This window comes from Zootoca vivipara, chromosome 6 (genome assembly GCF_963506605.1).
Source record: "Zootoca vivipara chromosome 6, rZooViv1.1, whole genome shotgun sequence".
NCBI classification, from domain to species: domain Eukaryota; kingdom Metazoa; phylum Chordata; class Lepidosauria; order Squamata; family Lacertidae; genus Zootoca; species Zootoca vivipara.
In genome coordinates, this window is record NC_083281.1 from 22,443,032 (window position 1) to 22,559,220 (window position 116,189).

Genomic DNA, 116,189 nt, shown 5'->3' on the forward strand with positions numbered 1-116,189 from the left:
AATGCCCATCAACTTGGGGGGAGGGGCTTCAAATATTTTATTGGGGGGTCTGAAGGGTCCTCAGCCCCTAGGAGTTGGCTCCTATGAGACACACACACACACACACCAGCTTCCACAGCACTCAGTGCGATTCAGATATATCTTTAACATATTAAGTGGTATAGAAATCAAATAATCAGTCAATTCATTCACTCCTGATACAAAGAGCCGGTGGAATTGTTGGGCTTCAGAAAGAGGCTGCCCACTGGCTCTCTTGTGCCCAGATCAGTGAAATACAGGTGGGCAGGGGGACCCTGGAATTGTAGAGTTGGAACGGATCCCAAAGCTCAGCTACCCTGTTTCTCCTAAAATAAGACGTAGCCATAAAATAAGCCATAGCAGGTAGTTGAATCCCCTGCAAGGATCTCAACACATGGTCTCCCATCCAGTTTGAAACCATAACCAGATCCTGCTAGTTTCACAAATGTGCTAGCTGTTTTATTGCAAAAGGAGTTTCCTCTAAGTATATATTACTCTCAAAAGAAAAGTTTTATGGTTAGACATAGAAGTGTATCTAACTGTAATGCAATTAAAAGGGAAAAAGAAAACCCGTAGTTATCAGCAGCCTGGGTCCCAGGAAACATCAATTTGTCTCCCCTCTGCTGGGAGAATGTCAAACTGCTGAGATTAGCGCGTATTTCTTTATGTTCCAAAACTAAAGGGAGCTTTTGTTTCTGTTTCTTTTCTTTCTTAAAAAAGAGAGGTGCCCATCGTTTTAGAGGCCACCTGTTTCCAATTTTGAAACCTAAGGGCTTCAAAGTGCACTTAAGGGCTTCTGTGTCTGGCCACTAGCTGAAGGGTTTGGTGGGGCCAGAGGCCATCTGAACCTATTTTCTCTGCCAAATCTCAGCTCTGGATTCGTGCATCTTGGGACAATTTGTGTATGTGTGTGTGATCAGAAGCGGATGAGCTTTTAAGCACCATAGAACGTTTTATCATGGCAAAATGGAAACCAAGAATACAGACCACAGCTTCTTGGATAATTGCAGCACCCTACTTGTCAACATTTGAACTGGTGTGTGTGTGTGTGTGTGTGTGTGTGATTAAGTAGAAATGGCAAATATTTGCTTTGGTCACCTAAACTGCTTCTGACATAGCTGAGAATCAGGTGTATTTTCATTCCACCCAGTTAAAGAGTCTCTAAAGCTTGTGTGTTTGTATACCAACAGAAAGGGGTAAAAAATACATTTCTTTTCTAGTTTTGCATTTCTTGTGGTTATCCAAACAATTTCCTCCCACTCATCGAGGACCTCTACAGTGCTCCCAGCAGATCCCCCCCCCCACTATTGTTTACATATCAGATCTGAAACACCAGCAGCTGCGTTACAGAAAACCCAGTGGCTCAATATTCTGATGCAGCACACCATGCCTGTCTGGAAGTGCTGTCCCTGACCCCTACTACATGAAGGTGGCAAGAGGAAGATGCTTTTCACATGCTCAGAGACACTCTTTTCCAGCCAAGCTGGAAGTCAAATGTAAATCAGTCATTGACTAATATGGAAAGATCCGGATCCTATGTCCTGTGTGTGTGTGTAAGTCACTGGTATGCTTACGGAAAGCTAACTGGAGAATATGTTCTATTGCCCTGGGTGGGGACTAGCTTCTAAAATAGAGATTATGTTCTGCATTCCAAGGATATCCTCACAGCATCAACACAGTTCTATTTAGGAAAAGTGCTAGAGGAACTTGCAAAGCTAGCTCCAGAGGGTGGCACGATGACTGGACATTTGTGGGAGCTTCAAGAGCAGCAGAGAGCCCATTGCACTGAGAATGCTGCCGTTTCCACCTTGCACAGAGTATCAGATGCAGCCAAAGATAATTCTGTTTGTAAGTCCTGCTTGTTATATGTTGGCCCCTGAGGCTGCTGTGTGCCCAAGGGCCCGCAAAATCCTGGATCCAGCAGTTGGGTGGGGTGCTGGGAGACTGGGTGTCTCCAGATAATTCTTTTTCTCCTTCTTCTAAATATCTAATTTTAGGATACTGAGCAGGGGTGCAGAGCCTCTGGCCCTCCAGATGTTGTTGGCCTACAACTTCCATCATCCCTGTTGAGTTGGAGTCCCAACATCTGGAGTGACACAGACTCCCTACCCCTCCAGTGCAGGCTTCAGATCTTATACCAGAGTTTTGCAGTGCAATGTTCAGAACGAGTCCAGTTGAGTTCAATGGAGTTTACTTCCAGGTACCTGGGTATAGGACTGCAGCCCCAAAGAGGTACTGTACAATGCGTTCCACGGAGCAACCTGGACCATCTATTTTCAGTGCATGCGGGTTCAGCTTTACTGCTTGAGTTTTGACATACTATTATTATTTCATTTATGCCTTATGCAAAAAAAAAGGGGGGGCGGGGGAAGCAGCAGCAGCAAAAATGCCGCTAAGCAGTTTGAGAACAAATATGCAACATCCAATATGACAAACACAATAAATAAAATTTCACGCTGGAAAAACAGCAACTGTCAACAAAATATCCTATATAGCATAAAGACAGCAATCAGCTGAGAAACCCCGTCGTATGGGAACAGCCATTGATATTAAAAAACACGGGCTAATAAAACATGAATAATTGCTGAAACTGCTAAGGAGGAGGAGTCTAAAAGGCCTGGGGGAAATGGAAAGACTGCCCTAGGGCCTGGGGTAGGCATCAGATTAAGCTAGCTCAGCCTTTGCCAACCTGGGGACTGCCAGATGATGGAGGTTTAAATGAAGATGGGGAGAACCTTGTACCCTAGCTTTTGCTCCTTGGAGAAAAAAGGTGGGGTAGAAATGCAGCAGCAGTTTGTTCTCTCGATGCAAAGCCATCCTATACATTTGCTGTACATCAGTAGGCCTATAGCTTTCCCCCACCAGGTGCTGCCTGAATGAGACTTTAACCCTCTGCCTTCCGGTACTGAGAATGTGAAGGGGAGGAGGGGTGGACCTGAGAAAACAGACCAAGTCTCCCACACTATCATTATCCCAGCAAATTTCCCTGCAACGTTGCAACCAGTGAACGCACCAAAAAGCAACCTGCTTGGGTCTTCTCGCCGAGTTATTTTATGTGCCTCTTTTCTTTTGGCCAAGCTTCCTGAGTGGTACTCATCATATATGGCAATATCCCCATATACCGGTATATATATAATATTTTGTGTGTGTGTGTGTGTGTTTGTGTGTGTGTGTGTGTGTGTGTATATATATATATATATATATATATATATATATATATATATATGTATATATATGTATCATGTGCAGTTTTGTCCTCTTTACAATGTCCAAGTGGCTGCAGCTCAGAGGAAGAGCATCTTGCTTCGCGTCCAGAAGGTTCCAGGTTCAATTCCTGGGCAGGCACAACTAAGACGTCTTTCTAAGACCCTGGAGAGCTGCCTGACACATACCTGAATGGAGATGGGTGTGCGAGCAAAGTTAAATTCATTTTAATTGCACTACCCACTTTTGGCTCTGGCCCTGCCCACCCCTAGCATGTGGTCCCTGGAAAGTTGCCCAGAAGAGAAGGCCACCACCAGCTTCCCTCCTGCTTCCCACAGCATCACATCATCACTCCTTCAAGGCTTTTCTAGGAAAGGGTACAATAATGTTAAAGGGAACAAGAAGGTTAAAGGGAATGCCACCATTTTATCGGTCTGGAAATTCTGCTTGTGGTGTTTAAGAGGTTGTTACCCCCTCCCCCCCCAAAAAAGAACTGGATGTTTCACGAAGATCGACATTGCTGAGGAGCCTTGATTGTCCTGTTCCAGAAATCAACTGGAGGACATGTGGGTTTTCAGTCAGCCCCACACCGCTGCTGGCACCAGCCTTGACATCGGCATTTGTCTGTTTGTGAGCATGATTGAATGCCAACTTTTGCAAACAACAAAGACCTTGAAGTTCTGGGAGGCGGAAATGCCAAGTGAGAAATCTTCAGTGTCCTCACCAAACTACAACCCCCAGGATTCTTTGCAGGAAGTTGCCAGGCAAAATAAAGGACAGTTCAGGAGAGTGGGGACACAGCCAAGCAGTGGTGGACCTGCACTGTACTAGACCAACGTAATAATTATTTTAGGCATTTATTTAATATTATTTATTTTCTCTCATATTCTAGGGGTTGGACTAGATGATCCTCGGGGCTCCCTTCCAATTCTACGATTCTATGATCTTCTGTGCATATACACAGGCAAGGGATTTCGGAGCGATCTCCTTTCAGAGTGACTTGTATTTTCCTTGAAATTCCATTGCATGTAACAAAACCTTGTGTTTTCAGTTTAGCTTTGTCGCAAGCAGTGCCTAGAAAGCTCCCCTTTCACGCTGATTGGGCAGCTCTAGGATGCTGGAGACAGGGACCCTCTTGCAGAATGTAACAAGCATTTGACCACTACACCACATCTGACAACTGAATATGGCTTCCATGTAGCAGCCTCTCACTTCTTGACTGTGACCCTGCTGACATAAACCTGCAGCTATTCTGCACTGCCGGTGGAACTTCCTGCGTCTGTCTCCTGCTGGAGACAGAATGCTAGCCTAGAGGGGCTTTGAACCGATCCAGCAAGGGGACTCTGACGCCGTCCGTTGCCTGCGCTCACATAAACAACACCAAGTCCCAGAGCAATAGGTGAGATTGTATCTTCTACAGCACCAGCTTCTTCTTAAAAGTGCTGCTGACTTGCAAACATCACGAGACGTTTTCTTGTTAAGTAAGACTTGCTGGGAGCCAAAGCAAACCAGGAGAAGAGGGAATATGTTTCTACGTGTCCAGGCCGTTGGGTCACCTTGGGATGCTTTGTGAGCAAAGGGCCTTCAGGCACACATGGCGATGATTCAACTGCAGCCCTGCACAGATCACAAGGCTGAAAAGTACCCTAAATGTCAAGCTTTTAAAAACAGAACCACCACCCACGTTTTGAGCCTTTAAAGCATGCTTCCACAATGCCTATTTCCATGAGTGCAACACCCTGTTCCCCATAGAAATTCACTACAGGAGAAACACCCTTCTCTGCCTTCCTAATCTTGCATCTGAATCCTGCTATGGTATAGATCAGGGATTCCCAAAATGTGGTCTATGTTTGGGTTGCCATATGTACTCTTTTTCTCTGGACACCCCTTCTTTTCCATGATGAGAGTAGTCATGGAGATCCATAGTTAAAAGTAGAATTCGGCAAGTGTGTCCTCCTTATTGCTCTTCAAAATATGGCAACCCTAGATTGTGAACCACCAGTGGCCCACAAGCTTCATTCAGGTGGTTCACAGCCATGTCCACATGAAATAATCATGTTGATTTGTAATTGCATTTTTATTGCTTCTTTTCTTTCTTATCTTGTATTTTATTGTATTACATTTTGAATGCTATGGAATGTGAATTGTAATACAATAAAAATTCAAGATAAGGGGGGGGGGGGAAGCAATAAAAAATAACAGTTAAAGCCCTATATCTAGTGCAGTGCATTACAATTGTTACAAAAGACAAGAGAGTCATTAAGACCCGCAATTTTCAAGTGGTTTTGGGAACCAGCGATATAAATCAAAAAGGAGAATTCACATTGGGAGGGAATGGCAGGTTCTAAGGGATGACAGTGATTTTCATCAGGACCATGTTGTGGAAAGATTAACTCCCTCTCTTCAGGGTACAAATTTCCCAAATTTGGTTGGGACCTCTCCCTCCTCAGCTGCTATTTAAACAACAACTGAACAGGTTAAATGCATTTTTGCAGGGCCCATTTCACTAGGCTGTGAATGCACCATACATTTAAAGTGAACTCTGAGATCACTGGATCTCAGAAGATAATAATAATACTACCAGATTTGAATATTTTCTCTTCCCAAAAGAATTCTGGGCACTGTAGTTTGTTAAGGGTTGCTACAGTGCTAAGAATTCATTGAGGGAAAGAAAGTGCTTTGGCCACCCTGAGTGGTTGGGGAAACCCAGTCGGATGGGTGCCATATAAATAATAACAGGATGATGATGATGAAGGAATGCAGGGGGTCTCCTAACAACTCAGCACCTTTACCAAACCACAGCTACCAGAATTATTTGGGAGAACCCATGGCTTTTAAAAGTGGCATCATGGCGCTTTAAATGTATGGTGAGGATGTGGCCTAACACTGCTTCACTTCCCGGACCCTGCTGTGCTTCTGTGTTGGCAACTGCAAACACTCTTCCAAGGAGACAGGATTTGGCCGAGGGCTCTGGGTGCCTTGAGGAGCAGCTGCTTTGGAAGTCAAACCTAACGGGCCAGCGCTTTGTCCACATGGAGGTGAGAGAATGAGCATCAGAAGACACACCACTGTCCCGAGGAAAACAGCTGCCACGGCACGGAGGCCCCTCTCGCTGCGCTCTCCGCTTACTGTACTTAAAACTACAACTTCAGGCAGAAGGAATCCGTAGCTGTGCACGACCAGACACGCCGCCGCGCAAGTTAAATAACACGCAGCCAGGGCGTTTCTGGAGGGTAATTTACAGGCGGCGTGAACACGCCTTTCCCCTTCCTTTCTGCAAAAACTCAGCAGAGGCGAAGAGGGTGGTGATGGTAAAGCTGGTGGTGAAGGCTTTAACTTAACCTACCCGAGAAGGCCTACGTGCATTTTCGTAGCACGCGCCAGTGTGGCTGACCTGCTTTCTTTTGTGTGTGTGTGTGTGTGTGTGTTGCGGAGCTGAGAAGGCGAAAACTGCACAGCGCTCCGGATAATTGTTTTGACTGGAACGCCAAGTAGATCGTGCTTGTTGCATTTGCTCAAGTTGCATCGGGGTCAATTGCTGGCGCAAAACGTGTGTGTGTGCATTGCACGCTCTTGTGGGAAAGTGACGGGCCTGCACGCGCAGGTGTGTGCGCGCGCGTGCGAGCGATAAGTCGCGCGTCCCCTCCGCCGACAGCCGCATCTTCCAGGTTTCACAACTCCCGACTTCTCGCCCGTTCCTGTCCTGCCGAAAGCGCGTCCTGGTTGGCTACGAACTCCGGCAGCGCCGGCCAATGCGAGCCCGCCCTGGTGACTTCATTCCTCGGCCGCCCCAGGCGCGGATTGGCCGCTGCCGATCCCGCCTCCTCAGCCCCACGTGGGGAAGGGGATCCCGGTCCGGACGCTGATTGGCCGTGGAGCTGTCGGCGGCGGCTCCGCTGTTGCTGAGGGGAAGCGCGAGCGGCCCGGCCGGGACAAGGGAGGCCAGGAGCGTACGACCGGTGAGTTTATGAATATGCTAATGACATGCAAATTACGTAAAAATGGACCTTCCGCCGAGGAGACTTGGGATGGGAACGAAGTCCACCCTCCCCGTTCGCTCCGCTTGCCTCAGTTGTACTTTGCAGCCCTGCGGGGGGAGGGGACGGGCTAGAAGTAACAAGCGGAAGAGCTTGATGGGAGTTGTAGTCTTTCCTAGGGGAACTCCCCAGGATGTCTTACAGGGCTGGCAGCTCTTTTGGACTACAAATCCCATAAGGCTGTGCGCGGAGCCTTGGCTTCTTTAGAGTTCTGTTGCCCCAAAGCATGATGGGTGCGCTAGTCTTTTACGAGTACGTCCCTCTGCTTTTCCTATCGGTATCGCTGGCCCTGAAGATTCTACGGCACCCTGACCATCCTGAGGGACGGCGCGGTGAATCCTGGGAGTTGTGGTTCTTTCTCTGGTAACTTCCTGCTTTCTTCCATAATACTTTGGGAACCATGACTTCTACGGCCGGCAGCCCTTGCGCGCTCAGCGTTTCTAATGAGGTAGAAGCCTGGTTAACAAGGCACTATGGGAATTGTTGTCTTTCACACCTACGCAGTATGGGAAGGATGAGTGACAAGAACTACAAGTCCCATGAAGCGTAGCTCCCCGTTTCTGCCTCAGCTGTGTTTCGCGTAGCGTCATGGGAATTAAAGTTCTTTCATCGAGGGTTGGAAGAATCAATCAGCTGTGGGTGAAAGTCCTTAAAGACTACATGTCCCATGAGGCTCAGAGGAACCTCGCTCTTCCTGTTCTCCCGGCGCCCGGTAAACAAGTCTGTGTTCTTGCTCCGCCTCTCCGTTCCTATTGGCTACTGTATGGTGGGCTTCTCCCACTTCTTCCTTAATTCACCTTTCTACAGGCTACTGTAAGTGCTTCTCTCAAGGGAGGGGCAGGAATGCTTTGAATAGTCTGGCCGACCCCTTTCAGCACTGATAGGCCGCACGCGCTGCCTGTCTCGGGAGGTGGGGAATGCGCAAGTTCTGGAGGCGAGCTATTGGTGTTTACGAAAATCTGTCATGGAGTTGTGGGTGCCGATTGGACAGTGGTTCCAGCTGGTCCAGATTCATTCACCATTTTGTCTGTTGGAGTAAAAGGGGCTCGGAGGGGCCGAGAGGGGCTCGGGCTGGACCATCGGAGAAACGGGGGGGGGGAGTAAAAACTGGACTGTACCAAGACTCCCTGCAGAAAGAATTCTGGCTATCCTAAACTCCCTGGAAAGAGGGGGTCATTCAGGTAAGGGGGGTGATATTAACTCCAGTGCCCCCCTTCCCAAGGAGGGGGAGGGGAAGAGGAGGCTCCACATAGGGTTAACATCTTCACCATAGCCTCCAAAGGAAAAGGAGGGAGTGGGATGCACCAACTTTACTCCCCCTCCTCCCCATTAGGTCCCGGGAGGTACCAACTCCCGCAGCCCCAAAATGGGGACCCTCAGAGTTGAGAGGCAGCAGCAGCAGCAGCTGAGATGCCCGCTTTTTATGTGCCACAACTTTTGGTGGTTTTACTCAAAATAATTCTAGCAGGGGGAATACGATCTCTTTTGAAACTGCTAAGGCAGATGGGATCAAGGCGAGAGACCAGCTTCGACCACCCAACCCCCCAGCTCCCCTTCCCTGGGCATGTTTGGGAGGGCAAGTGGATTGTGATGCACCACCAGGAGGAGAGGAGCGATGATCCTGGCTGTGGTGGGATGACTTTGAGCAGGGCAGCGGTCCAGGCTGAGACCCAACACCAGTTATTATGGGATGGGAGGATTGGCAGGGAGGCCTGGCCATTGTGTGTGCGTGGCAGGAGGTGTTTGTGTGTGTTGGGGTGGGGGTGGGGGTGGAGAGAAAGAGGGAGCCAGGCTGGTGCGGAGAGGAGTTGCATAACATGGGAGGGGTCTTTGGGAAGTTAGTTGCGTGGTGGGGCCATTGCCAAGAGCGAAGGAAAGTCTTCTGCTCAGCATTTGGGGTGAGCAAGGTCACTTGTGGGAGGTGCTGTGGGATAGAGGGTCTGTCTTTCAGATATAAGGCCATGGACAGGAGCAGGTGATACTTTGCTGCCTTTGGGGAGGGGGATGCTAAGGAAGAATGACATGGCTGTGTGTATATGACTCTGGGGGGGGTAGTAACATGAAAATACTCAAAACATTTCCTATATGGGGTGGGGGGGAGGAGATTGTGCAGGGAGAAGGTGTGTGTGGGAGTGAGATCAGGTTTAATTGTTCCCCGGCCACACGAGGTATTAGCATGCGGACCTGTTCCGATTGCCATTTCAGCCCAAAGGTATGTAGAGTAACAGCGTGTGCCTCTGAGCTCATACAGAGTGCCGCTGCTTCACCACTCGGGAACAGAGCACCCAGATCTTCAGCTGAAGGAATCCAGAGCAGATCTGGGGGAAAGGTGGGAGTAAGAGGAACATGTTTAGAGGGTTTGAAATGGGGGAAGGGGGGCAGCAGCCATGGAGAGTCTGGCATAACCTCTCTCTCGAGGAAGCTTGAAGCCAGGGAGAGCGTCCGGAATGATAACATTAGGAATGCTGTGTCGAGCCAATCCTTGAGACTGTTCAACCATAGTCTGTTTTTTTCCAGGAAGCCTCTTCTCCCTCCCTTTTTGGTGGGGTGTGGGGAAGAGGAGGGGATTTGGCCTACGTCCCTGCGGATGGGTTGCAACTCTTCCACATTCCTTTGCACCCTGCTCCTGTCTCCAGGCCTCAGATTAGACGGGAACTAGGAAGGATTCCTCCGGAGGTCTCCGAGCATTCCTCTCCCTGCCCACCAACTGTACCCAAGCCAGTAGCAGCAGGGGGAGACATGTGAACAAGGAAGGAACCTCCCCCTGCAGAACTTGGGGTTCTTTGGGTTATGCCTGAGGTCTCTGCACCCCTTACCAGGGTAGCACATTATGGAAAGCCGTTGAGAATACGTGTTGGCCATATTGAACAAGTGAGGATATGCCGTTTTCTTGCGCTGCCTCATGTGAGTTTCTTCTCTGGCCTTTGGCACAATGAAGCACAGACAAACTCGGGAAGCATCTGATGAGGTAAACAGAAATGGAGAGAAGTGTGTCTCAAGAGATGCTGGAAAGGATGAAATCTTTTTATTATGCTAGCCCGATTTGTTTAGGCCGAGCAAGCCTCCTTGCTTGGGGGGGGGGGTTATCTTACACGTTTCTTTATAAGCTGCTCAGGGAACATCCTTTTTGAGGGACCTTGCAAAACTTGCCTGGTCCATAAAATCTGACGGTCCTTACGGCATAACACCCAGTCCCCAGGACCCTCTTGCCTCTCACTTTTTATTCCCCATGGATGCTTCTGCTGCATAATTAAAAATGAAGGCTGTTAGGGAAATTTTGCCCTAACAAAGGCAAAGGACCTCCTCCTGGTGTTAACATCACCCAGGTGCCTCTTATTCAGAATGTTGAAGGTGCAAGCCGTACCATACCGAACCCTGTATTATATAGTAAGTTTTAACGCCTTCATCTGATGAAGAGTTCTGTGTTGCTTGAATGCTTGCTCTCCCATTCTGTAGAATGGTCACGGGGAGCCTGTGATCTTCCAGGTATTTTTGGACTCCATTTCCTATCAGCCCCAGCCAGCGCAGCCAATGGCCAGGAAGGATAGCATTGTAGTCTGGTGGTGTTAAGAGGGACTTGGGTTCCCCGTTCCTGATTTATAACATAGCGTAGTTAAGTGTCATGACTGACTTTCCTTGGGGTGGGTGGGTGGGAGCTGGAAGGGATCCCCAAGGGTCATCTATTCCAACCCGCTGCAATGCAGGAATACCTATGCTCTTTTTTTTATTTCATTTGTTCTTGATTTTTATGGCAGTGGTGCAAGGGGTGGCTATAAGTGCTACCCAACCATTAGTGTAGCCTGCTAAGTGCCTACCAAAGCGGTGTTTGTGTTTTCTCTGTTTCTGAATACAGTTATATGAGGTGAAGGAGCTCAGGGCTGGGAGGTGGGCAGAGAATGATGGGACGGGGCAAAATAATAACAACAACAACACTTATTATTTATACCCCGCCCATCTGGCTGGGTTTCCCCAGCCACTCTGGGCGGCTTCTAACAGAAGTATTAAAATACAATAGTCTATTAAACATTAAAAGCTTCCCTAAACAGGGCTGCCTTCAGATGTCCTCTAAAAGTCTGGTAGTTGTTTTTCTCTTTGACATCTGGTGGGAGGGCGTTCCACAGGGCGGGTGCCACTACCGAGAAGGCCTCTGCCTGGTTCCCTGTAACTTGGCTTCTCGCAGTGAGGGAATCGCCAGAAGGCCCTTGGCGCTGGACCTCAGTGTCTGGGCAGAACGATGGGGGTAGAGACGCTCCTTCAGGTATACTGGACCGAGGCTATGGAATATGTTGCCACGAGCCTCACACAAGTGAGAAGTAGCAGGTGGATTTGTGCTTGCGGGAAGGGTCTTTTTTAGGGTTAGAGCTGGGAAAAGACAATGGGAGCAGGGAGTGTTTTAAGAATTGCATTGCAGGGGGTTGGACTTGATGACCCTTGGGGGTCGCTTCCAACTCTACAATTCTGTGATTCTACAAGGAGACTTCTGAATCGGGCCAAGGGCCCATCTAGTCCAACGTCTTGTTCTCACAGTGGCCCTATATTTGCTTCTGGGGAACCAATGAGCAGAACGTGAATCACAGAATCTTAGAGCTGGAGGATCATCTAGTCCAACCGCCTGCAATGCAGGTATCTTTGGCCCAACATGGGGTTTGAACCCATGACCCTTGGATTAAGAGCCACAAGCTGTAAACAAGAGCACTCTCTCCTCCTGTGGTTTTCAGCAACTGGTGTTCAGAGGCATTACTGCCTCCAACTGTGGAGGCAGAGAATAGCCATGGAGGGTACAGCCACCAATAGGCTTATTTCCCATGAACTCGCCTGCGCTGCTTTTAAAGCCGTCCAAGCTGGTGGCTGTCACTGCCCTTTGTGGGAGTGAGTTCTGCACTGGCGAAGTACTTTCTACCCTGAATCTTCCCAACATTCAGGTTCATTTGATACCCAAGAGTTCTGTTATTAAATGTTTAGAATATAATGGATGCTTTCGCTGAAATTCCTGCATTGCATGGGGGTTGGGCCAGGTGACTCCCTTCCAACTCTATGATTCTATATGACATCCCCACCCTTTAGCTTGAAACAAAATCCCCAGGTTCTCAGAAGCTGGGTGGCTGCAATAGTGGGGAACGAGAGGCCAGATCCTTGGACCAGTAAAAGAGCAGGTATGGGGTTTTGTCACTCTGGTTCGCTGGAACCTTGGCAGAATGAGCCTCTGCCTGCTCTTGTAACCTTTGCCTCTTGTCTTTCTCACCTCAGCTCCCTGAGTCCACACCCAGCCTGGAGGGAATATGAAACCAGCGAGGAAGGCTGCTGGCTCCTCCTCCTCCTCTATTAGCAGCAGCAGCAGCAGCAGCAGCAGCCGCTCCCCACCCTCCACCCGGGCGGCCAAAGCCCAGAAGCGGAAGGCCACTGAGGAGGGGCCCAAGCCCGAAGAAGGAGCAGGGGAGGAGTCTCTAGATCAAGCCCCGCCTATCCCAGGTGCCCGGTGCCTGCAAACGCAGATGGATCCCGGCCTGCAGGAGTTGGCAGGGATGCCCGAGGACCCCTACAAGCTGCCCGAGGGGGGCAGGGACCCGGGGACTGAGGCCTGTGGGGCGGAAGCCTCCCTAAACCGCAAGACGGCCACTTTCAAGTCGCGGGCGCCCTGCAGGAAGTGCCCGGGGGGCGACGAGTCGAATGGCAGCGAAGGCGCAGCGGGGCCTGCCGAGGACGAGCCCAGGCGCTGCCCCTCGTCCAGCACTGACACCGCCAGTGAGCACTCTGCGGACGAGAACGACAAGGGGGCGGGGGACGCCTGGGCCATGGCCCCAAGCGACTACGACCTGCGGCAGCTGCGCTCACAGCGGGTGCTGGCCCGGCGTGAAGGGCTCTTTCAGCCGGCTGTAGTGAAGCAGATCCGCCGTGGGCAGGACTTGGGGGTGCAGTTTGTGAGCGACCGCGTCACAGCGTACTACGAAGGGGCTCTGGGCTCCGCCGTGGTGGACGTGGTCCTGGACGCCACACCTCCACCGGGGGCCTTGGCGGTTGGCACATTGGTCTGTGCTTGCGCGGACCCTGAGGAGACGGCCTACCGGGAAGGCACTGTTGTCGAGGTGAGCGCCAAGCCGGCTTCCTACAAAGTTCGCTTTACTTGCCCCGTCGTCCTTCCCGGCACTGCGGCAGCCCGCAAAGACTCTGCCTGGGTGCCACGCTCGGCCCTGCGCCTCTTGCGCCCACCATGGAGCTGTGAAGCTGCCCCCGAGGACAGCAAACCGCCTGAAAAGTCGCCTCCGTTGCCAGAAGAAGAGAAGGTTGCCCTGGCCCTCCCGTGCCCGGACCCAAAACAACCAGAAGACGCGGAAGTCTCCAAGATCAGCGCCTGTGTGCGGGCAGAGGAAAAGTCTGTGGTGGTGCCATCTCAGATCCTGTCCCCGCCCAAGTCCCCGGCTTTCCCTCGCCTCCCCGAGCAGCCGTCCCCGCTGCTGAGCCCGGATGCGAGCGGAAGCCGCAGCAGCAGTGTCATGTCCGTGGACAAATGCAGCACCCCGGGCTCGTCCCGCTCCCGGACACCCCTCACGGCGGCCCAGCAGAAGTACAAGAAGGGGGACGTGGTGTGCACACCCAACGGCATCCGCAAGAAGTTCAACGGGAAGCAGTGGCGGCGGCTGTGCTCCCGGGAGGGCTGCATGAAGGAGTCGCAGCGGCGCGGCTACTGCTCACGCCACCTCTCCATGCGCACCAAGGAGATGGAGAGCCTCTCAGAGGGACGGGCCAGCGGGCTGCGGGAGGGCAGCGCTGAATTTGACTGGGATGACACCTCGCGGGACAGTGAGGCCAGCAGTGCACGGGGGGACTCTCGGCCCCGCCTGGTGCCCCCCGCCGACCTGTCCCGCTTCGAGTTTGATGAGTGTGAAGCAGCTGTCATGCTGGTCTCCCTGGGCAGCTCTCGCTCGGGCACCCCTTCCTTCTCACCCGTCTCCAACCAGTCTCCCTTCTCACCGGCACCCTCTCCCTCTCCCTCTCCCCTCTTTGGCTTCCGCCCGGCCAACTTCAGCCCCATCAATGCCTCACCCGTCATCCAGAGGGCTGCTGCCCGCAGCCGCCACGTGAGCGCCAGCACGCCAAAGGGCGTTGGAGGCACCGTGCTGAGCCCTGAGATGCTGCACCACGCGGCCTCCCGCGAGCGCCACCACTCGGGCATCACCTTCCAGACCAACCTCACGTTCACCGTGCCCATGAGCCCCAGCAAGCGGAAAGCCGGGGACTCGCACCACAGCAGCACAGGCTCGGCAGCCGACTTCCACAAGAATGAGAGCCTCGACTCGGGCGTCGAGTCCGTCTCACACACGCCCACTCCCTCCACACCGGCTGGCTTCCGGGCCGTGTCGCCCGCCGGTGCGGGGCCCTTCTCCTCCCGCTCCCAACAGGCTTCCCCACTCTTGCTGGTGCCCCCACCGGCCGGGCTGACCTCCGACCCCAGCCCCACCGTGCGCAGGGTGCCCGCCGTGCAGAGGGACTCGCCTGTCATCGTGCGCAATCCCGACGTGCCGCTGCCCTCCAAGTTCACCGAAAAGCCCCTGGAGGGGAGGGTGGGCAGCCCACGGGTGGGGAAGGCCGGCTCCAAGGAGCACCTGCCAGGCAAGGGACAGCTGCAGATGCCGGTGCCCATCAACGTGGGACGGACTCTGCCTTCCAGCCAACCCTGCGTGGTTTCAGCCTCTGAGCAGGCCCCGCCCATCTTCAGTGTCTCCTCCCCCTTCCAGCCAGTCGCCTTCCATCCTTCTCCTGCAGCCCTCCTCCCTGTCATCGTCCCTGGAGAGTACACCAGCCACCCCACACCTAAGAAGGAGATAATCATGGGAAGGCCTGGGACAGGTGAGTTGGGCTGGTTGCTTAGTTTGTTATTGTCTTTAACAAACTAAGATGAAAATGAGGCACTTGTCTGTGCGTTAGGCCCTATGCATATACCTGCTTTGAATCCGCTCCGACTTTGCACTAACTGTTTTCTTCTTTGCACCGAGAGAGGCTGTGTCTCTGTTTCGGAAAGAGAGTGTGCTGTATGGCCTAGTGGCTGAGAGAGGTTGCTTTGGATCTAGGTCTTGGAGATCTGATTTCAACAGCCACTGCTGCCCTTCTGCTGTTAGCAAGTACTCCTTTTTGGGGGCAGCGGCAGCAATAGCATCCTGCTCTGCAGGGTTGTTGTGAAAGAAAGGGCATTAAGGACTGTGAAGGACATTGTGAATTGAAAGTGCTCCATGAGTTGTAGGTACAAAGAGATATTTTACTCAGTGCTGTTCGGAAGCAGGAAATGTACGCTGGCTTTGAGGCTGCATCCAGGAGGGAGTTTGAAAGTTTCCACATAGTTCATCTGAGGATAGTGTTTTCCTCCAGCTCTGTGCAGCCAGCCTGGTGCGGATGTGATTCAAACGCGACAATGAAGGGCAGGCAAAAGGTTTGTTGATGCTCCATTTTGGGTTTGTACCCTAACCTCCTCTGCATAGCTGGTGCAATGTTAGAGACTCAGATACCCTGTTTCTCATATTTTAAGACATACCCATAAAATAAGCCATAGCAGGATTTTTAAGCATTCAAGGAATATAAGCCATACCCCGAAAATAAGACATAGTGATAGGTGCAGCAGCAATGCCGGCCACGGCAGGAGGAGGAGGGAAAAAATAAGACACCCCTTGAAAATAAGCCATAGTGGGGGTTTTTGAGGAAAATATAAATATAAGACGTGTCTTATAATATGAGAAACACGGTATGTAAACTAGGCACCAAATGCCTCCTTAAGCCAAGGTTACAGTCGAGAAAAATGGAATGCCTAGTTGCCATTTTTGGGCAAGTCTTATTTTTCAAAGGATAGACTGAATGTGATTGATTCTCAGTTAAACACCTGGCTATTTCAGATGACAACCTTGAGCTCGGTTAAGAACTTTGAGAACTTAAAGAAGGAAAGTCACTTGATCCAGGGACAGTCCACATATATAGTGGCCTCTTCTGACCTCTCTCTCTTTATGGACCATTCATAATGTAGAAAGACTCTTCACAACTGTGAATGTGAGCAGGGCAGTGGGGTGGGGTAAGTGAAGACAACCGAAAACAATTAACTATAACATTGTTCGCTGATCCTGCTCAGGCTGCACAGAAACAGCATTTGGGTTCCAGAAATTCATCCTGACCGTGCAGATAAAATATAACTGGTAGAATTCTTCAGGGTGTGATATTAGTGCGTGAAAACAGTCCGAATCCAATGATCCCCAGGCATGCACCTTTAGATGGTGGAGTTGTCAGGCCCTATCCTGGCACCTAGGCATCTTCACTTAGCTGCAAGTGTCCGATAGCCAGGTGCAAAATGCGCCTGGTGCCTGGCTAATTTCAAACACTGAGCTGGCGGCAACATTTTCATGAGAGTTCTGCCACTTCAGGCCAAAGGTCATGAGAGCAGAAGAAGGAGTCCTGCAGGATCAGGCCCATGGCCCATATAGTCCAGCATCCTGTTCTCATAGTGGCCAACCAGGTGCCTGGGGGACACCAGCAAGCGGGATCCGAGCCCTCTCTCCTCTTGCAATTTCCAGCAACTGTTATTCAGAAGCAATACTGCCTCCAACCGTGGAGGCAAAACACAGCCATCCTGGCAAGAAAGCCGCCCCAAGTTATTGGCCATTGCTGCAAGTTCCATGGTTAGACTCTGTGCTGTGTGAATAAGTTATTTCTTCTCTCTGTCTTGAATCTTTCAATGTTCAGCTTCCTTGGATATCAACGAGTTCTAGTGGGAGAAAAAACTCTCCCCACTTTCTCCATGGCAGGCATAATTTTATAAACTTCCATCATGGCACTTCTTCTTTACCTTTCTCTTTGCTAAAGAGTCCCAAATCATAGTAGAGTTGGAAGCGATCCCAATGTTCATCTAGTCCAATCCCCTGCAAATGCAGGACTCTCAACACACGGTCTCCTATCCAATTTGGAACTGCACTGGACCCTGCTCAGCTTTGCAAATGTGCCAGCAGTTTTCTTGCTGTTCCAGCCTTTCCTTATAGGTCACTCTTGTTCATGCTCCCCACTCCTACTGTAGCCCAGTATCTTAGGGCTTAGGGAGCTGGGTATGTTTAGCCTGGAGAAGAGAAGGTTAAGGGGTGATATGATAGCCATGTTCAAATATATAAAAGGATGTCATATAGAGGAGGGAGAAGGGTTGTTTTCTGCTGCTCCAGAGAAGCGGACACGGAGCAATGGATTCAAACTACAAGAAAGAAGATTCCACCTAAACATTAGGAAGAACTTCCTGACAGTAAGAGCTGTTTGGCAGTGGAATTTGCTACCAAGGAGTGTGGTGGAGTCTCCTTCTTTGGAGGTCTTTAAGCAGAGGCTTGACAGGCATATGTCAAGAATGCTTTGATGGTGTTTCCTGCTTGGCAGGGGCTTGGACTGGATGGCCCTTGTGGTCTCTTCCAACTCTATGCTTCTATGATTCTTGTTGTGTTTTTCAGGAAGCAGGGGCACAAGGGGCAAGGAGCCCCACACCCCGCTGCCTGCCTGCCTGCCTGCCTTCGGGCAACTGCTATTCAGACTCCTCCTCCTTGTGATTACTGTTGTAGTTAATAGCCATTGAGATATTTTTCCTCTGTGAATTTGTCTCTAGCCTACATCACGACCCAGCAGCAAAGTCCTTGCACTCCTATCTTTGTTTTCAGTACGAGAGATTTTAAGTAGGCGGAGAACTCTCCCGTTGGAAATCGCACTGAGCCTTGGCTGGATTGGGCCCAAGGCCATTAATCGTCCCCTTTGATAGTTGTGGAATCTGAAGCAGAGAGAGTATGTGATGTCCTCAAAGCGGCAGCCCTGTCTGTCCAGGGTTGAGTTGGGATTTCAACTTTGGTCTCCTTTGGTTCTGGCTGGATGTTTGACGAAACAGAGTCTCTCCTCCTCCCGGAGGTAGAGGCACACAGAGCTTCCAAGTTTTGTCCCAGCTCCTGCAAGGGATGGAGTGTCATCTGTTATGGAGGACTCCTGCATTGCAGGGGGTTGGACTAGAGGACCCTTGGGGGTCCCTTCTAACTCTACGCTTCTTTGATTCTATGAGTGTGTGTGTCTGTGTGTCTGTGTGTCTGTGTGTGTGTCTGTGTAAGAGAGATCCTACAGTATTCTAGATATTCCCCCCCTAGATTTCTCATGTTCTGCTACTTGCTTCCCAGTGCACTCTGGAATGGAGAACAGGCCCGCACTGCTTTTGAACCACCTGCCAGGTTACACTCATTACCGTTTGCAGTCCCAAGCAGGCCACAATGCCAGGTTAGCCAGACATCCTGTGCATCTCTGTACACATTTGGTGGGTTGCATTTGACTTGGTTGGGTCGTGAGCCGGATAAGCCTGATCTAGAAAAACAAGTTTGTTCAAAAATAAGTAAGCACGTTCCCAGGTGGTAGTGTTTGTGTCCTGCGCACGGGCTTTTCATCAGCATCTGGTTGGCCACTGTGAGAACAGGATACTGGACTAGATCAGCCTTTGGCCTGATCCAGGAGGGCTGCTCTTCAGTTCCTATGTCACTGAAAGAAGCCTTGGATATTTAGAACTGGCACTGCTTTCTTGGCTTGAATCTGCCTAAAGAAGTTGCCCTAGTCTTGTCCACATCAAAACAGCAATAGGGTTTTAATGTAGGCTGGGAGCAGGAGTCTGAACTCAGAATTATAGAGTTGGGAGGCACCACAAGGATAACCTAGTCCAACCCTCTGCAATGCAGGAATCTTTTACTCAAACGCACGACTCTGAGATTAAGAGTCTCACGCTACCAACTCCAGTTTACTTTTTTTTGTGAGCCACCATGAGTCTTTGTTCTGGGGAAAAGGTGGGCTATCTAACTAACCAACCAACCAGCCAACCAACCAACCAGTTTGGCTAAGTGCTAGTTTTGATCAGTTTGAGATCAACTTGCTTTTAACCTGCTTAGATGATGCCAAGAGCTGTGTGACATATGGTTAATGGCTGGGAGACTTGAAGACCACCTTGAAGGCTTTTAGGCCTGTCACTTTCTCTTAGAAATCTTTTACCCCAACACGTTACATTTTTTGAGAGAATTAGAAAAACCCCTAATGTAAAAGTCAGTTGTGTTTCTCGGAATGTGTACATATATGTGTGTAAGACATAGACATGTCCGAAACTTTCTTAAAGAGAACTGCAAATGGTAAGTGGGCGAACTTTGGGGATATTGTTTGCCACCAGCACAGTAATATCTTGGAAGGACTATGTGGTAGCCAAATAATGTGGGGTGAAAAATTTTCCAAAATGGAAAGGGCTGTATCGAATGTCAATCATGCTCAGGAGAAGACTCATTGAATTTGATGACCATGACTAACTTGCTTTCTGCTGCTCCGAAGGGTAGGACCTGGACCAATGGATTCAAATTACAAGAAAGGAGATTCCGACTAAACGTTAGGAAGAACTTTCTGTTGCTAACAGCTGTTTGACAGTAACACTTGTGGACTCTCCTTCATTGGAGGTTTTTAAGCAGAGGTTAGACAGCCATCTGTCAGGGATGCTTTAGCAATGAGTCCTGTGTTGTAGGATGTTGACCTAAATGACCCTTGGGATCCCTTCCAACTCTATGATTCCATTACTACCTTGGGCCCATTTTCAGTGGGTCCACTCTGAGGGAGAACCCGGTTGGCTCCAACTTGCAATTTTAAAGCGCTTTTATTTCCCCACAGAGAATTTTCTGTTTCATAAGCGCATTAGCAACACCGGAGTGATGCTGGTTCCAAGTATAATGCTAGGCAAGCGCGGCAGTTTCCAACGGTTTAGCTTTGCTTACTAAATATAGGTAAAACGAACATGCTCAATTAGGTTGCTCTCCAGGGCATAAGAAAGTTTCCTGATGCGAACTGAATTTTTCCTGATGCAAAGGAAGAAATTCTGGTTCAGGTTTCCCCGAATCCCTTGCTGTCAGCCTACTTCTGTGTAAACTCTGTAACTAAAAGTGCACCACTGGGGTAATCTTTACCCCAGAGGTCTCGGTAAGGGTTAAATATCTACTCATGTATGCTGTAGTTTATTTAGGGTACTGAAGGTGGTTAGGAGACCCCAATTCTTTTCACAGAGCTACAGTTCCCAGAATGATGCTGCTTTAAATAGGTAGTGCAGATGGGGCTTTAGTGTGCAGAATGAATATGGAGGCTGCTCTGTGACCTTCCCCCCCCCCCCCGATTCCCTCATTGCAGCAAGTCACGCCTGCTGCACCATCCCGTTCTTCACCCTGAGACACCTGGGTTGAAGCATTTGCCGCAGCCAAGAGACCAATTCAGACATGACTTTTCTTTATTAGACATTGGACTCATTCCCACATGCAGGTAGGTGCAGTTTGCGACGTGTCTGAAGACGTGTCCAGATGTGCCAGTACACTTGCCCTTCCATCCATGTGTGGACAAGGCTTCTCACTTGGATCTGCCATTAATATAACTGCAGGTACCCATAGGAACGAACGACCAATTGCACACCAGTCTGTGTTTTGTGTATCATCCATGTGCAAGACTGCTGGAGCATCACATGACGCTTGCACGAGTGAGCGGAGAAAGAGGAACATACACGGAACGGCTGGCTGGCTGCAGTTTGCCCCCCCAGCGACTGTACCATAAGAAGCCTCACAGACCTCTTTTCTCCCCCTGGTGGCTGCTGTCACCAAAATCACAATGCGAGACCCAAACTCCATACCACTGGCTACCTCTGAGGAGTTGTTAGACACTCAGATATATAAGCTACACTCCAAATTGCTCATTAAACCAAGGTTGCTGTCGCCAAAACAGAACGTCTAGTTGCCATTTTTGGGCAAGATGGCTCTAAAGTCTTATTTTCCAGACGATGGACTGACTATGATTGATTCTCAGGTAAGCATCTGGCTGGTTCAGATGAGCTAAGTTAAAAGCTTTGAGAACTTAAAGAAGAAAAGTCTCTTGCTCCAGGAACAGTCCACGTATATATTGGCTTATTCTACCTCTTTCTCTTAATGGCTCCTGCTCAGGCTGCATAGGAAAAAACTATTGGTTTCCAGAAATTCATCCCGATTGTGCAGATGAAATATAACTGGGTGAGGTATTAGTGGATGGAAACAGTCCAGATCCAATTCTTGATCTCCAGATGGTGGAGATTTCTGGCACCCAGGCATCTTCACTTGGTCGCAAGTGGTCGAAGGCCAGGCACAAAATGCACCTGGCACCTGGCTAATTTCAAACACTGCCTCTGAGCCCATCCCTTTCACACCTGTGAGAGACCTTTTGGGGTGGATAAGAATGCTTTGCCAGGTTTCTGCACCCAATTAGATACACCCTTTGGGGACTCTAGTGATCAGGCGGTTACATTTGAGGTTTGCTTTCTGGGACCCTCATTTTGGCAGTGGTGACGGGCAGGTTCTGGAGCTCTGTGTGTCCAGGACACCGTGGCTCATGGTTGTTCAGGTCTGTGCACATCCTGCTCTGGGGTGCTAGGACATATGAAGGGAAGAGCACGCCTGGGACAGAGGTGAGGACTTGAGCATGCAAGGTAAGGTAGAGCGTGGCATGTGCTTCTCCCATTCCCAAGGCACTGTCTCCATCTCCCTGCAGCACCACAACTGCAGTTTGCTGTCTCTCGGCAACTGGTAACCAAGGCTACCATCTCCCTGCTGCTTGCTCGGAGCCCCATCTCTATTTTTATCAGCAACGGGAGAGACCAGATCCAGATTTAGGGGAGTTGTACTTTTGTGCATATGGCTTGGGGCTTAGGTGCATTTTGCGCGTACTGCAGTAGTGCCAGCTCCCTAACTCCCACACCCTCACATGTGATGGGTTTATTTGTGTACTTGCACTGAGTGTGGGCGTGCTTGCACAGTTGTGTGCATGGGCATATCTATCGCATGCACACGTGTGTTCCACAATTGCACCGTGTACGGATTTTCCCATGGCACAGTCGTGTCGCTCGAGCAAACCTTGGGTATGTTCGCACTTCCTCTGAAAGTGCAAATTTCATGCTTGCAAGCTGGCGTTCCACACCTGTCTTATGCTTTTATAAAAGGAAACCATCATCCTGTGGAAAGCGATCAAGCTTGGGAGACTTGCATGTGGGAGGGAAACTACAAAACGATCCTGTGGCATCTTAAACACTAACCCATTTATTGGAGTATGACCTTTTGTGGACTAGAGTCCACTGTATCCAGTAATCCATGAAAGCTTATACCACAATAGATTCATTAGTGTTTAAAGGGCTGTCAGACATTTTGGGGTTTTGTTGTTGTTGTTTTTTGCTGCTGTTGTTTATTTTATATCCCACCTTTCCTCCAAGAAGCTCAAGGCGGCACCCCCCCCCCCCAAATGAGGTAGGCTAGACTGGAAGACAGTAAGTGGCCAAAGGTCACCCAATGAGCTTCATGGCTGAGTGGGGATTTGAACCTGGTTTCTCAGGCCCTAGTCCTGGACACTCTAACCCAGTTTGTTGTGGACTACAACTCCCATCATCCTTAGCTAGCAGGACCCAGTAGTCAGGGATGATGGGAACGGTAGTCCAAAAACAGCTGGATTCCCAAGTTTGGGAAACCCTGCTCTAACCACTACACCACACTGGCTAACCCCCCCCGATGTTCTTGCAGTGTGAGTTTGAGAGGCTTTTCACGCTTTAGTAGCCAGCCTGGATCCACCAATGCTCACCATGATAAACGTGCAAAGCATGGCTGGGATGGATGTGGACTCCGATGTGCATTAGACATGCAGCAGGCTCTGGCTCTCTGATGCAGCTCTCTGCAATGTTTGGAGTAGGACCAACCATAGTTCAGTGCCGGAAAACATGCTTTGTACCTAAGAAGGTATTTGGTGCAACCACTGACATCCTCAGGTAAAATAAAATGGATCAGGTAGCAGCAGGTTATGGGAAAGATCCCCTGCCCAAAACCCTAGAGCAGGCACCCCCAAACTTTGACCCTCCAGATGTTTTGGACTACAATTCCCATCTTCCCCGACCACTGGTCCTGTTAGCTAGGGATCTTACACAATTCCGGATGTTCCCTACACCCCCCAAACTTTGGCCCTCCAGATGTTTTGGACTACAATTCCCATCTTCCCCGACCACTGGTCCTGTTAGCTAGGGGTCTTACACAATTCCGGATGTTCCCTACACCCTGGAAAGTGCCAGGATATTAGTATGGTAAATGATTGTGCTCCCAACAGTGCTGAAAGCAAGCCAGCAAGCCAGTTGTATAACACGTAACACAGCCAGATACAGCCAGGATGCAAAACTCCTCATGCAGGGGCCAGAGTGTGCACACAGCCTACTGCTATGTGGGAAATCCAGATGGGAACAGATGGCAGCAGGCATATGCGGTTGCCCTCTTCGCAGCTTTGCATGTGTGCACAAGAACGCAGCTTTTCCCCTACAGTGACTGGTGGTGTATTTGTATCAACACAGTACTAGGTCAACAAACGTTTAATGGCTAGTGGTCACTGGGGGTGGTCAACCTGTATCTGAGTCGTACCATTTTTTGACTCAGGCAGTGACTCAGATGATTGAATAATCTTCCGCATAACTGTGATCAATATCCCTTCATGCCGTTTACTAGCATGTTGAGGAGTAAGGTTCTCGCCTCACCTTCTCCCTCCCCCCCCCCCCGGTTCAGTTTTCTGTGCGGAGTGCATGCTTTTTTTGTATGGAAGAGCATTGAGAGTCATGTGCATCTTTAGGCTTGAAGTGGTTTAGCCCGGCTATGGGATGACCACATTGAGTGACGGCTTAGCCTCAGTCAGGGCAGGGCAGGAATTAAGCCAGAAGCACATTCGCCTTGAAAGAGGAGGGCAATCCCAGTTGAGCCCATCTCCCTCCAGAGATGGTGGACTCCTTCCTTGGAGGTTTTTAAGCAGAGGTTGGGTGGCCATCTGCCATGGATGCTTTAGTTGAGATTCTTGCTTTGCAGGGGGTTGGACCAGATGACCCTCGGGGTCCCTTCCAGCTCTATGATTCTTCATCTTCCCATGAGAAAAGGAGACCTTCATTTCTAGCAGTGTGTTCCTGTGTCCTCACAGAACATGAGCTTGTGTGTGAGACAGAATGTACAGTATTTCTCTACAGAGAGTGCATGTGGGCACTGCAGAAGCAAGTCACACACCAGTGAAACTTCTAATGCTGCTTGCTTGCGTTTATGTGGATGAGAACTAGAAAGGCTCAGTGTTTCTGGGATAGCTCCCTTTATGTGGCCCTGAACTCCTTGGAGGAAGTATGGATCGTTGGGGATCTAGTGGCCAACGCTTAGGTCCATTTAATCTGGAGGCCCCCTGCATTCCTTTTAGACGGTCAGGATGGTGCGCTGTAAGTCTCCCCTCCCTTCAAGCCACCTGTGAAGTACAAAACTTAAAATACAGCTCTGATTTCCGTCATTCACCGAGAGAGGTGTGGTATATCTGAGTTTTGAGTGTCATGTGCCTCCTGTTCTGCGAATTTCTGAGGAGGGAAGGGGCTTGTCATGTTTTCCTCCCTCTGTGCTACCTTATGTCCGTTGCACTCGAGGGCGGGGAGAGAGAGAAGGCGAGTGTGTGCGTTGCCCTTGGGCTGCAGAGTTTGCAGACAAAAAGTTATGCTGCTGCGGGCTCCTGCGTTGCGTGAGGCAGCGGGTCTGCATGCAGAATGCGTGGCTGTGTCAGGGCAGAAGCATGAGGAAGGCTAGGCTCCTATGAGTTATCTGCATGTGAGTCGATGTGGATTCCAGAGTGAGCATTGCAGAGTGAGCGTGGGTGGCGCTTTTTCTGTGCAATTGTTTTTCTGAGCCCCCCCCCCCGCGCCCCAGCGTCATGGTCAGTCTTCCCCTCCACCCGCCCTTGGCGTAAGGCAGTGCGTGCTGGGAGTGGTGTGTTTGTGTCCTCTCCTTCTCACCCCCCCCCCAATTCCCTCAACAATGGGATCCTCGCCCAGGCCTGGCCTTGTGCCCAGATCTAGTGTGTGTGCTTGTGTATTGGGGTGAGTGTGTGTGTGTGTGTGTGTGAGTGAGTGAGTGAGTGAGAGAGATTGGGGGGGTGTTCCTACGTGTCTCCTTACTTCACCTCATAGCCTATTGGCTGCCTGCTGGGGGAAAGAGGCTGGCTACAACCCACCCACCCCCAGCTGTGAGCAGAGGCAGCATTGAGTCAGTCTTGCGGGGGAAGGGGCTGTGGTAGTCAGGGAGGGGAAGGGGCTAAGGGGGGAGGCGAGTGTGAGTCATAGGGAGGCAAGCGGAGGCAGCTCTGTGGAAGAGGAGGCATGGAGGGGGGGGGTGCCCTGGAGTGCACGACACTCAGGATTCACTGCCTCTCTGCCCCCCCCCACACTCCTTTTTCCCGCCACCCTGCCCCAGGGAGGATAGATTATCCCAGGAATGCGTCTGTGCTGCAAACTCTTAATCCCCAGCCGCACTGGGCTGCCTGCCAGCAGAAGCAGCTTCAGTGCATATGTGTGAGTAGTATGATAGGAGTGACTTTAATATAGAGACACGTATGTATCTGGGAGCGTGACGGTGAGGCACTCATCTTAACGGGTCTCCATCAGCCTGCATGCTAAACTGGGCTCGCACCCATGTGCCCCATTCAGGTGTTACACAAGGATGCACTTAATCCCACATGTGGGTCTGTCCATGCGTATAGCTAGCCAGGTGTGCGCTTTATCAAGGGTATGCTGATGTGTATGTGTGTGTCCACGTCTCTGCGTGCGAACCTATTCGATGTGGTGCCCCCCTCACAGGCATCTGCCAGGGCATGTGTGGCCACAGGAGTGAGCATGATCCAAGCGGGTGCCCACATGGGCACAAAGTGGGTGGGGAAGGGGCATGTATGCACTGCATTTACACTCCACCTTTCTCCCCAAGGAGATCAAGGTAGGGTACCTGGTTCTCCCCCCCCTCCCATCCTTCATTTAATCCCCACAAGCCACAAGTTCACAACAACCCTAGGAGGTAGCCCAGGCTCAGAGGTGGTGACTGGTCCAAGGTCAGGCCCAGCCAGCTTCACCTCTTGAGCAAGGATTTGAACCCTGGTCTCTCCCAGGTCCTAGAGACCTTTGTGCGCTGAGTCAATAAGCGGGGACGGGGACGAAACACCACAAAACTTGCACAGCTTTCCTTAATATCCCCCCCTACTTTGCTTTGTCTTAAAAACAAAACAAAACTGCACCAGCCCTATTTGTTTCCTCTTTTTTCTTACTCTTGACCTGGTTGGCCCCGTCACTACTTCCTGCCCATCCCTGCCCCCTTATCTTACCTTTTATTGCCCCTCGTCTCCCGCTTCCCCCTAAGCCCTCACCCTTATTTTCCTCACCCTTCCTCCCTATGCCCCCTACTCTCATTTCCCCCTTGCCCTCACCCTCATTTCCATACCCTTCTACCCCCTCCGGCCTTTCCCGCCTTCTCGCGACCCCCCCCCCGACACCCATCCTTCCCCTGCCCCCCTTATCACGCCTCTCTTGCCCCCTCTTCCCTCACTTCGCCTCCCTTTTTCTCTCCTCCGTTCCCCCCCCCCTCTCCCCGGGCGTGGTCTCTCCCTCTTTCCCTGGGTTCCGACGGGCGGGCCTGAGGCGGCGGTAGAGTACAAGAGAGAAGACGGGGGGGGGGAGCGGCGGGAGGCGGGAGAAGAAGAGGAGGAGAACGCGACTGGTAGTAAACCACGGCCAATGGGAATCCCTTTCACCCCCCCTCTCTCCCGCCCGCCCCGCGATCCGTTCCTTCACCCCCACCACCACCCGCGCGGCGACTCGCGGATTTGCATATGACTGACATTCCAGGGGCGGCCAATGGGCGGCCGCGGTGCGTGCGGCAGGGAGGGGTGCTCATTTGCATGTGAATGACCCAGCGCGGCGGCAGCCAATGGCGCGGCGGGGGCTAATTGGGCATGCGTGACGACGGCAGTCTGTGAGAGTGTATGTGTGTGTGTGTGAGAGAGAGAGAGAGAGAGAGCGAGTGAGTGAGTGAGGAGGAGGGAGCGGGCGAGGAGAGCGAGAGGAGGGCGGTTCGGGCGAGGGGGCCGCCCTTGTTCGTAGCCCAGAGCGGCCGGGAGAGGGAGGAGGCGGGCAGGCAGTGAATGGTGTTTGGTTACAACGTTACAACCGGAGGGGACGGCGCGACAGGCGGAGCAGCAGCAGCAGCGACAGCAGCCTCCTCCCTCCGTCTCCGTCAAGACGCTCCGCGACAAGCAACCGCCCGCCTGTCGCCGACAGTAGCTGCGAGGAGGAGGAGGAAGGGGAGGCGGACAGACGGGAATAGGCAGACAACTCGCGACCTCTCCCCCCTCCCCTTCCCCCCCCCGGTCTCTTCCTGCCTTCCCAATGCGCGCACACCGTAATCCTGCCAGGCGACAGCCTCTGGCCGGGGATCGGGGCAGGCGGTGTGGGCGCTCTCTCTCTCCGCCCCCCATCCGCCCCCTCTCCTTCCTACCCTCCCGCTTTCATCGCTGAGGGGCTGCTGCTGCTAAAGTGCCCTTGCATACTCGCACACACCCACCTCTAGAAACTGCACCTCAAAGCAGCCTGTATTTCCTTCCTTCCTTCCCTCCCTCCCTCTCTTTCTCTCCCACCATCACCTTCCTCTCAACACTGCTGGACCCACACGCCCCTCTCTTTTTGCACACACTGCCAGAGCAGCCGGCTTTGCACATGGGTGCACACACACACATGCCACCGTCACACGGCTACCTACCTCGCCTCCTTCTGCTCCCCCACCCTGAGATGTTTCCTAACTTACCCCATGCCGACTGCCGGACACGCTACTGCGCCTGTGAGGAGGACCAGAGCAGGCCGTAGGAGAAGAGTGTTGCCCCTCCTGCTGCTGCTGTTGTACATGGGCGGCAGTGCGGTGGTGAGCCTTCAGACTGTTGACATCCAGCTGGCCTTCGCCCCGCATGGGACTTTCTAAGGTGGCCCTCTGCCGTGGAGGTGAACTGGCTTGCTGACCCAGCGCACACCCAAAGCTGCAGACTTCAGTAGGCCTGTTAAAGAGACCAGCCCCACGCCTCCCTCCCCAGGGCAAGGGCAGGGGGAGAATGCTCTCCGGACTGGGCAGCTGAGAGACATGTGGTCCACCTGCCCTCAGGACAACGGCTCAACACGCCTTGGGATGTTTTCCACAGAAAGACCCCCGTCAGCATTGCCCCCTCTGCCACACAGGGGGCTAGGCATGTTCGGTCAGTGAATTCTGGGTTGCAGAGTGGTAATTCTGAAAGTTGGATTTGTTTGTCTATGGAGACATGCAAGGCACGCCTTGGTCTTCTCTCTTACTCTCTTCATGCTGGAAAGATAGGTGATTTGGAAGATATAGTTGACCTGAAGCTGACCTTTAACCTTTCTTGTGTCGCAAGAGATTGAGGGTGTCTTCCATTTCATACTAAGACTGTAGAGATGAAATCTGCAGGATGGAAGGGGGCGTGGGTTCGTTGATATTTCCATTTCATTCACATAGGCCCCTTTTAAGCTCAGGAGGTCAGTTGGCTGCAGATATGGAATGGTATTCAAAGTTTCCCTCTCCCCCTTCTGTGGCTATTATTTCTATTCCTTGTCTTAAGACAAGGAGCAAATGTTGGGATATTTGAATTTGCAGTATTGTGTTTTGTGGTCCATTATGCTAGCAGCAGCTTGGCACTCAGGTGAACTTTTTGGGGGGAGTTGGAGATGTTGCAAGTGACAGAACAGCAGCATTTTTTTCAGCATTTCTGGATGCAGTAAAAAGACACAGCAGCCTGTGGTAAAGGTGGCAACCCTAACTGAGTTTACAGCTGGGCACCCTGTTTTGTCTGAAGCCCCTCCCTATGGGCACTCCTTCCCTCTCGTCCCCACCCCTTTATTAGCATCCTCTGTGAAAAGGTGATTGGAGAAAGATTCCATGTGTTGCTGTTTTCATGCTTTCAGTTCTTTTAATTTGCATGCCATGTCTTGCATCCATGCCAGCTCTGTGAACTTGCTTGCTTGTCTCAACCTCTGTAGATGAGAAATTGATGCTTAGAGAATGGTGGTGGGCTTGCGGTTGGTTTATGGCAAAATTGGAAACTGGATTTTTTGTCCTGTTTTGTGTTTGATGCTGGGGGGGGGAGGCATCTTGGGGGTCAGGGAAGGACAAGGGATGCCAGGATTCCACATGGTGCAGAGACGAGCCCCTTCCCGATGTGTCTGTACTTTCTTTGTCACGTGTGTTGTAGTTTTTCACGATGGACAGCGGCTTCAATCTTGGAAGCTAAATCAGTAATCTTTACTTGGGGGTGGATAGGTGGGGGCAGCCTACAGTCATGACATTTTAAGAGCCTTGTTGCTTTGCTGAAACCCGAGGGAGGGTCTTACTATTACATGCCCTTCCTTCTGCTGTCGCCCCCCTCCCTTCTCATCCTCCCCCTTTGCATAGGGATGTGGTCACCAGCCGGAGGACAGGAAGCCACTGAGCCAGCATTTCCCGGCATAGTCCAACCACGATGCGCTGAGTGCTTTTAATAATTGAGTTAACTTTACATGCAGGCACAGGAGCGATGTGACTGATCCATCAGGGGATGCAAAGGAAGGAAGAGAGAGAGGAATGATGGGAAAGGGGCTCAGCAGTGGGAATAGAACTATCCCTTTCTTTCTGGAAACCAGAGCACACCACCACCACCCGGTTCTATTATGATTTTAGCATTCTTCTTATCAAACAAGTACATCCAATTTTTTAAAAATCCCAAACCATAAGTAAAATCCAAATAAAATTGAAAGGCCCCAGCCTGCAAAGGAATGATGAGCAATACAGGAACATGGGAAACTTTATATACCAGGACAGATTGTCCATCTGGCTCAGCATTGCCTACTTTGGCTGGCAGCAGCATCCCAGGGCATCAGGTAGAGGCATTTCCCAACCTGACCCTTTTAGCCGGGGATGCCAGGGATCAAACCTGCGGCCTTCTGTGTATTCCACCAAAGTATAGTCAAAACTAAGTATGAATTAAGAACGCAGGTGATCCAAAGCAGCAGTTGCTTCACAAGGATGAGGGTAGCATAAAGTATGTTAGGTTGTGCTGTAAATTTGTGCTGTTGTTTAGAATCAACACTACTCACTCCACAGAATTAAGCCTGAGGCATCTTTGTGCACAGCTGATTAGCATGTAGTTTTCCAGTTATGCATGTCAGCTGTGTTTTGTAGAGGCTGTTCCTGGGATGGTGGTAGAGGTGGCACTAATTGTGTGTTTGATGCTGAAACAGAGAGCCCTGCTGCAGCCACTGTATGACTGAAGTTGATCTAGGCAGCCCTGCAATGTGTCCTGGGTTGTTTCCTGTAAAAAACAACAACACATGATGTGGTTTGTTGCAGTGGTGCAACGCTCTGGTTTAGTCACACTTGTCTTAACCTATAGTGGACACTGTGGGTCCACGCGCCGTAGAGCTGAGAGTGTCCCCTAGAGGTGTTTACACAATGTTTTGGGCTTACTGGTGTTGCATATGCGGTTTGTTTTTTGGGTGTCGTAGAACCAGGAAGTACAGATGCTGCCAATTTGATTGTGTGTGCACACGCATACGCAAACACATGCAAGCCAGCTCAGGTCGGTCTCTCCTACGCAATAATAGCCTTTTCTTGGAACCCCAAGAAGGAAGTCTTGCTTAGCCTGATATAGGGGCAGCAGGAAGTGATGGGAGGGAGAGCCAGTGCAAGCAGATCACTTCCACCTTCAAGGAATAGCTTCTAATGGGGGGCAGTGCTGATGTCTATGGACACTTCTTTCTAGATGGGGAGGACCTTCTTCTCCTGGGGGCACAACCCTGGGGCGCGTTTGGCTTCCCTTGCCCCACATAGCCTGAGCTCCTGAGGATGCTCTCAAGCGCTCTGGCTGGGATGGAGCCAAGTAGCTTGGCTGCCCCAGCAAGCGTGGGAGTCTGAGTGAGCTGGGCCCCTCACCCCTTCCCTCCCCTTCCCTTCCCCTCCTGCAGCTGTAAAATTCCTTTGCCTGGTTTCCAGCTGGGAAGGGCGGAGGAGAGGGGGGGGTGTTGCTTCCTGGCAGGCAAAGGAGAAAATCTCTCCCACCCCCCAGGGACCTAGAAGCTAGTGATAAGGCATGGCACAGATTGTGGCTGCTAGGACTGAGGACAGAAACACAACTGGGATGAGGCTGTTAAGAGGTGTGCATGAGAGAGAAAGGGAACTGGAGGAAGGGAGACTTGGATTGATTCAACCCTGGAGTCCCGCCTCTCAGTCTCCTATTCCCTTTATTTTACTTGCTGGCCTGAGCCGACTGTTGCAACACTTTCTTTCTTCTCCCGTTCCTTCCAGTGTGGACAAATGTGGAGCCACGGTCTGTGGCTGTATTCCCATGGCACTCCCTTGTGCCCTTCCTGGCTCCCAGCCAGCCCGATTCCTCCGTGCAGCCGACAGAAGGCCAGCAGCCTGTCAGCCACCCGTCTACATCCAATCAGAACAAAGGCAAGTGCACAGGGCGGGGCGAGGGGAATAAAGGGGGCGGGTGCAGAATTTCCACCAAGGCTTCCTGCTATGGGACAGGCCAGCAGGTAGGACCGGGCATGCGTGCAACTCCTTGCCCTCCTCTGCAAGAGCACATGGCTGTTCATTCTCACCCGAGGCTTTCCATTTCAGAACCTCCAGAATCAGCTGCTGTGGCCCATGAGCTCCCTGGCGTGTCTTCGGGTGTCGAAGCAGGGAGGCCAAACACTTCGCACCCTGACAGCCCAACTCCAGTTTCCCAGCCCTCAGCGGCAACTCCTGGAGGGAGCGGAGGGCCAGCCCAGCACGAAGACGATGTCCCAGGGCACTCACGCCTGGACAGCGAGACAGAGAGTGATCACGACGATGCGTGAGTTCTGCTGCCTTCTGGGGCTGCTTCATCGTGCTTTGTTGCGTTTCTCCTTCCAACAGCCTTGCGAGGTCACAGCTGCCGCCCCCCGCCTGATAGACAGCTGTTTTATAGCTGTGGGCAACTTGCACAAGCTATAAGTCCATGACATAGGTGGGACCGCAGCACAGTGGAGCAGCGGCATGAGGCAGTTGGGAGAGAACCCTAAAACAGAGAGGGAACGGGGAGCATGGTCAAGTTGAAGGAGGATGTCAGGAGACCTGGGTGAGGTGCCGGTGCTGGGAATAGTTTGGAGAAGATGGTGAAATTGAACCTCCTTCTGTAGGTTCCTGTCTGTTGTACCTTCTGAGATGCAACTCCCACTGCTGCCGGGCAAGCGTCGTACCCAGTCATTGAGTGCTCTGCCCAAAGACCGAGATTCATCTTCCGAGAAGGATGGGCGCAGTCCTAACAAGGTGAGGGATCTTTTTCTGTCATCTCTCCTCTCTCTCTGTCTCTCTCTGTCTCTGTCTCTCTCTCTCTCTCTCGCCTATATTCCTCAGCCACCCTTCTCCTCATTCAGCTGTGGAATGCTCCACCAGTATTCACAGTTCACCCTGGGTAAAATATAAATTTAGTGGTGGCTTTGGTGCTCTTTGCACCCACCCCCCCCTTTTTTTTTGCAGAGAGAAAAAGATCACATTCGGCGGCCTATGAATGCTTTCATGATCTTCAGCAAGCGACACCGGGCCCTGGTGCACCAACGGCACCCCAACCAAGACAACCGTACCGTCAGCAAGATCCTAGGCGAGTGGTGGTACGCGCTGGGGCCCAAGGAGAAACAGAAGTACCACGACCTGGCCTTCCAGGTACAACCTCCTAGGGAGCGTAACACGGAGAGCAAGTCGGGCATCTTATCTGCAAGTGCTGTTGCCTCCTATAGTGCAGCTAGCATGGCTGGGTCAGATCAGTGGCTCCTTTCATCCAGCATTCTGTCTCCCAAGAGTGATGCTGTTAAGCAGGGCCTGATGGTGAAAGCCAGGGCTGTATGTATGTAACCTTTTCAGGAGTACAGGAAAGGTACACAAGGTTGTATGGTTGCAGACCTGAGTTTCTGAGGAATATCTGCTTTCATGTAATTACAAAAGCAAGTCTCCGGCCTTTAGGTTGCCAAGATATGCTTGAAAAATATGTAGGTAAAGCCTAGTAAAATCTCAGAAGCAGCAGTTTTAAAGGGACCATGGATCCGGTGTATTGCTTTGTTTCTTTTCCCATTTTAGATGGGATTCAGATCTCCATTGCACAGTAGTTTTAACTTTTGCAGCGTGGAGTCTGCGACAGCCATTCCCACTTTTCCCCCTCAGTAGCTGGTACGTTGCCTGGGAATCTTTTCTTCATTTCTCTCTGTTCTCGACTTTTCTCTCTCTCCCACCCCCACCCCATAAAAAAACCAGGTGAAGGAAGCTCATTTCAAAGCACACCCTGACTGGAAGTGGTGTAACAAAGATCGGAAAAAGTCTAGCTCAGATGTGAAGCCCTCGGGGCCAGGCGGATGCTCCAAGGAGACCCGAGAGCGCAGCATGTCTGAGACGGGTACTGCTGCTGTGCCAGGAGGTGAGCTCCTTTCTTGTCTCCCGCCCGCCTGCCCCAGCCCCTTGCTTTAAGTCTCTCTCCTTTTTGTCTTACCACTCTCTGCTTCCCCACCAGGCCCTTCCGAGATGCAGGTGCTGCTGGGGCCAGAGGGCAAGGCAGGCATGGTAGGATCTGGCCACGGCCATGGGGAGCGGATCCTGCCCTCGGCAGGGCCTGGCGCACAGCGTCCACGGGCCTTCTCCCACAGTGGGGTGCATGGGATGGAGAGCAACCATGACAGCCAGGTGCTGCAGGAGCTCACCCAGGTATGTTGGCATACTTTTGGGTTTTGGCGGTGAGGGGCGGGGCAGTAGGAAGTCATGGAGAATCTGGGCTCTGATCAGTTCCAGGGGAATTGAGGCTTTGGGAAGGAGGGAGGAGAAGGGATCATTGCTTGCTGCAAACCCAGCTCACATGTGCACACACACAAGAAAGAGTGCAAGGCAAAGGCAGTGTCACTCAGACACGTACCCTGACTTGGGAGCTTGTAAAGGGTGTTGTGGTACCACACATAGCCTTTTCTGGCCTACACTAGTTCTGGGGCTTCCTTGTCTTTTGTTTTGCCACACAGTTCCTTCTTTCAGCTGAAGTCTGACCTGACAAAAATCCTTCAGGTTGCAGGTCAAGGATTGCCTTGTTGCTCTGGGAGATGGGAGGCTCTAACAGATGACACTATTCTGTTCCAGATGCGCTCAGGACAGTCTCTGTATGTCAGTGGGAAAGGGCAGTTCGGGGGGCTGGGCCCTTCGGGATCCCCATTTGCAACCCCAGGTGAAGGCCCCAGGCACTCCTTGCACCTGCACCCCTCCCGTGCCTCCCGTTCCCAGCGCACAACCAGCGAGGACATGACCAGCGACGAGGAGCGAATGGTCATCTGTGAAGAGGAGGGTGATGACGACGTCATTGGTAAGGAGTCCCTGCCCAAAATGTTAGCACAACGCTTTCGCTTATCCCTGAACCACACGGAGCTTAGAGTATTTAAACTTGTTGCCCTAAATTCCTGCATGGCTGCCCCCCTCATAAACCAAAGGATGAGGAACATTGCAAATACATTGGAGGTGAGGAAGATGACATGTTAAATAAATGCTGTGGTTTCAAGAACTTGATGCACACTGTGAACTAATAGTTCAGCATTAAATTTAAGTTGAAAGCTAGAGGACTGATTTTCAGCAATAAGACCTGCACTGTTTTGGGAATAGTCTTGCTGGTCTGCTAACTGTTGCCCTCACATCTGCAACAAGAATAGCATGTGGTCCTGTATGGCCTTGATGCTGCTCTTGTGCCATAAATATCAGTGTCCCTATATTCTTACCTATCCACCGACCCAACTCTTGCTAGGAGATCTGTTTGCCCCGGCAGACTAGAGGTTATTCAGCACTGCGTTATAGGCACCCCTAGTTTGGGACTAGCAAGGCATGCCTTAAAGTGGCTTTCTGGGGCGGTGGGAGCCCAGTTTGTCATCCTGCAAACCCAAATTCATGCAAATCCACCATGTGCCACACAAACCTTGTACTTCATCTGTTATCAAATGATGTTACATCTGGTAAAATTCAGTGAAGCCAAGGAGGCAGGATTTTCTGCAGTTTCTGGGAGCTTGTAGAGGCGAAGAAGCTGGGCCCCCTAAGTTATCTTTGACTCTCATTTCTACAATGCTAAAGTTGATTGGGTGGGACTGGAAAGGCTGTGACCCCCATGGATTTAAGAAAGAGTTAGGTTTTTGTGAAATACCTTGTGATTTGCTGCACAAATAATGTAGTGCAAGGATGAAGAAATGGCTACTCTTCCATTATCTATGGGGGTGTCCTTTTTCTCTATGTATTCTGAGATTGTAGTTTGTGGACATGGAAAATGGTACTGGGAAATTGGGATTTAGCATCTTCAGAATTCCTTAAGCTTCTAACATTTAAGACTGCAAAGATGGGCTGGTGGACTGTCTCCCAGATGCTGCCCTCTCAGAAGCTGAAGAGGTAGAGAAAGTTAGTAAGATCTCTAGGGCTTCAGTGCCTTGCACAACACTTTCTCCCTTTCCATGATTGGGAGAGAAGCAGAGTGAAAATATGCAAACCAAGTCAATATATGCGCTCATTAGCACGATTTATGCAGATTGCAGAATAGTGTGGCCGTACTGAATGCCTGGATAGCTCAGTTTGCTAGAGCATGGTGCTGATAACGCCAATGTTTGCAGGTTTGATCCCATATTCCTACTAGATGATCCTCAGGGTCCCTTCGAACAATACGATTCTATGATTCCACCGTGTTTTTTCCCTCCTCCCGATTTATACAGTCTTGCCAATAAAGAGGACCTTTAATTTACTTCGGTCACAGTGCAACACCGACTGTTCTTTACCTGCAGTGACACGCTGTGCTATTACACTGTAAGCTAAACAAATGTTCCCCTCTACCGAAACCGTTCAAATTTTATTAGCTCAAATAAATGAATGGAATTTCCTCTTCTAGACACAAGCTCAATTCAGCAGTGGAAGCAGCCACCTCTTTTCAAACAGTAGCTTTAGGCAAGCTGATGTACTCACCAAATTGCACCACAGAAGGGAAGAAAGAGGGATAAAATTCAAAATATTGGTGGCGGGAGGGGGTGCAAAGTGAGGGCAGAGGAGTGGAGTGATGACGCCCTTCTGGGGAGCGTGGAATCTGCTCCCATGTGCCATTCCATATTGCAGTCTAGATCCAGTCTTACTCCCATAACCACAATGGCTCAGACTTCCCCATTTATTTATTTTAAAAAGTGTTTTCTGTACCACAGAAGATCACCGTAGCCTGCATTAGTTTATGTGGAATAAGCTTCTCTCAAACAAGCACCTCTATGTCCTGATTCCCTTGCACACAATCCGTCATATGGGATAGAATGCAGATCGAGGCAGTTTGCTGTGCTGCTTTATTGAGGCTGGATGGTCTCTGAGGTAGAGCCAAGTGACCTGCATGCAAAAGACCCCCAGGCTTAATCATTGACATTTCCAGGTAGACTCCTGCTTGGCACCCTGGAGAACATCTGACAGCCAGTTACTGCACACAGTATTGAGGTAGATGAGGCCAGTGGTCTGATTCTGTATAACGTGTCTTCCTAATCCCTACTTTAGCCAAGAGGCATTTATTACAGGAGTGGGATAGTCCCATTCTTGATGCTACTTGCTTTTTAGATTGTGAACGTGGTGGTGCGTACTGGCATTAAAAGGTAACTAATCTGCATTTAAATGCAGTCTTGATTATTTACTGAATAAGATTCTCTGAATGCACCAGAAGCCAGATTGCTCTGCTTCAAAGTTGGGCTGCGGGCAGGTAAAGAGATGGACATTTCTGCCTCTTGTTTTCCCTCCTGCGCAGTGTTTCATTGTACCCTGGTTATTGGCCCACTACCAGCACCTTCTTTTCCTCCGATTACTCAGCTCCCTTCTTCACTCTGAGCGCCCCTAATTTAGATCTCTTCCAGGGGACAGCAGCTATAATTTCTAACACACACACACACCTTTCCCCGCAAAAAAATAAAAATAAACCCTCCGCATTTTGCCTGTACTTGCAGTAAGTGAATTTGCTGATTTGCAGTAATCCTATCTCTCTCAGATAAAAATCTCTGCCCCTCCAGGAGAGTTTTGGAAAGGGAGTGAGGGATGTTTCGAGGTGGTCAGGTGTCTTGCTGACTCATGCTTCTGCCCTCTTACAGCTGAGGATGGGTTCAACCCTGCTGATGTTGACCTCAAATGCAAGGAACGAGTGACGGACAGCGACAGCGAGGGGTCCTTGGGGGATGAATCCGACAACAAGGTGAGTAGGCTGGAAGTAAAGGAATAAGGGTGCAACTTCCGGGGAGTATCACCCTTGCAACATAAAGAGGTTGTGGCAACGAGAGAGGAATCTTTGCTTTTTTTGGAGGGGGCGGTCTGGTAGTGGGATGCTTTAGAGCAGGCATGTCAAACCTGCGGCCCTCCAGATGTTTTGGCCTACAACTCCCATGATCCCTAGCTAGCAGGACCAGTGGTTGGGGAAGATGGGAATTGTAGTCCAAAACATCTGGAGGGCCGCAGGTTTGACATGCCTGCTTTAGAGTGTTCAAAGCACCACATGCGTCTTCCTTGTGGCAAGCTAAACTCCTGGCTTTTGGCATGGTGTCTTTAGAGGTTTTTAATTAATGTTTTGTGTTGAGATGAGCAAACACAAGCACAGTCCTTTGCAGGCAAGGGGCTGGAGCCGAGAGGGGAGGACTTTGCTGCCCTCTTGGCGGAAGTGAGATTCAAAAGGCGAACTGTTCTGGTTCAGAAATCATTCCTCTTTTGGGACTTAGAATTGTAGAGCTGCAAGGGTTCCCGATGGTCATCTAGTCCAACCCCCTGCAATGCAGGACTGGTGATGCTGTAAGGAAGAGTATGAAAGCAGCGCTGTGGAGGAGATTGCTCACGGGCGTTCCAGCAACCTCCTAACCCTTTCCCCATCTGCTCGCAGGACTTTGGGCGGAAGCTCTTCTCCCCAGTGATTCGCTCAGCTGCGCTGCCTCCTTCCTCTGGTGCCTTCACCCCCTGCCGCCCGCCGCCCCCTCTGGACTTGGAGCCAACCCCGCCTCCTCACGGCCTCGACCAGCAGCCCCCTCCCAAGACGTACGGCTCCTTCCAGCTGGCACCCAGCACCTTCAAGGCCCAAGACTCCCGCGGAGGGCTCCGCCCTCACAACACCCCAGCCAAGCGCCTGGAGCCACGCTTCGAATCGGCAGTGGCCTCTTACCGGCGGAAGCGGGCAGACAGTGCTGGAGGGGGCTCCCAGGCAGCAGCCACGGAGTCTGGGATGGCCCCCCTGGCTGTCCCATCTCATTCAGTCATCTCTCCGCCTGGTGGAATGTTTCAGGCCGTGGTGCTCTCCGATTCTGCCCGCTTGTCCTCTGGCACTGTGCTGGTGACGGCCCCATCCATGAGCGCCCCGAATGTGGGAGTGATTGGCTACAGCGGTGCGCCCAGCCTGGTCCGCACGGCCTCCACCGTCGTCACCAACGTGGTTAAGCCGGTTAGCAGCACCCCGGTGCCCATCGCCAGCAAGCCCTTCCCGCGCGGGTCAGGGGAGGGGCTCCCACTGCTCAGCCCCCCTCCCTCGGAGGGGGCCACGAAGGCGGAAGGGATTTCTGTGGGGCGCCTCGGCCTCCTCTATGCCGACAAGAAGACTCAGCCGCCCTCGGCAATGCCCGGGATCCAAGCCACGTCGCCTCACCTTGTAGCCGGCCCTCTCATTGGGCAAGGCTTGACTGCTGTGGGAAAGGGGCCTGCCAACCAGGGCAGCGTGGTGACCAACCTTCTTGTGGGAGCTCAAGGCTACGGGCAAGCGGGCAGCGCGGGAGGGGCTGCCGTTCCAGTGACTGTCTTGCCCCCCGGCGCCATCGCACAGCAGCCCTCGGTGCAGTTCATCACGCAGAATCCGCCTGGGGGCGGGCAGAACGGCCCAGTGCCGCTCAGCATCCTGCAGCCTCAAGGCATCCTCTCAGGGGCAGCGGGCAAGGCGGGCGGCATCACTCAGGTGCAGTACATCCTGCCCACCTTGCCTCAGCAGCTGCAGGTGGCCGGGGGAAAGGTGCAAGCGGGAGCGGGTGCTCCTGGAGCTGCCAGCATCCATTTCACTCTTCCGCCAGCCAACGGGAAGGTGATCGCCACGCCCCAAGCCATCCCCATCATCCAGCCTGCTCCAGGAAGCGGCAACAGCAATGTCACTGTCATGTCCTCAGCACCCAAAGGTAAGGGCATGGGCCTTTTTGCTTGATAAGCCCTCCATTCCAAGATTTTATTTTATTTTTTTAAAAAAGATAATTGCATCACATCAGAGGTTTAGACCTCAGCCTGCCTAGTCTCTCTGTAATTCCTAAGACTGGTTGAGGATGCTTCCTGGCTAGGTTATCCATGCCCCATGATGGAGTGCAGAAAGAGATGAATTTTCATTAATGGATCCCTCATCCCTGGAGTGTCACTGCGCCCCAAAGCTTTACACATTTTAGAAGCACCAGATTCTGGCTGCTCCTGCCACTTCTGTGTTAACAGAGCTCACCTACCTGTTAGTGGTGACGGCGTGGGTCACCGTTTTGTACGGCAGAGTTCACTTCCGGTCCCTGGGCAAGCAAGAGGAGGCCGGCCAACAAGAATATGCACATTGGCTCTCCCTGGTGTAAAAAAGCCAAGAAGAGCCGTGCTGCATTGGGCCAGGGCCCTGTCTAGTCCAGTATCCCGTTTTCCATGGCGAGAGCCATGTGCCTTTGGGGAGCCCACAGTGCAAGGCATGAGGTCAATTGGCCTCTCCAGAAACATGTGTAATATGTGGCTGACACAGCTAGTAGCCCCTGATAGCCTTTGCCCTCCATAAATTTGTCTAACCCCCTCCCCCAACTGCTGCCCTTTTAAAGATTATGGTGAAGGTGCCTGCCTGATGCCAACAGGCAGGGAGCTCCACCGTAGGAGTGCTGCCACCCTGGAAGATTTTTATTACTTGCAAATGGGAAGCAAGCATTACGTGGCCTCTGTCACGGTGCCAGTTCTGTGGATTAAAGTGGTTGGGCGGCCGCATACAGGGTAAGGCGATATTGCAGGTAAACAGTAGAATTACGTAATCCTTGATCGATCTTCCAAACTTGAGAATCCCCAAACATAGCTTTCCTCGTAGGGAGAGGTGCTTTTGTCCTCCCGGTAGTTGCCCTGTCATGCACCTTTTCCCAGCTCTGCAACATCCTTTATGACAGTGTTTCCCAACCTTGTGCCTCCAGATGTTTTGAGACTACAATTCCCATCATCCCTAGCTAGCAAGACCAGTGGTCAGGAATGATGGGAATTGTAGTCCAAAAACAGCTGGAGGCACAAAGTTGGGAAACAGTGCTTTATGAGATGTTGGTACCTTAGTAGCTCCACTCAGATGCTGGGCTTTATGAGATCCGCAAACTGACCTTGTTGTGTGCCCCTCTCCTCTCTCTCTCTCTCTCTCTCTCTCTCTCTCTCTCTCTCTCTCTCTCTCTCTCTCCCCCCCCCCCAGTTCAATCAGTGTCTCCAGTTCAAGCTCCATCTCCCGGCACTTCAACCCACCTCGTGTCTGGGCAGGTGGTGCCCCCTGCTGGGCTCCAGGTACAAGGCAAGGTCTTGGTGCCCATGGCACCCCCACAGGTGACGGTGCGCACCTCCACTGCCACCCAGCTGCCTCTGGTGACCCCACCTTTCCCCGTCCCGGTGCAGAACGGCAGCCAGCCAGCCAGTAAGGTTAGTTAATTGGGAGTGGGGTGGTGGGCTGTGCTGTGTACCTTATGCGACGGGTGAAGGTGGTGGTATCTGCTAATTGTGAATACTACGCTTGGCGTAAATGCTGCAGGACTGTCTAGTAGTAGCAGTAGTAGTAGTAGTTGTGGCGGCTGCTATTATTACTTTCTTGCACAAAGGGTGGGTAGGTGGCCAATTCATGGAGCAGTAGATAAGCCTAGGGATGGGGGTTTGAAATTACCTCCATGTAGGAGTCTTCCCTGTCCTCTGCATATCCTACTTAGGTCACCCTCTGGGTTTCAAAGTCCAGGTGCTTCCCTTGAACCACAAGGTCTTTAATTCATGGCATGTATATATATATATAAAAAAACCCCAAACTTTCTATAACCTGCCAAGAGGCCTTTGGCTAGTACAGTTCTTTTATTTGTTTTTGATGCTTGTATTCCCCCTTTTCCTTGCAAATAGTGTAATCAATCTTCTTTGAGTATATGCTTAATTCAGTTGCTCATTCTATAAGTAAAGCAAAGAAAAACTCAACCCAGCTGAATGATGGCATTCTGCTGTAGGGCCACAGGCATGCTGCGACACTGGAGGATTGAAACTTTGGTGCAGGATGCGTTGCTTCGACTGGAATGCTGAGAAAACTCTGCTTTAATCTCTTTCTTTTTGGACAAGTTTATCATCTTCAGGATTGCGGGGAGGGACTTTAAAAATGAAGGAGAGATAAAACTAAAAGGCGATTGGTGGGCCCAGACAGTTTCTCCCCTACTGATCACAGGCTGCAGTTCCCACCCACACTTCAACGCTCCTTCCTTTCTTCCAGTTAGGGCACCTAAGGCAGCATAGGTTACATGAATACCGTTCCTACTACTGCAGATGTACTGATTCTGACAAATCAGACCTGAACAGCGTGCGGAAACAGTGTTTTCATGATGTTGGTTGACAGCACTGATTGACAGGTCTGCCTGGCCACCTCGTCTTTCTGCTTTTCCAGATCATCCAGCTCACCCCGGTGCCCGTGGTTCAGCCCCAGCCCTCCTCGCAAAGCAGTGCCACCTTGGTTCCACCCCTTAGCCCAGCTGCTCTCCAGGGCACTGTGGCCACTGCCGTCATGGGCTCCCCGAGCCAAACCCAGAAAGTCCTCTTGCCCTCCTCCACCAGGTACAGACCATCCCCCTACTGATTGGCTGCGCCAGATCCTGGGGGAACCCTGCCTGGGGGGTGGGGAAGGTGGCAGGGGTGCGGTCTTGTTCATTTCAGCATCAGCTGCCGCCTCTGCTATAACACACACACTCACTCTCTCTCTCTCTGCCCCCAGGATCACCTACGTGCAGTCAACAGCCGGGCACCCCCTCTCCCTGGGCACCTCGGCCTCCCACACACAGCCCAGCGCCCCCCAGGGCACATCTGCCACAACCTACGTTCAATCCCCAGTGGGCCCTGCCCCCATGGCACTGGGTTTCACAGCCATCGGGCCGAATGGGCAGGCCATAGTGCAGCCGCTGCTCTCAGGTAAGGTTGGCAAAGCGGCGGGGGGTGGGGGGTGGCGGATGGGGCCAGGCTGGACGGATGCACTTGGCAAGGGGTATGGCAGCAACGAGAGATGGGGCCGAGGGTCGACTGGCTTGCCTTAGTGCCCTGCCTCTGATTCCACTGCCTGTTCTGCTTCCTGCAGGTCAGAACCCTCTGCTGGCTCCAGGGCAAGTGGTGTCCCCACTGCAGAGCCCCCAGCTCCCGGCGTCCTGCGCTGGACAAGGGCAGGTCATCACTGCCATCTACCCCAGCCCCACGGGGACCAGTCCTGCTCAGCCCGCCAGCCACGGTGTGGTTTACACGGTGGCAGCCACAAGCACCGTCACAGTCTCATCTCCCACAGCCATCCTGCCCAAGGGGGGCAGCAGCACTCAGAGCCCAGGGGGCCCCAGCCAGGGCCTGATTTCCACAGGTATGGGGTGGGTGGGTGGGTAGCAGCAGCAGGGGGAGGAAACTGAGAAGTAAGGGAGGCAGCCAGGGAGGACACTGGGCTAAAAGAAACAAATTCTACACCTAGGCTGCAGTTTGTAATCCTGGCAAATGTTGCCCATCGCTTTGCATCACTTGAAGTCCATAAGGAGTAGAAATCGTGCTCTTTTTTTAAAAAAAGTGTGCAGGGCACTCCTGCTTGGCAGCACTACATTCCTGTGATGCTGGATCGGCCCGGAATTGGGCGGGCTTTTTTTCCCTTTCCGGCGTTTCTGACTTGACTCTAACCAGCTTCGTTTTTCCACCTGCCTCCTACTCAGCTACCCCTGCCGCTCCTCCAACAGTTCCCCGACCTCAGCGGCCTCCGCTCAAGCCCCTCCAGAAGGTGAAGGCAACAATCGCCAGCATCCCAGTGGGCTCTTACGAATCCTCCCCCTCGCCAGGTCCAGCCCGGCCCCCCGGAGGGCAGCAGCAGGAGCCCGGAGGGTCGCAATGCCACCGGGAGGCCGAAGCCACAGGAGAAGCCCGGACTTTGCGGGAGGCGGGGCCCCAGGAGCCACCTCTTTCCCCCGTGTGCCGGGGCAGCGAACAGAACCTCCCGCCCAAAGCCCAGGATCTGAAGCGGGAGTCCTGGGAGCCAGTGTCGCCCCCATCTCCCCAGCAGCCGCAGGTTATGGAGGCGGCACCTGCGGAAATCTGGAGCCAGCGGGAGGCAGGAAACGGCGAAGAGAGGGTGGTCCGTGACCCTCCACTGGGCAGCAAAGGGACTGAGACGGTAAGAAGGACACAGGAGGCCTTTGCTCAACCTCCGGCCTCTGGCCAGGCTTTTGCTGTGCTTTTAGCCCGGGATGTAGACTGTAACCAAGCACTTCACAGCACTTGGAAATCCTGCAACCGTCTTTGCCAACCCAGGCCCCCCGCCAAACGTTTCACTAGGGCAGGCGAAATCTGGAAAAATCCTCCACAAAGTCTCCAGCAGAAGCTCCAAGGAGATGGATGGTTCTGCGTCAGGAGAGCACAGCCACTGAGAATCCCTCTCTCTGTGCCAGCCTTGACCAACGTGTGCTCTGCCCCTGGACAATGTTTTGGCCTACAATTCCCATCAGCTCAACCAGCACAGCTGTAGGAATACAGCTGCATGTCCCTGGAGATTCCCACAAGCTGTGGCCTGAGCATCTCCTGGAGACTTTGGAAGATCTTCCCAGTTTTCACCTGCTTTCACCCAGTTTTAAGCTCATGAAACGTTACAGGCGTTTGAACATGGTTTTGAACATCAGGATTGAGGGTTCTGGGCTGTGCATTTATATAATAACCTCCTGCACATAATCACCTTGCCTTGCGAAGCAAGCGAGAAGGTCTCCCCCTAGTAGTTCACCTCCCCATTTGCCAGCCTTGCTGATCTGCCTCCATGTTGGCCCGCCCTCCTTCTGAATGCCTCTTCCCAGCTGCTCTCTGGTAGTAAACACCCTATTCCTTTCTTCCTCAGGCCCTCAGGTTCTCCACTTCCCCAGACTGGAGAATGGCCGGTGCTGAGGGCCGCTGCGAAGCGTCTACCCCATCTGCAGGGCCGCTGACTTCCTCGCTCAGCCCTGGCCCTTCGAGCTCCACGGAGGCCCCTAGAGGCGGCCCCTCGACCCTTGCTCCAGCAGCAGCAGCAGCCTCTACATCCGAAGCAGGGCCCGAGCAGAAGGAGGTCCCCGTAGGGAAGAAAGTCAAGGTCCGGCCTCCACCACTGAAGAAAACCTTCGACTCTGTCGACAAGTGAGTGATTGGGGAGCTGCAGGAATGGGTTGCCAAAGAACTAAAGCACAGGCAGCTGCTGTATGCAGAGTCAGACCATTAGGTCCAAGTAGCTCAGTGTGGTCTGCACTGACTGGCAGTGGCTGTCTGGGGTTTCAGGCAGGGAGTGTTTCCCTGGAGGTGTTGCGGGAAATTGAACCCCAGGACCTTTTGCATGCAAAGCAGATGCTCTATCACCAAGTTACATCCCTCCCCAGGAGTTCAAGTTTTGGAAAGTTTGTTCTGGGGTATCTGGTTCTTCATCGGGGGTTGCCAAATTCCCCCCTCCTACCCCTCAATGGCAGCTTGCTTGTTGATACCATAATAATAATAAATAAATAAATAAATAAATAAATAAATAAATAAATAATTTTATTATTTACATGCCAACCATCTGACTGGGTTGCCCCAGCCACTCCTTTCCTTCAATGGGCAGTTGGCTGCTCGCAGTTAGCTTGAAGGGACTACCTTCCGTTCATGCTGGTTGTATTTATATTATATGTATTATCACATGGTTCTCCTAGAGTCATAGAACTGTAGAGTGGGAAAGGTAACCATGGGGGTCATCTAGTCCAACCCCTTGCATTGCAGGAATCTTAGCTGAAGCATCCATGAGAGATGGTCATCCAACTTCTGCTTTAAAACCTCCAAGGGGTCCATAACCACCTGAGAAAGACCGTTCCACTGTCAAACAGCTCTTAATGTCAGAAAGTTCTTCCTGATGTTTAGTTGGAATCTCCTTTCCTTTAACTTGAAGCCATGGGTTCAGGCCCTACCCTCCAGAGCAGGAGAAAACAGGCTTGCTCCATCTTCCATGTGACAGCCCTTGAGATATCTGAAGAGGGCTCCTCTCCCAGTTAGAGCTTCCCAACAAGCCTGTGATGTAGACTAGGCTGAGAGTGGGTCCCTGGCCCAAGGCCACCCAGTGAGCTTCATGGCCAAGTGGAGATTTGAGATTGGTTCTCCCAGATGTTCTGCCCCTGCAGTGACATGGAGCCAGGGAGGTTCCGTGGCAGTGCATTCTAATGTGTGAAGAACTCTTTGCAGCTAGGAAGCTTGGGAAGCTGCAGACACCAGGGGGGAGTTGAGCTTGATTTGGCATCCACCGGACTTCCCCGGAAGGGCTGGAGCTTGGGCTGAATGCGTGAAGGCTACTTTCCGTGTCACTCTTTTCTACACAGTTGTTGCTGCTTGTGCCGAACTAACAGCCCAATTCCAGAAAAGGCACGTGCCTCCGTAATGTGCAAATAAGTGTGCAAAGTGCCCTGTTTTGGTCTGAGCTCCCACGTCGGTAAGAGAGTATGTGCCAGTGTTATATCCTGCAGAAACACACACGTTGGTTAGCACTCTCTTGTGGAACGGGGGGTGTTGCAAGTTCAATTCACAGGTGAAAGCGGCCTTTTCCGTAGACAAGGTTTTCCACAAAGGCTTGCCACTGGTGGTGGTGGTGGGACCCTGGAGGAAAGCACTGTTCTTTTGAAGAGCAAAGCATGAGGAGGCTGCTGGGTTGGGGGGCAGCGTGTGTGTTGGAGGGGGCATATTCTGCGGGAGCCCCTGACTGCATGGTGTGACCCACACCCTGTCCCCTTCCCCAGCAGGGTTCTGTCGGAGGTGGATTTCGAGGAGCGCTTTGCCGAGCTGCCTGAATTCAAGCCCGAGGAGGTGCTTCCCTCGCCCACCCTGCAGTCGCTTGCCACCTCACCCCGTGCCATCCTCGGCAGCTACCGGAAGAAGCGCAAGAACTCCACTGGTAAGGAGCTGGGCAGGGCCAGGAATAGCCTTCTGTGGTAGCGGCTGCTGGGCATTGCAAGTCCAAGGCAACAGAGGGGACAAACACACAGGAGCAGATGAGAACGGTGGACATAGATATTGTCAGGGGCTGGACGGAGGAATGGTGGTGGCCGCCCCCAGAACAGAAGGCTCAGAGACACAAAGCCCAGACCAACCAGTGCAGGGATGACGTAGGTAAGATAAGAGAGACGAGGGGGGGGGGACTTGGAGCAATGCCATTATAGGGAAGGTTCCATTCCTTCATCATTCTCTGTGAATTATTGAATAAATTACTTGGTAAGAACTTTTATAGTTTCTCCGATTCTGGGCTGCCACCGTGGGAGGGATCTGATTCTCTGAAGTCTGACAGATATGGAGGACGGGGTTCCATCTATTTTGTTGAGAGTCTCCAGCCAGGACAGGTTTGCCCAGGAGGTTACTGGAGTCAAAAAGCAATGTGGGATATCTGCCCCTTTCAAATTTCTGGGATAAGGTGGGAAAGGAAGCGTAACTTGTGCTTCCTATTTCCAAGCTCTCCTGTAATTCTGCATCCTTGGGTTTCTTTGGGTGCAGATTTTTTAGGGGCAGGACCTTCCCCTTCCCTGACTTGGTAACACGATTTGTGTGCGGGTGTCCCTTTCAGACCTGGACTCCTCTACAGAGGACCCCATCTCCCCCAAGCGGAAGATTCGGCGCCGCTCCAGCTGCAGTTCGGAGCCCAACACTCCCAAGAGTGCCAAGTGTGAAGGAGACATCTTCACCTTTGACAAACCCGGTGAGTAAGGTTGGAGGGCAGGGGGATGATTGGGGAGAAAAGTTGGCAGTGGAGGAGGAGCCACCTGAGCCTCAAGCAACACTGAAAAGGTCCAGAAATACCCCCAAGCTGTGTACCTGCTTCTTCAGAGGGAGGGTGACCCCATTCAGAGCAGGCAACCTCCCAACTATCCGCTAGCAAAGTACCCACTAACATTTGACCGCCCCAAACTTTTTAAAGGGGCATTTTGGCTCCAGGTGCATCATAGATCCTTTCTGAATTTAGGCACAGACACGGAAGACGTACTCGGGGAGCTAGAATACGAGAAGGTGCCGTACTCTTCACTCCGACGTACCTTGGACCAGAGGAGGGCTCTGGTCATGCAGCTCTTCCAGGATCATGGCTTCTTCCCTTCAGGTAAGGAGGAAGCTGAACCCGGCTTTCCCAGCTGACATTGTCCTTGGGGGAGTAGAAGTTTGGACTTTCATTTTCCTGCAGGGGATTCATCTCCCCCCCCCCCGCCCTTGGACTCTTCCTCCACTGCAAGAAAAATGACTGTAGAATCATAGAATCATAGAGTTGGAAGAGACCACAAGGGTCATCCAGTCCAACCCCCTGCCAAGCAGGAAACACCACCAGAGCATTCTTGACATATGCCTGTCAAGCCTCTGCTTAAACACCTCCAAAGAAGGAGACTCCACCACACTCCTTGGTAGCAAATTCCACTGCCGAACAGCTCTTACTGTCAGGAAGTTCTTCCTGTAGTTTTTGGGTTCCAACTGAGCAGCCATTTTAGGGTCCACCAGACAGTCATGGAAATGTAATTGAGAGCAGCTTTCCTCATTTTTTTGGATTCCCAGCTCTCACCAGGCCCAACGACAAGGCCAGTAGCTGGGGATGATGGAAGTTGTAGTCCCAACAGCTGCTGGAGGGCAGCAGGTTAGGAAAGACTGACGTATAATAACTGTGTGTCCTCCTGCTGCTATCTGAATGGCAGCTTTCAGTTTGGAACAGGAACTGAGACTGACTGTACCCCTCTAGGCTTCTTCTGTATATTTTTTTGGCTTTGCTGGTGGGTGGGGTGTATGCTCCAGGTTCTGCACACTGCACTGCCTGGGGAAGAGTTTCTGTATTTGTTCTATTAGAAAGGGTGTCTGCATCTCTGTAGAGGAATCACACTTCATTCATATGCCCTGCCTTTGAAAAAACAATCATTTTTAAAATTGAACATTAATAGAATTAAATATATCTATCTATCTATGCATGAAAATATATAAAAATCATACAAATAACAACAGCATGGCGCCAGCCCTTTCATTAAAAGCACTCAGTTCTCAAAAGCCTGTTGGAACAAGTGCGTGGAGGGAGGACAAGGAGGGAGCCAGTCTTAACTTCTCTAGGGAGGGAGTTGCAAAGTCTGGCAGCAGCCACTGGGGCAGCCATTTCCCGCATCCCTACCAAGAGTGCCTCTGAGGGTGGTGAGACTTGAGAGAAGGGCCTCCCCTGAAAATCTCAAAACCAGGGAAGGTTCATATGAGGGAATACGCTCCATAGAATTATATGGTTGGAAGGGACCACAAGGATCATCTAGTCCAACCCCCTGAGATGCAGAAATCTTTGCCCAATGTGGGGCTTCAACCCATGACCCTAGCGTTCAAAACATTTCAGAGATTATTGTGATATTCCTTAGTCTCTCTCTCTCTCTCTCTCTCTCTCTCTCTCTCTCTCTCTCTCTCTCTCTCTCTCTCTCTCTCTGTTTTGTGGCCTAGTTCAGTTCTCTGCATTTGTTGGTAGGCTCCCCCTTTTTTAAATTCCCCAGCTGTTCTCCTCCACCCCATCCTCCTTGCTGCGGCACTCACAACCTTTCCTCTCTCCCCTCCTCTTTCGCAGCCCAAGCCACCGCGGCTTTCCAGGCCCGCTACTCTGACATATTCCCCACCAAGGTCTGCTTGCAGCTCAAGATCCGGGAAGTGCGGCAGAAGATCATGCAGGCAGCCACCCCGACGGAGCAGGCCCCGAGCACACCGGAGCCCGGAGGCCCCGCCAGCCAGGGCGGCGTTGTGGAAGCGGGGCAGCCTCTGGAGCTGACCACGGCACAGGACTGTGCGCAAGGAGCAGAGGCCACCTCTGCTGCCACAGCAAGTGCCCCCCTTCCTACCACAGCTGCCGGTTGGGACTCTAACCAGCAGCCTTCCCCAGGAGGCAGCGGAGGCAACACCAGCAGCAGATGAACAGCCGTGAGCAGAGAGAAACAGCCTTGTGGAAAAGGAGGGGGGATATTGGAGGTTCCCCCCTCCCACCCGCTGCCATCTCTGTTTGTCACTCCTGCCCTCCTTCCCCTGCTAACTGCTTCCCCCATTGTCTGTGCCCCTGCTCCGGGACTGGAAGTGGGGAGGCAGCTGTCCTTCCTATGCAGACTCTTCCCCTTTCTTATTGCACTTCTCTCCAGCCAGTCTGCTCCGAAAGGGAAGGGCTCTGGACTGCTGCCAGGCCCCTCCCTTCCCCCTCCACCCCAGGACTCGAGTGGTGGTGCTGAAAAACCATTCCAGGACACACAGGCCTTGCTCTCTCTCTCACTCATTGCAGTGGAGACTGGCGATGGGGCCGAGTTGGGGGACAGTTTTACAAAGGGCCTTGAGCGATGGACCCGTGCGAAGTGTCAGGTTCCAATTTCAACGCCTCTCCCTGCCCTTTTAATAATGTAAAATATTTTGAGAACCCACATATTCGTTGCTTCTGTGTCCGTAACCGGGGTGGAGGGAAGTCTTTCCACACACACACCCCGCTGCAGGGGGTCGGGCGGGTAGTTTGCGGCCTTGCGTCCTGGACAGGTTATTGCTTCGGAAGGCGAAGGAAGAAGAAAGCACACCCAGACTGCTGCTGGGATCAGTTGATTACGACGCCTGCTTCTCTTGACCGGTCAAGGCTCTGCGTTGGCAATGAGAAGGAGGGAAGAGGGCGTTATTTGGGGGAGAGACTGCGTACAGACCAGCTTCCGTCTGGACAGGAGGTGGAGAGGAGTTTTTGTGAGTTGAGGGGCTGACCCAGCACTCAAAGAAGCGAGAGAGAGCAAGTGTGGGTAGCTGGGGGGCTCCCCCCCCCGAGCGTGAGTGCCCTGGCGGCCCCACGTCACATGTTGACCATGTGTGTAACCCCTTCTGTATTGGGGTGCTCCCACCTCACATGCTATTAAAGCTCTTTAACAATCCGTTTGGCCGTGAAGTTTTAGTTGTGCACATCTTTGGAGAACATCTTCCAGTGGGGGATATGCTTTCCACCAAATTCTCCTGCAAGTCTGGCGCAGAGTGGCACAGAACCCAGCTCCTTCCAAAACCTCTACTGCAGCATCCTCCAAAGGCTTTTAACCCTTAAAGGAAAAAAAGGTATGTTCGAAATGAGTGTAGGAGTCTGAAGCCAGAGGGGTTCCTGTGAGCAGAGCCTTTGCCCTGGGCATTCTCCCTTCTGCGACTTTGCAGCCGCAGAATAAGAGTATGTATATTTGCAGCGAACTTGTGCAGGCTTCAAACCTCAAGGCGTGTATGCTTCGAAAACCAACAACAGCAGGATGTGGAGTTGGCTGTGTAAATCGAGCCCTTCTATGCATCTGATTTACAGGTCTCTCTGGGTTGCAATCCTTGTTCAAAATGATTCATTTTCAAATGGACCTCAAGTGGCAGAAGGAGGAGGCAGCACAGCAGGTTGCAATCAGTATAGACGACGGTGCCCTCCAAAATCTAGATTTCTGCATATTAAGAGAGATGACCTGTGCCTGTTTATCAGCCATTTCCTGATAAGGAGGGGCAACTTCTTTTTGTGGGTGGTGAACGGTAGGATTGTTGGGTAGGTGTTTATAGCGTTACGAGGTTCTGCACCGATGCTGTGTAACGTCGGCTTCCACCACATCTCAAACCCTGCTGTGCTGTTGGCATCTGTCTTGTCTTGTCTCAGGAGACATCCGAAGAGAGTGCCGTCAGGGTCAAAGTCAACCATTGGGAGAGCTGCACTGCTTGCTGTGGCTGTAAGGAGCGATATGGGACTTGCACCACGGCGATTAACAGTATCCCTAGTAAGCCCCACCTGTCCATTTAGAGATGAGACCCTGCTCTTCAATTACCTAAAGGTTTGGGAGGGAACAGCTTTAGGGAGCGGGTGCAATTATGCAGAAGAACCAGCTTTCTGGTGCTGGCATGTGCTCCATCTCATTCAATATTCAACTACCTAGCAAAGATTGCAGAGAACAGAGAAGGTGCTATTCCCGGCTGCAGAGACATAACAGGCCCTCCATGGAAGGTTCATACATACTGGTGGGGAACTATAACTCCCATCATCTGTGACCACTGTCCATGTTTACTGGGGCTGATGGGATTTGGAGTCCCAATGGGAGCTGGAGGGCTACGCGTTCTCCACCCCTGCTATTACATCCTGCGGCCAACTGCTTGACAGATCTATACTGATCCCTGTAATTTTTCAAAGTCTGTTTAAGGCAGGCCTCCCCCAGAGCTTAGGATAGTGCTTTGGCAAAACCTCCATTTTTGTTTGAGAAGTCGCTGCTTGCAAATCTGGGACAAAAAAACCCCACACCCACTCAGAATCATAGACTTGGAAAGGATCCCAAGGGCCATCTAGTCCAACCCCCTGCAATGCAGGAATCTTTTTGCCCAGGGTGGGGCTCAAACCCACAGCCTTGAGATTAAGGGTCTCGTGTTCTACCGGGTGGAGAAAAAGAAGAAGCCAGTCTTGGAGACCAGAAACTTTGTGCACCACTTTTATTAAGTAAACATAAGCAAGTTTGCATCAACTTGCCCTGTGCCCAACTTACGTTTTTGGCAGATGCCGGCCAATAGGCCCTCAACCCCACAGTCTCCCACAATCACTTAACAATCTACAGAACTAACATGCAGAAAAGGGATTCGGGGGGGAAGAGAAATCCGCATTCAGTGCCGAATACTAGGTAGATGAAGACGTAACAGCTTGGGAGGGAAGCTGTATTTATTGCATACCCACTTGAAGACCGGAGGAGAGGTGGCGGGAGAGACAGGATTCTAACTTCTGGGGAGGTCTCCCCTTGCAGCCAACGCAGGCCAGAGCGTGGCTCCATCTTGGCCATGGGCAACAGCATTTGGTCAAGGGCTTTGAGCGTTGCATTCTCCCAGCAGGCAAAGCAGCAGCCGGTGCAGGCCGGGGCAGAGTCTGGCGTAGCCGTTGCGTGTCAGGTGGAGGTAGTCGTACATGTCGTGATGGCTTATGGTCCCATCCGAATGCACAAAGCCCGGGTCGACATTGAGGAAGGAGGCATTGGGCAGCAGCGGCACCTTCGCCTCGAGCAGTTCGTTCACTCTGCTGTTCTTCTCCCGCAAGGGGTTGGGGTTCTTGCCCCGTGGCAGCAAGCCCTGCGTCGGAGAAGACACAAGCCGATCAGAAAGCAGTGCAGACCTTACCCCAGGGTTTCCCGAACTTGGGGTTGTTTTGGGACTACAATTCCCATCATCCCCGACCACCGGTCTAGCTAGCTGGGGATGATGGGAGTTGCAGTCCAACAGCAACTGCCTTAAACCTTCGTCCCTCCCACCAGAGCAGTCCCGCCCGGACACCCTCGGCACTCACCAACACCACCACACGGGCCTGCGGTTGCTGCTGATGGATGACCCGCACAATGGCTTCTATGCCGCCAGCCACCTGCTCGGCAGTGTGGCCGTGGTTATTGGTGCCCACCCAGACGACCACGATCTATGCGTAAAGAAGAGGGGGGGTGCGGAATCAGTTTCGCTTGGGGAAAGGAGAGGTTGCTGCCCTGGGCTAAAGGAGGTCACCCATATTGTTAGAACAATCATTTTCTCCTGTAGCTGAAGATTCCTCCCTGCAGATTCCCTCCCTACAACTCCCATCAACCACAGGTTCCCCATCCTGTTTTTAAAACCACAATTGTGCTCTCTTTTCTCAGCAAAGGTGGACAAAGTGGGGGGAGTCCCTCCCCTAACCAGTGGTGGCAGCGACAAACAGTATGGGGATGGGGCGATTGGGGCAAGCTGTGAAGGGGTGGGTTGGGGGGGCAAGCTGCAAAGGGAATGGGGTTGGCAATGGGGTGGGTGAGCAAGGATGGAAGCCCCTAGCTGATGTTTTAAAAGCTTGTTTCAAGTCCTTAGGCCTAGCAGCTATAGAATATGCTTTAAGACAGGCATCCCCAAACTTCGGCCCTCCAGATGTTTTGGACTACAATTCCCATCTTCCCCAACCACTAGTCCTGTTAGCTAGGGGTCATGGGAGTTGTAGGCCAAAACATCTGGAGGGCCGGAGTTTGGGGATGCCTGCTTTAAGAGGTGTTGTAGATAATCTCAGCAAATCGGGAGAAGTAGTCTGAACAGTATTTCCAGGACTTTCCCCCCAAAAGCCCATTAACTAGTGAAAGCAGAATTAAGCAAAATAAAGAGACATAGGCATATGATGCATGCGCCACAGAAACTGAGTTAAATATTTTTTGCATAGAGATTATACAAGAAGGGCTACTGTCAATTTTTCTCTTTTCTCTTAGTCCTTGTGAGTTTTTGGATACTTCCTTGTCCTTTCGGAAAAAATGCCAAAGTACATTTAAACACACACACACACACACACACACACACTCCTAGAGGCAGAATAAATTATTGAGAAAATATGGAAATCTATATGATTTCCTGCTGGTTTTCTTGGTGAAGAATACAAACAAACCTAACTCTCCTTAAAGATCAGTGGTTACTTCCTCATCCTGCTCTATGTTCCTGTACCACCACTAACAATTTCCTTGGACGCTTCCTGTAAGGAGACATCTCTTGGGAAAAGCTTTAGGATCACGGGCAGAGTGCTCAATCCCTGGCATCTCCAGTTTTTAAAGGATCTTGCTGATCAATGCCTCTGAGATCTTGGGAAATGGCAGTCAGTCAATTCTGGGCTGGATGGACCAATGGTCTGAGTGGGCATAGCACTGTTTCATAAAGGTTACCTTTGGTCGGATGTGCTGCAACTCCCCATTCTGCAGGCGCCAGAGCACATGCTGGGTGGCGTCACCCCCAATGCCAAAGTTGAGAGCGTGTAGAGGGGAGAAAAGCTCTCTCCAGATCTGGGGAGGGGAAACAAATCAGCTGTCAGACTATTAAAAGAGAATTCCACTTACCCACCTCGCCCCTTACAAGTTTCTTTCTGAGCCACCTTACCTCGAACTGGTGCAGCAGCTGCACCAAGGAATCTCCAATGAAGACAACCTCTGGTTCCTTGTCTTTGCTATCAGCAATAAAGCGATGGTGCTGTTTTATGGGGAGAAAGAGGGCAAATTTCAAGAGACGAAGCTAAAAAAAGGAACGCTGTTGGGTGGAGAGTGGAAGCAACCTAGACGTGCAGACCCGTTTCAAAATGAGATGCAGGTGAGACTCACTAAAGTCTTTAAAATATGCCTAACTCTGCACAGGAGTGCCGCCTGAATCCCTGCTGCGCTAAGGCTGCGCACACACCAATTCTTCAAATCACATTTGAAGCATTTTCCTCCCCTCAAATAATTCTGGGTAATGTAGTTTACCCCTCACAGTGTTACAATTCCCAGCAACCCTTAACAAACGAAAGTGCCCAGAATTCTTTGAGGGGGCAAAATGTGCTCAGAATGTACCTTAAAAGTTAATACTGCATACGCAGCTTTTGTGCATTGTTACTGCCAACCATTTCCCGTTCACTTACCACACAAAAGACTGCCGTATATTTACATGCCAAGACATAGAAATAGAAAAAAACTCCACTGTTACTGTCCACCCTGATGGGAAAGGAGTAGCTGAAAAGGAGGCTAAAAGGGGTACCTAACATAAAGCACTTTCCACATCGTAATGTGTGAGGTGGTAGTCAGGCCAAAGGTGAGAAATTAGACTTAGAAATGGAACCGTTACTGGCCGTCAATTAGTGGGTGGCATAAGAGTGGGCCCACCCCCTTTGCAGCTTCAGGTGAGCCACACTGGTGATACCAGCACCATTTTCTTTTGTGATTATGAAGATTAAGTACTGTTGTTGGGGTTTTTCCCTCAACGAAAGAAAGAAGAGAAAAGGAGGGCACATACAATGAAAGTGTTAATATTTAAGGTGGTCTGTTGGTTTTGCTGCAAGAGACTTGACACGGCCTACACTTCTGAAACATTAAAAATAGGTCCCATGTTGATGGTTAAATGAAAGCCCTACAACTGAGGTGGTAGTAGGTGGTTTTATCACTCTGCACCACAACAGCACCCTTTGCAGGGATGGGGCTCCATTCTGCATCCTCCTCAGGATTAGCACATTGGCAATTCTGGCCTAGCACACAAGAAATGAGCACACAAGCAACTGTACACTGCCTGAGGACCACAATGCACTATCGCCTTTACTGTAAGTCATTTGGAGTTTCCCTTGTTATTTTCCACTTTGGGAGAAAAAGTGGGTCACAAATACTAAATGAAAACTGCAAAGGCAAGAACGGCCACGGCCTTCTCCAGGAAGGGCACTGAGTGACCAAAAAGATCAGAGACAATGAAAACTAATAAGGCTACTCAAAGAGCCCATTGGGGCAAGTGAGAGGCAGGAGTCTACTTCAGGTCTTTTGTCTGTTTCACAGGTGGTTCATTCATAAGGATGTTCCCTCCCCTCTTCACCTTATCCTGCATTTGCTTTGTTTTTTTAAAATGCTGCGGGAGGGTGCATGCGTTTCAACCTAAAAATACAAATCTCTTGCAAGCCTTTCGAAGCTCGTAACTGATTGCCACCATTTGGAGACGTGCAAACGAAAACCCTGGAAAATGCAACTGCACCCTCCCAAGGTGGAAAATTATTCTCTTCCCCCCCACCCCCCTCCTCCCAATGGGCCACTGAGTCAGCTGGGCTTCTCACCAGGGACATCCATCGCCCATCCCCTTGCACATCAGTGACTGGGGTCGGGGTGCTGGCTGGGTTCTTGTCGCCGTCACTCATGGTCCCTTATGGCGCCTGGGAAGGCAAGAGCAATAATGAGACTTCACACAATGAAAGCCCCCCACCTCTGTCCCCGCCCCACCTGCCCTACACAGGGGACTGCACTAACCTAGCCAGGGAAGGGAGGGGACTGTGCATAGAGCACCCAGTCTAGGCAGGCTAATTGCATGCGTGCAAACCTTTCCCTCTCACCCTCCTGTCGGCGTGCGTGGTTTAGTCCTTTCTCATCGGCTTCACTATGAATCGACAGTCCCATTTATCAAAAAAGGGGGGTTTGTCTTATGCCATTGGTCTTCCTTGGTGGATCCTCCCGCTTCAAAGAAGACAGCACTAGGCAGCGTAATAGTAAAATTATATTTTGTGGGAGTGGTGGTGAGGGAAATACCTAGGAAGCAGAGCATACGACTAATTTTCCTGCAGGCTCCCCTTTTGATACAATAGCTCTGTCCACTGCTTCCCCCTCTGTGTAGCGCATAGTGGTACAAATCCAAAGATGCCCCCTCAAGGCGAGTGGGAAATACCAATAAACACAATGGGGGGAGCGGTTTGCTCACAGAACCTTCCCCAAAGTTATGAAATGACTGAAGGCTCCTGCTTGCCTTTTAAAACACTCTTACTGACGAGAGGGAAATAGGTTTCCCCAAGCAAAGGGAAAAGCGAGTTTGCCTGATTTCCTCCCCCTATCGTGCGCAGTGGTTCGTTCTGACATCCGCTCTACGCTTTATATATAGGCAGTACCATTTGAAACGGAGGGGGGGAAATACTCACGGGGTTGATCGGAAAGAAGCCAGTTGGTCCAACACTTCAGCGGCGGGAGAAGCCCCTTTAGCCGCCGACTGACTTGACGCTTAAGCCGCCACAGCTCCGCTCTTGGAAGCGGTTGCTTGTGTGGCCTCGGCGGAACCATCTGACCCCGTAATTTGAGGGGAGGATGCATTCCTTCGCCACTCCCCCATCTCTTGAAGGAAATGGTACCGCTGTTCCATTCATCTTCCGGCTGTTCCTGGTACCCTCCCTTCCTATATCGGGCTGTGCTATGCATCTCCCCTCGGCTGCTGCTTCCTAGGTTCCGCGTCAGCAGTTGGTGCAGGCAGGATTTATAGAATCAGAGTGTTGGAAGGGACCCTGAGGATCATCTAGTCCAGGATCAAACCTACAAGCTTGGCAGTATCAGCATCATGCTCTAACCCAGTACTTTTCAACCAGTGTGCCGTGGCACCCTGAGGTGCCTTTGAACAATGGTCAGGGGTGCCGCGGGAACCACTGGCCTCTGTCCCTCTTTCCTTCCCTCCCTCCTCTGATGCCCTCTTGTGTTTCTGCCTCCCAAAGGCTTGCACATCTGTTTGTTGCAGCAGCCCCAGGGCGAATAGTGCCTCTGGGGCTGGCCAGGGGGTGCTTCCCATGCCCCTGTGGGGCAGTGGGAGGAGGCACCTCTCTTTGGGGTGGAGCAGGGGGTGGGCAGCTCAGAGACGGGGGGGGGGGGGCAGCAGCTGCTGCTCAGAGGACTCCCAAGAGGAGGAGAGGAGGCTGAGAGAAAGCTCCACAGGGGTGTTCGAAAAGGGGTGAGGCGCTGCCAGTTCTGCAGGCAAGGGGTAACATAAAGGGGCTCCTGAGCCCCACAGGGGTGCCGCAGAAAGAATGCAGTTGGTCAAGGGAGCCGTGGACTCAAAAAGGTTGAAAACCTCTGGTCTAACCAACTGAAGTATCTGAAACTCGGTATCAGGATCCAACATTTGCGCTCATGATTGGTTTTTGTGTGTGATAGTACAGTAGTTGGGAGCAATATTTGTATAATGTTTTCCTATTTGGTGTAGTGTACATTCTTAGATTTCTGCATTTCCTTTCATTTATATAATGCTCACCACACCCTGCAGGCACCATGAGAATAAGGCTACTGCTTCTGTTTCCCAGAACTGCCTTTGCTCCTGCACATCGGGCAGAAATTCACGTATTGAAATAAAGGCACTGCAGCCCTGCCAGGTAAAAATAAAATTGGCAACACTTTCTATTTTGGGGAGAATGGGAGAGAGCAAGCTAAAAAAAGTCAGGGGATATTTGGCTCTCCATATTTTGTTGGACTGTAACTCTCCAACTCATAGTAGCTGGGACTGGCTGGAGTTGGGAGTCCCAACATTTGAAGAGCCAGATGTTCTGCATTCCTGGTTTAATGCATTCCCACAACCATTTGGAAGCCCAGTGTATTCCTGTAACCATTCAGAAGTTAGCACAGCTCATTCTTTTTAGAATCTCTGGATGTTGGTGGTGGAAAATAATAACTTAGCATTTGTACAGCAGACTGTTAATAATGTGTTAAATACTTTGACACAGTCATCCCTGCAACAACCTTGTAAGGTGGATCAGTATTGTCAATTTATTGCAGAATGAGGTGCTGAGGCTGAAAAAATACTCCAAGCCTGCACAATGTGTGACACATTAATCTGAATGCAGCCAATTGGCCACATACAATAGGCCACCAAGTTGATGAACCTCCTGTTTTTGCTGCAAGCAGCTGGATGGCCATATTATACACCTGATAAAGCACTGCATTTAGCTCCAGGATTGTGCTGGCCTGAAATAGTGGCCTTGCTGATGCAAGTTTTAAACCAAGGACTTCCCAGCTCTTGTATATTGAGGCCTAGTCCACCCCATGGTGGTACAGCCACTCCTGCAATGGCACTTGAAGAAACATTGTGTGTTACAGTAGTTCGAAACCACACCGGTGCAAGTAGATAAATAGGTACCGCTGTGGCAAGTGTGGTGGGAAGGTAAACAGCGTTTCCATGCGCTCTGATTTCCGTCACGGTGTTCCGTTGCGCCAGAAGTGGTTTAGTCATGCTGGCCACGACCTGGAAAGCTGTGGACAAATGCCGCCTCCCTCAGCCTGAAAGCAAGATGAGCACCGCAACCCCAGTTGCCTTTGCCTGGACTTAACTATCCAGGGGTCCTTTTTTACCTACCGTATATCCAAATAGGAACTGACCAGTGGAAAGCTGTTGCATTCTCTCTCTCAGCCACACAGGGGACCCATTTTCCTGAGAATCTCAACAGAACAGCAATAGGAAGGAATAGTGCTGTAGATCAACCCTGAAGGCATGGTACTGTAGGCATGCCTGTACCACACTCTAGGTGGATTGTCCTACAGCCTTCTGAGGGGTCTAGAGAACAATAGCAGATAATTCTCAGCCTCTTCTCATATCTATAGTATGCAAGGTTTAAGCTTCAAGAGGTAAAACACTGACATTGTTTGTAGAGAAGGCATGTCCTGAGGATGTTCTCACATACATGTAGAACTTAAATTAGTGTTGCTGTCCCTGTATCTGAAATTCAAAGGTCTCTAAGCTATTTTAGATAATGTTTCTGCTTATCTTGCATTAATAACCAAGGCTTGTACATTATTTTAATCGTTTTAAGTTGCTTTGTGCAATATGACTGCATTGGAAGGCCTGGATGCCCATTTTTCTAATAAATAAATGGGGTGGTTTGAGTTACTTGTTTCTGGAATTATTGCTTGTGGCAAACTGTGATGTGGGCTCTGTTGGTTTGGAGAGCTGATAATGAAAGCCTTTCTAGAAGTGAGAACCAACAGAACACGGCCCCACCTCCCCCACCTCCTCTTGCTAATACATCCAGCCTTCTCCCCTTTCCGGCAGAAAGGCGGAACAACAGAACAGTCCAGTTTGGGGTGAGGGAGATCATAGTATGATCTACTGCTGCAGAACAAATCTCACTTTAACAGCTGCTTGATATTTGCTGCAGAGGCTCTCTGTTACTGTATATTTATATGGGAATATGTACATGTACACATCACAGAATTTTGAGAACTTTTTTGTTTAAGAAATACTTACAGTTCTTGTTGTGGATATAAGTTTGAAAATATATAGAAGTGTTTGTAAAAGAATTCAGCATGCAAAGGAGAAATTATCTGTGACACATGGTTTTCTCATCTTACCTTGTGGTTTTCACTCCTGGTGTTCTTGCATACCCTCAAAAACCAACATAAGCTTACAAATGCAACCCCATTAATATATTCTGAGTGCAGAATTTCAGTATAGCTCTGATTTAGAAAACTTGAATCCTTCTTGAAATAGCACTAGATAAAGCAAAGTGAAGAATCTTTCAAACTTCAGCCTGGGGATAAAAACCAAAACAACTGCTGCTGTGTCTCAACATTTTATTGGCAGCAGTCGGGAACGTAACACATGTCTTGTTCATTAATCATTTCAGTGTGATTTATTTTTAAATGGTAGAAATCCATTACAATACCCCATTTCTTCAAGAAGGAACATTAACTGCTTACACTATTTGTTAGAAAGCTACTCCAACATGCTATTTAAAAATCGTAACATTTTCTCAAAACCCTTTCAAAAACTGCCTGTTGCCTGGCACTGAACTAGTTAAAATGAATTGAATGTGTTAAGTGATGCTGACTTTGTCTTGCCACAATAAAGTGGTTGCAATAACTCAGCTGGGAATCTGAAGGAAAGAAATGCAAAGGCTGTGCCCCTAGCCATGCCCTGTTAAAAGATCAGGAGAGAAGGGCTTTACCCAACTGTAGCCCTTCTTTTCACAAAGTATTATATATCCAGGCACCCTCCCACTGTCAGAAGCCTAGGTGGGGAGCGAGATGGAGCCCATCTGGCCAATGCTTAGGGAAACAGAGGGGGAGGTGTTGGCCTGGTGGAGGTGGCTCGGCTGTTGTTGGCTTGGTGAGGCTTGCTGAACAGACTGGCTGCATGCTTGCTTAGATGCGAGGAAGTCAGGCGCTGCTTCTGTAGAACCTACACAGAACAGAGAAATCCTGTTAGATCTCTAACACTGCAGCTCAGTGGATTCTTTCCCTATTCCTACCTATAAAGTAGTGCCTCGACTTACGAATTTAATCCGTTCTGAAGGCACCTTCATAGGTCGAAAAATTTGTAAGTCGAAAAGCGCCATTGGAAACGCGGTTTCCCATAGGAATACAGTGGAAACGGAAAAATTCATAAGTCGAAGCAACCCTATCTAAAAATTCGTAAGTAGAAAAATCCCTATCTAAAACCGCTGCGGTTTCCTTTCGGATGTCGAGACATTCGTAAGCGCGTGGCATTTGCCCCATTCGTAAGTCGAAAAATTCGGTTGTCTAGTTGTTTGTAAGTCGAGGAACCACTGTAGAAATCACACTGATCTTGTGACAGCCATTCAGACAGGCCTCCCGCAGGGTATCAGCCTGCTATTTGTAAATACCATGTGGCTGACCTGGGTTTGTTCCAGGTCAGCTAGAAGGTAACATGATTGGAATTGCATTGCCTTCTGCCTGATCCGGTGTGAACCCAGGTCATCTACAAGCAGTAAGTTGACACACTGCAGGAGCCCTGTATGAATAGTTCCTAAGTGGCAACACCGTAATTGCCCCTTCTGAATTCTTTCTCTCAGACACTCTGGGTACTCTGCACATCATTATGACCATGATCCTTAAATCCCATGATTCTCAAGTTGACTGCAATACGACTAATCCAGAATAAGTGATTTGAATATTTCTGTCTGTGTTCTGAGGAGCCCAGCTGTATGACCTCCTGTGTAACCTCTTGATACAAAGGTGATGGTGTTTAAACAAAGGAGTTCCAGAAGCTATATGAGATGTCCAGAGCAGGTTTCTTATTTGCACCATTGACACTGCCACTTGGTACTTCCTTGTATATGGGAAGAGCAGCAGAAGATTCTCAGTTTAGGAGAAAAGCAATATGGGTGTAGGTATGTCTTGGTCACTGAAATCAGGTTTCCTGATAAAGGAGAAACCTGCTGAAGCTAGTTTGCGTTCATTCCTAACAATTTCTCTGCAAGGACTGTTCTTGCTAACGGTAGGAATGTTCCTATACATCAACAGTTCAAATCCTTTTTTTAAAAAACCACAAGATCCCAGCATTAATATCTACAAAGAGAATTAAAGATCCCCTCGTTCCAGATTCCATGTCTGTCTGTACATGTGCTTAACATTTTGTGCAAATTCCTATGAAAGCAAATAAATTGCTACAGGTAGCAGTGCTGCATCATGGAAGGGCATTTCCAAAATTTAAAATACTTCAGTTTTGTATAGTGAGTTTTTCTAAAAGCTCAAATGCACATATTTGCGTACATTCTTTCAATAACCCTTACAACAGCCCTGAAACGTTTACCAATATTATTATCAAAACTGTTATCCTCTAGGAAAACAGTTTTTCAGATACAGTGTACTGTATCTGAAGAAGTGTGCATGTACACGAAAGCTCATACCAAAATAAAAACTTAGTTGGTCTTTAAAAGGTGCTACTGAATGAATTTTTTTATTTTGCTCTAGGAAAAAAAACTAATGATTTTTTTTTAAAAAAAGTCTAGTGGTTATCACAACATTCTGCAGTCAATTCCATGTTGATTGTGCAGTGTGAAGTATTTTTGTTGTTACCGTAGTCCTGATCCTACTGCCAATCACTTTCCTTAAGCTAGTGTGTTGTGTATGAGGGGAAAAAAAATCAAAACTCTATATTCCTTTTCTATATATAGCCCACAGTTAGATTTTGGGTACAGGGGTGCTTTCTGCACATGTCATTGCTCTTTCGGAGACACTGTTTTCAAAAACAGTTGATAACACATATTAGTCATTCTGGTATCGATTGCAGCTGCATTGTCTATAGTGTACCTTCTGGATCCTTGCTCCCTGGCACATTGTGGCTTCTGCCATGTTCTTCTCCTTCCTGTCCCGTATTTGAATGCTTTCCTTCTTGGCTCTGCTGCTGATGGCATTGTTTTGATTTCTGCCCTGGGGGGGAAACTGGCTCTGGGAAACCTTCCTGAGCTATAATGTAGGGGGTAGGATTCAACAGTGACAGCCTGGGAAGCATGTGCAGTTCCATCCCAAATGGAGTGCATGGGATGCCAGTTTGTAGGGGCACTGAAGTGACAGAGACATCCATTGGTGGGACACAGAAGGGCAGAATTTGAGGGCCACTGTGAGTGGAGCCAGATGGAGCAAGGACTTCAACATTTGTCTCTGAAATCCAACCACTGTCTACGGTTTGTGGCATGCAGATGGTATGTGGCATGGAGCCTGAGGCTGTGTGGTAGGCTGCCAAATTTGGGGCAAAATGGTGGTGGCTGACACTGGAAGTCCCTCTGAGGCTGGGTTTGACAGCTTGGATGCTGGAAACCATTACAGAAGTAGCCACTTGGGGTGCCCGGGATGGAGCAACTGAGAATAGATGGACATTTTTGTACTGCTGGGGAAGAGCACTTCCATGGAGTAAAGGAAGGAAAAGAGGCCCTGGGGCCTGTTCTCCATGAGCACTAACTGACTCTGGGGACGGCTGGGTTCCTTTCAAAGCTATGTCCTTGGAAGCCTTTACAGGCTGAATGTCACATGGAGGCATGAAGTATGAGGGATGCTGCTGGAAGGGACTGGCCACCCCAGGATTGTGAAACGTTGCTGAGGGGCGTGTGAAAGCTGATGAGGCCAACAGAGCAGGTGCAGAGCTGGGAGGGGGCAGAAGACTGGAAGTGGCCAAAATGGGACCTGGCTGGGGAGCATTTCTCAGCACCATCAGGGCTTCAGCAGCCTCTTTCTGCAGCTGTTGTTCAGAAAGGGGGGAGAAGATAAACCCCCTGGTGGGCCAGACCGAAACATGAGCAGAAGAGGTTGGCTGAAGAGAGAGGGGGAGAGACTATTAACCTCATGATTAACAAACAGACATGAACTAGATTAATGAAATGTACAGATTCTGCTTGTTCCTTTTGCAGAGCTTGTGAAACAGAATACCGTGTTTCTCATAAAATAAGACGTACCTATAAAATAAGCCATGGCAGGATTTTCATGCGTTGACAAAATAGAAGACATACCCCGAAAATAAGCCGTAGTGCTAGGTGCAGTTCTGGAGGGCGCCAAGGAAGAGGAAGAGACCTGTCGGGTTGGGGCCTGGAACCGGATGCTGCCACTGCTGCAGCCCCGCCCAAACACCCAAGCGCATGCCGAGTGGAGCCCCGAGCCAGCGGGACCCAGTAACGTGCCCCGCTGAAGCGCCCAGCAGCGCCACGCGGAGTGCCCCGAGCCAGCGGGACCCAGCAGTGCTCTGTAGCACTTTGAATCCTCCTCCTGCTGCAGCTCGGGGTGCTCTGCGCGGCGCTGCTGGGCGCTTTGTCGGCACTTCAGCTGGGTCCCGCTGGCTCGGGGCTCCACGTGGCGCGCGCTGCTGGGTGCTTTGTCGGCGCTGCAGCAGCAACAACCAGTTCCGGGCGCTGAGCCGCAGCAGGAAGAGGAGGATTCAAAGTGCTACAGAGCACTGCTGAGTCCCGCTGGCTCGGGGTGCTCCGCTGCTGGGTGCTTCAGCGGGGTGCGTTGCTGGAACAAGACCGCCGAGTGACCCGAGCCAGTGGGACCCTGCTGCTGAAGTGCCGACAAAGTGCCTAGCAGCGCCGCGCGGAGTGCTCAGAGCCTCCCGGAGCCAGCAGGAGGAGGAGGACGCCTGCCGGGTCGGCGCCCAGCAGCGGAGCACCCCGAGCCTCCGGGAGCTGGCAGGAGGAGGAGGAGGCCTGCCGGGTCGGCGCCCGGCAGCACCACGCGCCCCGAGCCAGCGGGACCCAGCAGCAGCAACGCCGGCCGCCACAGGAGGAGGCAGGCACCCAGAACCATATGGTACGCATCGGTAATTAAAATAAATATAAGACAGTGTCTTATTTTAGGAGAAACACGGGTAAGAGCAGGGTAAATCTTGCATCTTTCTTTGCTGGTGGGAAAGAACAAAGAGACCTGCAACACCTTAAAAGACTTAACCATTGTATTATAGTATAAGCTTTTGTTGGTTACATCCACTTCATCAGAAGCATGAAGTGTTACTCTGATGAGAAGGTGCTAGCTGAAGCTTCACCCATGCAGGTAACCAGCTCATAGCTCTCCTTTTCCTCGCCAGAATTAAGAAGAAAAAAAGAAAAGTGGTAGCAGCAATAAGAATGACACACAACCGGCCTCTGCTGCAAGACAGTTGTAGATCCTCAATTTTAATCTAGCCCCAGGTTGGCTTGTGGTATGGGCACTTGCAACATGGAATATTTTAATAAAGGTTTCCAATTAGAATAGGGTGGAGATGCAACTCTGGCTGCTTTCCACGTATACAGAGTGAAACATAGACCAGTTATTAGTCATTTTACCAATTGCCTGTGCCAAATAACGATTCTTTGATTGAATGGATATCATTTAGCCTTGCCAATCATTGCTTGTGTTCTCCCCAGCTGTGCATTCTACTTAGTCCAATTTAAAGGGCCGGAAAGGAATAGGAGTTGTTTCACTTTCCAAGGGATAATGTTTACTGTTTCCAAAGCAGTTCCTCTTTTGCAGCTAAAGCTCTGGCATTTCATAACACAACATTAGACCAAAGAGGATGACTGGCTGACTGTCCCACTTTTACCCTCTCCCACTAAACCACTGGACCAGCCCATGAAAGCCCCCCACCAATATAAGGTTCTGGCAAGTTGGGGCCTTCTTATGGCAGAGAAGCAATCACCTACAAAATGGATCGTGGGACTTTTATAGGGGAAACATAAGTTCTACTATTAGTAAAGAGGTTGCCCATTCCAAGACCCTGAACTACTCTCCATTTCTCTGTGACAAGCTAACACACCTGTGAGCCACCAACTGGAGAGACATCAGGAGAGAATCCTTACCATACATTGGCATGTGTGTATTCACCCTCCCACAGAACAGGGCAGACTAAATAATTCCAACTGCCAGCTTCGCTACCTCCTGCAACATCACTGAAATGTGTGTTCCCATCTTTCAGGAAGGAGGGAGAAGAAGGTAATTCCAGCTCATGGGCAATTTTTGTGCAAGACACAAGGACCAAAATACCTGACCTCCCAAAGGTGCAGCCTTTGGACGTCTGCTGAAATCCATGTTGCCACTCAGGGGATTCAGGGCCATGCGGCTGGAAGAGGGTGGATGGGAGGGAGAAGAGAGAGAAAGACAGAGAGCACATTCAATCCTGTTTATAAAGTTCCTTACTGGCAGCTTGTCTCCCACTCGCCTTCTGTCCTTGCTAAACCACAAACTGTTGAGGGGGAAGAGGGGCTTCTGCATCTGCCATTCTCCCAAGTTCACTTTACATTTCCACCCACAACTTGCTGTTTGCAGTAAATGTTTGTTAGTATAGACAGCTGTTGCTGTCCCAGTGCCAGAAAATAAAAGATAAATAATAGATTAGGTAGTGTCTTCCACTGGAGCAATTTCTGATTATTCATTATACAGGACCTGAAGTTACATGGAACTGTTAAAATTGTTCTTTAAATAATTTGTGCAAATACATTATTCTAGCAGTAAAGGCATATGCCACCCTTTGGTTTCACTCATAACAAGACAATTATTATAGCACTGTCTTTGCTATGTCTGCTTCATATCTGTGACTTTGTGCTTCCACTAGATTCTTCTGGATCAGGGATAGGAATGTTTTTCAGCCTGAGGGCCACTTTCCCTTGTGAATAACTATCTGGGGGGCGCATGTATGTCCAAAAGTGGGTGGAGCAATGGATGTGATGCTTACTTTGTAATAGGCCAAGCAAAAGTCAGATGTTTCCCCTCTCCACCCTCTATCCAGGCAAGGAAAGAACATATTCCAACCAAACAAAAAATCTTGGGTGCAGAACAGGGCTAATGAGGTGTGTTGCCTGGGGAGAATTCTGAGGGCCACATTCAGTCCCTGAGTCTGAAGTTCCCCACTTCTGCTCTAGATTAAGACTTTTGTGTAACTGGAAAGTTTGATTATTTCTTTTAGCAACATAAATTGGCCAAAAGGGTCATCAGCTTATCTGCTTTGTATCTCATAAATTTCTATAGCAAACTCTACCTTTTATACTTCCTTTTGACTTCACTGTAATTACTTTAGTAACTTTACCTTCTACTTAAAATATATTTTACACAGAGAAGTAGATCACTTAATAACTAACCCATCTTAAATCATGGGCATTGTGTCTAGTGGAGACTTATTCCTCAACAGCCCTGACATTAGCTGGATTAGCCCTTTCTTGGGATTAGTGAGCTAATATACACCCTGATACTGTAAATATTGTGGCAGAAGTCAGTCCTATTGACATTAATTGAACATTTATGCTAAGTGCACTTAGGATCGTAGCCAAAAGGCATGTTCATTCCCACATGTGGGAAGCACTACCTGATGGCTAAATTAACCATGTGATCTGGGTATTAGAGGTACCATTACAAACTGTTTGCTCTCTGTCTTGTCCTGGCTTCTCGTTTTTGAATCCTCAGCAGAGCAGGGAGATGGAACATTACAGCAGCCATACTTTCTTTAGGGTGTTTACCCAACTGCCATGTGCATAAACATTTTGGACAAGAAAATATTTCAGAGAGCAAAAATTTCATCATATAGTATGGGCAAAATGTGAGTGGACAGGTGGTAGAATTGCCAGCTCAAAAGTTCAAACTTACTCTGGAGCTATGTTACTTTTTACAGACCTCATCCAACATGTTATGCTTGGCAATATGATATGACCAGGGCCACCTCTTTAAAGATCAAGCAACTCTAGTGAATGTCCACATTCTTTTTACTATATAACTGCAAGGACTCCTGATCATTGTGATAGGATTCCCTTATTTTCACCATAAATGTGTTCTCATATGCAAAATAAGCAGTCATTAAATTTATTTTGCATATGGAAATATTCATACTGACCTATATTAATTTTTTACAACTATAATAACCAAAGATTTCAGTCACCCACAGTTAGTCTTCATGGCTGATCCCTAGATTAGCTGTTATAGAGACATATTCCTGTTTTTAAATTTTCAGGCACAGACCATTAAAAGGTAAAGGTACCCCTGACCGTTAGGTCCAGTCACAGACGACTCTGGGGTTGCACGCTCATCTCGCTCTATAGGCCAAGGGAGCTGGCGTTTGTCCACAGACAGCTTCTGGGTCATGTGGCCAGCATGACGAAGCCGCTTCTGGCGAACCAGAGCAGCGCATGGAAATGCATGGAAACCATTACTTAGCTTTAAATATTCCCGATGCTGGAACGCCATACATAAAATACCTGGGCAGATCGGCAGGTGAAGGTACCGGTAAGCACCAGGAAGTGCCAGGGGTCTGGTGAAACATCTGTCCTGGAGGTGTCATATAACTATCTGGCATGTATAATGCTTCATTACCATTACAACCTGCAGGGGGTGGAAAACAAGCTCAGTGATCAGACCCTGAAAACGGAGGCCAACATCTGAATACGGAGGCCAACATGGTGTTTACAATATAAGAAACCAGAACTAGGGCTAGCCTTTCTGAAGCAACAACTCGTTCCTCAGAACAAAGAACACAAGGATGCTGGAAAGGTCACATTAAGTTCTTATATAATTGCTGCTATTATAGTATAAGACAGGCATGTCCAAAGTCCATTTTGGGGGCCTAATCTGGCCCGCCGGTCAGTTTAATCCGGCCCCTGTGGCAGTGTTTATTTCCTGGGGTAAAATCCTTAAAAAAAATCTGAACAACTTCAATCCTAAAAAAAGGTTAACAACTTTGGTCAGCCCTCACGGCCCTTCACTTCATCAAATCTGGCCCTCTTTGAAAAAAGTTTGGAACCACTGGTATAAGAAGTGCAATATATATTTCATAGCATGTGCTATGATCATGTAGGTTTTCTTAATTACATGCAACTAAAATATTAGCCATCAAATCAAAGGGTCAGATCTGTGGGGTCAGAGTGGGGCCCTCTTGTATGAGAGACAGAGGGGGACTGCGTGGGCTTCTATATGTGAAAGAGGGAGTAGGAACTCTTTCTAAGACCGTTGGTTGTCTAAAACGTTTGACTATCTTGTGTTTATTTTTTACCATGGTATTTGGTTTTTGTAGTTTTGCTTTTTTTCCTTGTGACAGAATTGTTGTCGGGTTGTTGTTTTTTATAATTTTTGTATGCTGTTGTTTTTACTTTGTTTAATTTTATTAGTTGTTCCCTGCTCTGTGACTGAAAATGTTCAATGAAGAGCAGACTACTAAATGCAACAAAATAAATAAATAGATTTGTTACTAGAGAAATTGGTCACCCACCTACCATACCTTGAAATTGAAAAGAATGTTCCTGAGGCAAGAATGGGCAGAAGGGTGCAGGGGGCATAGGAAGCGGAGGTGGGAACCAAGCAGTATGAGGTGGTTGATGTCCTCTAAGGGTCCACGGCAGTTCTCTCACTTTAGAGCAGTGAGGGAGAGGCAACCAAGAACATTCCTAGAGAACAATGCACAATGCAAATGCAATACAAATACAGCTTATAAATATTGCAAACATCATATAAATTATTTCATCATACAAAAGAAGCAATTTTTTAAAAGTTTCTGCTCAAATCATCAATTGACATGAAACATATTAATTATCTATGGGAAATGCTCATAGCATCATAGGGGACATTCTCTGTGAGGTTATAGCCAGAGAATCAGTCAAGTCTCCTAGATCTTAAATGAGTGAAGGAAACAAAGGGAGACATCACAGGCTACACCTAGATTCCAGAGCAGTTTTGCCAGGGAGGACACCTTTCCACTCTCTGGCACTGCCCACGCCTGCCAAGCCTACTGTTGCAGGGAGTTCCACAGGCTCAGGTTGGATATATAAGGGGAAGCAGCCATTACCAAAAAAACACCCCTAAATGCTAATAGTGACTCCAGTGTTATGCTGGCAAACGTATATGTGGCTGGCTACTTTATGTTTAAATTGATGAATAATAATAATAATAATAATAATATATTATTATTATTATTATTTATACCCCGCCCATCTGGCTGGGTTTCCCCAGCCACTCTGGGCGGCTTACAACAGAAGATAAAAAACACAATAATCTACTAAACATTAAAAGCCTCCCTAAACAGGGCTGCCTTCAGATGTCTTCTAAAAATCTGATAGCTGTTTTTCTCTTTGACATCTGATGGGAGGGCGTTCCACAGGACAGGCGCCACCACCGAGAAGGCCCTCTGCTTGGTTCCCTGCAACTTGGCTTCTCGCAACGAGGGAACCGTCAGAAGGCCCTCGGTACTGGACCTCAGTGTCCGGGCAGAACGATGGGGGTGGAGACGCTCCTTCAGGTATACTGGACCGAGGCCATTTAGGGCTTTAAAGGTCAGCACCAAGACTTTGAACTGTGCTTCCAGCTTTATTTCATTTCTCATTTCCTGGCCATTTGCTAACAACTCTATGACAACAAAGCTGAGTTTAGCTTTGGAAAAGGCATATTGTTGCCAGTATAAAGAGAAGACCGGAAATCTCTTTTTCCTCACCTTCCTGGCTGCTCTTCGCCTTTGTCGTCGTAGGAGTCCTGGAACCCCTCTGAGTCCATCCTCTGAATCTTTCAAGGGTTCTTCATTCTCTTTCCTGCCTGTACAACAAAAGAGAAGAAGCTTGTGGGTCACTTTGCTGTGAACTGGAATGTTGCCTGAATTTTGAAAAAGTCATGTAATGGTAGTTCATTTGGTGTCTGTCATGCTGCACAGCAAAGGGAAGCAGGGCTATTTCATTGCAGGCCCATGCAGAGCTTGTCTGAAACTCAGGGCCTGAGGCTTGTTCTTGGCATGACAGCATAGGTAAAGCAGGCCCCTGGCAGGGCACCCTGGCTATCTTAGCCTTCCAAGGTCTGTGGCAAGTGTACCCGGCTGCTCCCCACTCTACAAAGGCCTGCTCTTAACACCTTCGACCCTCCCTGAGCTGTCCCCTAGCAGCACTGTTCCATCAGATTATTTTAAATTGGTTGTTTAAGAACTGAAACTTTAAGAACTGATGCCTGAGTTTGCTTCCCATCTCCCTCCCCACTTTCCCCTTGTTTGCCACAACATTTAGATTGTAAGCTTGAGGGCAAAGACCGTCTTACAAAAATAGTAAGAGGCTCCAAGAGCCTTTTCAGTGAAAAATAATGAGAGTAAAAATACTTAAAATAAATAATTGTATTTATTACTTAAAATCTGGCAAGCAGCCAATTTACCTCCTATGATACGGTATTTATTTATTTAAGACATTTTTACTCAGTCTTCAGCCAAAAAAGATTCCTAGAGCGACTTACAAATGTCAGTAGTGCAACAGTCCCTGCCCACAGTCTTGCAACCTACAAGACATGACAAACAAAAGAAAAAAGGAAATGGGAAGAAGAATTTAAAAAAGCAAACACAGACACAGAATTCTTCTAAATACCAGCCTGAATGGATTTTTTTCAAGGAGAGAAAGAGCCAAAGGTTGCTGGACTTGCTGCAGTCCTTGAGCCCCTGATCCTAAGGACAAAACTACATACACATTTTAATAATCCCACAAACAGGTTTTTTTTTGGGGGGGGGGAGAAATGCAGTTTCAGGAGGAGAATTTTGGAGCATGAAAAACTGTGGGGAGAACACACTTAACTCTCTTAACACTCGTTAGTTTTTGTGTGTACTCCTAATAATCTTTTCCCTCTAAGTTCAAAGCATCTGTTTGCAAGGGCTCATGGAGCTGAATTTGCAAAAATCATTCTTTGCCAGCATGAATCCTCATTTATTTCATGGCAGCCATTCATATCAGACATATATTTTCTGCTCCCCTATTGTTTGGCAGCCTGTGTTATTATTGTTATATATTTATTTATTTATACCCCACCTTTTTCTGACGGGGCTCTTTTGTTTTAGAACTCAGAGGCAATTGAGAAAGTCAGTTGCTCCTATATAAACTGATGGGATTGTATATACATATAATTAATGCCAAATGCTATAATCCTAAACACATTTAGGACTGGAAGCAAATTCAGATCAATGAGGAGTACGGTTCAGCCCTTTGCATTTTTATTTATTTATATAATTCAATGTAGGTTTTCCTGTTCTCATAGCATAGCAACTTACCTATGTCTCCCCTGCATGGTTTGATCCCTTTTGGTTGTTTGGGCGCGTGGAGAGAGCTTGATGTAGGGCTGTCCTGAAGCTGCAGCAAACCACTGGTCAGCTTCCTCAGCTCCATCTCCTGCTGCCTGCGCAAGGCCACCTGGGCAGCCATGACCCGGCGTCTCTGCCTGGGAGGAGAAACCATTAAATAAATAAAGAATTAAAGTGGTAGAGTGGGTAGATACAAATCACACACAAACAAAGAGTTATTGGCCTTTTCCCTATGATGTAAAAAAAAAACCCTGCTTTTCTCCCTTTGCAGCCCTTGGCAACATTTGACACCCCCCACTCCCGGGCTAGGCTTTGGGAAGAAGGTGTGAGGGCTCTCTGGCAGGGTCCTAAGGTCCTACCGCCTCCTCCTTCCCAAAGCCTAGTTAGTGCTTCCTCAGCTTTGGGAAGGGAGTGAGAGGGATCTAGAACCCTGCTGGAGCCTAGCACCTCCTTCCTAAACATGGCACCTCGCTAGCCAGCTTTGGAAAGGCAGTGCTAAGGTTTGGGGTGGGGGCATCAAGTCTTGGCCTTGCTTTCCTCCTCCCATGTGACAAGGCAGTGTGTAGCCTGTGGGCTCCATGTTGAAGTACTCTTGCGGCCTACTTGGTATGAAAACTTGGACGGCCCGGCTTTGGGTTTCAGATGCATATTTAACCTTCCTGGTTCTCTAGTCGTACCCTCCCAAGATGGCATTTTTCCAGTTTTCTAAGCCATCCATGCACATTTGCATACAACACACAGATTCTTCCTTTAGGATACCGAGCAGGGAGCTGCAAGGAGTGTGCTTTAAAAAGAAAAACATTGTGCCGTACATCACTGGAAGTATTAATGGGCGTGCTGCGGAGCTAGCAAGCCTCAAGCAAAGCACAAAGGGGAGAGGTAGTGCTTGCAGCTTAATATGACGAAGGCCTTATTCATAAGGGAACAGTGCCACCTACTGAGACCAGCACCGTGCTACGTTCAACACAAATCCCCACAATGTCAGGGGCCAGCACCCACTTCCATCTTGCTTTCCCACAAGACGTACAGGATAAGGATACATTTTTCACACTGGCACCCCTGGAACTGGCAAGTGTTCTTGTGGCCTTTCAGTGGGACCCGGATGCCATGATTGCGGCAGCGGGCACAGGTTGGAGAGCGTACGATGGCGGGGAGCGCATAATCATCTTGGGTGCTGCTGTCGTCTGTGGTGGAGTCTGAGGGGGAGCACTGCATGCTTGGTGCTGCAGCAGCGTCAGGATCCTCATTGTCTCCCATGGTGTGGGAACCTGAAAGGGAGGGGAGAAACATCATGTCTCCTCAAGGGAATGTGAGGCCATTTCCTTGATTCAAACAGAGCCGCCCATCCTAAATGTTGACTAGAACCAGCTTTGAAGAATTCCTGATGCACACCTTGACCACTTCAAATGTATACCCGCCCGTCTCAATCTTGCAATATACCTGAAAAGATACATTATCTTGGCCTCTAAAATGGCATATTTCCCATTTTAGATAGTTGCACCCTGCTGCTGGTGGAGCAGGATTACCCAGAGGGTAATAAATGTGTGAGGTCAAAGGTGTGATTGCCTGTGCTGGCCTTTGACGTCTTTGCTCCCAGTATGAAAATTGAAAATGACCCTAAGGCAATTGGCTGATTTTATTTTATGTTATTTTATTTTGGATTGCAGCCACAGAGATGAAGATTAGAGGCGGGAAAATGGCAACCCCTCTGAAATTTGATGCACAAAACAACTGCTTCATGCGAAGGCCTGCTCTGGTTACTGTCACCTGGACCACCCAAATTACCATTTGCTTCTGGAGAAATATGAAACAGACCCTTGGAGGAGATTATGCTGCTTTTAAAATGCTGGGGTGTGTTTGAAGCCAGGTTGCTGTTGGGGAAGTATTGGAAGGGCACTTCATGCACGGTGTCCAAATGAAGTGAAGTTAAGGCACAGCAGTTGTGGGAAAGCCAGGACACTGTGGGTTTATGAGGGAATCGTGTCACTAGATAGCCAAGTTAATTAACTGAGTGTGACTACAGTACAGGTAACAGTGAAACCATCTTGTTTTTGACAGGATGGCGGGATCTTTTGGGATGGTTGCTAGTGATGCCCTCACAATGAAGGTGTGTCAATACTATGAAAAAATTGTTGGGCGAGGAGAATGCAGATTTTATTTCCGAAGGTTAATTAAGCTTCTGAGGCAACATTTTTATAGCATTACCATGTCACTTTGAAACAGATATATATACTTTTGTGGACCGGCGTGACAATAAAAAAGGAGAACTGAAGAGTATTTCAGAACGCTATAAAAGGCAAGCAAGCATTCATGCACATAAAACGGTTCCTAGAGCACTCGCTTTAACTCCGACATCAAACAACCAATCACAGCAATCCTATCATTCGCTGCTTGGACGGCGAGCCAATGAAGAGTGGCCTTTTATTACTCCCTTAGCCCCCGTGACAAGACAAAAATCATTCGTTCGCCCCCGCTCTTCGTCAGGTTGCTACTTTGCATGCTTTCTGCTAAACTGTCGCTCTTCGCTCCCAACTGCAAAAAAAGAGAGAGCCAATGAGCGACGAGAGCGTCTCGGGCTCGAGCGGTGTGGGGTGATAGTTAGGGGAAGTCCGCTCAAACTATTGAGGGGGAGGAAGCTGGCAACAGTTGGGCTGAACCATTGTGGGGGAAATAGGGGGAGAAGGGGAGAATCACTGTGTTTCCAAAACAGTGCTGGTGAAAAAAGTTGGCAAAGGGATGCCTTAAAAAGCAGAATAATATGCTCGGGGCAGATCAGTGGAAGATACAGTGCCCACAGAATGCTCTGGTTCCCTCCAAAATTTTGGGTGGTTTGGCCTGAACCAATGAGTAATGAAGAATATACTGTACATATATAGATAAGATAGAATGAGCAAGAAAGGGATCCAGCCCCTCAGCTAAACCTGGCTTGTCTTGACTTGGATGGAATAAAGGCCATTACAACAAAAATGAAAAACCCAATGGCAATAATGATGGTTTTTAAAAGTGCATCAGCCACCAAAAGGCCTCTTTTTCCTCAGTGTGATAGTATTGTAAGCCAACTACCACAATAGGAGTCTTTTTGAAACAAAGTTACAATTATTATTTTTTGCTTGTTTGTTAGCTTATTAAATTAAATGCAGCTTGAATCAGTACTGGTAGCTGGGATTTGTGCACCTCTGTGCTGCAAAATAAAGGGCATCATCCCAAACTGAATTGTCACTGCATTTATGTTCCATCTTCCCTTCAAAGAAGTTAGCGTGCCATGCATCTTTTTCTCTTCATCCATTTTACCCTCAGAACAACCCTGTGAGGTAAATTACACAGAGATGGCCCAAGGTCACTCAGCACGTGCTTCATGGCTGACGGGATTTCAAAGTACTCTGCTCTTGTTATTTATTTTATTTACTTATTTACATTCATCAGGTCTATCAACCAAATATTTTTTTTATCATGATAGAGCTAAAACCAAAATTTAAAATACCAGGATTTCTCCAACATTGTTCTAATCACATTTACAATTTCTCTTCTTTTTTTGCCTGTCAGTTAGCTACCAAAATAAACTTGAGATTGATAGATATGAAAGAGGGACATGGAATAAAAATGCAATTATATTCTTTAGTACAAGCTTGTAAATAAATCCACACAAGTTACTAGCCTGCAATGCTATTAAAATAGCCCACTAAGAATTATACATTTCCTTGCTAGTTACAGAGGAGGCAAACCATAGAAATGCAGGCTGTTAATGCCGATTTCAAGCTATTCCACTGAAAGGGCAGTGGGAGCTGCAGAGAGACTTAGGGGCTAGTTGATTATGTATTAGTCATACTGTTTCAGGGCAAATCTGCTGTCTCACTAGTACCATTAATTACTGGTGAGTCGGGTTGAAGAAAGAGTCCAAAGGTTTATTCACTGCAGTAAATAGGTTCAGCGCGGTCACTTCCACAAAGGCTGAATGTGGGGGAGGGTGTTACCCCCCTGGACCATTTACAGTAGTACCTTTATTCTCAAACTTAATCTGTTCCAAAAGTCTGTTCCAAAACCAAAATCAAAAACCAAGCTGTGCTTTCCCATAGAAAGTAATGCAAAATGGATTAATATATTCCACTTTTAAAAACAACCCCTAAAACAGCAATTTAACATGAATTTTACTATCGAATGAGACCATTGCTCCATAAAATGAAAGCAATAAACAATGTACTGCAGTCACACAATCAATCAATCAATCAATCAGTAGCTGAACTGGGTTCCACACAGCCGCAAAAACAAACAAAAACGCAAAATAAATAGCAAAAACAGACAGACCTCAGCGTAACACTCAAATTGGAAGCATGGCACTCAAAACGGAGCATGTTCGGCTTTCGGAAAAAGTTCGCAAACTGGAACACTTACTTCCAAGTTTGCAGTATTTGGGTTCCAAGTTGTTTGAGAACCAAGGTACCACTGTATAGGTTTTAGAGATAACATCCAATCAAAATGCTGTAGACATTTGCAGAAGGTAGCTGGCAGAACACTCATTGGATACAACCTTCTAGATGTCCAGCCTGCAACTTGACGTGTGTCGAGCCCTTCTAGGGCCCCTTGCTTCTAAAGTTTTGAAGCCTACATAGATACAAGCCTACACACTAAAGAAAGGAGAATTGTAGTCTGAGATTTATGTTTACCTAAATAACAAGCCTACATAAGGGGAATCATCCTTGGTAAGCTAGCACAGCCAGACTCCCATAATTTTACTCTTCAGAAGTTCACTCCCCAAATGCCTTATTTTTGGAATTTTCAGCAACTGGGCTAATGTGTCTTTTATAAACAAAAGGAAACTATAATGAACCAAGGATTTTAACAGAACTCCAATATAATAATAATAATAATAATAATAAATTTTTATTTATACCCCGCCCTCCCCAGTCAAAAACCGGGCTCAGGGCGGCTGACACCAACAGAACCACAATAAAACATAAAAACAATTAATTAAAATACAGATTAAAATACAGTATTAAAATTTAAAGTGCAGCCTCATTTCAAGTAGGCCATAAATCCAAGCCATGAGGGAGAAAAACACAGGGGTCAGGCTGAGTGTAACCCAAAGGCCATGCGGAACAGCTCTGTCTTGCAGGCCCTGCGGAAAGATGACAAATCCCGCAGGGCCCTGGTCTCCTGGGAAAGAGCGTTCCACCAGGTTGGGGCCAGTACTGAAAAGGCCCTGGCTCTAGTAGAGGCCAATCTAGCCATCTTATGACTCGGGATCTCCAGAATATTATTATTTGTGGACCTTAAGGTCCTCTGCGGGGCATACCAGGAGAGGCGGTCCCGTAGGTACGAGGGTCCCAAGTCGCATAGGGCTTTAAAGGTCAAAACCAGCACCTTAAACCTGATCCTGTACTCCACCGGGAGCCAGTGCAGCTGGTAAAGCACTGGATGAATGTGATCCCGCGGCCGGGACCCTGTAAGGAGCCTCGCCGCGGCATTCTGCACCCGCTGGAGTTTCTGGGTCAGCTTTAAGGGCAACCCTGCGTAGAGCGAGTTACAATAGTCAAGCCTGGAGGTGATCGTCGCATGGATCACTGTGGCCAGATCGGGGCGAGAGAGGTAAGGGATCAACTGCTTGATGCGGCGGAGATGGAAAAATGCCACCTTTGCTGTGGATGCAACCTGCGCCTCCATGGAAAGGGAGGCGTCAAAGGTTACACCCAAACTCTTGACAGAAGGCGCTGGTACCAATTGAGCCCCTGCAAAAGATGGGAGTTGGCCCCCCAACCCCATGTCGCCCCGACCTAGCCAGAGGACCTCTGTCTTCGAAGGATTTAGCTTCAGTCGGCTCCCACGTAGCCATCCAGCCACAGCTTCCAAGCACCTGGTGAGTGTGTCCGGGGCCGAGGCAGGGCAGCCGTCCATCAACAGATAGATCTGGGTGTCATCAGCATATTGATGACAACCCAGCCCAAAACTCCGGACAATCTGGGCAAGGGGGCGCATAAAGATATTTAAAAGCATTGGGGAAAGGATTGCGCCTTGCGGGACTCCACACACCAAGGGGTGCCACGGCGACAACTCCCTCCCTAGCGCCACTCTCTGTCCCCGACCTGAGATGAAGGAACGCAGCCATTGTTGGACTGTGCCCTGAATCCCCACGTCGGCAAGGCGGTGGTCTAAAAGTTCATGATCGACCATATCGAAGGCTGCTGACAGATCTAAAAGAATCAGCAGTCCCGACCCACCTCGATCCAGCTGTCTACGGAGATCATCTGTTAAGGCGACCAGAGCTGTCTCGGTCCCATGACCAGGGCGAAAGCCGGACTGAAATGGATCTAGAGCCGATGTTTCATCCAGAAACCTACCAAGCTGTTCGGCAACCACTCTCTCAATTATCTTACCCAGGTACGGAAGATTCGAAACCGGGCGATAATTGGATAGATCTAAAGGATCTAGAGATGTTTTCTTTAAGAGTGGACGCACCACTGCCTCCTTCAACTCCTCTGGGAAAGTTGGGGCTTTTTAAAGGTTTCTCACACAAAACATATTTTGGGGGCCCTTGGGGTCCCCCCACAATACCATCGGCCAATGCTACCAGTTAAGAATGAAGACAGGAATGGATATTTTTGTGTAAGCTCATGGTTATTTTGATGGGGCCTGATTTCAACATACCTTTCTGATATGCCTAATGTTGGGGTGGGAATTAATTGCATATAGAAGTTAATTTGTCTCACTGATGGTTTTACCTTCGTGGATGCGTACGTCAGGGGTGGGTCTGATCTGATCAGAGCATCAGTCCCCTCTGTCATCCACCAAAAGCAACACCAACAACTTGACAAGGATAAACGTCTGGAGGAATAATCTACTACTGACAGACTATCACAACACGCAATAACAAGGGCTCATTTGCTTCCTCGTCTTCCAGTTGTCACTTGCCAGCAATGGCCTTCTGCTTTCTATAAGCGACAAACAGACCAGTCCCTGAGAGTAAATCAGTGAAGGGAAACCCTCAGCTCACAGGCCAAATTAGGCCCACCAGGGATCCTAATTTCAGAAATGAGGCCATTTCACTCAAACCATGTCCACCTGCTCCACATCTGGCTTTGTATGTGACACCTGGTGTGGGTCAGATAAAGATGCATCTGCAAAGGGACAATCGGAATAGATAAAGTGTGTGCCTGATTGCTCTTTGATTAGCAAGGTTGACATGGCTGGGGAGGAGGGAGCTTGCAATAGCAGGGCTGAACCGCTGTGAAAAATAGATGCAGAATGATAAATAGAATGAAAGGGCAGAAATCACTGTGTTAAAAGCAGAGCAGAGAGAAAAGGATGGGTAGAGGATTCCTTTAAAAGTGGAGTAAAGAATGAAGTATAAATGATATTTTTGGTATGTTCCTGAACGGAGGAGTGGAGCCATATATATTTATTTTGATTCCTCAGATTCCCCCAAAACCAGAAAACAGCACAAACAAACAACATTAAATTTTTTTGTGCTTATGCACACTTCCTGGGCAGGGGAATTAAAACAGGACAAAACAAGAAAACAAGAATGAGGTGCACCTGCAAAAATATGCTTATGTGCCCTACCAGTACATAACTGGTGTAACAGAATTAATAAATTAGAAGGTGGGGACAAACATAAAAGGCAACACCTACTGGTATGAATTGTAAATTACTCCCCAGATACAAATTCAAATACATATGGGTCTCAACTAGTCTAATTCAATTTGAATGGTGGGGTGGGGAGTAGATTAACAGCTAAACAATGCTTACATGTGGACAAGCCTTATGAGAACACCTTCTCACAGACCATCCTGCCTGCACCTTAAGGTCAGTGAATGAGGCCTGACTGGTGGTCCCTGTGCAGGATGAAGTCCATACCTCTGGGACCAACTGAAGGGCCTTTTTAGTGGTGGCTCCATGTCTCTGGAATGTTCTCACTAAGGTGTGCCTAGCCACATTATCATTTTGTTTTAGAAAGTGGGTGAAGGCACACCTATTCCAGCAGGTTTCTGGACAAGGGGAATTGTGACTGAAGTAATTTGAAAATAGTTGGATGCTGTTGCTTTTGTTTGCAAGTTCTTGTGTGGCTTATTCTTATGTTGTTGTTGTAAAGCACCATGTGGCCTGTTGGCAACATTTATTTTTAAGCACAAGGACAAATCAGCATCTGTGTTGGCTACCCCTTGTCATAGACTGTGCTTTTTGTATTGCATTGCCATTTGAAAAAAAATGTGGGGCAACTGATCTGTTTCAGACCAGAATTCCTCCAGTCCCATCCCCACCTGGAGACTGAACCTGGGACCTTCTGCATGCAAAACAGATGCTGTACCACTGAGCTGCATTCCTTTCTTCTCGTACATCTCTATCTTTGGAAATTGCTACCCTATTTTCCAGGAACTGCTGATGCTCATTCTGAGAAAGAGGCATAAGAGCAACATTGTTTTGGAGAACACAGGCAGAAGTCTTTCATTGTGGAAACATCAGTTAGTGCCAGCACTGAAAAAGCTTTCTGTGCTGAATTAGCAAAGATCAAGGTGTCAAAAACAGTGTTCCCATTGTGGGTTTATGGGTTCCACTTTCTTCCCTCCTCACAGCACCAAGAATTTCATATTGACTTAAGCACTGACGTTGACCGGAAATGCCGTTGCTGTGGGCTGAGTCACCAAGTGCTGGGAGCCAAGCAGCTACAGGGCAGCACATCACGTTTCAAATTTAGGGCTTTGTGAAGGGATTGTGCAGTTTGCCCTGCTCAAACAGTGGGATCTTCCAGCCTCCAGCACCTTCCCTCACCCCTCCTTCTATGGTCAGCTGAGAACAAGCAGTCCTGCTGGCTGGTTAAGACAGGAAACCAAAAGGGAAACTGAAACCTTTCCTTAAGCAATTCTACAATTCCAGTCAAAGCATCTAGTGAGGGGAAGTCATGTGAGCCCTACCATAAACAGCCACTGGAGTTTGCAGTCAGAGCAGAAGTGCTGTGAACTGCCCCAAGCATTCATCCTTTCCTCGACTGCTGCCAAGCCAGACCAGCCAGAAAATTCACTATGTGAGTACCACTTTTTCTCTCCACAGTCCTGCCCAGCTGTTAGCTTGAGAGAAACAGCCACAAGCCCTGGATTTCAGACTTTCAGGCTGGGGAAGGAATGCCTTGGGCCAAATCAAGGCAGGACTGGCAGGATACATCTTGCTGAGTATGGTGAAGCAGCAAATGCTTTCCATTCCTACCCCTTCTTGCTGGCTATGTAAGGGATTGAGCAAGTAGTCAAGTGATTCTGGCACCTGAGGCAGAAAATCCCAGAAAATGTCTGTTTTCCTCCCTGGCAGTGAAAACACAGTAAGAATAAATAAAAAATTTGCAGCCTTTTCCTGATGCACAAAAACAGCTGCCCTCCCCTCTACCTAATGATAGGGCTCATCCTGGAGTGAATGAATAGTTTCATAGTTCTTGAAGAAAAGCATTCAAAGATCCTATGGGCAGCCCTTCCTTTATCTAGCTAAAGGATGGGGAATCTCGGGTTCAGGTGCCAATGTTACCCTGTAGGCCAGGGGTCAGCAAACCTTTTCAGCAGGGGGCCGGTCTACTGTCCCTCAGATCTTGTGAGGGGCCGGACTATATTTTGAAAAAAATATCTGAACGAATTCCTATGCCCCACAAATAACCCAGAGATGCATTTTAAATAAAAGGACACATTCTACTCATGTAAAAACACCATGCAGGCCCCACAAATAACCCAGAGATGCATTTTAAATAAAAGGACACATTCTACTCATGTAAAAACATGCTGATTCCTGGGCCATCCGCGGGCCAGATTTAGAAGGCGATTAGGCCGCATCCGGCCCCCGGGCCTTGGTTTGGGGACCCTGCAGTAGGCCTTGGGACCACACCTCCTCTCCCCATGTTACACCTCTCACCAGCCCTGCTCTGCACTCTCCTCAAGATATTTTGCCTAACTGAAATATGTCCTTTCATTTTGATATTTTAAAATGGTAGGAGTCACTCACATTCACTGCTCCGGACCAGAAGCTTGCCCAAGAGGAAATGCCCTTGGGGAAAATGTTTCCCAACCTTGACCCAGCCTTTCCAGGGGAAATAACCTGAGTGCAGAAGCAGAGCTTGGAATTTCATTTTGTCTGTTTAGATTCCTCAGCTTCTTTCCTGGGCTGCCTTCTGAACTGCTCAGCCAAGCATCATGGAAGAGCCAATGTGCCTGATCGAGAACAACCCCAATGAAGAGCTGCGGGTCAACCAGGAAGCCCTGAAGATCTTGCAGAGCATCCAGCAGCCCGTGGTGGTGGTGGCCATTGTGGGACTGTACCGCACTGGCAAGTCCTACCTCATGAACAAGCTGGCAGAAAAGAAGAAAGGTGAGTCTGCAGAAGGAATAGGTGTTGGTGGGTAGAGACTTCGGGCTGGATGGGGCAAGCAAGGTACATTCAGATGTTACTTCATTTAGGTAACTGCTTTTTCAGATATTGGAGAATTCCACACTAAGAGGACCAGATTCTGAGGTTACTGCTGATCCCCTCCTTATTCCTGTCTCATTTGATCCCTATAGGCTTCTCTCTGGGGGCCACGATACAAGCACAAACCATGGGCATCTGGATGTGGTGTCTTCCTCACCCCAAAAAGCCTGACCACACCTTGGTGCTTTTGGACACAGAGGGGCTAGGCGATGTGGAGAAGGTAAGTTGGAGACACAGAGCAGCTATTGTATGGGGAAAGGGCCCTAGCTTAGTGCTAGGGCAGCTGCCTTGCATGCAGAAGGTCCTAAGTTCAATCCCTGATATCTCCAGGTAGGGCTTGCCGTTTGTGCCTCACACCTTCATTGTATACCTTTAGGTACCAGGCAAAAACATTCCTTTTCAACTAGGCTTTGGCTGATTAATATTCTACAGCCTTTTAAAAGTGTTTGGGGGTATTGTTTTGTTCTCTTTAACTATTTACTTTTGTTTTTACCTTTTATCCTAAGATCTTGTGATGAAGGGTGGTATATAAATCTTAATTAACAACAACAACTATACGACAGGAGAACAAGGCTAATCAGGAGCACTTTAACAGCTCTCAGGTGAGGAAGGTGAGGTAGTGCGAGCAGAAAGGGATCAGCCAGGCAGAGTTATTTACTGTGTGTGGGGATGCAGCCTAGGTGCAGATAAAGTGTGTAACAGGATTCTGCACTAATTACTTATATCCCACCCTACAGAGCAATACTGCGAATGACTCCTGGATTTTTGCTTTGTCCATTCTGTTAAGCAGCACCTTTGTATACAACAGCATGGGCACCATTGACCAATATGCTCTGGAGAAACTGCAGTATCCTTTGTACAAATGGTGTCAGGAAGTTCACTGCCAGTTTTCCTGCTTTGCAGTCAGAATAGATGGTGTAGATGCTTTTGGTAGCAATGTAGCTGTGTGTGCACACTGGGAAATGCCTCTTTGTACAGTACATACATTTATTTTCACAATACTGGATGGCGCAATGTAGGTCACAGTTAGTGGGGACACTGCACTGGTTTCCAGGAAGCACGAATGGACAAATTCAAACGAAGATGAACGAAAATGTGATAATAAATAAGACAGCAATTTTTAATCAGTTAGCTGGTTAGATTTCTTTGGGAGGGAAACAGCACTAAAAAAGACACCTCTCCAATCAGGCAGCAAAAATCTGTTAATTCATTTAAATGCAAGTCCTATTGATTTTTATCAATAGAGGGCAACTGCCTTCTTAAGAGAGTCATTCTGCCTTCTCGCACAAGGAATGCCTCTTCTAGTACTGTGTCTGCTATGTCGCATGCATACATCATCTGAAAATGAAGGAATTGTGCTTTTTGATTTGGATCTACTGTTTTTATCTAGAAGCAAGATTTATTTAACTGGGTGACATTTCTAATAAGGGGCTTAGGAATAGTGAGGAGGGATAGAGGAGGAAAGGTGAGAGGTGTTTGAGAGATTACTGCCCTGTGAAGTGGAAGAGGCATTGTAATTTCCTTAGTGTGATCCCAGGTATGTGACAGAGCTGACTAAGCGCATTAAGGTGAAGAGCACACCTGCAAAGGAGGGTGAAGAGGAAGATTCAGGTGACTTTCTCAGGTTCTTCCCAGCTTTCATCTGGGCTGTGCGTGACTTTTCGTTACTGCTGAAGCTGAATGGGAAACCTATCACCGAAGACGAATATCTGGAGAATGCCCTGAAGAGGAAGAAAGGTACTGAGAGTTGGAGGGCTCCTAGCCTGGATGAGTGCCGTATTTAGGACAGTGTGGGACGTTCCCCCTCACAGGGTGCCAAGCCAAGGGGGCACTAAATAATAGCAGCAGCAACAACAATAATCTTATCTGTGATTCTCTCTGTCTTAGACAACCCAGAGAAGTTGGACCTTGCCAAGAAATGCATACGCCAGTATTTCCCCAGCCGCAAGTGCTTTGTCTTTGACCGCCCGGCTTCAAGGCGAGATTTAGAGGAATTGGAGGACCTACCTGAATCTAAACTGAATCCTGACTTTCTGGTGCAGGTTCAGCATTTCTGCCGCTATATTCATGAGCAAGCTCAGGCAAAAGTCATCCAGGGAGGGCACACAGTGACAGGGACATGTGAGTAGAGGCAAAGGGCGTGGGTTGAGTGGCTCATGGGGAACCCTGGGTGGAGAGGATGGGGTTTCACCATGAACTTCAGTATGCAGCAGAAGGGTTTATGGACTGGAATACATTTTTGTTTATGGACCAGAATACTTTTTACGTAGTTGTTTTTTCTACAAGAGACTAAGGGTCTGTCCACACTTCCACTTGCCCCAGACTTTTGTACAATTTGTGCTGGACCATTACCACTTATCTGAGAGCTTTTTCATATATCCTGAACTATCTCTTAATTATAATAATAAATAATATTTATACCCAGACCTTCAGGCTATGTTTCCCCAGACACTCTGGGCCATTAGTTCATCATTTATCCAGTTTTACTCATATCATATTCAATCACATTAATACCTTATTAAACCATATTTCTCTCCCTTCCTACCCCTTGCAGCATTGGGGCACCTGGTGGTGACCTATGTGGACGCCATCTGCAGTGGGTCCATACCCTGCATAGAGAACGCGGTGGTAGCCTTGGCGCAGATTGAGAACACAGCTGCTGTGCACGAAGCCATTACATACTATGAAGCTGAGATGGAGAAACAGTTGAAGCTGCCCACTGAGACTATTGAGGAGCTGCTGGAAGTGCATGCCCAATATGAGAAGGAGGCTATTAAAGTGTTCTTGGCACGAGCCTTCAAGGATGTCAATCATGAGTACCAGAAAGAACTTGGGGTATGGGGATAAACTCACCAGTGGGCATGAGATAAGGGGCTCTCCATATCTGATATGGGGAAAACAAGAAGGATTTTGTGTTGGTTGGAAAGTTGGATACTCAGAAATGGGAGGTTCCTTTCTACAGGGCAGTGTATTCATTCCTGTCCTAGTTCAGAGACTGAGTAGCCAAGATGTCAAGGGATGAGATCCAGCTCCTTAGCACGGTTGTGTTGGCCATTGATTGGAGCTAGTTGAGTTGAGCTAAGATGCCCTCAGGAACACTGAACATCTGGCAGCCACTTGGTTTTGTTGGAATGAAAAAGTAACCCTGTTGCCAAGGGAGGTGCTTAGAATGAGGAACTAACTGTGGGAGAACCAGTTTGAGGAGAGGACAGAGGGTAGTAGAAGGGCCACCTTTTTCAGGCAAAGTAGACTTGCAGCAGGTCCTGTTATTTGAGGCCTTATCCACACACCTTTTGCCCTGCTCTTTCTGAGCTTTAAAGCACTGATTGTGCCTGGAAAGAGCAGAGGAAAGGTAAATGTGAATAACCCCTGGGTATTTTAGCCCTTCCATGCATCACTTCTCCTTCTGGGTTGACAAATGGGAAGCCAGCTGGCACTCAGCAGATTGGACTTTCTTATCTGTATCTAAGAGTCAGTTTTTCTCATGGATTTCAAGGGCATTGCAGCCTTCCTCCTGGGTCTCCACGTGCAAGATGCAAGCTTCTTTCTACCTTCCCCCGCCCAGTGGTATTTATGATAAGTCTAAAAAGCAGAACAAAAATAATAATAAAAATCCTTCCAGTAGCACCTTAGAGACCAACTAAGTTTGTCATAGGTATGAGCTTTTGTGTGCATGCACACTTCTTCAGATACTGGGGATATTCGGCATTCTGGGGGCTAACTTGCTTATTTGGTTGATGGGGCTGGGAGAGTAAGTAGAGCAACAGCCAACTTTTGGAATAAAGTCATTTTATTTCATACACTGACACACTTTGGAACCATGTTATCCGTTGCTTTCCCTTTGCACTGGTGCACTGGGGCTAGTGCCTGCAACAAGAGGGAACCCTGAAATCCCTGTAATAGGGAATATAGGACTGTTCTCCATTAGGAAGCACCATTTGCATCTCACCCTGTGTCCCCTTCTCTCTTCCCCTCCACTCTTCCCTCTGGTTTCTTTCAGACCCAGCTGCATGCCAAGCTTCTAGAGTTCTGTTCTCACAATGAGCAGGCCTCATCAGATCGCTGCCAGGCTGTGCTTACACAGCTGTTCGAGGACCTGGAAGAGGAGATTTGCAAGGGGAGCTATTCTGTGGCTGGGGGCTACCAGCACTTTCTGGATGACCAGAAGGAAAAGGTGGATCAGTATTACCTGGTGCCTGGGAAAGGACTCATGGTGAGTCAGACTTGTAGGCACAGGGATAAGAGGACATGCAACACACCCACAAACCACGTTTAGCTTCCCCCAGGGATAAATCCTCTCCTTATAACTATTTCACTGTTCCTTTGCTATAATAGGTTTCTCCAGAGCTGTCGCTCCATCCCAGTCAGCATCACTGTAAGAGCCACTGTGGTGCAATGGTTAGAGTGCTGATCTAGGATCTGGGAGACCAGGGTTCATAGCCCTACAAACCCGCTGGGTGATCCTGGCCCAGTCACTGCTCCCTTGCTATCTTGCCTCACAGCTTTGTTGCAAGCATAAAATAGGGAGGGCGAGAGCCAAGTACGTCACCTTCAGCTCTATGGAGGAAAGGTGGGATATAAATGTAACCCCTGCCTCACTCCCCTGCCTTGCCTGCACTTTGCTCAGCACAATAACCACATTTCTCCCAGCACAGCTCTGATCCTGAAGTGAGTCAGGGTGGGAGAGGATTGCTTAAAAGGACAGTATGCCTTGGGGTAAAGCAGAGGAGGAAATGTCTTTTTTTGGATAAATTACATCTTGCTTTAATTGATTAATGAATATCCTGCCTTTTCTTCAAGGAACACAAGGCAGTGTGAGTTGTGTTCCCCCTACCTTTTTCTTACAGCAACCCTGTGGGATAGGCTGCTAGGGAGAGAAAGAGAGAGAGACTCCAAGATCGCTTCATGGCTGTGTGGGGGACCTGGACCTGGACCTCCACAGTCTTAGTTATACACTTGAAGTAATACACCTCACTGTCTCTCACAGACCCAGCTTAGCTCCAGATGTGATTGGGCCATTAATCTAGATAAAGTACAAATGGCTACCCTGCCATATCTAGTCTGGCCTTCAGATTTTTGCAGTGTCTTCTTTACTGTAAAAATAAAATAAAATCCTTACAGTAGCACCTTAAAGACCAACTAAGTTTGTCATTGGTATGAGCTATGACAGACTTGGTTGGTCTCTAAGGTGCTACTGGAAGGAATTTTTTAATTTTGTTTCGACTACGGCAGACCACCACGGCTACCTACCTGTAACTAATTCTTTACTGCATATAGCTTTGCATGAAAGCACAAAGCCAAACAATGCCTCAATCTACCCCTCTTCTCCTCTTTAGGCTTCCCAGGCCCTGCAAGACTTCCTGAAATCCAAGGAGGCAGCAGCCCAATCCATTTTGCAGGCTGACCGGACCCTCACAGACAAACAGAAGGAGGTTGAAGGTGAGCCCCAGTTCAGAGACCGTACAGACCCATAACAATCTTGGCTGGGATAGTTTTAGCCTCCTCCGTCTGAGGTGGGAGTCCCCACTTCCTATTACTTTTGTTAGTTCCTGATTCCTACCAATTCCCAGACCTCAGAATGAAAGCCAAACTAGGAACATATTGGAGGGTACAATGATCAGACCTGCCATTTAACAAAACAAAAAAAAATTGTAGTGGCCATTGTGGAGGGGTGACTTTGACCGAGACCACAGGATGGAAGAGGAAAATGTTGCTGGGAAGATTCTTGTCATCTGATCAAGGGAAGTGGGAAAGGCCCACTAGACTGAAGTTCATTAAAATAACGATGTGACTTTCAATGATATGATAATTTGTAAAAGCTGGTTTTTTTAATATAAAAAAGCCCTGATACTGAGCTCTCACAGTAGCCCAGCTGAAATGTGATGCAGCCAAAAAAAAAGAACTGATGGTGCTGTATACTGTTAAGTACACACCAATAATAATAATAATAATAATAATAATAATAATAATAATAATGCTACATGCATACCACTCGTAAAGCACATTCCCTTCCCTAAGAATCTTGGGAACTTAGTTTGTTAAAGGCGCTGGGAATTGTAGGTCTGTGAAGGGTAAACTAAAGTTCCCAGAATTATTTAGAGGAAGCTGTGTTTTTAAATTTGATTTCAATGTATGTACACAGCCTCCAAATACGCTAATGCAGCCTTTGCCAACCTGTGTCTTAATGTACAATTCACATTCACCATCTCTCTTTCCCTCTAGTGGAGCGAGTCAAGGCTGAAGCCTCTGCCCGGGAAGCAGAGTTGCACGAGAAGATGAAAGATGAGGCTGTCCGGAGGGCCCAGCAGCAGGAAAAGAGTTTCGAGGAGCACAAAAGGCAGCTAGAAACAAAAATGGTGGAGGACAGGAGGAAGCTACTGGCAGAGCATGAGACGGTGATGAATGCAAAGCTCCAGGTAACAATATCCATAGTATTGTAAGCCTGATCATTTGTGCAGTCTTGCCGATCAGAAGGTCGGTGGTTCGAATCTCCACGACGGGGTGAGCTCCCGTTGCTCGGTCCAAGCTCCTGCCAACCTAGCAGTTCAAAAGCACATCAAAGTGCAAGTAGATAAATAGGTACCGCGACAGCGGGAAGATAAACAGCGTTTCCGTGTGCTGCCCTGGTTCGCCAGAAGTGGCTTTGTCATGCTGGCCACATGACCTGGAAGCTGTACACCAGCTCCCTCGGCCAATAATGCGAGATGAGTGCCGCAACCCCAGAGTCGGTCACGACTGGACCTCATGGTCAGGGGTACCTTTACCTTTTACCAGCTTTCACTAAAGAGGCCAGAGTCCCATAAGACACTATCTATGCATGCAATTTCTATGCATGTATTTTTACCCCACTCTTTAGCCAAAGAATGCCTCCTGAGCAGCTCACAACAATCAGTAATACAGGTGAAACCTGGAAAATTAGAATATCGTCAAAAAGTGCATTTATTTCAGTAATGCAACTTATTATTTTTTATTTCTATATTTATTTTTACAAATGCTTTCTTTTGGAAATTCCACAGTAATAAAACAAATAGTTACAATAATACAAAAATAAACATCACTATTACATTTCATTAATTACATTCCATTTATAATTGACCCGCCTAACGACAAATAATTACAATCACAACAAATAAAGGCTTGACATATCTTGCTTTGCATGTCATGCATCTATCTCATATATTGGTTTCACCTTTTAAGTTGCATTACTTAAATAAATGCACTTTTCGATAATATTCTAATCTTCTGAGTTTCACCTGTAAGCATTCAGGCTTACAATCTAAAAGATACAGCACAAAAAGAAAAGGGATTGGGAGGGAAGACAAAAAAAAGCAACCCCAGGCACTACTACTTACTCACAACGTTCTTTTGAGTCTTCTTTCTGGCAGAGAAGAAGGAAGGAAGCTTGCTGCTGCTGCTACTGCTACTGCTACTGTCTCTTTGGATGGTGGATGGGGTCTGGTTTGTCTCTCTTGCCATGGTTATTTTTTCTGGAGACATGTGACCATTGGGGAGCTCTATAACATACAGTGGTACCTCGGTTTACAAACACAATTGGTTCCGGAAGTATGTACTTAACCAGATGCGTACTTAATCTGAAGCGAACCTTGTTAGGGTTAAAAGCAAAGTCAGCAGAAACTGGTTGAGAAACTTACACATAGAGACCAAGGCTTAAACAAATGCTTGGTTTAATGGAGAAAGAAAAATAACAAAAATTAAATTAGGCTTGCACAAAATACCCACACAACCAAACCACCCACCAAGAGCACACTGGGAAAACGCCCAGCACAGAGGCAACACACAACACCCCTGATATACCCTGCATCATCAGCTTCACAGCAACACCTGCAGAGCCCCAGTCATTAAATCTTTCCTGACTCTTAAAGGTACAGTGAAACAATAATGACACTTTTACACAATCATTCAACATATCCCCTGCAGTTCATTATTGTGAAACAGAGACAAACTTTGTACATGTCTTTCATGCGCAACTTTTGGAAGTGCTTTAGTAAAGATGTCTGCAACTTGTCTGTCACCGGGGACATATTCAAAAACAATTGTTTTGTCAGCAATCAAATTCTTTACAAATTGTAAACGTAATCTCAACACTCTAGTGCGCTGTGTGTTGGTTTCTGAGCACAGGATAGCAAGTCCACTCTGGGAATCGAGATAAACTTTTACTGGGAGTGATGCTGGCATCTTTAAGTCTTCAAATATTTGTAAATACCACTCTATATCACGAATGGCCTGAGTACAGGCATATAACTCACTTTCAGTTGAAGAAAGACAATTAATCGTTTGATTCTGTGCTTTCCATTCAAAAGGACACCCATTATAAAAATAAACCATACCAGATGTACCTTTGTAATTATTTTGCTCTACAGCATGAGATGCATCACAATATATTTCAAAACCTTTGTCAATAGATGGTGTAAATTCCAACCTATAATGTTTTGTGTGTTTGAGGTACATCACCACTCTCTTAAGAGCTTTGAAGCATTGGGTAGTGGGTTTTTCTACAAATTCTGCCAGAAAATGAAAAGCATAAGTTACATCTGGCCTTGAAACTCTTTGAATAAAATTGAGCTTGCCTATGGCAGAGCGATACAAAGTTTTGTCAGAGAACGTGTTATTGCCATCTGTAAAAGTGAAACCACATACCATAGGCGTTTCTTTCCCATTTGCATTCTTTAAACATAACATTTCAACAAGATCATCTATTTTTGCATTTTGATGAATCAGATAAGAACCATTTTTGCCTTCTTCAATTTGCATGGATATATAGTTTTTAGCTTTGCCTAATTCTACCACATCAAATTTTTCTTGTAACAGTGACACTATCTGTGTATATTCATGTTTAGTTCTTGTAGAAATTAATATATCATCTACAAACACACATAATTTGGTCACAGAATTTCCATTTTCTTTTGTAAATACACAGTTATCTGCCTTGCCTTGTGTAAAACCAAAATTCAGCAATTCCTTCACTAAAGTCTGATGCCAGTTTTTACCACTCTGATGCAAACCATAAAGAGATTTATTTAGTTTGCACACTACTCCTTTAGTGGTGATTACGCCATCAGGGACACGCATAAAAATTTGTTCTTCTAAATCTGCAAACAAATAGGCAGTTTTTATATCTACATGATAGACAGAATGTCCACGCTGGGATGCATCTTTTAACAAAAGCTTAACAGATTCATATTTTACGCTCGGTGAGTAACACAAATCATAGTCTTCACCTGGGATTTGCTGGAAACCTCTGGCTACTAACCTAGCCTTGTACCTTACAACTTCGTTTTTATCATTCATTTTCACTTTATAAACCCATTTTGAATCAATAACTCTCATGTCTGGAGTTTGTGGTACAAGAGACCAAGTGTTATGCTCTTTTAAAGAAGCTATTTCAGCATCCATAGCTTTGTACCAATTTACAGCTTCATGCAAAGGTAATTTTTGAACATCGTTGTAGCATTTTGGCTCAAAAACTGCTTTATTGGCATACACAGTATATAACTGCTCTTTTGAAAACCGTCTTGGTTCCTGTCTCTTTCTGTCTGAACGTCTTAGTCCTGAAGAAGAGCTAGGCCCTTCAGAATCAGTAGAACTATTTGGACTTCTAGCTTCAGACTGTAAATTGCTATCATCAGACTGTTGAGACTCTTGTGGGCTTTTCTTACTCTCAGAAAACTCAGAAGAACTTAACCTTTCTTTAGGTGTCTGTGTCTTTAAATTTTCAAACAAATCACCAGACACAACAGGCTTTTCGTCTTCAGATTCACTAGTATCCCCTGCTCCAGCTTCTCCCTCTTCTACTTCTACTTCCTCCTCATCAGCATTATCTAAACCATCACTATCTTGAAAAATAGCAACTCTATTCCAATTTACAGTTTCAATCATGCTTCTGGTAATATGAAATTTGCCAGTTGCTGGTACATAAACTCTGTACGCCCCCTGCTGGTAGCCCATAAACTTTCCTTGAACACTACGCTCATCCAACTTGTGTCTAGCAGGGTAGTGAATAATAACGTCTGAACCCCAAATTCGCAGGTATTTCAAATTAGGGCGTTTTTTAAACAACATTTCATAGGGTGTAACATTTAAACTAGAATGATAGGATCTGTTTTTAACAAAAAGATAGGCATGAAGAGATTCCGCCCAATATTCTTTCCCCAAATTAGCATCATGCAAGTAAGTTTTAACACCTGCCTGCAAATCACGTTGCACTACTTCTACAATCCCATTCTGCCAAGGACTTCTAGGGCAGGACAACTCGTGAACAGTCCCCTGCGCTTCCAGGAAATGTGAAAATTCCTCAGAAACAAACTCTCCCCCCCTGTCAGAAAACAAATGCTTTATAGGTTTGTTAAAGTGGGTTTTTACCCAGTTGCAAAAAATCTTGTACTTCTCAAGTGCTTGTGACTTTTCAGCAATGGTGTAAACAAAACAATATCTGCTGTACTGATCAATAAGAGTAAGCCAATATTTTGAATTTCCTAAAGAAGGAGGGAGTGGCCCTACTAAATCACAATGCACGCGTTCAAATGGCTCTGTTACTTTCCTGCCTGAGCATTTACCCTTTCTTGCAACTTTTATCTTATTCTTACAACAAGATACACATTGCATATAGTATTTACATGGCTTTAAGTTTAGTCCATCAACAATCTTCTCTGTCTTTATCACATCTGTGAAATTTAAATGTCCCAAAAGTCTATGCGCCTCATGAATACATCCGGAGTGAGGCTTTACATTTCTCAGCCCCTGACTTGGCTGGGTTACTCTACAGTTCACAGGTGGCTGTGAATGCTTTTTAAAATATAGTCTATATAAACCTTCAGACTCTCTGGCATACAATACACGTTTTCCCCCTTTGTAGAACTCACATAGTGATTTTGTGAAGCACACAGTTACTCCTTGGCGTGCAAAGCAACTTACTGATAATAAATTGTCCACTGATGGGCAGTAAGTGCAATTTGCTATTGTGATGTTCAAGGAGTCAAGTTTCACAGTACCTCTGCCAAGCGACTGTAGAACGTCGGAGTTGGCCAGATGAATGGTGCCAATTTCCTCTTCGAAAGAAACAAACAGACTTCGGTCGTTACAAAGATGAATTGACGCCCCGGAATCTACTACAAACGATTTCCACGTGTCATCTTTAATTACTTTACGACCTAATTCACGAACATGGAATGCTCGCGGCTCACGTCCATCTTTACGATGTGCTGCCGACTGCTGGGTTGCTGTCTGTGATTTACGAAATGGAACAGACCCTGAAGCATTTTGCTTTTTAAATCTGCAGTCCCTCGCAAGGTGCCCCTGCTTTTTACAAAACCAGCAATGCTTGGAAGTTTTGAAAGCAGATGAATCACCACAGACTTGCATACGGCGTTCCTCATTATTTTTAGAAATAGGAGTGCTAATCCCACAAGCCTCCCTTCTGTCCAGCTCGCCCATCAATCTTGCTGTTACCCCTTCCACAGTTAATTTTGCTGGAGGTACAGCAGATATCTGACTAGCTATGGCATCATAGTCTTCACCAAGAGAACAAAGAATAATAAACACATATTGAATGTCAGTTATATCTACGTCTCTTTGAATTAGTTCGCCGCGTATCGCCTCCAGATGTCTTAAATGTGCTGCCAGGTCGCCTCCAGGCTGCAGCCTTGTCTGGTACAGGCGTTTAAAAAATGTTAGAGCAGACGCTGACTCCTTTCTAATGTGCACTGCCGTAAGACTGTCCCACATTTCTTTGGCAGTCTTCTTATTTCTTATATACACAACTTGCTGATCACTAACAGACAAGTTAATTAATGCCCTTGCTTTAGCATCACCTTTCGACCAGGCATCGGTCACAGGAGCAGGAGGGTCCTCGGTCACGTACTTCCACACATCACGGGAAGTTAGAAGTGCTTCCATGCGAAAGGACCATAAACTGTAGTTCTCGGCCGTTAGTTGCGGGAATGTTAAAGCCTTCTCAGCCTCAGCAACACGGTCTGCCATGCTGGAACTTTTCAACCACCAGCCCACAAAACCGTTGCAGCAAAAAGAAGGAAAACACCTTTCTAAACCTTTCTCCAAAAACTAACATGTGCAGTTCCACGCTCAACCACTGGGCCCATAACCAAGATGTTAGGGTTAAAAGCAAAGTCAGCAGAAACTGGTTGAGAAACTTACACATAGAGACCAAGGCTTAAACAAATGCTTGGTTTAATGGAGAAAGAAAAATAACAAAAATTAAATTAGGCTTGCACAAAATACCCACACAACCAAAACACCCACCAAGAGCACACTGGGAAAACGCCCAGCACAGAGGCAACACACAACACCCCTGATATACCCTGCATCATCAGCTTCACAGCAACACCTGTAGAGCTGCTCCACAGCTGCAGAGCCCCAGTCATTAAATCTTTCCTGACTCTTAAAGGTACAGTGAAACAATAATGACACTTTTACACAATCATTCAACAAACCTTCCCATTGAAAGTAATGGAAAGTGGATTTATCCGTTCCAGACGGTTCGTGGAGTACTTAAACTGAAAATACTCAAACCGAGGCGTACTTAAACCGAGGTATGACTGTACATCCTTCAGGAATCACAGGGCCAGTTTGTGCAAGATGGCAGTCATGGCCCCATTCTAGTTGACTGAGGATGCCTGTGTCATCTTGAGAGAGTCTTCAGGGACCTAACATTAGGGGAAAGAAGCAGTTGGATTGGGGGCATATGGAGAAGGGAGGAGGAAGCAATTGCTCACCTGTCTCAATTCACCACCTGAATTGGCCTAGCTCTGTCCCCATCTCTTCTATTGCAGTCTCCATCTTTGCTCTGTGGTGAACTGGCATTGACTTTATTCTTTATCCCTGCCATTTCCTTAGGAGCAGAGGCGGCTTCAGGAAGAAGGGTTCCAGCGAGAAGTCAACAGGCTTCAGGGCGAGATCCAGCGCTTGAACTCTGTGATGAGACAACAGTCGAGTGGGGGCTCTGGATGTGTGATCCTTTGAAGCTGCTGGGATTTCCAAAAGGCCCTAAATGGATGAGGGATGGGATGGAGAGGAGAGATCTACTTTGTATCTGGGCTCACTGAGTACGTAGGTGTTTTTGGTGTGACTTTTTTGTGTGCAAATGAGAAAAATGATGGCATTTAAAGACAAAATGGGTGAAATTTAACAAGAAGGAAAATCTGATAGTTGATTGTATTTCATTGGTATAATAGGGTTCATGCCTGGTAACCTTGTCTTAACTGTTATGTTTATGTTACAAATGGTTCTAGCTGCTGCCTTCCAAGCATTTGCATACCTGTGGATTATTTATTTTGATTTTATTTTACGTCTGTATTTCTTCGACAGTGATTTATGATTGTATATGGACCATGTATATTGCCACTAGATCCTGTTTAATAACAGTGCATTTTGCAGCACCTTATATAGCACTTTTTGGAAAATTAATAAAAAATATGAAAAATAAATCAGAATCGGCCTTGGGTGGAGGCTTCTCTGTAAAGGTAAAGTGTCTCAGCTTGAAACAATCTAAAGACAAGACAGTGTGTGGAAATTTTATTGGGCTTGGATGTGGGGAAATCGTGTTCAGGCTATGAAGCTCCCATGGATGGGTTTTAGGAAGTGTGGAGGGAATCGCCCCCATATACATTTCAGATGACATTATTCACTAGAAGCACCTTTATTTCAGGCAAATCTGCTGCATCTTTGCATTGACTGGCTGTTGTGAACAATTCCTCCAAAGTTCTTGATTGCCATTAGTCATAGGCAAACCACACCAAGTATGGACATCATATTTTCCCCAGGGGAATCAGACTTCTGCCGCTTCTCTCTCATACACAAACACACCTTTGCTGCTGGAGAGCACACTTCAGCTGTGGATATTTGCAGGCATAGCTGCTTCCCATCATCTCACTGACTGCTAAAAAGGTGATCTGTTCATTGTTTTTCAGACAATTAACACTTCCACACTAAGGTCTGCCAGTGCTGTCCAGACATGGGTATTCCACGGTCAGGTAGAAGCAGAATTATAAATGTCCTCATAATCAAATTGACCCCAAATTATGACCCCCAAGGCCTCAGTCCTGGTCTGTCGTTGCCAGTTTTGACCCCATGAATTTTGACCCCATTTTATATGTGAAATGAAGAGGGCTTTTTTGTCCCAACGTGAATAATTTTACACTTGAATTGCATTTGCCATTCCACCACCTCACTTTGAAGAGGTCCTTTTGGAACTCTTTTGTTCAGATTTGTTGAAACAAAAAAAGATTGCAATGATGTATCATCAGCAAACTTGGCCACCTCATTGTTTACCTCTTAACTCTAGATAATTTATGAACAAGTTAAAAAGCACAATCTTTGGGATAATATCAATCTTTGGGAGACTCCCATTTTCTTCTCCATTTGGAGAACTGTCCACTTATTCCTACCCTTTGCTTCAATGAACTTAACCAATTCCTGATCCACAAGAGGACCTCGTATGTTTATTCCTTGACTCCTAATAGCTCAGGAGTCTTTGGTTAGCCCCCAAAATCTAGCAGCTTATTGGATGACCTTGAGCAAATAATGTGCCCATTCTCAGCCCCTGTCAGCTCTGTGTGAGTATGAGAGAGAGAGAGAGAGAGAGAGAGAGAGGCCAGGCAGGCAGGCACCTTTTATCCATACCCCACTCCTCTGCTTTTGTATTCAAGCTGGTCCAACCCAGAGAACACAATCATCAGGTGAAGTGGAGAGGATCAGGAAGATCTCTCCTCTTCAGGGAGGGGAGACTTTGCGGGCGGGACCCGCTCTACGTGCCAAGCAGGGGGGGGCGTGTCCGGCCCCCTGCTTCACCTCTACCTGCTGCTGCGCTCTCAGGCCCCTGGCTGGCCAATAGGGCCGGCCCGTGGGCGGGGTTTACCTGCTTTAAAACAGCGCGGCAGTATCCGAATCCCCCCTTCTGCTGCTGCTCCTCAACGGATCTCCCGCCCACCCTCCCTTTAGGTCTTCCCTTAGTGTGTTTGCTTTGACCCTGCTATGGACTTCGGTTGGTCTCCTTTGGTTGCCCAAGGGGCCTGGTAGGAGTTTTTTTATCCAATTGGCTAATTGGCACCGGCCTCTTGGTTTTCTCGCCTACCTCGTAGTAATTCGTCACAACTTGTTTCGGTATTTGGTGGTAGGCATTGGAATATGGAGTTGTCTGGTGTGTTCGAGGACTGGTTGTGGCCATCATCCAACCCTCCTCTTATAGGGGTATCCCCTTAAGGGATCCGGCGGTCGTGGATCCTGTCCGATGCCCTGCTGGGGGCTAGGGCCATGGCAAGACCCCGGTGACACCAGGGGGAGCTTTCAGTTGTATTTGCATCAACAGGCTCCTACCTCAGGGTGTTAACCTGATATGACCCCCCGCGGAGCAGGGTTGAGTCATGCTTGCTAGGGTGTCCAATGCCTAAGCCAATACCTCTCACTTGCTCTAACCAATAAAGTTGTGGCCTTATTTTACCCATTAACCCAAATACCATGTGTCCCTGTGTCTTTATTTCTCGCGGGGGGCGGGTCCTCGAACCGCAAGTAGCAGAGCTCCACTCACACTTCTCTAAATTCAGGTTGCTCTTTTGTTAGCCTACTCTTTCTCTTCAAATCGGGTGGCGGTACTATGCATGGTGAATCCAGCTGAATCTATTCTTGTGATGCACAGGATCTGGCTGCTCCTGGGACAAGCCCTGTTGGAACAGACTAATGGCCCACGTAGCCCAATATTCTGGTCTCACTGTGGCCCAGCAGATGACTTTGAGAAGCCCACAAGCAGGACTTGAGCACAACAGCATTCTCCCCTCCTGTGGTTTCCAGCAACCGGTGTTCAGAAGCCATAAATTTGTCCAGTCCTCTTTTAGAACTATCCAAGTTGGTGGCCATCGCTACCTCTTGTTGGAGCGAGTTCCATAGCTCAACTACGAGCTGCGCTGAATCTTCCAATATTCAGCTTCAGTGGGTGCCTCTGAGTTCTAGTGTTATGAGAAAAGGAGAAATTATGCACACACTAGTGGGGACATTATAAAGTGTATAAATTATGCATACTTTTCTACACCTTTATAGTAGGGTTGGTGTATTTCAAAAAGTAAAAACCAGGACGCCCTGAGAGTTGTAGAGCTTTTTTTTTTAGGAAGACCCCAAGGACTGATTTTTTGATGGACTTGTCTAACATCTAGGACAAATCCCCCTCCCCCCGGACGTCGATTCTGCCTTTGAAATCCCAGTAATATCCAGGAAAATTGGGATGTATGGTAGCCTTACTTTATAGTGTTTCCACTTACTTGCCTTTTTATTGGGGTTTTTTTATTTGAAATTTTTTTTTATTAAAAATTCTTGGTTTACAAAAGTATGTGCAATGTCTCTTTTTTCAAGCTGTGTTTTCTACAGATCAGTTTCATTTGTTGTGAGACATTAGTGTTACATTAGGAAGTAAAGGGGAATGGTAACTGGGGTGGGGTCAGGTGTTACTTGTCTTTTTTTCTAAGCTACAAAGACTCAAACATAATATTTCCTCATAGGGACACTTGATCATGTTGCATTTGCTTACATTGCATCACATTTGCCATTTTGCTGTCCGTTTGTCCAGTTGGGATAAATTGTTTTGCAGCTTCTCAAAATCCTTGCTTCTTTTAGCAACCTCTGGGAGTATAGAACACCAGTCCTAAAATATCTACATTGGCTCCCAGTACATTTCCAAACACAATTCAGAGTGTTGGTGCTGACCTTTAAAGCCCTAAATGGCTTTCACACTGTATACCTGAAGGAGAGTCTCCACCCCCATCGTTCTGCCCGGACACAGAGGTCCAGCTCCGAGAGCCTTCTGGCAGTTCCCTCACTGTGAGAAGTGAGGTTACAGGGAACCAGGCAGAGGGCCTTCTCGGTAGTGGAAACCCTCCCAGCAGATGTCAAAAAGATAAATAATTAGGTGACTTTTAAAAGGCATCTGTAAGCAACCCTGTTCAGGGAAGTTTTTAGTGCCTGATGCTACATTGTGTTAGACTTCCCCCAGTCTAACACACAACATCTGGTTGTGAACTAGAAGTTTGGTGGTTCAAAGATTGTGGGAAGTATTCCTGCATTGCAGGGGGTTGGACTAGATGAGCCTTGGTGCCCCCTCCAACTCCACAATTCTATGATTCTTTGATTCTATGGCTCACCACCACCACCACCACCACCTTGGAAATTGAGCCATGTCTCTTCTGCAGGCTTTTGTCGCAAACAGAGCCTTGAAGCAGAAGAAACAACCCGAATTACAGTTACTGAGGAGGATTCATGAGCCGGGAGTGAGCGAATTACACAACTCAAGCCTGTTGCCTGCAGAGCAATAATCCCACTTCTCCTAATCACCCACCCTCTGCTTCCAAGGCTGCAAGAGTTGTTTGTTCAAAGGACAAAGGCAGTTTCCTTGAAAGGAAAAAGTGAAACTAGAAGTAGACATTTCTCATGCAATGCTGAAAGAAGGAAGATTTCAGGCAAGGAAATCCCCAGGGTCAGCAGGGAAATCCAGGAAGCATCCACCGCACCGCCATAAAAAACCAGGCGAAGTTCAGTGAAAGGAGAAGAGGTGTGCATGGCTCCAGGAAGAGAAGAACCACAGCAACCTCTTGCCTTTGGCAGAAGCTCTGTCCACAGGCAGTGAGACTCAGCAGCAACCCAGAGCATCAGCTGCTGCTCCCAGCAAATTAACTCTGTAAGTACCATTCTCCTTCCTCCTGTCCCTCCTGTTGGCTTGAGAGAGACAGGCATAAGCTTCGGAGGCCAGACTTCTCAGAGCAGGGAAGGGACTGCTTGGGTGAGTGGAAGGATACTGGCAGCTAGGGATGGAAGCAGCCACCAATTTTAGCTCTCTCAGCTTCTCTTTCTTCCAGTCTTAAATTTGATTATTTTCATTTCTGCAGCAATCTGCAGTCCCCCTAAAATCTGCCACCTGAGGCAGCTGCCTCACTCTGTCTGATGGAAGGACCGGTGCTGCATTTGTCTGCGGTTTGCTTGCTTGCTTGCTTTAATGGTTGTGTCGTTCTCACTGTTACGATATATTGGATTTTCGTTGTCATTGTACACACATACATACTCTGGGATCTGCTTGGATGTTTCTGACCTTTTTAATAATGATAATGATAATGATAATGATAATGATAATGATAATAATAAATTAGTTCCTCAGATCTTACAGAAAAGAGTCTGAAGAAGCCACAGGCAGGCTTTTCAAAGAATGGTTCTCATTTTCCCTTACTCGTGCCTCAGCCGATGACAGCCAATTAATTGCTTGTCCCTGAGCTTGCCTTGCTCAGTAGGCAGAAAATACAGAGATAATTCAAATAGGCAGAGAATACAGAGATAATTCAAACTAGAGAGAAATTCAGAAATTCAAGTAGGCAGAGAATACAGAGATAATTCAAACTAGAGAGGGTAGGATGGAATGGAGCTATCCTGGAAAAGGGCACAAGTGGCTGGCTAGCACTATAGAGCACACTGCACAGCGTTTTGTTGCAGTTTTCACTTGTGGGACTAGAGATTTCTCTGGAAGTTGATCTTCAAGCAATTAAGCAGTGGATCCAGACTTATTACAGGTAGGTAGCCGTGTTGGTCTGACATAGTCGAAACAAAAAATAAAAAAAATTCCTTCCAGTAGCACCTTAGAGACCAACTAAGTTTGTCATAGGTATGAGCTTTCGTGTGCATGCACACTTAGTTAGACTTAGAGTAGACCCATCAGGTAAATGGGACAATCTCATTGCTTGCAATGGATCTGCACACCATACAGAGAAAGCACATTCCCGCCCCCTAAGAATCCTGGGAGCTGTGGTTTATGCCTCACAGATCTACAATTTCAGCACCTTTTACAAACTACAATTCCCAGGATTCTTTGGGGGGAGGTTTGCTTTAAATATATGTGGCGTGCACAACCCAAATGTGAACCCAACCCTTACACTCTGCTCAGATTCATCAGCTGTGCATGTTTGGGCTACAAAGAGGCAAAGTTTCAGACGCTGCAAACAACTGTGGCTTGGAACAGCTGGACACAGAACCAACTAAAGGGGAGGTGACCTTGGTCATAGTCCTGTTTGGTACTGTGCCCTATAACTGACCAGGAACACTGACCACAGTGCTATCAAATCCATTAACTTGGGGTCCTTTCCAACTCTAAGATTCTATGAACTATCTAAACAGTTGCGGGGAAAGTCCAGCTCTTGATTTCAAAAGAGGAAATTCTTTTAAAAACAAGGGAGTTCTGGTAAAAAAAAAAGAGAGGAGGAAGCTGAAAAAAGAGCATTTCCAGAAACAGCTTGAAAGCAAAGCGGACAGTGAGTTTCATAATGCTTTTACGAATACCCTTTAGCAGTGCAGAAATAAAAGGGGCCAGGCTATCTGTTTGTGCATCAAACTTGGATGTCTGCAAAAGAGGTGCATATGTTTGAGAAGGTACATCTGCATAAGCCCTCTTCGCAATTCAGTATCTGTACTTTCTAGGGTCCTGATACCATGGAACACCTGAAACCTTTGTTGATGTGCAGAATAGTAGTGAAATACGACATCTACTCTTAGGAAAACGGAGCAGCTATTCTGCTGAGTTTTTAAAAAGCCAGATTTTCTGAACTTGGGGTGGGTGGGGGAGCATAGGACGTAGAAGATGAACAGGGAAAACAAGAGGGGGGGATGTGTTGTTCATGACATTGTTGAGATAACTTTGTAAAATGTAAACAAACATAGTATAGCTATTCCACAGTAAAAGCCCAGTGCCCTCGTTTGCACATCACAAAAAGCTACTGTTTGTTATAAACCATGGCTTAATCATAAATGTGTCCCCTGGGTCCCCACCCACTATCCAGTTCTCTGCACAGCTCCTCTCCCATGCATGCCATCCATGTGGCTTACTACATTAGGTGTTTTTGTGTTTTTACATTGAAACCTCCCCTGTGATTCTCAGATGAAGAGATGGCAAAGAAATGTAACTAACTAACCAAGTGATAAAACTATACTATGGTTTGTTTGTTTCAAACAAACCATGAGCACCAGATCAAAAACAAGCTGAGAACAAACCTTGGCTTATGTTTGACTTACCACTTGAGGGTTGTTTGTTTAGTTTTTATGTTTGTTTTTAAACGAAGAAGCCACTATCTGGGTTCAGCCAACTTGCCAAGAAGTACCAGGGGTTTTATGTATGCGACGACTACCCCACAGATGTTGCTAGCTCGGAAATAGAAAGAAGACAAAGTCCCTACCAGGGAGGAATGACAAACTAAGCTATTGGACTATGCCAAAATGGCAAAACTGACTGGAAAGCTCAGGAACTAAGAAGACAAAAATGCATAATTTATTTAGGAGACCACTGTAAGCAGATGAAAACATTAGCAGGATTCTAATAACACTTGTCATGTAGCAAATATCATGGAAAGTATTGAAAGATACAAAATATGGATTATGAAATAATATGCAGTCAAAAAAGTTGACAATAGGACCCATGGAAAGGATGGTGGGAAGTCTGGAGATTCAGAGAAATCTCTAGATATGGATATGTATCTTGTATTGTTAGGGACACGGGTGGCGCTGTGGTCAAAACCACGGAGCCTTGGGCTTGCCGATCAGAAGGTCGGCGGTTCGAATCCCCGCGACGGGGTGAGCTCCCATTGCTCTGTCCCTGCTCCTGCCAACCTAGCAGTTCGAAAGCACGTCAAAGTGCAAGTAGATAAATCGGTACCATTCCGGCGGGAAGGTAAACGGCGTTTCCGTGTGCTGCTCTGGTTTGCCAGAAGCTGCTTAGTCATGCTGGCCACATGACCCGGAAGCTGTACACTGGCTCCCTCGGCCAGTAAAGCGAGATGAGCGCCGCAATCCCAGAGTCGTCCATGAATGAACGTAACGGTCAGGGGTCCATTTATCTATCTTGTATTGTTATAACTCTACACTTGTAAAATCAGATAAAAATTATTTCAATAAGAGAGAGAAGTACCTGGGTTTTTCTTTTCACCAGCAATATAGTGAGAGCAGAACTGGATAGTGCAGTACTTTACTTTTTCTCCCAGGAGGTTCTTCGTCCTGATCCGTCCCTCTCATGGGCTCTCCGCGGCCTCCGTCGGTGAACATGGAAGGGCCAATGTGCCTGATCGAGAACAACCCCAATGAACAGCTGCGGGTCAACCAGGAAGCCCTGAAGATCTTGCAGAGCATCCAACAGCCAGTGGTGGTGGTGGCCATTGTGGGACTGTACCGCACTGGCAAGTCCTACCTCATGAACAAGTTGGCAGGAAAGAAGAAAGGTGAGTCTGCAGGAAGAATCTGTTTGCAAAAGGTGGAAGCCCTTCATTTTAAGAATTGGAGTGAGTACTATTGAGAGTTGGAAAACAGCGCCTCCGCCCACAACAAACACACAGGTGATCCCCTCAAACCTGATCTCTTTCCACTTTGTACCCTACAGGCTTCTCTCTGGGTGCCACCATACAAGCAGAGACCATGGGTATCTGGATGTGGTGCCTTCCTCACCCTGAAAATCCTGACCACACCTTGGTGCTTTTGGACATGGAAGGACTGGATGATGTGGAGAAGGTAACCTGGAGGTCAGGGCTGGAACCAGTGTGATGCAGGGGTTAGGATGTTGGGCTGAGACTTGGGAGGCCAGGGTTCGAATCCCCACTCAGCCACAAAGCTTGCTGGGTGGCCTTGGGTCAGTCACTGCCTTTCAGCCTAATATACCTCACAGGGTTGTTGTGGGGAGAAATGTGTCACACTTATTAAGATCCCCATGACATCATCATCATCATCAACAACATCATTTATTATTTATAACCCACCCATCTGGCTGGGTTTCCCCAGGCACTCTGGGCGGCTTCCAACAGAACATTAAAATACAATAATCTATTAAATATTAAAAGTTTCCCTAAACAGGGCTGCCTTCATATGTCTCCTAAACGTCTGGTAGTTGTTGTTCCTCTTTGACATCTGGTGGGAGGGCATTCCACAGGGTGGGTGCCACTACTGAGAAAGCCCTCTGCCTGGTTCTCTGTAACTTCGCTTCCCCCAGCAAGGGAACTGCCAGAAGGCCCTCGGCACTAGACCTCAGTGTCCGGGCAGAATGATGGGGGTGGAGACGCTCCTTCAGGTATACTAGGTCTCAGGTTTTGACCTTGAAATCTCAGGGTCTGGGATGCTCCTGAGCTGGCAGTCCTAAGAGCTGGGCTTATCTGGAGCACTCCCAAAGCTTTTGGACATGGATTGGCTGGGCGATGTGCAAACATTTGGAAGCAGGGAGTTGATGCTTTGGAGAGTTTCCTTTTTTAAAATAATAATTTTTTATTCATTTTTAGCTTTAACAATTAGCGTCACACATAAATCATAATCATATACATATAGGATTCTCTGAATCCTTGGAATTCCCTTCACCCTTCCATGGTTTCCATAGTTATTCTTTTCCAACTGCATCATATAATGTTCTCCATATTTTCTTTAACCTCAGTTCTCACCATAGTTCTCGTTACATTGCAAGTGGGTTTTTTTTTTAAAATCCTGCCAATGTTTTTAATTGTTTGCAGTGTTATTTTAAGTAACTTATAAATTTCCCCCATTCTTTATCAAATTTATTATCCTCTTGAACTCTGATCTTCCTGGTCATTTTTGCCATTTCCACATAGTCCATCATTTTTGTCAGCCATTCTTCTCTTGTAGGTACTTTATCTTCCTTCCATCTTTAGGATAATAACATCCGTGCAGCTGCCATAGCATACATAAACAGTCTTTTCCTCTCCATTGGTATATCTGGACCTAGAATTCCTAATAAAAAAGTTGCTGGTTTTTTAACAAAAGTTATTTTAAACATTTTTTCCAACTCATTATAAATCATTTGCCTTAGACGGTTTTCTACAAAGTCCTTATGCACAACAGGAAAACTAGACTAAGACCAGCCCCAGAGCTCTTGAAAGTCACCACAGTGTGAGGCAGTGGGAACAGAAAATACCCACCAAAGCAGTGTCCCTAACTCTAGTGAGTGCAACAACTCGGGAAGGCACCATCATTGTACAATTTCCTGAAAGAAATTAAAACTTTTTAAGGTAAACCTAGCAAATATGTTGATATGCTTTTAATCTCTCTTACTGTAGATTTTCTTAAATTAAAAAATTGCATTGCCGGGGGTTGGACTAGATGACCCCTGGGGTACCTTCCAACTCTTTGTTGTTGTTTAGTCGTTTAGTCATGTCCGACTCTTCGTGACCCCATGGACCAGAGCACACCAGGCACTCCTGTCTTCCACTGCCTCCCGCAGTTTGGTCAAACTCATGTTCGTAGCTTCGAGAACACTGTCCAACCATCTCATCCTCTTCTCCTAGTGCCCTCAATTTTCCCCAACATCAGGATCTTTTCCAGGGAGTCTTCTCTTCTCATGAGGTGGCCAAAGTATTGGAGCCTCAGCTTCAGGATCTGTCCTTCCAGTGAGCACTCAGGGCTGATTTCCTTCAGAATGGATAGGTTTGATCTTCTTGCAGTCCATGGGACTCTCAAGAGTCTCCTCCAGCACCATAATTCAAAAGCATCAATTCTTCGGCGATCAGCCTTCTTTATGGTCCAGCTCTCACTTCCATACATCACTACTGGGAAAACCATAGCTTTAACTATACAGACCTTTGTTGGCTATTCTATGTTTTCCAATGTTTTCAGCTTTTTTATTGATTTTTTTTAAACAAATTTATTGCAAACTGCTTACAGGCTTTGCCGCAATTGAGCGGTCTAGAAATGGCGTCAGATGCAAATAAATAAAACAGGTGGAAGCCCAGTGTGTGAGGGTTTCGTGCCAATTATTCCTATCCCTCCCTACAGAGCAACATCGAGAACGACGCGTGGATCTTTGCCTTGTCCATTCTGCTTAGCAGCACCTTGGTCTACAACAGCATGGGTACCATCGACCAGTTTGCCTTGGAAAAACAGCAGTATCCTTCCATGCAAACTCCATTTCACCTCCAGCTCCCTGATTTGCAGCCAGAGTAGATGGGGCAGGGACTTTGGTTTGTGTGGTATCTCCATGAACATTATGGGATATCCCCCATGCAATTCTTTGCAGGATACTAGATGGCGCCCGCAAGCCTACAGCACCACCTTTCTCTCTGGACTCTTGTGTTATTTAAGTTATTTAAGGGTCACTTGAGAGATTGTTGCCTCACTAGGCTACAAGAGTCATCTCCATAAATTCCTTAGTGTAATCCCAGGTATGTGACAGAGCTGACTAAGCGAATCAAGGTAAAAGCCACAACCACAAAGACCTCTGAGGATGGAGAGGAGGAAAACAGTGACGAATTTCTCAGGTTCTTTCCAGCCTTCGTTTGGGCTGTGCGTGATTTCACGCTACAGCTGAAGCTGAACGGAAGCCCTATCTCTTCTGACAAATATCTGGAGAATGCCTTGAGGAGGAAGAAAGGTACGGCAAAGGGGGCTGATGGGATCCCACCCAGGCATAGGGTTGGGTCTTGCGTCACCGATTTGAGGCTGTGGCAAGGACTGACTCTATCAGGGGTGGGGAACCTTTATAATTCAAGGGGCCGCATTCCCTTCTGAGCAAACTTATGGGGGCCACAGGGCATCTGTAGAATTGACCTTAGTACGGCAGGTTGTCATATTTTCCACCCACACAAGCAAAAAGCCTTATTGGAGGTCAGGGACACAGTTCAGCTGGGCAAAAGCTCTCAAGGAGGCTGCAAGGCAGAGCCATTGAGAGCCAGTGTGGTGTAGTGGGTAAGCGGTAGACTCGTAATCTGGGGAACCGGGTTCGCGTCTCCGCTCCTCCACATGCAGCTGCTGGGTGACCTTGGGCTAGTCACACTTCTCTGAAGTCTCTCAGCCCCACTCACCTCACAGGGTGTCTGTTGTGGGGGAGAAAAGGAAAGGAGAATGTTAGCCGCTTTGAGACTCCTTAGGGTAGTGATAAAGCGGGATATCAAATCCAAACTCTTCTTCTTCTTCTTCTTCTTCTTCTTCTTCTTCTTCTTCTTCTTCTTCTTCTTCTTCTTCTTCTTCTTCTTCTTCTTCTTCTTCCCTGAAGAGAAGGGGTATGGACTGGGGAGTCCTGAGGGCCACCCAGAGAGACCTGCAGGGCTGTTTTTGGCCCACAGGCCTGAGATTCCCCCATCCCTGAATGACATTCTTGTTAGCTTTTTATAACATCTGCGTCAGTGGGAAGTCGAAATTCTATAGACATGATGAAAAATGGGAGAGTCTTTCTGTGAAATGGGGCCTTTGAACAGAAGAACCCCAAAAGAGCCCTGCTGGCAGGCAAGAACTGTATGGCCCCCAATTCTGTCATTTTACTCCACAATTTTCTGGGTTAATGGGGTTGCAAACAGATGTTTGTTTCTGGAAGCAATTAACGTGGAATTGAGTGCTAAACCTCCTCTGTATTCTGCTAGATTTCTGGAGGTAATAATAATAATAATAATAAGTATTAGTATTATTTCCCCAGCCACTCTAGGCAGCTCCAAACAAAATATTAAAAACACAGTAAAACACCAAACATTAATAACTTCCCTAAACAGGGCTGCCTTCATATATCTTCTAAAAGTCAGATAGTTATTATTATCCTTGACAGAATCCGCTGGCAAAACGAACAGGAAAACAGGATGAGCTAGAATTTTCCTCCCTGGTTCATCAGCTTTCTGCAGGTGGGAAGATTTTGGCATAGGGGTGTTTTCACAGAAGCCATGACAAATGTGCATTCCAAAATGGTAGAGTTGACATGAAGGATTGCACCTCTTGGCCAGCTGAATTTGAGCTGAGGCAGGCATGACGTCTGGAGCAAAGATGGAATGCAGCAGCCCAGGTACCGGTAGACTGATGGCTTTGAATTTTCTTGCAATTCTCCCTCTCCAGGACAACCTGAGAAGCTGGATCTTGCCAAGAAATGCATCCGTCAATACTTCCCCAGCCGCAAGTGCTTTGTCTTTGACTGCCCAGCCAGAAGCCATGACTTATCGGAACTGGACGACCTGTCTGAAAAGATGCTAAGCCCCAACTTTGTGGTGCAAGCACACCGTTTCCGCCAGCACATATATGAGAGCGCTCAGCCCAAAATGATCCAAGGAGGACACCTGGTGACCGGGACATGTGAGTAGAAGGGAAGGGACCAGAAAAAATGGATGTGTTAACCAAGTCACTTAAGTAACACAGACGGAGTCCAGAGGGAGAAAAGGAATCGTCGTAATGCTTCACAGGAGAGAGGGGAAAGTCCCATTGCGCAAGTGGTAACCCCTGGCAGATACCCACAACTTAATATAATTGAAATAGGAATACAGCATGTGTCACCATAGAAATCCAACTAGCTAGCTAAAATAAATAAACTGGCTTTCTTCCCTCCCTTTGCAGTGCTGGGTCACCTGGTGGTGACCTACGTGGATACAATCTCCAGTGGGTCCATACCCTGCATAGAGAACGCGGTGGTAGCCTTGGCGCAGATTGAGAACACAGCTGCAGTGCACGATGCCATTACACACTATGAAGCGGAGATAGAGAAACAGTTGAAGCTGCCCACCGAGACTATTGAGGAGCTGCTGAAAGTGCACGCCCAATATGAGAAGGAGGCCATTAAAGTGTTCTTGGCTCGGGCCTTCAAGGATGACGATCACGACTATCAGAAAGAACTTGGGGTATGGGGATTAACTCACTGGTGGGCATGAGATATGGGGCTCTCTATATCTGATATGGGGAAAACTAGAAGGATTTTGTGTTGGATGGAAAATTGGCTACTCAGAAATGGGAGGTTCCTTTCAATGGGGCAATGTATTCATTCCTGTCCTAGTTCAGAGACTGAGTAGCCAAGATGTCAAGGGATGAGATCCAGCTCCTTAGCAAGGTTGTGTTGGCCATTGATTGGATGCCATTGGAGCTAGTTGAGTTGAGCTAAGATGCCCCTAGGAACACGGAACATCTGGCAGCCACTTGGTTTTGTTGGGATGAAAAAGTGACCCTGTTGCCAAGGGAGGTGCTTAGAATGAGGAACTAACTGTGGGAGGACCAGTTTGAGGTGAGGACAGAGGGTAGTAGACGGGCCTCCTTTTTCAGGCAAAGTAGACTTGCAGCAGGTCCTCTTATTTGAGGCCTTATCCACACACCTTTTGCCCTGCTCTTTCTGAGCTTCCCCACTCAAGCAAGTGGCCATTCCTATACTGGGAAAACTGAAGATTTGTTGTTGGATGGAACGTTTGAGACTCAAAAGTGTTTCTTTCCTTTTCCACAGAGGGTAGCAGGTTGATTCTTGCCCTAGTTCAGGGACTGACTGGCCAGGATGTCGAGGAATGACACCTGGATTCTTGGCATGTGCCATGAATACATCGGCTCTCAGGGAAGAAGTGCAGGCAGAGGGAGAGGGCAGACAAGAAGAGAGAAGGTTAAACACAGAGCAATCCGCACAGGCAGCAGTACGCTTAGGAAGGGGAGGGAGTTGACCCCATTAGCCCCATTGTGCAGGGACAAGAAGTTGATCCGGTTCCCAGGGAGGTGTTTCGAGTAAGCAACTAATAGTGGGAGTACCATTTTTTGGAGTGGAACAGAGGTTTGTGGACCAGCTGATCTCTTCTTCAGGCAAAGTGGACTAGCAGCAGTCCTGTTATCCAAGTCCGCTAGTTCTTCTATGCATTTCTTCTCCCTCTCAGTTGGCAAATGGGAAGCCAACTGATGACAACCAGATTTGGTTCTGGGGTTCCCAGTTGTTGATCTGTGGCTAAAACCACTTCTCACATCAAGGGCACCTCGGTCACCCCCCTGGGTTCCCAAATGTGCTTTTTGCACTAGCCCACCTGGTTTTATACACAAATGGACAAGAAGGTTGAATTAGGGGACCTCCAGCCTCTTACTCCAAATAAGCTAATCTTACATTGCATGTTTGAGTTACATCCTGCTCTCCTTTGTTGACATTGCTGGGAGGGGTGGCCCAATGAAAGTTTGTGCTTTCCTGGAGACACAATGAATCTTTTGACTCTAGTGATCCCATTGTTTTCCTTTTCCTTTGGCCTTCCGCCTGGGAAAAGAGTGAACCGTGCCAACAGATTTGTCCTTGTTTTTAGGATGCTTAGAGTTTCCAGACTCTCTGGAATGGGGAATATAGGACCATCCTCTACTGCTGAGCATCTGTTCCCATCTGACGCTATCTGTTTCTTGCCCAACCCCAGGAACGGCTGCAATCCAAACTTTCCGAGTTGTGTTCTCGCAATGAGCAGGCGTCGTCAGATCGTTGCCAGGCGGTGCTCCTGGAGCTATTCCAGGACCTGGAGGAGAAGTTCAGCAAGGGGAGCTACTCTGTGGCTGGTGGTTACCTGAAGTTCCTGGATGACCAGAAGGAAAAATTGGAACAGTATCACCTACTGCCTGGGAAAGGGATCATGGTGAGTCAGACTCAGTGGGAGAGCAATTGGGGGGGGGGCAAGGGCCAGAAGGATACCCCTGAGAAAAATAACTCCCCCTTTAGCAGCCTCAGAATGTTATTATTAGTTATATAATGCCAGATATGTACACAGGGCTGTATCCAACAAAGTGATAATGTAAGATCCCATTTGTGCAAGGATTATTGATAGCACAGTGGGTCTCAATGACCCCCATCTCCTTCCCCTGCATCCCCCCTAAATCTAGGGGTCCCTCTGATCCTTTGGAGTAAATTTGGGGAGAGTGTGGGATGTGTAGGGGGGGGGGAGTTGAATAGAAACAAACAAATGACTCCACTCTTTCTCAGGCTTCCAAGGCCCTGGAAGAATTCTTGAAATCCAAGGAGGCAGCAGCACAGTCCATTCTGCAGGCTGACCGGACCCTCACAGAAAAAGAAAAGGAGCTTGAAGGTGAATCTGTTCAGGGACAGCTTGTTACGACTCACAGACACTTAGGCTGCTTCCACACTGGCCATTTAATGTGGAATCGCCACTTTTTGCTCACAGCCTTTTTATGAGATCTCTGCAGGTGGTCACGAAGAAAACATCCCCCTCTCATGCCTTTCTGGTTTATCGTCAGTTCTTTTCTGCCCCCCCCCCCACACACACCAGAAAAAGATAAGAGAATCTACAGAAGAAGAGCTGTGTTATTTCCTATCCCCATGTAATGAATGTGGGGTGCCCCTGCAGGGCAGATTCATGACATCTCCTCTGGAGTCCTCCCAGTAGATGGTGACTGGAGGTAGACTGGAATAAATCTGCAGCTTCTTTTGGAAATTAAAAAAAAATACCGGCATGAACTCACTGCTTGTCTCTTTCTGTGCAGCGGAGCGAGCCCGGGCCGAGGCTTCTGCACGAGAAGCTAAGCTGCAGGAACAAAGGAAAGAGGAGGCCATCAAGATGGCCCAGGAGAAAGAGCGGAGTTATAAGCAGCATGAAGCACAGTTAGTGGCCAAGATGGAAGAAGACAGGAAGAAGATGCAGGCTGAGCATGAGATGATGATGAACAGGAAGCTTGAGGTAATCGAACAGCGCCCTCTATGGGCAGCCTTGGTCATCTACACCAGCGGTGGGGAGACTTAGGCCTTGGGGGACAGGTGTGGCCCCCAAGGCTCTCAGGCTCTTTGGAATCACCTCAGGCCTCTGTAGCTACATTTTTTTTTCATTTCACATTTAATTTGTATACCACCTTTCTATATTACTATGCACAAGGCGGTTTACAGCAACAAAACATACAAAAAAGAACACGGGCCTTGTAATAATCTGATCCAATACAACATATCTTTAAAATGGAATGGCTTATATCAAATGAAGCAATATCCAGTAATCTAGTAGAATGTAATAGTACACAATGAAATCAACTCTCAAAATATCAGCAAATAATAATTGGCAATTACAATAAAAAAATTACTAAACTATGACCAATAAAAATAACTGCAGGTCACAATGCATAAAATGCCACAATACATACCAAACCATGTAAAAGGATCAAATTGAGAAACAAAGGACACACCACTGATAACATTACTATTATTTAAATCCCTAAATTCCTCTCCTCCCTTCCTACCTGTTACGGACCCTGCATTGCATTCCCCCCCTTGAGGGTTTTTGCCTGACTAGAATGTGCCCTTGAACTCTGATGACGCCACTTGCATAAGATTTCCATATGTTAATTTACACGGACAGCACCACGTTTAGAAATAACAACTGCAGTAGAAATACAATACATCTTGCTCCAGTGAGCACATAGCACATAACAAATAATAATAGTTATTATTATTATTATTATTATTATTATTATTATTATTATTATTATTATTACCCCGCGCATCTGGCTGAGTTTCCCCAGCCACTCTGTGTGGCTCCCAACGGATTATTATTATTATTAGTGATAAAACATCAAATATTAAAAACTTCCCTAAACAGGGCTGCCTTCAGACATCTTCTAAAAGTCAGATAGTTGTTTATTTCCTTGACATCTGATGGGAGGGTATTCCACAGGGCGGGTGCCACTACCGAGAAGGCCCTCTGCCTGTTTCCCTGTAACCTCGCTTCTCACTGTGAGGGAACCGCCAGAAGGCCCTCGGAGCTGGACCTCAGTGTCCGGGCTGAACGATGGGGGTGGAGACTCTCCTTCAGGTATACCTGCTAATCTCCATGACCACTCTTTTGCCTAAACTTCACCCTTCCATTATATAGTTCCATGTTTCAGACATCATGATATATCACTATATCCCAGTGTTTATCTGGGGATACCTCGCAATGTCGAAAACCAGATATCACCCAGCCCTTCAGCCCAGGTGTTGCTGATGAGCCTCTGCTCTCCCTTCTTAGGGTTCTTTATCTTCCCAATGGATTTGCACTGGGCAGCCTTTAAACAGAGGACTATCCTCTCTATAGCATAACACACATGGGCACTCTAGACAGCCCTTTGTCCTTTTATTCATTCCACCTGCTTTGTGAGGAACTGGGGCTGACTTCCATCTTCATCCTTGCCACTTCCTAGGAGCAGAAGTGCCTTCAGAAGGAAGGGTTTGAGCAAGAAGTCGCAAAGCTTCAACTTCAGATCCAGGCACTGCAGGAGACGGTGGAGATGCAGAGAACTACGTGTGGCCCCCCGCATCATCGTTGTGTAATTCAATGAAAACAGCATCCCTGGAAGTGTCGATGGGTTGAATAAAGGTGTCTAGATTGGCCTCAGGACCGTGGATGGGAGTGCAGCTAGGAAGCCAGGGGATGAACGGAGATCTACCTTATGTTACCATTTAGTTGGTGTTTGCAGTCTGTTTGCGCACAAAGGAACCCCAACTCTGCGTTTTTAAGACACAAGTCTATTTCTAAGGGGTCATCTACACTTCCACTTGATCTGTGCCTCTAAAGTACAGGTCTGAGTGGTTTTCCATTTGCCCCACTCCTTTTCCAAGGAAAACCTGCTCTTTAGTTCTCAACTGAAGCAAACAAACCCGAATTGCTGTTTGCACCGATCGAGCACTAAAGAGCAGTTTTCCCCTGCCCCCAGGACAAGGTGAAGTGTGGATAAGCCCTAACAGAAGAGCAACATGAAACAGACTGTGACATGAAGACTCAGCCTTGGGCCAGTCAGTCAGTCAGCCTAACCCCAAGAGCGTAGCCAGGATTTTTGCTGGGGGGGGGGGCAGGACCAACATGATTGGTCTGGTAGTTAAGTATTTCTACTCTTTTACTTGTTCTAGGGCGAGGGGCAGCTGCCTCCCTTCCCCCCTTGGATATGCCCCTGGCCTAACCTACATCACAGGGTTGTCATGAAGATTAAATCCGGATGCTACCATGAAGGAAAAGTGGGAAATTAATGCAATACTAGTGTATTTCAGCCCGTTCAATAACGGGCGCTAGAGCATCTATTATTATATAGGATTGTTGAAATCTGCAGGCCTGCCTCGTTCCATTGATGCCAGTGGGTCTATTTTGAGCCTGACTTTGTCAGATCTCAGCCCTCGATCTTAAAAGCACCAGAACGACTCGACAGGCTGAGATCTCCGAAATTGCCCCACTGCATCTAAACCACCTCAAGCAATCAGCAGCATGTAGGAGCAGTTAAAACTTCCCCATCGGAAATACTTCTGTCCGCGACTACAGTAGGGGGTGGAGAAGACACTGAATGCGGCTCCTGGGACCATTGGCTCTGCCGCATGCCCTCCTGGAGAGTGAGGGGAACGACGGCGGCTCCCCGCCTCTATGAGAGAGAGAGCCCTGAGAGAGAGAGAGCGCGCGCGTTGAGAGCGGTGTGTGTGTGTGTGAGAGAGAGTGAGAGAGAGAGAGAGAGCGCTGAGAGTGAGCACGCGCGTTGAGCGCGTTGTGTGTGTGAGAGAGTTGAGAGAGAGAGAGAGCGCGCGTTGAGAGAACCCGGCCCCCTGAGGGTGAGGAGCTCAGGACGGGCAGAGGCCAGGGATGGTGAGAGACGCTCGGGCCGGGCTGCTCCCGCTGCTGCTGTTACCACCGCCGCCTCCTCCTCCTCCTTCCTTCACCAGAACAACGGAGGCTGGTGAGGAAGGTGGCTCCGGGGCCACACATGGCTGTCACGGGGTCGAAGCCGGGGTGGCGGCGGGGGTGGGGATCCTCTAGGCGCCCGTGGAGGCCGGCGCTGGGAGCGGCCCGTTAGCACAGCCTCCGGCGCCGCATGAGAGTGTCCTGGGTTCTCAGCCTAACTCAGCAGCCGCAGCTGCCCCCTCCGTGCCGACTCCTCCGCATGGGGCTTGTCCGGGCTGGCGCCTCCTCAGCCACTGCTTCCTGCTCCTCCTCCCTCGCTTGCTCGCGGGTCTCTAAGGAAGGCGGGGGCAGCGCTGCTGCTGGAGGCTGCCGCCACATTGACCCATCTTCCACCTTCACCTCAGGTTGCCGCTACTGCCCAGGCAGGGAAACGGTAGGCAGAGGGGTTGGCGGAGCGGCGGTTGTCGGTTGTCTCTGCTGTCCAATCCCTGTATCCCTGGGGCACATGCGCAGTGACCCAGGGACACACGGGACAGCTTGGACGCAGGGACAACTTGGACTTTATATATATAGATCCCTGTATCCCTGGGGCACATGCGCAGTGACCCAGGGACACACGGGACAGCTTGGACGCAGGGACAACTTGGACTTTATATATATAGATATATCATCATCTTTTTTTAAAAAATAAATGCATATTATTGGTTTTCCAGTGAAGTTGTACAGTTGAAAAAAAGGAAGAAATAAATAAACTACAGTTGAACAAAAAGAGATATCACATCGTTTTTCCTGTGGAGTAAGATATGGGGAGAGAGGGTATAAAGCCAGTATAGATAATACGGAGCAATAAAAACAGCAGCCATTCATGTTAATTCACAGAGCCAACCCCCCCCCCCAAAGCCAATGTATGGAACAGAGGGCTTTAAATGTTTTGGAGGTGGAATTAATAAGAGTCAGAAATGGAAACCACACGTCTGCAAGTGCCTCTGTTTTAGCTCACTTGCCCTTTGGTTGGCCTCAAATTATGATAAAGCTTCTCCATCAAAGCCAGATGCCAGGTATTATGACTGTACCATATTATGACTGTACCAGTTTTCAGTGGAGAAGTCTAAGGGTGTTTTCCTCCCTCCTGCTACTGCCCCCCCAATAAAGCTAATGAGATCCCTGTGAAATAGTTTAGGACCAACAAAAGATGAAATGAGAGTTAGTGAGGGAGACTTTGGGGCTGGGTATTTTTAGAGACATGGTTAAATACAAGGCCCCAAAACCCAGCCACGTGAAGTCAATGCTGCTACTACAGTGGTACCTCTGGATAAGAACTTACGGTAATTCATTCTGGAGGTCTGTTCTTAACCTGAAACTGTTCTTAACCTGAAGCACCACTTTAGCTAATGGGGCCCCCCACTGCCGCCGTGCCGACGCTGTTCTCATCCTGAAGCAAAGTTCTTAACCCGAGGTACTATTTCTGGGTT

General features: G+C 48.2%; 5 protein-coding genes across 13 annotated transcripts; 3 read left to right on the top strand and 2 right to left on the bottom strand.

Annotated features, from left to right (window-relative positions):
• Positions 1-7,029: 7,029 nt before the first annotated feature.
• CIC (capicua transcriptional repressor) lies at positions 7,030-50,313 on the top strand. Of its 4 annotated transcripts, XM_060275625.1 has the most exons (23): positions 7,030-7,181; positions 7,555-8,440; positions 9,777-10,227; positions 12,507-15,104; positions 31,472-31,621; positions 31,793-32,009; positions 32,335-32,464; positions 32,675-32,857; positions 33,443-33,602; positions 33,696-33,886; positions 34,307-34,526; positions 37,297-37,397; positions 38,073-39,342; positions 40,623-40,843; positions 41,835-42,001; positions 42,159-42,352; positions 42,516-42,785; positions 43,123-43,577; positions 44,289-44,563; positions 46,177-46,331; positions 46,995-47,126; positions 47,391-47,522; positions 48,996-50,313. In XM_060275625.1, the coding sequence occupies exons 4-23, from the start codon at positions 12,539-12,541 to the stop codon at positions 49,334-49,336; spliced, it is 7,530 nt and encodes a 2,509-aa protein (XP_060131608.1). In that variant the 5' UTR covers positions 7,030-7,181; positions 7,555-8,440; positions 9,777-10,227; positions 12,507-12,538; the 3' UTR covers positions 49,337-50,313. The 4 variants fall into 4 exon arrangements, with proteins under 4 accessions (XP_060131608.1, XP_060131607.1, XP_034973833.2 ...); XM_060275624.1 differs by lacking the exon at positions 9,777-10,227; XM_035117942.2 differs by lacking the exons at positions 7,555-8,440; positions 9,777-10,227.
• Positions 50,314-51,856: 1,543 nt separating this feature from the next.
• Positions 51,857-56,995, bottom strand: PAFAH1B3 (platelet activating factor acetylhydrolase 1b catalytic subunit 3). Of its 4 annotated transcripts, none has more exons than XM_035117950.2 (6): positions 56,823-56,995; positions 55,974-56,069; positions 54,290-54,379; positions 54,079-54,195; positions 52,710-52,832; positions 51,857-52,495 (listed from the first exon to the last, which is right to left on the bottom strand). In XM_035117950.2, exons 2-6 carry the CDS (start codon positions 56,052-56,054, stop codon positions 52,229-52,231), a joined length of 678 nt encoding a protein of 225 aa, XP_034973841.1. In that variant the 5' UTR covers positions 56,055-56,069; positions 56,823-56,995; the 3' UTR covers positions 51,857-52,228. The 4 variants fall into 4 exon arrangements, with proteins under 4 accessions (XP_034973841.1, XP_060131612.1, XP_060131610.1 ...); XM_060275629.1 differs by lacking the exon at positions 56,823-56,995 and adding an exon at positions 56,440-56,783; XM_060275627.1 differs by lacking the exon at positions 56,823-56,995 and adding an exon at positions 56,247-56,415.
• Positions 56,996-60,471: 3,476 nt separating this feature from the next.
• On the bottom strand, positions 60,472-68,197 carry LOC118085939 (uncharacterized). Its single transcript, XM_035117073.2, has 4 exons — positions 68,100-68,197; positions 65,902-65,977; positions 62,707-63,703; positions 60,472-60,832 (listed from the first exon to the last, which is right to left on the bottom strand). Exons 1-4 carry the CDS (start codon positions 68,195-68,197, stop codon positions 60,663-60,665), a joined length of 1,341 nt encoding a protein of 446 aa, XP_034972964.1. The 3' UTR covers positions 60,472-60,662.
• A 12,578-nt stretch (positions 68,198-80,775) lies between these two features.
• On the top strand, positions 80,776-96,033 carry LOC118087558 (guanylate-binding protein 1-like). The gene is made up of 11 exons (XM_035120324.2): positions 80,776-80,942; positions 82,036-82,261; positions 82,453-82,580; positions 83,098-83,207; positions 83,898-84,097; positions 84,248-84,481; positions 84,915-85,195; positions 86,361-86,573; positions 87,697-87,799; positions 88,583-88,776; positions 95,231-96,033. Exons 2-11 carry the CDS (start codon positions 82,087-82,089, stop codon positions 95,354-95,356), a joined length of 1,764 nt encoding a protein of 587 aa, XP_034976215.1. The 5' UTR covers positions 80,776-80,942; positions 82,036-82,086; the 3' UTR covers positions 95,357-96,033.
• Positions 96,034-99,790: 3,757 nt separating this feature from the next.
• LOC118087597 (guanylate-binding protein 1-like) lies at positions 99,791-115,671 on the top strand. Of its 3 annotated transcripts, none has more exons than XM_035120394.2 (11): positions 99,791-100,052; positions 103,387-103,620; positions 103,779-103,906; positions 106,169-106,278; positions 106,555-106,763; positions 108,209-108,442; positions 108,701-108,981; positions 110,503-110,715; positions 111,060-111,162; positions 111,578-111,771; positions 113,258-115,670. In XM_035120394.2, the coding sequence occupies exons 2-11, from the start codon at positions 103,416-103,418 to the stop codon at positions 113,393-113,395; spliced, it is 1,815 nt and encodes a 604-aa protein (XP_034976285.2). In that variant the 5' UTR covers positions 99,791-100,052; positions 103,387-103,415; the 3' UTR covers positions 113,396-115,670. The 3 variants fall into 3 exon arrangements, with proteins under 3 accessions (XP_034976285.2, XP_034976287.2, XP_034976286.2); XM_035120396.2 differs by lacking the exon at positions 99,791-100,052 and adding an exon at positions 100,100-100,154 and having other exon boundaries at positions 113,258-115,671; XM_035120395.2 differs by lacking the exon at positions 99,791-100,052 and adding an exon at positions 100,168-101,667 and having other exon boundaries at positions 113,258-115,671.
• The last annotated feature ends 518 nt before the right edge of the window (positions 115,672-116,189 follow it).

What these genes read in the sequence shown, in the direction of transcription:
- CIC (XM_060275625.1), top strand. Translation starts at nt 12,539, where the DNA reads ATGAAACCAGCGAGGAAGGCTGCTGGCTCCTCCTCCTCCTCTATTAGC. An exon ending in GGGTGATGACGACGTCATTG is followed by an intron (nt 34,527 to 37,296) that starts GTAAGGAGTCCC and finishes GCCCTCTTACAG; the next exon opens with CTGAGGATGGGTTCAACCCT. An exon ending in CCAGGGCCTGATTTCCACAG is followed by an intron (nt 42,786 to 43,122) that starts GTATGGGGTGGG and finishes CCTCCTACTCAG; the next exon opens with CTACCCCTGCCGCTCCTCCA.
- PAFAH1B3 (XM_035117950.2), bottom strand. Translation starts at nt 56,054, where the DNA reads ATGAGTGACGGCGACAAGAACCCAGCCAGCACCCCGACCCCAGTCACT. An exon ending in AGCTGCTGCACCAGTTCGAG is followed by an intron (nt 54,196 to 54,289) that starts GTAAGGTGGCTC and finishes TCCCCTCCCCAG; the next exon opens with ATCTGGAGAGAGCTTTTCTC. An exon ending in AGGCCCGTGTGGTGGTGTTG is followed by an intron (nt 52,496 to 52,709) that starts GTGAGTGCCGAG and finishes TCTCCGACGCAG; the next exon opens with GGCTTGCTGCCACGGGGCAA.
- LOC118085939 (XM_035117073.2), bottom strand. Translation starts at nt 68,197, where the DNA reads ATGCCAGATAGTTATATGACACCTCCAGGACAGATGTTTCACCAGACC. An exon ending in CTGCACCTTTGGGAGGTCAG is followed by an intron (nt 63,704 to 65,901) that starts GTATTTTGGTCC and finishes CTCTCTCTTCAG; the next exon opens with CCAACCTCTTCTGCTCATGT. An exon ending in AGGGAGCAAGGATCCAGAAG is followed by an intron (nt 60,833 to 62,706) that starts GTACACTATAGA and finishes TGTTCTGTGTAG; the next exon opens with GTTCTACAGAAGCAGCGCCT.
- LOC118087558 (XM_035120324.2), top strand. Translation starts at nt 82,087, where the DNA reads ATGGAAGAGCCAATGTGCCTGATCGAGAACAACCCCAATGAAGAGCTG. An exon ending in TATGCTCTGGAGAAACTGCA is followed by an intron (nt 83,208 to 83,897) that starts GTATCCTTTGTA and finishes GTGTGATCCCAG; the next exon opens with GTATGTGACAGAGCTGACTA. An exon ending in AGTACCAGAAAGAACTTGGG is followed by an intron (nt 85,196 to 86,360) that starts GTATGGGGATAA and finishes GGTTTCTTTCAG; the next exon opens with ACCCAGCTGCATGCCAAGCT.
- LOC118087597 (XM_035120394.2), top strand. Translation starts at nt 103,416, where the DNA reads ATGGGCTCTCCGCGGCCTCCGTCGGTGAACATGGAAGGGCCAATGTGC. An exon ending in GACTGGATGATGTGGAGAAG is followed by an intron (nt 103,907 to 106,168) that starts GTAACCTGGAGG and finishes CCCTCCCTACAG; the next exon opens with AGCAACATCGAGAACGACGC. An exon ending in AAAAGAAAAGGAGCTTGAAG is followed by an intron (nt 111,163 to 111,577) that starts GTGAATCTGTTC and finishes CTTTCTGTGCAG; the next exon opens with CGGAGCGAGCCCGGGCCGAG.